This window comes from Lemur catta, chromosome 3 (assembly GCF_020740605.2).
Source record: "Lemur catta isolate mLemCat1 chromosome 3, mLemCat1.pri, whole genome shotgun sequence".
Taxonomy (NCBI): Eukaryota; Metazoa; Chordata; class Mammalia; order Primates; family Lemuridae; genus Lemur; species Lemur catta.
Window position 1 is genome coordinate 44,186,283 of NC_059130.1, and position 144,179 is coordinate 44,330,461.

The 144,179-nt window shown below is 37.0% G+C and overlaps 1 protein-coding gene and 1 long non-coding RNA gene across 7 annotated transcripts; one reads left to right on the top strand and one right to left on the bottom strand.

Moving 5' to 3' along the window:
* Positions 1–24,627: 24,627 nt before the first annotated feature.
* Positions 24,628–44,801, bottom strand: GORAB (golgin, RAB6 interacting). 3 transcript variants are annotated; one of them, XM_045547395.1, is made up of 5 exons: positions 44,654–44,801; positions 36,492–36,849; positions 34,140–34,241; positions 32,101–32,241; positions 24,628–25,172 (listed from the first exon to the last, which is right to left on the bottom strand). In XM_045547395.1, exons 1-5 carry the CDS (start codon positions 44,787–44,789, stop codon positions 24,725–24,727), a joined length of 1,185 nt encoding a protein of 394 aa, XP_045403351.1. In that variant the 5' UTR covers positions 44,790–44,801; the 3' UTR covers positions 24,628–24,724. The 3 variants fall into 3 exon arrangements, with proteins under 3 accessions (XP_045403351.1, XP_045403353.1, XP_045403352.1); XM_045547397.1 differs by lacking the exon at positions 44,654–44,801 and adding an exon at positions 36,181–36,236 and having other exon boundaries at positions 36,488–36,561; XM_045547396.1 differs by lacking the exon at positions 44,654–44,801 and having other exon boundaries at positions 36,488–36,572.
* A 339-nt stretch (positions 44,802–45,140) lies between these two features.
* On the top strand, positions 45,141–107,635 carry LOC123635324. 4 transcript variants are annotated; one of them, XR_006734097.1, is made up of 3 exons: positions 45,149–45,205; positions 96,631–96,687; positions 105,650–107,635. It is a non-coding gene; the product is annotated as an uncharacterized LOC123635324 (long non-coding RNA). The 4 variants fall into 4 exon arrangements; XR_006734099.1 differs by lacking the exon at positions 96,631–96,687 and having other exon boundaries at positions 45,141–45,205; XR_006734098.1 differs by lacking the exon at positions 96,631–96,687 and having other exon boundaries at positions 45,147–45,312.
* The last annotated feature ends 36,544 nt before the right edge of the window (positions 107,636–144,179 follow it).

Genomic DNA, 144,179 nt, shown 5'->3' on the forward strand with positions numbered 1-144,179 from the left:
AAATTCACATGGCTTCAGAGAAGTACTTGGCATCTATCTCGGATTTGTGTGTGTGTGTGTGTGTGTGTGTGTGTGTGTGTGTGTGTGTGTGTGTGTGTGTGTTTATGTATGTGTGTAGTTTTACATTTTTATTTCTGGAAGGATATTTTGCAAATTCTTTTTACTGAAAAAGATGAGTTATTTTCCTTCTTTTAAATAGTGGAGAGATCACCCCCATCTTTCCCCCCAAAGTCTACCTCCTTTAACATATTACAGTTTTAAAATGTTGTTTTTGAGCTACATCACTAAATCATCTCCTATAGTCTCTAACCTCATAGAGTACTAAAACCCAAATGTCTGGGTCTACTGTCATTCAACTAAATTCCTAACACTCACTTAGGAGGAGTTAGGGGACCATCGGGCTTGTTTCATTTAGTCTACTGTAACAAAAACAGAGTAGTTGTTTCAAAAGAAGGCAGAGTGCAAAGTGGGCCGATTTCAATCTGCATTACTTTGAGTAGTTTAAGCAGCCCCCAGGCTGAGGTCTGCAAGTATTTGGCTTATTAGATCTAATCCACTGATGGCTTGTGTGGTAATGAATGTCTGAAATGCTTGTCTATGATTAGGAATTTTTAATGCTGTCCTCATGGGCTCTGCTGAACTTTTCCTGCTTGTAAGCAGAGGCTTAACACACTCAAATCATCCATGGAACTGTGCTGAGCTGGCAACACCAGGAGAGAAACTCGCCATTGTGATGCTAATTTCCCTCTCACCTTTGACCAGGAAGGTAATTACATATAATTTGTAGAAACAGTTCTTCTGGAATGAGCAAACGTTAGGGAAACAGGGAAGTTTGCTTATACTAAATTAAATACCTTTTGGATAAGAAATACAAATGCAGTTTGAACTGAATTGTTTCCCTCTGCCCTGTTAATCAAAGCACTGGGAGAGTTTAACTGCTCAGAAAGCCAAGGCAACAGTGTGGGCATTCTTACTCGCACCTCTCCCTGCAGTCTTTGCTTAATGAAGCAAAGACCTTCACTCAGAACAGCTGCCAGAAACTTTTGTTTTCTTCTATGATAGACATGTTATAAAGGCACGGGTAGTGTCTCATTGTAAGAACAGCAGTAATGATTGTCTCAAAGGGTAGCATACAAGCATATATTTTCTGTGCTTCTCCCTCGTCACTGTACTCCAAATGGAGTGCCTTCACCTCCGTACACCAACCTCAACCAAGTCGTGTCAGGATAGACACATCTGGAAAGTCACTGTAATGATGGCTCCCACCCCTAGGGTCACCACCATTCTTCCCCTGAGAACATTTGTGTAGCATCTGAGTTGCCTGTGCCTTTGAGAGAAGCCTTTCAAAATACATGCTTTATCATGTCCTCATTTCCAGTATTTCTCGCATCACAAGTGAGCTCCTTAAAGGGCTAAAACTTTCAGTGGCGCGGTAAGAAGATAAAGTCAAAGCAGATGTGATGTGGACAGCAGTGATGATCTGTAGGTACAACACTTACCCCTTTTCTGGGGTAGGCAGTGGCAGCTGGAGGGCAGGCATTTTCACCCACAGTCAAACAAGCAGTCAGGATGTTCATACTGTAGTATTGATTGAAATACTATTTATATTCATTTCTACTATCGATTGAAGGTCCAGGTAAGTAAAAGTCAAATCTGGTCCCTTCCATGTAGTAGAAATATCATGAGCTTTATAGTCATACAGATCTGGATTCACATGTTAACTGTACAATATATTAACTATGTGGCCTTGACTTTCATGAGTCTCAATTTTCTTACCTATAAAATTAGCATCATATTAAGGGAATTTTAAGATAAGGTACAGAGAATGCTTGGTAACATTAAAAAAAAAACTCAATAAAAGTTAGTTCTTTTTTCTACCATGAAAACAAAACAGAACATTTGCAGTGAAATATTTTGTTGCAAATATTCTAAAGTCTAGTTATCAGTTCTCTTTAATAATTGATGATCTTGCTATACCATAACTAGACTTATCAGATCATGACATAGTCATGTCAGTGCAGAAGTTATAGGAGACATGATGAACAATGTCCTAAACGTTGAATGTACTCCGAAAGTCACCTCTAGTACCAAATAGTCATAGACAGTATTTTTATGTTGTAATGATAATAATCATAATATGATATCCTTTTAAGCATTGTGGTGAAAGCTATAGATAAATTATTTCACTTATTTCTTATAACAATTTTATGAAATAATTATTTCTATTTTATAAAGGAGGGAATGAAGACTCAAAATGGTAAAATTTTTTGCCACTACACCTATAATGGTGATGAGGTCCAGTCTTAGGTCTATTTGGCTGAATCCCAAGCTCTTAACCAGTGTGTCTACTGCCCTGTGCTGCTCAGTCACACAGCACAACCTCCATCGCAGCCAATGCAGGCCATCATTTAGACTGTGCTCAAACACTCTGATGACACAAAACTCACTTTTCCAACGAGGTAACTCATTTCACTTTCTGAAAGCTCTGTTTTTCTACAGTTCTTTACTTTGAATCTGATGATCATCACTGTGAAGCTGAGACGAACACTTAAACAATTGTATGGGGGGAAATGTGTTGTGATATGGGGTTAAAAAGAAAAAAAATAAAAAGAAAAGAAAATGCTGCTTAATTCTCTACAAGTCCCCTGGCCATTAATTGGTTTCTAATAATATTCTCCAGGGTCATTAAGTTTTCATTTATTGGAAAATGTTCATGGCTGATGTTTTAGAACTGCCCTTGCTATATGTGGCTGTCAAGAACTTGAACTGTGGCTAGTCCACGTTGGGATGTGCTAAGACTTAGTCAAAAGAAAAAAAAAAAAGAAAAGAAAAAAGAATGTAAAATACCTCATTAATTGATTACACATTGAAATGATAATATTTTGATCGTGAGTTAAATGAATACATTATTAAAATTATTTTCATCTGTTTCCTTTTACTTTTTAAAATGTGGCTACTGGAAATTTTTAAATGATATACATGGCTTACATTTGTAGCTTGTGTTATATTTCTATTGGACAGCATTTTTCTGGAACCTCAAAAGTGGAGTGCACCAGATGTTTGAAATGTATCAAATCCACACCTTGCTCCACATAGTCTCAGAGAACCAATAAAAGCAAAATGCTTATTCAGCTTCCATCCTGTCCTGGTCTGGGGCTTTGACTACAAGGTACTTTGTATGCATGGAGAGATCATTTATCTTTTGGCCAGAGGCTAGTGCTAAAATAAACATCCTTTAATCATCTTTATTTAAGGTTCATGAGAATTATTTCTTTATTTACACCGGAAATACTGCTCTTTCTGTTATAGGCAAATCCATGGCCTTATTCCTTAAAAACCATGGAGTCAGCATTGGAAAAATGTAGGCATTTGCCCTCACTTTTGCTGGGCGTGGGTGGGTGAGTTTGGGAGTGAGCTGTGGGGCACGGGGTGGTGGAGAGCTATACTAAACACGTCCCAAGACTCATAAGTGTCTTTCCAAGCCCGGAGTTCTCCCTCTGAGCACAACAGAACACTCTCCAGGGTAACCAAGCACATTGAGGACCTGAGTTGGCCCTGCTAACTGTTCCTGGAGAAATCAAATGGCATTTCCAACTACCCCACCTCAAAATGGTTTGTTCAGGTCACAAAGAAGAGGCTACAGCTGATTTCCATCCTGGAGGAAGGAATTGGTTTCGTCAGCCTGACTGCTTCCCGCCTGCCTGCCTGGGATTGCAGCTGAGCCATATTTAGCCTCTAAAGCTAGATGTTTTAGTGCCTGGCTCTTTTTAACTGGCATATGTTAAGAGCTTTGAATTAACAGGTGCATAAAAACTGTCAAAAAACACTTAAATCTCAAGACAGACTGTCAGTTGTATTAAAAAATATGGTGTTACATAACCATGCACTCTCAACACGTCCAGCGTGTTACAGCTTGGAAAGTCCTTTCTCCCTCCAAGCAACCCGGCAACATTAATCCATCCTATGAAACAAAAGGCCATGGGCATTTAACCTCTTGATGGAGGATGGGTTTTTTGGGGGGCGGGGGCATAGAGTAGTGAATCAGAAATGTGGAGGGGAAGGTTTTCACTTCCGCGACTGAAGCTTCTTTCAGTTTTCAAGACCCCCATTTGTAAACCAAGCTAACTGAAGTGAAAAAGAACTCCCAGGGCTCTGGAAGACATACTTGAAATTGTTCTTTTTAAGGAAAATAAACCATTTATCATGTAATGTGGTAAAATTTAAATTAAAATTAGCACAGGATGACAGGAAGAGAGAAAATGTTGCTTAAAGCTGTATGAATTACAACGGTTTCAAGTAAATATATAGTAGTCACTACTTGGTTAAAATAAGTAGTCAAGTATGATCCAGTTCAAGCAGAAGATAAATAACGTTTGCTTCTATGTATGATGTTAAGAATTCATTTATTATATTTTTAAGGGTAGTAGTTATATATCACTAACTCTAAAATTGGGATGGGAAACCTACCATTTTTGACTTAAGTACTTTCTTGCACATAGCACACTTCATAAAAGCATTTCATTTTAATCAAATTAAAAGTTTGATTTGACCTTGGCTGTGTTTTATAGTGATGTCTCAGATTCAGCACTGGGTCCTAATCTACCAAATAGCTGGGTGACCATGGCCAAGTTCATTACTTTTTCTAAGCCTCATTCGCTTTATAAACTGCAATACGGGGGTGGATAGGCGTGGGTGGTTAAAGAAGTCTTCTTAACATTCATTTTTTTTCCAAAAAGAATAAAATCCTGTGATTTATGAAGTTCTACCTGTAATAAGAGTGTCACTTCTGGGTATCCCTATGTAGAATACTTGAGCTACTATGTGGAAATGATGGGGCAGGTTGTTTTCTGCTGTTGTTGTTTTAAGTTCTTCTGTGTCCTAGCAATTAGATTTTTCCTTTTTGTATGTATTCCAGCCCCAGAAGGCTGTTACAGGTCAGGTTTCCCAGGAAATAGACTCTAAAATGGAGATGTGTGTATGATAGTCTATTGGAGAGTATGTTTGAGGACAAGAATTAAAACAGAATCAAGAAGGCAGGTCTGGGCACAACTCGAGGTTGGCTTGTGATGCAGTCACAACAAAGGGCTCAGCAGATCCCACGGAGCGTTTTGGCCCCCGGTTCAACCCAATTGAGGCAAGGGGGTCAGTCCTTTGTATCTGCACAACTATAGTCCTTGGTTGCAGGCTGTCTTCCCCCTCACCCCAAAGAAAGAAATTTTGGCAGGGCACTCTCTTGAGCCCAGGGCAGCTCTTGGAGAGACAATCACCAGTGAGCCATTCGCAGCCAACTGTTCTGGCAGCTGGCCATGGGGTGCCACAGTCCAGAGAGGGTCATCTGGGCAGTGCACCACGCACCACACAGCCCACTACGAGGATAAAGAGGGTCTGTTCTGATGGATCTTACTGTAGTTTCTCTCTTACTAGATGTGCGACCTTAGAGAAGACACTTGATTATTGCCCTTTTAAACCCATACTTTCCTCATTCCCAAATTGGAGATAATAATAGAACCAGGCACAATTATCATGAAGACTAAAGAAATAATATTTGTAAAGCATCTAGTAGACTGCCTGATAAGTAATTGGCTCTCCTTAAATGTTAGTTTTGCCTTGCCTTCCTTTCATATCAAATAATAATCCTTCTTCAGGTTTAAGGATAGTTTCAACAAAGAAGGAAGATCTGACAAATATTAGACTGTCCTTGAGGTTAGTCCATGGATGAAAATGTTTTCCTATTGTAAACTGCCTTGTTCCCCAAGGAGTGCTGACATTTGGGGCTGAACTGTGCTTTCTGTCCTCAGAAAGATGTCATTCTTGTTAGAAAAAATACATATTGAAATGATGTAATCTCTCTTCACCCTACTGCCACCTCATCCCATCTTAAACACCATCCCCAGCCCTGGTATTACTAAGCATTAAATGTTCACATAGTATGAATTGAGATTAGATGTAAACTACAGAAAGACTATCTGTTCTCTCCTTTTGCATTACTTTGGGGCTATCATTAAGTGTCCTGCCAAATTTCTCTGATATCAGTTTATTAAGGGTTTGGATAGCATAGAGGGAAAGTAGGCAACAGCATTTAGTTATTTTGCCAAATCCTTTTTCCCAATGAAACACCATTGGGAAGTGTTTTATTGTTGTTTTATCCTTATCAAGTGGCAATAAGAAGTTAGGTTTTGTAATGGGCATGGAAAACAACAGGTTTTTGCCAAAAGGAATTATATTCTAAGAAAGATCAAAACATAGGTGTTTCAACTAGACACTTTTTCCCTCTGTTTGGATACTTAGGCCTTGCACCTGAAATTCTGAGGTGCATATCAAATAGTCAAGACTTATTCCACATTCACACTCGCCCCCTACTTCCTCCCTCCCTCCCTTCCTTCCTTCCTTCCCCCACAGAGGCATACAGGGGTTTTTTTGGCTTTTTCCCTGCTCAGCATCAGCCAATCTGATGTAACTATCAAAACAGGCCAAAGGAGATGCAATATCATAAAACCAAACCTTGTTGGTAAATATTTTGACTTTTGAAAAGCTGAAAAACAATTGAAATTTGGAAGCTGAAGAGCCAAGTCAAGGAAGGAAATTCCTGAAAAGGAACCTGGGCCCAGCATTGGCAATCTTTTTAGCTGGGAGATATTTTTATCTTTGAATATGGAACAGGAGGACCTTTTTCTCTAAACATTAGAATGAAACCAAATCTTTACCAGCTTGCCAGCAACTTATAATAGAAAAGAAGAAAATTGCTTGAGCTCTAACCATGGAGAACTTAAAACCGTAACAATAAAACAAACTAAAAAGACCCAAACAAACACAAACCACTTTTCATTCCACTGTGCGAGCTAAACAATCCCATCCCTCAGCCTGTATTGGTTTTTATTTTGGTTTATTTACGTTTAAACATCCATTTTCCCTCTCTTTAAAGGAGTCTGAGTTGCTTTAGGGATGGAAATTAGTTTTTCTAGGTTATTTGGTTTAGCAGTTTTCATTGTACCATCTTGATTATGATGTAAGATGTCAGATACTTCCTTTTTTTCATCTTCAGAGAAAGTATGTAATGAGTCTCTGAGAAATATTACTCTGTTCTAAATTTTGGCACTTCAGTTTTCCAAAAAAGATATGGTCAATGGCTTCATTACTGATTCATACCTGACGCTTTGTCAAAATTTAATGGGCCATATTTATGTGGCACAAATCTTAAAGTAAATCAAGTCTTGGCCTGAATTATGGAGTTTGAGGGGGGTGGGGTTTGAATGATCACAGACTGGGGGGAAAAGGGAGATGGAGGAGTGAGGGGAGGGACTTGGAGAGGACCTGACACATCCTAAGCATCTCTCTGGATTACCTTGGAGCCCTTCACTTTCTGGGCCCCCCTTACTTTACCCTGCTTGGCCACAGCCTAGCAATTCAGCTAGACTGGGGGCTCCCCTGCTGGGATAAGCAGTCTCTTTATTTGAAAATGCCAAGTTCTCGCCCTCAGCTGACTGTCATATGCACAGAGTTTCTGTGTCCTTCCCCCATGTTCAGATTAGGATAAACAGGACAGCAGAGGCACACTGTTTACTAGTATGTACATACGCTGCATACTGTGGTATCTGACACCCCAGCAGCCACCCAGATGATGTCATCCAGAAGGATGGGGGAGGTCATGCCTAGGAGGCAAACTTCTACCAATGGGAAAAAGAAAATAGGTGGGAGCTGGCCAGATAAATTCTCTCTTCTTCCTCAGACCCATGGACTGCTCTGAAGCAGAATATAGCCTATCTGTCAAAGTTCCTACTAGGTATACCCCCTGCGTGCCCAGCTGTGTCTCTCTGCTACCATTGCAAAGCAGTGGTTAGTGCAATATTGCTGCCTATTCCTCCCTTTCCTCCCTTCTCTCTTCCTCACTCTAACTCACCTCTCAAAAAAAGCATCAGTAGTTAATTCTTGCATCAGAGTATGTTTTCTAGAAGGCCTGTGCAACAGAGCAGCATGAAATCTTCTGAAAAACTGGTCTTTTCAACAACCTGCATAAACTACTATCTGAATCTTAGAAAAATGGTAAACAAATAAGAAACCCCTCTGAGGAGTTAGGAATGTAAGTCAGCTGTCTTTTAAGATCCTGGTAACAGAGGGTGACACAAATACACGTTTTTCAGTGCAAGCAGGGAAGGGGGTCTCTCTGCAGGACAATATGGGCACAGGGTGGCCCTGAGGGACCACTGGAGCAGCAGGAAGTATCTCAGTGAAGAACCTTCACATGTCTTCACAAGAATATCACTAAAGGGAAATAGAGGAGGAGAGAGTATGATGGGTACTGCATGGTGGTATGAGAGAATTTGTTCAGAAGAAGTAGTGAGGCATCTCTTAGAAATTTTAGAACCAGTTGGAAATTTGGGAAAGGAGAGAATTGAGGGAAGGTTAGAAGTTCTAAAATACAAGTTGGACCAAAGACAACTTTCTCACGTAGTTTTTGAGTTAGAATGACTAACAGCTTTATATCCGAGCTAGCCGCATTGCGGTAACTATTTGCTGCGTGCCCTTGCTATGTTTTGGTAGGACACAGTTTGACAGTTGTGATGGCCAGGCCCAGTTACCAATAGGATGTACCACAATAGACTTTATTTCTTGTTTTTCTAAATCCCAAGCCCATTAATCAATCTATGAGCTATTCTCTTCCCCTTAGAAATGATCATATAACACCATGACCTCAAGCTTTCCAAACTAGAACTTTTAAGTTACATACCCAAAGCCAATTCTCCTCAGATTATAGCTGTGGGTATATATATAGAGAGAGAACTTCACACTTGAAAACATAGTTTGCGCTGGGGGTGGGACTCCTTATTCTAAGCCCTCTACTCATAGTAAAAGGCAGCTTCCGGATACTTTCAAATTATGCTGGAGAAGTTGTCAGTAATTATTAAACTTGAGAAAACAGAAAAAAGTGACTACGGGAAAGAACAAACAACATACATCAGCTAAGTAAGAACAAGGTCAGAACTAATGACTTTTCCCTTTAAATCTTGGATTATCTGTGTCACAATTTCTCAATCCAGGAATAGCTGAGGAGCCTTTCCAGTTGCATAGCATAACTGTTTGTACATCAAGGAGACTAAGAGGATGTATTTGTAGTCATAAGCATATTCCCCACAACCTTGTAAAGATAGGTCAAAAACCCATGCCAGCTCTGCTCACCAAACAAAATCTTATGATTTTGCTTTTCTCCTAAACTTTTCTTTGAGAAGTTGGAGGGATGACTATTATTTTAATTTGAAAATAAAAATAATAATTATAACCCAATTAAAATAATAGAATTATCACACATGACAGAAGATTTAAGGTTCAACTTCAACCCCATTGTCAATTGACTTAATACCACTGTTTTATTCTAGTTGTTATTCAACAGCAACACATTTGCATACACATTACTAAGTGTACATAAAAGTAGCATATGGCTATTGTTTATTGTTGTTCATTTACTGTCTCTCACCAACCCCTTTCTACCTGTGTCAATATACTTTCTTTTATTTCAGCCAAGTGATCAAATTTTGTTGATTTTTACTGATGTATCTCCAGCATCATAGTGCTCAACACATGGTAGATATTCAAGTGTATGTTTAAAGAAAGAAATTTATCAAAGGATATCACTGTAGTGGATTAAACCTTTTAAAACCATCTCCTATTCTGAAAAACCTTGAACAGGCTTTACTCTAAAGCTACACACTAAGCTACATGAAGCACACAATTTTTAGACCTAACATTTATACTTTTTTATTTACCCTTAACAGTACATCACAGTTAATCAGGTAAAAATAGAGGCCATGTGTATAATCATAAGGTGAGAGTAATTATATAATTTCTCATAGAAAAAAATTTGCACAGCTTTTTTGTGTATATTACAGGGTTTTATCTTCCTCATCATCAATGTGATAAGTAATGAGAAAAAATATTTGCAGATCATACTTCTGAAAAGAGGTTAATATCTAATATATATAAAGAACTCCAACAACATAATAGCAAAAAAACAAATAACCTGATTTAAAAATGGACAAAGGACCTGAATAGATGTTTCTCAAAAGAAGATATATGAATGACCAACAAGTATATAAAAAAATGCTCAACATTACTAATTATCAGAGAAATGCAAATTAAAATCACAATGAGATATCATATCACACCTGTTAGAATGGCTACTATAAAAAACATGAAAGATAAATGCTGGCAAGGATGTGAAGAAAACGGAATACTTGTTCACTGTTTGTGGGAATGTAAATTAGTACTGCCATTATGGAAAATAGTACAGAGATTCCTCAAAAAATTAAAAATAGAACTACTATATGATCCAGCAATCCTACTGCTGGGTATTTATCCAAAGGAAATGAAATCAGTATATTGAAGAGATACTGTACTTGACATTATTCACAATAGCCAAGATAAGGAATCAACCTAAGTGTCTTCTAATGTGGATAAAGAAAATGTGGTATATATACACATAACAGAAAAGCCTTTAAAAAAGAAGGAAATCCTGTAATTTGTGACAACATGGATGAACTTGGAAGACATGTTAAGTGACATAAGCTAGGCATAGGCAAATACCATATGATCTCACTTATATGTGGAATCTAGAAAAGTTGAACTCATAGAAGCAGAGATTAGAACAGTGGTTGCCAGGGTCTGGAGGGAGGGGTGGGGCCGGGGAGATGGTGGTCATAGGATACAATATTTCAGTTAAATAGGAGAAATAAGTTCAAGAGATCTCTTGCACATAATGGTGACTATAATTAATAACAATGAATTTTTAAAAATTGCTAACAGTAGACTTTAAGTGTTCTCACTACAAAAAAAAAAAAAACGTGAAGTTTTGCACATGTTAATTAGCTCTATTTAGCCATTTCACAATGTTTTAAAATGTGGCTAATTCTGTTAGGATTGATGTCACAATAAAAGACCATCATGTTGCAGATACAACATTTGAATGCCCTGTTTATGTAAGTTTGGTTTTTAAATATGATCATTTTAGATAAGCGTCACCTGAAACTATAAGGGACTAGAAGCTCCTGAACCAAGAAGATCTTTAGGCCAAAGAGTAAGGCAAGGAGAAAGATGAAGTGCTTCTAGGTGAGTAGCCTATGTGTGTAGTAGTCATGGAGGCTCCCCTGGGGTGGAATGTCAGCTGCCAGGTGACAGCTGATGCAAATTCTTGGGCATTACACTGAAATCTGGGACTTCCATTCCCTGCTGTCTGATGGAAAGCCCTCCTGTGTCCATCATCTGATTCTGCCTGGTCCTGACCTCCTTACTAAGACTCATGCAGTTACCTGTATACTGTGCTCTGCACCTGTGTCATTCTGGACTCCTGTATTGTCATCTGGGCTGAGTGTGATATATTTTTTAAAAATTCTCATTGCTTTCTGCTTTTCTGGTTAGAAAGCAATGCAAATAGGAAAGGAATGAGAATGGGTAGAGAGTGGTGAGGGGCATTAGACTTGCCAGTAATCACAGGTGCCTCGTTAGAACTGATTTATGTTTGGCCAATCTAGAAAATATTTTTACCAAAACAATCCATTCCTAATTCATAGAGCTGTGCAGTCATTCACCCTCAGTCTGACCTAAACTTCTAACATGATTTAAACTCTGTAACACACACATTGCCCAAGGCAAGGATTTAAAGTGAGAGTCAAGTTTGCAGTCTTTGACAAAATATACTTTCTCCCTGTCACTTCTCCAGTTACCAAACCTTTTCCAACCTTTCTGGACCTTCGGGAGCTGGTGCATAAATCAGGAAAAATGTGCATGGAAATGGCTTCGTTTTCTTCAAAGCAGCATGTACCCACCTCAATGGAGCCCTAGAAATCCATAGTGGTGCACGTGGTTTCCATTATGCGAAGGGAAAGCCTGTCCTAACTGCTCCAGGCTATCTCTCTGGTGCACGGCATCACAGCCTCTCCTTTGGAGAACTCGGTTTTTTAAAAATCTGAATAAGTCCCTGGGTTCAAATCAAGAAGGGACCTTCTGGATTCTCTAGGCTCTCAGATCTAGTTTTTTGTTCTGATAGAGAAGATGCTGATGGTATGATGGCTTGGCATAGTCTCTGAGAGAGAGATTCTGTCACGAGATTACTGACTCTAAATACCAGTATCCTTTTGGGATTTCAGACTCCGCTGAGGCTGTTCACAGTCTCGGCCAGAATGGTCACGAGAGGCCTGGGAACAAACAGAAGACATGCAACCTCGAGACAACAGCAATATGTTCACAGCTCTGTTTCCCTCTTTTTGGTTCTTCTTTTTCTCTTTTCTTCCCCCTCTCTCTTTTCTTTTTCTGTCCTTCCCTTTCCCCCTCCATCTTCCTTTCTTCCTTCTCCCTCCCTCCGTTTCTCCTTTTCTTACTTCTTTCCTTCATCAATATCTTTATTGTTGATAGTTAGACTTCTATTTTTAAGTTTTATGGTATACTTAGTCAGCCAGGCAGGTGGAAAAGATTAATAAATAATCCATATTTTTCAAATGCCCTATTCTGGCTTCTTGTTTTCCTAAGATTATTATTATTATTACTGTACTGCTGCTTCCGTTAGTGAGAAGTAGCATTGAGGTTCATACACAAATGGGTTAAGTGCTATGATAAATGGATCTTTCTATGTTATTGAGAGTTATCTAGTCAATAGGGAGACCAAGGACTCATGAGAAAACATCCATTAAAGCTCCTTGCAGTGTACATACTAAGAGGTGTATGCACAAGCCCTGTCCTCCAAAGAACTACAGACTAGTAGAGGAAAGGAAAAAAAAAAAACAATAATAGAAGAGAACTAATGTATATTAAGTATTGAATAGTCATTAATTCATTCAATAAGCATTAATTGAGCACCTACTGTGTCCTAGGAACTCTTCTACATGCCAAAGATAAAGCAGTGAACATAAGAGACAAAACCTGACTGACTTTCTTCGTCGTGTAAGCACTAGGCATTTGTATGGGTAACTATTTGATGCTCCCAAGAACTCTCTAAGCTAAATATTATTATTTCTAGTTTACACACAAGAAAAAGAAACTTCAGAGAGGTTAAATTATCACTATTTGTTAGAGCAACAGCCTAGATTCCAAACCAAATCTGTCTGATTTCAAAGCTCATAAACTTTCTACTATACCACGTATTCTTTGGAGACTAATGAAATCATAAGAGATAGCGCAGGGCAAGATAGACTAGGATAAGTGCCAACTGAGAAGTGCCAATGAGTGGTACCTGTCCAAGGGCTGGGGAAGTTTGTGAGAATTTCATGGAGGCATTGAGTCTGAAGGACAGACAGAGCGTGGACAAGACAAGAGAGAACAAACAGAGTGAAAATACAGAGACAGACTTGTACATGGCCTATTTAGGGACAATGAGTAGAAATAGCTTAAATGAAAAGAAAGATTCTCATAGGAGAGAATTAGGAGAGAGAGCCAAAAGAAGAGGTCTGGGACAAATTGTGGTGTGTCTTCCATACCACAGTTTGTACTGCACCCTGGGGCAGTAGAGAATTGGGAAAGTTGGACGTAGCCATCATGACAGTAATGTCCTCCTGCTCTATTACCTAAAAGGTTTTCACCTTTCAAAGTGATGACTTTCTTATCTGTGAAACAGAGGATAATCATGGACATATTTTTAGATGACCTCAGGAATAACCAACTAATAAAAAACATTTGTAAATTGCTGGACAAAAAAGACCAACATATGATTAGATTTTCATCCTGGATATATTTTTTAATACCCACTCAGATTCTTCTTTGGGCGGGCTTGGTGTTCATACAACTGGATACTTGAATATTAGGCCAATAAAACTGGTTGAAGAATGTGAGAAATTTATCTACTACATGAAGTCATTGTTTCATATTTGTCTGAAGCTCCCAGAGGACTCTGAACACCAGATTTTTGTTCCTCTCTGCTTTCCACATTGCACTTTCCCATGAGGAGATTCTTTTGATATCAGCATGGGGTGTATGGAATTCTTTGGGGGTGAAAGGTGTACTATTATAGTAACTTTTTATTTAACCAGTTCATTTCCATGCCAAAAACTGCTATTAATGCAATAAAATTTGAAGGGGCATACCAGATCTGAGTTTTAATTTTCCTCTAGTGGGGTGCAGTTGCTGAGCAAATTTGTTGAGCAGCTGGAATTGTTAAGGTCACACTAACATTGAAAAAACAAGGTCCTGACATCAACATACCCGAAGATCTGAATAATTTTGGGCTGCCTCCAATGTTGAAATATATTTCTCTGGGCTGTTCATTTCTTCCTTTCTCCCACACTGGTTTCTGGCTTTTCTCCTTTTTCTAATGAACCCAATTCTATGTGGATTTTTAAATTTCACTTGCTATAGTGCAAACAGTTCCTACAGTATAAACTTTAGGTCAGTTCTACCCAGTATTATTTGCTCCATCTATTCAGGACAAAAAAAAAATAATCATTCTTTTGACCAGATCCTGCATAATTGCATGAATGCTCTGATTTAGTTGGCTCTGCAAATCTATCCCAAGGTGCACTGACTGCAGAGATGGAAGAGAATTCATTATACATTCCTTGCTGAAATAGTGACCTGTAAATAATGATGGGGAAATCAACCTTGATCGCTGTGCTTTTCCTTTAGCCTAATTCCTTCTGAATTTTAGACTGTAGCTTTTTTGGCTGGATAGCCTTGGGACATGCTGGAATCTGACCAAAGGGGGTACCCAGACCTGGATTTTCACACCATGAAGCTGGTAACAGTTTTGACTTCAATGCCTTGAAAAGTAGGTGATTTCAATTGCCCTGTTTCCTTTCAGGGGAAAATGCTTTCTTTGCACCTAAACAATCTTCTGGTGCTTTTGACTGACAAGCATATTGTTATGATTATGACTGGACTTCTTGACTCCTGCAGGGATAGCATTTAAAACTGCCTGAGACTGGCACAAATCAAAATATTCATCAACTTAAACTATGTCAGCTAAAATGGAAAAGCCAAAATTGTAGTGTTTTATATCATGTCAGAAGTCTATGAACACAGTGCAAAACCTCTTAACTCTTTCCCTGCCTAGAGAAAATCCCAAGTATGCTACATAACTGAAGGTATCTGGATACTTTTTCAAAATTGTGCCTGCTATATAAATGCACTGTGTTTGCCTTTGTGGGGAAAGGGAGATAAGTGGTCGCATGTAATTTGCTGGTGATCTATTTGGAGAGAGAGACATATCCATAAACAGCTACAAAATAAGTAGTATGATAAGCAGTATGATATGTGGTAGGTATAGATAAGCTACCAGGGTAGTTCAATAAATAGGAAATCACTTCCATCCAGGGAATGGTAAACTGGACATCTAAGGGGTCATCTGCCCAGCTTCTGCTTTTTCGAGACTTTTCCTTTCCTCCATTGGTAGTACTCCACAAACATTTTGTAAAACGGGATCCTATCCTTCCTTCTCTCAGCTACAGTTGATTGATCATCGACCACACTGGCCCAATCAGAAGCCTTTACTTTAGAATCCAGACATCAGAGCAAAGGATTTCAGTCTCAGCATGGTAGGAGGAGGACTACCAATTTAGGTCTTATCTATGGAGAAGAAGAGAAAGCCACAAAGAGAGTATGCTAAGTCAACATGCAGAGACAAGCAGAAACCCGAGAAAGCACGGTTCTGATGAAAATTCACATCCTTGGTACTTTCATGAAGCACGATCACATTTCTGTCTCAGACTCCCGTCCTTCCCACCCTTTCTCCTAGCACCTGCATTTCATTTTCTCTGGGGGAGGGGGTGCACAAGAATGAGTTGATTTCTATTACTTACATCCCTGTGAACCCTGTCTAATGCAGAAGGCTTTGTAAGAAAGGACGGGTTCATCTCCATTTAGCAGAGGGTAAGGAAGAGAACAGAAATCCTAGCATAGCAAAATAATATTTGATTTTACTGTAATAATATTGTATTAACCAATGTGTTTTTCCCCACGATTTCCTGTTACCCTTGACCCTCCCCTATTCGGGCAGTTAGACCATGAGTCATTCCTTGCCTCAAGGGAGGGTTGTCACAGCCGAACCAGAGAACAAAAGAGACAAATTCTTGGCTTTTGAGTTTAAAAAGCTGAGTTTCAGGCTTCAGACAAAAAAGATTTGGAAGAATATTTGATCAATTTGAGCCAATTTTTTTCCTGCCCACATGAGATAAAAATTCCCCTGGCTGGGATACAAGAGGATATTCGAAGGCAAAGCAAGACAGTTAGATGCTGATGAGTCCCTGAGAAGGAGCCCCTGCACACTTCTACTCCCTCTTCCTACTGAGCCCTGGCAAGAGTGTGGGTTTTTCAGACTCTGAGAACAAGAGCTGTGCCTTGTTTCCTGGTTGGAATGCAGGAGATGGCAAACCTTAGAGAGATCCTCTAGGCCCAGCATTGTACCAGAGAAGCTGCCTGGCACATCTAGAGCAGAAGGGTCCGGGGTTTCCTCAGAGAGTTTTCCACGGTCCCAGAGTGGTAAGAGAAGTGTGACCAATATTTTCTGCGACTCTAAGAGAGGTATAGAGGTGGCCAAGAGAGAGTCAGGTCTGGTCTAATGGATGAAGATGAAAGCCACGTGGATTGAGTACCAGGCACTAATGGTACCATGTACAGCTTAGAGGATGCTAGCCTGGACTGATAGTAACCAAGAAGCAGCCGTGGACAATGCTAAGGACCTTGTAATTCTGGGAAAATAACTCAGCCTCCCCTCGGGGAGCAATCTGAGCCTGTTGGGCCCACAACTCTCTGTTCTCTGCTCAGAATACTTCCCCAAATGGAGGCTCTGATTAGATGGTTTAGACATCATGTAGATGTGGCACACACCTCTGTGGGGCAGAGTTTCTGGTAATCATCCAAAGGATGGCCGACCTCCCTTGTGGGTCAGCCTGTATTTGGTTGCCTCAGGGAACATGCTAGAGCTCCTGATTCAACCTACTGTGGCATACCAATGACCTCTTGCAGCATAAAAAGCCACCCCAAAACTTAATGTCTTAAAACAACAACCATTTTATTTGCTTCTGATTCTGGGGATTGAACAGCAGAACTGCCCATTTGATACTAGCCCAAATTGCTGATGTGCTGAATGATGAACAAATAAAATGGTTGTTTTAAACAACTGCTTTTCCTTAAAATCATGTTTATTGAGGCATGATTTACATAGGGCGAAATTCATGCTTTTATGTGTACCAGTTTATGTAAGACATTGAGTTTTTGTGAAGACTTGGTCCCTAGGATTGAGATGCTGTTGTAACAAAAACCTAAAACATGTCTTTGGCTTTGGGACCAGGCAAGTGGAGGCTGCAAAAGCAGTGAGGAAACTACTACAGAAAGCTGGAAAAAGGGCAACCCACATCATCTAGCAGTGGAACAACTGGCAAAAAACACGATCTATGATAATTTGGAAAATAGAAAATGTACCTAATGAATTTCTGGCAAAGGAGATTTCTGGACAGAATGTTAAAAGTGTCCAGTGAGTGCTGCTAGATGCGTATCATAAGGTATTACAAGAGGGAGATGCCACAAGAACAGACAGAAATGTTTCAATTTGCAAAGAGAATTTAGAGAAAATAGAGAAGGCTAAGACTCACTGGGTTGGAAAATAAAACTGTTTCCCATCCCCAGCCTTGCCAGCTGGTAGATTATCAATGTAAGGCACAGCCTCAGGGGAAATTGCACCAATGGTGTGACTATAAGATCTTTTGTTAAAACCTAAGATGATACCTAGTAGAACCTCTGCACTAGACAAAAGGCCTTCTAAGAATCTTAGTGGCTGCATTAGTCAGCTTCAGCTGCCATGATAAAATACCACAGGCTGGATGGCTTAAACAACAGAAATTTATTTTCCATAGTTGTGGAGGCTGAGAAGTCTAAGATCAAGGTTCTGGCCAATTCAATTTCTGGTGAGGGCTCTCTTCCTGGCTTGCAGATGGCCACCTTCTGGCTGTGTGCTCCCATAGTGAAGTAAGAGAGAGTGTGTGAGCTTTCTAGTGTCTTTTCTTATAAGGACACTAATCCTATTAGATCAAGGCCCCACCCTTATGACCTCATTTAAACCTTAGTTACCTCCTTACAGGCCCTATCTCCAAATACAGTCACATTGGGTGTTAGGGCTTCAACACGAATTTTGGGAGGACATAGTTCAATCCATAGCAGGGGCATTGTCTCATATATACAATATATACAAAGTTAAGAAAGGTTTCATAAAAAATAATTATAAATGTGTCTTTGGGGTTATGAATGAACCTCACTAAGATTCAAAGAAAACCTACAAAATTTATGAGAGTTGTATTGACAAATGTACCACCTCCTTGGATAAAAAGAGACTGAAACTTTCCAACATGAAAAGAGGCTTTTGGACCATCAAGTTTCTATGGACAGAAAGCAGATCAAGAAAGCTAGTAAGTTGCAAACATGGATCGTTTCTTAAGGAAAAGAAAAACATATTTCAGAGCACAGAGCCAAGAACTGTGGAGAACAATGAACTAGGAAACCACTCTCAGAGAGCAGAACTAGGTCGTAATTAGGCTCCCTGTCCCCAGAAAAGGGAGTTCTGACACATCCCAGGCTAGAGTTCAGAATGCCTTCTGTGTGCCTCCTGTTCCTCTTCTTTTTAAAAGGGAATGTCTGCTGAAGCTATCCTGTCCTTCTCACCATTGTACATTGAGGTGTGGTGAGGACAGGCAAATTTTCATTTTAGTTCACAGGTCTTTAGATTAAGAGCAGTCACATTGGAGGTCCAGTGCCTGAAGCACCTCATTCACATCTGGACTTGATTAAATGATGAGATAGATCCTGGACTCCACATCTGAAACCATAATGGGATGAGACTTTGGGGGTAGTCAGTGAGTACATTTTGCATCTGGAGTGGATGTGAATGATTATAGCAAGGGGGCAGACTGTGGCAAATTGTTTGCAAAGATGGCCACAGCAATTCCCCTCATTCCTACATGATACCCCTTTGCAGAGTGGCTTCCCTGCTCTTCCCGTCAAGTTGTGGAGTCAAGTTTCCCCACCACTTACATCTGGGCTGGTCTTTGACTTACTCTTATCAGTGGACAACAGAAGTGACGTTACTTCAAGAAGCCTTGAGCTTCCACTCTTGCCATCTTGGAACCTTGGGACTTCCATAAAAAGAAGCCCAAGCTAGCCCCTTTGAGAATAAGAGACTAAATGGAGAAAAAGGCCCAGGTGACAGGCATCATCAACTGCCAGAATGTAAATGAGGCTGTCTTAGACCATGCAGCCCAACAAAGCCCCCAGATTGCTGCGATCACATGAGTGATCCCCAGCAAGATCAGCAGAACTTCCCAGCTGAACCGAGACCAAATTGCTGACCCATAGAATCATGAACAAATGAGTGGTGTTTGTTTTAAGATACTAAGTTATGGGGTGGCTTGTTATGCAGCCATAAATAACTGATATATATGGCTAGGATGGCAGAGTTATTTTCCCTTCACTAACAGCATGTTGCACTAGCCATATGAGCAGGACAGGTTGAGGTCATTTTCCTCAAATGGGGATTATGATGGCATAGGCCATAAATGCTTCAGGGACTCATTTCTCAGCCTGTGCAGCAGGATATGATTTCAGGATGTCCTCAAGTCCTCTCCAGGCATACCACTCCTACCTGATTCTCTCATGTGCTCTTAAGTTTGAAATTTCTTTAGCTGGGGCTAAGACTTCCACTACCCAGACTGAAATACATTACTTTAATATATTCTATTACGTTAAAATGCAGGCCCTCTTGAGTGATGTAACCTACTGACTTAAAGTTTCCCCAAGATCTAAGTAACTGTCTCCAGATTGTCTCCTAAGAGCAGATTTTAAGAGAGAGCGAGAACACTGGTCACCTGAAGGAGAGGCTGGGCTGAGAGAAGCCATTGTTTGTCTAGACTTTTGTCCAGGATACAGCCCTGTCCTGTGCCATGGGAGACATTAAGGACCACAGAAAGCCTTGCTCTCTGAGTTTCATTCTATATTCTGAAGACTCGTAGAAACATGGAGAGGAATACAGCAATAAAACACCTGCTTCTACCTGCAGGGTTTCAGGGGCCCCTGTCGGAGTTTGGATATTTCTCACTCCACCTTACGGCTCCTGGGCATCTCATCTCTCATCCTGGTGAAAGATCTGCCCCCACCATGGTGTGGAGTTTAGTTGGTCACTAGCTCTAGAGCCTCCCTCTCTTCCTCCAGCAGCACAGTGGTAGGGAAGGGAAGCTCAGACAAAAAGGCTTGAGATGTTTCTGGATCTATGTGACACTAGAGCTGCTGTGTCTGCTGGCCATTTCTGGGGGAAATGCACATGAAGTAAACGAGCTAAAATATGGAAAATCACCCAAGATGGTGCCTTCAGCATATCGGGTGATTTTATAACTTTTTCCAGTTATAAAAGCCAGGTCTGAGCAACTGCAATCATAATTCTACCAGACAGTAGTTCCATATATACAGCTATGGATTTTCAGGTTTGTAGCAGAATGGCCTGGTTTTTGCTTAGCTAAACCAACGAGGAGATAGCCAATTCTGCAGAGTTTTAAATTAAGTGAAGGCTCTGGTATAAATATACAGCTTCAGAATGGTGAATACAACTAATGGCCACATGCACTATATACATGGCAGCATTACTCAACAACTGAAATAATAGCTCATAAAATGACTCTTCTAACTCCAATTATTCATTTCCTTCTTCTCCCTCTAATAGCAGTGACTCTATACATTGCAGGGTTATTACTTCACTCCACGTACGAACCTTTGGCCTCTTGACTTACCCCTTGGGGCATGCTATAATCACTAAGAAATGTTATCCCTGTCACGTCTTATTGCTTAATTGTGGCTCTATTTTAGGTTCCTAGAGTCATTTGGCTTGGAAGACCTCTTATGTGTGATCTTTGAACAAGCCTCCATGTTGAGTTGTCCTTGAGCTCACACTGTCTGTTCCATTTACATCTTGTTCTGGCCTAGGCAATGGTTATTGCCCCTTGGTTCAACAACACCCTGAGTAATGGTAATGAGCTCTCACATTTATGCTATTCTCCACCTAAGAAGATACTATTAACTCTTTTGTCAGAAAGGTCTGTCTTTAATTTTTCCAGTACTTGATGGGGCTTTACACTGATGAATCCCAGTGGGTTCCCTATTTTAAATCATTGACATGCAAAAACCTCCCCTCTTTCCAACTCTTGCTCTGGTGACTACACATTTTTAACTCAAAATTTTTTATTTTGGTTGTATGTGTTGCCCCCCTCCTGCCCCCGTGTGCTAAAGGCAAACTGAAAAATATGGCATGCACAGACTGAAAAACAACTGGATAGAATATTTAAAATTAGGGGTGTTTTAAAAATCTGGGACTTTTGGAGGATGCATCCATGTTCAGTGTTCTAACCACTTATTTTGCTTCACACTAATAAGACATTAAGTTCTGTATCAGCCTTTGTTTTATGAGTATAAGTCTTATTCCCTCAATTAGACTATAAGCTTCTTAAGGACAAAAGGCACCTCTTACATAGCTCTCTCCATATAGGTAAGCTACACTCAGTTGTTTGATCATTGCATAAATAAATAATTGTATTTTCAAGACAGCTGTTTGGGATTAGGAGCTTGCAAAAGTAGCCTGACATTAAGGCAAAAACAGACTGGAGAATAGAGTCCTGCTTCATCCCTCCAGAGAGCAGTTCAAATCAGGCCTGGGGTAGATCTATGTTGAGAAGGAGTATAATTACCCCTGGTCCAGAGTGGCCCCAGGTCTTGTCTGGCAGACTGAGTTGTATCTATCAAGACCCTTTAAAAGGCTGACTTGGCTCCTTAGAAATATAAAACCCAAAACATCATTTATAAAGGTCACTGGGAATAGCCTGGGTCAGAATAACCTGAGTGCTTTTTGTGCCAATGCCATGGAAGAGGAAGTGGCTGAATACTTAGATAAGCTCCTTGAGAGTACTATGTTGCTAAATGGAAACAAAGAATGAGAAGTTTATAGTTGAATTTTTACTCTGTAATTCAAATGCCAATTCGACAATGAAATATGCTGTAGGAATTCCAATCAGAGATTATCATCTAACTTGGAGATCAGCTGTGTGCTCAGTGAATACAAAGATTTACCACCTGGAAGCAGAATTATGCCGAGGTGAAAAACTTGAGAAAAACTCATTTTTATTTAAATGCAATGAGAACTGTGCTTTAACAAATTCTGCTTCTTTGAAACCCACAAAAATGGCTCTTGTTTAAAAAGTAGTAGGGAATCAAGGTATGAAAACCTGTAAATTCAGGAATTCAAGTTTACCCAAGTGAACGTATACTTTAAGGTAAGTGAAAATTACTACAATTTGGTAAAGACTATCTTTTAAATAGAACAAATGAGATGACACAAAGCAATTGACTCCTAAATTATTCCCATCATTAAGAACCCTGATAACCTTCTGCTTTAACTCTTTGAGAAATGTAAGCAAGAAAGAAGTTTAACACCAGAGAGAAACAGCTCTACAAAGTGCCCGATAAACTCATGGCTGTAATTCTGAACAAATAATTGTCTTCCACAGAAATTAATCATTATTGTGTATTTGTGAATTTATATATCAAAGCCTTTCCAAAGTACTATATTTTATTTTAAAAGATTCTATGTCAGGGCTATCCTGGAGCCAATGCATATGGTCCTCATACCAATGAGCCCCCACTTCTCATTCATGTGCTCTTATTTCTCCCACACATGGGATACAGCTGCCTTTGTATAATAAAACTGATGCAATACAATTTTGTCACTTATATCATCACCTGAGCACTCTGATACCACCCTGGGAAAGCCCAGCAAGATAACAGTTTTTCAAAGTAACAGTTTCAGTGGACCTTTTATAGCAATATTTGAAAGCATATCTCTCTCTCACACACACACACACAGACACAATCTTGTTCTACAAGTGAATGGATTATAAAGCAAAATTTTCAAGTGGAGGGATGCAGTGATCTTCACAGCCTGAGATATGTAAGAGATACATCTGGAGTGCAGAACTGCAACTTTACTAACACTTTAAGTTTAAAATGAGCTTGGTGCCCTACAAAAGCTGCTAGTGAAATCTCTGGCCCTCAGATTCCTCACTGTAAAAAAGGTGATTAAATCAGATCAGCTCTGAGGTCTCATCCAACTATTTCTCTCATGGTTCTCACTTTTTCATACATCTTATTAGTACTTAGAGAATTAAGATTGTACATATGTACCTGTTTTTTAACCAATATTATAAAACCTCACTTATTAATGAATTTGCCTTAATAGAGGGTAATACAAAAGTAGGTAACTGTATCTACCATATAGAGATCCAAGATGCATTATCACCACACACTATTGAAACTCCTTTTTAAGGTAAATGAAAGACCATGCTATAAATACATAAGACTTTATTCCTTAGAAAAGTAAGAGTGTTTTGGACAGTGAAGCTTTCGATTCTTATGTATGTCATTCATAAATAAACACAACTATTTACATAAATGCTTCTGTTTAGAGAAGTCAGTAATGGAAAGTTAAACTTTCAACTCAAATTATATAATATAAAAAGTACAAAGCTCATCTGTATTACCAGGAGATAATACTCTCAAACAAATGCACTCAAAAATAGGATGCCTCTAACTTTTCCAGAAATTTTTATAGATATAATATTACGCTTGTCCTTATGTTCTTTGATGATAGTTCTTTTTTTTAAGACTTCAAATGTAATATTCTGCTTTTGGGAATTTCTGATAAATATATCATAATTTAATGTGATATTCATAGACTTTGTGACAAAACTGTAATATTTATTTATACATTCATATATAACACAATGTAGTTGTCAAGTATTAGTAATAGGAATTTAATAAACTATTAAAGTAATAACAAAATCAGCATTTTAACAATTTAAATGCTTTATGACAGGATAATTTATGCCTAACATATAAAACACATATTCATAGATAACTTTAGAAAGAAAATACATCAGTTTTTCGGATAATCAAAAGTAGTAATAACATTTTCTATATTATTCTCAGCTTCAGTTTAGAAATGTTTTGTCTGAATGTATTCAATTCACTGATTAAAGATAATATATTAATAGTAAAATTACTATATATAGTATGTGTATCAACTAACCAAAACTCAGATTGTAAGCTAAAACCATTTAAAGGCAAATTGAAGACAATAGTAATATTGGCTTAAGTTGTCTGGTTCTTTACAGTAACTGCAGTTTCTAATACGTGTTTTGCAGCTCTAGTAAGATCCAGATAGATAATTCAACCTGCTACTTTTTTTTTCTTCCTGCCTTTCTTTTTTTCACATAGTGATTTTTGTGTTTTTTTTTTACTGATTACATAAAATAGGACTTCCATTCTCAATACTTCTCCCAGTGGAAGATAAATGAGTTCGATTAGGTATTGAGGATCATTTTCCATTTTACTTTTCTATATATACCTGGTCTAAAAACATTCTAACCATGTAGTTTCTGTGTCCCCCCTCCCCCACTCATCCTTTTAAGTCACTTATTTTCACCCAGTAATAAGGGTAAAAAGAATACTGAAAGAACTGGACCAAAAATCAAGGTGAAATACACCCCAGATATAAAATTACTATAATTTAGGACTTTAGAATGGTCAAACATGTTAATCTACTAAAACTAATCATGGATTCAGAAATTAACATTGTTTTAAAGAGGCTTTTATCAGAGGTCAGGGCATAATCTACTGCAGAAATTATACTTTACTGAATACTATATCAGTTGAAAAGAACACTAGCACTTCACGTGCCCAGAGCAGCTGAAATGTCATTTACTTTTTGATTTGGGGCGTCTGGACTAAGAAGGGGGATGCTATTGGAATTTGCACACTGTTTGTCTACCTTTGGGGAAACAGCTTGTTCTGGATGTTTTTTGTCCTCTTCAGCAAATCCTAATGTCACATTCTCCCCAGCAGACTGAAATGGCCTCTCTAAATCAACTATTGGTTTCCCTGCGTCTGCTTCTTGTTCACGCAGCAATCTTTCTACCTCCACTTCAAGCTCCAAAGTCTCCTCATCAGCTTGTACATCCAATTGCTGCATCAACTTCTCCAACTTCTTGGCCTTTCGGAGCTCATTTTGTTGTATGATCGTGCAAAGATGTTCAGTGAGTTGCTCTTTTATCTCAGTCTTGCGCTGTAAATCTAGCTTTGCTGTAATGTACTCTGTTTCAGCCCTGTCAAATCGCTTCCTGTAAGGATAGGCACAGATTGCTCCATTAGTTTTCCATTGAAGAAGATATTCAAAAGAGGGTCTAGGGTCTAGACACAATAATTACACCACAAAATTGGGGAAAAAATGTATAATGAAGATACGGATATTAATACTTCACAAACAAGCTACATGTTGACAAACTAGGTTATGGTTGCTGAACTTTCACAACATCCTTATTTGGATGCCCCTGAGATAACAACATTCTTCTGCACTCATTTCTTCTTTCCAAAGCTGTGCTTGAGTGAAGGCAGGCTAAGAAGGTTAATTCAGGGATGTATTAACTTCCAGGTGAGGGAGGAACCCTGATTTATAGCATTTGCCAGTTTCTGTGGTATAAATACTACCGCCCTGACTAATTTCAAGCTACCAATGCAACATCACTAAATGCAGAATTGGGAAGAGACACACAAAATCTGCTCTCAGGAGTCAATGCAAGCTAGCTCCAGCACACGAGTTAAATTTATGAGAGGTAAAACAAGAGATGAAAAAAGTGGAAAATCTGTACCTCTTGATTAACAGATTAGAAAAGAAAAATTTTGATGGAAGAGAAGGATATAGACAGTGGCTGGGAGGTACACATAAATGGGACAGAGCAAACCCAGCAAAATGATACTGGGTGAGGGCAAGAAGTAAATATGAAGTAGAATAGAAAACTTCAGGACAGCTATAGGCAGGATTTCTCAACCTTGGCACTACTGACAATTTGGGCCATATCATTCTTTGTTGTGAGGAGCTGTCCTGTATGTTGTAGGATGGTAAACAGCACCATTGGCTTTTATGCACCAGTTGCCAGCACCACTCAAACGCTGTGACAACTAAGAATGTCTCCAGATATTGCCAAATGTTCCTAAAGGGGCAAAACTGCTCCCAGTTGAGAATCCCTGGGTTAAGCTGTTCTCACCCTTCTCCACTCAGCAACAGATTACTGTTACACTTTTTTTTTTTTTTTTTTGAGACAGAGTCTCGCTTTGTTGCCCGGGCTAGAGTGAGTGCCGTGGCATCAGCCTAGCTCACAGCAACCTCAAACTCCTGGGCTTAAGCGATCCTACTGCCTCAGCCTCCCGAGTAGCTGGGACTCCAGGCATGCGCCACCATGCCCGGCTAATTTTTTCTATATATGTTTTTAGTTGGCCAGATAATATCTTTCTATTTTTAGTAGAGACGGGGTCTCGCTCAGGCTGGTCTCGAACTCCTGACCTCGAGCGATCCACCCGCCTCGGCCTCCCAGAGTGCTAGGATTACAGGCGTGAGCCACTGCGCCGGGCCTCTGTTACACTTTTATTAGAAAATTTTATATATTTACACATACATAAACTCTACTGATAGGTAATGCCAGTCTTATGTGAAGTAGGGGAATTCTACTGGAGAAGTCACTTTGCAATCTCCTCTTTTTCTTCTCCCTGAGGTTGGTACAAAAAGAAAAGTTATATCTTTGTTCATTATCTTTTGCCTTTTCCATGTAATTTGTTGCTTTCCTTTTTGCAACAAGAGGATTCTTCCTCTCTTGCAAGAAAAAAGGTTGATTCCCATTTACCAACTAGTTCTTTACTTTAATTACCACTAATAGTTGTGAAGACCATGTTGCTTTACCTGTTATGACTGCCTACATTAACTCAATGTAATTAAGTAATTTCTAGTATAAGAGTTATAGCAAAAAAGAAACAGATATATCTCCTAATCTAAGATTTTTTGTTTTAGAAGGAAATATAGTGAAAAAATTAAAAGGCTTTTATTTTAGAGAACCCAGGGTTCAAAACTTTCCTCTGCCATTCCTCTATGTGTACCTATTTTGGTCAAGGCTTATTTTGGATGCAAAGAATAGATATTCAATTAAACTAGCTCAGGTTAAAAAAGAAAAAGGGTTCCATTGTAGGATACAAGAGGCAATTTCATAGGCATGCCATCAGAATCAAAGGCTATTCTTTTCGGTGCTTAGAAGCCACACGGTTTCTCTCACTTCAGTTTTTGTGTTACACTCATGTCCAATATGGCCAGTAGCTGCGCTCTACATCAAATTCACTCCACTCAATCTCTCATTGATCCAATTCAATAATTTTGGAGGGAGAACCTAGGTTGGCCTGGCTCAGTTCAGTTTAAACAGAGCTCATAGTATCAGGCCATGCCATGAGCCACTATTTAGCTTACGGATCGAATGTACTGGAATTGGTAGCCCATCTTTGCTTTAACCAGGTGTGCCCCAGAATCAGCACCATGAGTAGAAGACACAGCCAGGTTCCTGTGGAAGGGGTTGGGGAAGGGCCTGGGGAAGAGGCATACAATGACTGAAAACTCCAGTACAGTGACTCTAGTCAGTTACTTCAGCTGAGTCTTCATGTATCTATAAAAGAGTGAAGATAATAATACCCCATAGGAGTGTTAAGGATTAAATAGTATAAATAGGGCAAGTGTCTAGCCCAGTGCCTGGTAGGTCCTCAAGAAACACAACTTTCCCTTCAGAGCACTGGGATCAAAAAATACTGTTGCTACATTAGTAAACATGTATCTAAATTTTTGATTATGTAAAATTTAGGGACCTGGTATTTATCCTTGACAACTCTTACTTACATAATGTTCATTTATCAGATTTCATTTTTTTTACTGCCATCTAGTAAATATAAGAATGAGAGAACTAGTTATTTTTATGTTAAAAGAATTGTTCTAAACAAACTCTGTTGGATACCTGGTTCCCTTATTTCCATACTTTACAACATATCTTGTTCATAAATGTTCTTGCATCAAGCCAAGAGCTCTGACAACATTCTGTATAGGCACACGAATACCTTGTGCTCCTCCCCCTCCCGCCCTTCTTCCCTCAACCTCCCTTCTCTGTAAGTCCGTGGTCTCCCTCAGCCAGTCAAAGTCAATTAGCAGAGATTTACAGACTGGGTTCATGAATACTGAATTGAAATTAACATCTGCATATAGGTCCCTAAGTTTCTATGGATTTTTCATCCTGGATAAATCACTGAAGATTTTGTATTCTGTTTATTTATTTAAAGTCCTTCTGGCCAGAAACATGCATATATATTCTCCTACAGAGAGATTTATATTTAAAATATTAATTAGTTTTACAAACTGCACTACCAGCCTATGGGTCAGATGGATAATACAAACCAGAGTATGATAACATACTCTGGAGCAAAATAGTAAGAGCATTATGTATAACACAGTAAGACACAGTGAACTGGAAACATAATTATAGAATTGTTTTGTTATTTTAAAGGGACATTGACTGATTTAATGAATGTTATTTAAAGGATAAAAATTGTCTCTGGGTTTTAGTATCCCTGAAATTTTTAAAAACTCAATCATTAACCCTCAGTATAACCTCAAGTTCCATGGATCCATTTTTAGTTTTTCAGTTCCTTTTCTGAGCAGTTCTATTTGTATGAATTAACATATTATGATTTTTAATCTTTCTTAAAAGCTTGTCAAATAACAAAAAGAAAATTTACTTATTTTTAAAAAAACAGAATAAAATGAATTGCATTTTGTAATCACTAGATGGGTCCCATGGATCTTTTTATAAAGCTAAGATACATTATGGGATTACAGATATTATTATTTTTCCTATATTTTGAAACATTTTGCCATTTCATCACCCTAGGAATTATTTCATCATTACTCACCATTTAGTCCCATTTATGCTAAAAAATTAAAATAAAAAACCAGAAAATGATATAATGATCTAAAAGGATGAGGCAATAATAAAATAATCATTGTTGAGTTTCCTTATTATGTTGTCCAAAGTATTACATGACCTCTGGAAGGTATAAAAAGAAAACTGAAAATACCATCTTTGTAACTTGCTCTTAGTTTACATTGAACACAGTTAAGAATTAATATTTTTTCATTTTCTGCCTATATGGTACTAACAAAGTGGAGAAAATGGACAGGGAAGACATTTTGCCATTGTTAGACAAATCAAAAGATAAATGCTGTGGCAGGCTAAAAAAATGGCCTCCCAAAGATAACTTCCTAGTTCCTGGAACCTGTGAATATTACTTTATATGACAAAAGAGTGAAAATTACCTTATATGGCAAAAGATGTGATTAAGATAAGGATTTCAAGAGGAGTTTATTCCAGATTATCCAGTTGTGCCCTAAGTGCAATCATATGTATCCTTTTAAGAGTGTAGCAGAGGAAGTTTTGAGAGAGGAGGAAGCGATATGATTATGGAGGCACAGAATGGAGCAGTGTGGCCACAAGCCAAGGAATGCCTCCAGCCACCAGAAGTTGGAAGAGCCAAGAAATTGATCCCTAGAGACTCTGAAAGAAGCATTACCCTGCTGATACCTTGAACCTGGATGTCTGGCCTCCAGAAATATGAGAAAAGAAATAACTGTTGTTTTAAGCCACCCAGTTTGTGGTAATTTGTTATGGCAGTCCTAGGAAACTAATAGAAATGCAAAGACACACTCTAGAGTCCAGATAGTGAAACTGATCATATAAATAAAATGTCAGACTATAAGTCTTCGGAAAAATATATCCTAGGTGAATTTTCTCAAACTCAAGTATAAATGGGTGAAAAAAAGATTTCTCAGGATAAAAAGGAAATATGACATTCTCATAATCATTTCAACAGGAAGAACTTAATCACCCAGTATTTTACAAATATCAGGAACATACTGTGTAGCTAAAATAATGTAACTATATTCTTTCACCTTATTATAATGTTCATTAGTCAAACATTACTTGATACAAAGAGGGTTACTATGTTTACATTTTTATTAAAAATTTTAAATAAAGTTGTTTCATATAATCCCGTTCATTCTTCTGTAAATTATTCATAAAATGATTTAAAAATATTTGCCTCTGTGTTTGTGTATATGAGGGTATCTACTAAACCTGGATGATAAATAGTGATTCAAAAAAATGTTCTACACGCAACTACTCTGAATTTTACAAGCTGGTCTACGCAGCACATCGGAACTTCATAATCATAGTTGTGAGCAGCAGCAGCAGCAACTCTTAAATTGGCTCACTCCAAATGCTGTTCCCCTTAATGATGTCTATCCTAACACTGCTCTACAAAAGCAATTTTAAAGCAAATTCTGGCCTATTCACTATCCAAGAACTTTTTGTGGATTAGCACTGTACCAAGCACTCTAGAACTAAGATATTTTTATTAAAAAAAGAAAAATCAAGGAGAACTCCCACAGAAACTGACTGCTGTGGGGATTATCTTCTGGTAGAAATCTGGACCATGATTTTATATTACCAACCTATAACTTCTCAATAACCATAAATGCAAATTTAGAAAATGTTATCTTAATCTTACGCATGAACGAGACAATTCTGGTTCTAGTCACAATTGTCTCTGGCCTTAACTCAAGAGCTTAGGTTTTTAAAAATAGCCTCGCACAACATCTACTTATATACAACTATGTTAATATTAGTACCATGAGAAACTGTCATCTTCAGCTTATTAAAGATGTAAACATTTATTAAAATTTCATTAAGAATATTTATATATTATAGGATGTTTTCTCCTTTAACAAGTAATCCCACTTTCTTTGTAGTTTTTTGAAGGATAAAACACTATGACATTTCTTAAATAATATTTAATACAAAACAGCATCCTTCTCCAGTTTCCACTAGGATAAAATTAAAACATAATCAGATTACTTTTCTGTTGAGTTACCCAGTAATGTACCTTATAATATGAATTATTCATATAAAAGGCTACAAAGGCATACAAACATTCCTCTGGCAAACTTATGTTACAAAGAATAAAATGTGCTAAAAATCAAGACTTAGTTTAATCTTATAAAATCTTAGTTACCTCCTTAGCGATCTTATTAATAGAAATCTGGAATCTCTAGCTATCAGCTACTGATGGCATTAATTTAGGCAGTTAATTAGTAAAGACAACCCATTAAGTCTAATAGCATATGGTCAAACAACAATTATAAAAATCACAAGGACAACCACAAACCTCTTTCTCAAATACTAAACAGTGAATTAAAAACCACAATCAAGCATTTCCGCTTTATTAAATTGTTATATAAACATTCTGATGTTGTGGTTTATCCTGGACTAATGAGGCATTCTGATTGATTTCTAGTGTTACAGAGAAAGATGCAAAACTGAGTCATTAACACAGCATTCCCTTGTGAAAAAAGACAAACCAGGATGATTAAAGCAATGTTGAAAGAACTGAAAACCCTGAAATTGGACATAAATTTTTGCCCTTTTATCTGTCTGCAAAGTCCATGTAATTCTTTACATGTGTTAGTTCATTTTAAAAATACTCCATGATGATTTTTTTCTCTTTAACAAAATGCTAATGGTTGAAACCAAAAAAACATGATATCAAACCATCTCATACTGAGTCTAATGGAAAAGAAAAAAATAAGAGGAAAAACTTTCAAGTTTCCAAAACAGAGTATGTCTTTAAAATATTCATAAGCTTTTAAAACATAACTAGATCCTCTTACTCTGATGAAAACTGAAGTAAGAACTAGGCTTCAATCACATAAGGACCATATCAGATAATCAAAAATTTTAATGGAAATAACACAGACTTGGTGTTAGAATAATAGAATTTTGGGGCAAGTCACTCAGACATTTACTTTGCTAGATCTTGAACGATAGATAATAAAAAGAGTTCCAAACATTAAATAGCTGATGGTTTAGCAGGAAAGACTAAAACGTAAATAATTAATGTAAGAACTGCTCTAACAGGCATGTGAACAAGGTTAACTGGTAGGGTAGAGGTAAGGAAGACTTCACAGAAGAGGGGACAGTTAAGTCAGCACAAAAGAGGAACAAATACAACACCTAACAGGGTTGTTATGAGGCTTAAATGATGATAAACATAAAACAAAAGCTCCTGGACCAGTTAGCAACAAGCATTAATTAAATTGTACTCCTTGCTTATAGTTCAATTTCCCCAACTCACCGAGCATATGAATAGTCTAGGCTGGCCTGATCGATCCGGTTCCTGAGGATTCCAATGTCAGCTGACACCATGTCATCTAAAGCCTGTAGCTCCTTCTGGATCCGCTTTAGTTTTATGGTCTCTGCCTGAGTTCTTTTGGATCTAGAACATCATGAATGTGAGTAGGGAAAAATAAAAACATTTTAAAACTACGTATCCATATACAAGTGAAAAAGCAACATACTACGTATAAGATTATAACAAACACTGAAAGAATATATCTGTATTCCCTTTACATTGAAACATCCAAATTTCTAGGCTTATTAAATTCTTCTTCTCAGTAAGCCCATTTTTGTTTGTCAGATATTTACCTGACATCAAGAAAAGATGCCTGCATTAAACAATTCTTTTTATGTCTGAAAACATCTATTTCGTCTTCACTTTCTTAGGACCCCAACGTTTATTCCTTTGATTCTTGGTCTCTAGGCAAAACTACAGGTCCTCAAAATTCTTTGCGGGGCTCAAAACCAAAACACTCTTTTCTTTTCTTGTTTAAAAGCACAACCAATTTCATCATCTTTCACTCCCCTCACCACCCCCAAGTACAATATATACTTAAAAAACACAATAAGCAAATACAAAAGTAAACCTTTAATCATGATTTCACTCATTTCAAAATTTCACACACATTCTCAAGGGAGAAGAAAACCTCCCACATAAAATCACTATATTGCAACTTAACATTCTTCTGATTTCTATTCCATTATGCGATACCCTTCCTTTCTGCCTATAAAAATTCACTTACCAGTATGATTCTTTTACTTCAAGTACTTCATTATCCATTTATTAATAATCTGAACATGTATTTCCTTACATTTTTGTTGTATCAGTGCTTTCTGTCCTAAATCAAAATCACTTATAGTAGTCCCGAGCCTATAAATCTTTTTGTAAAATCTCCAGTAAACAACCTCTCCACCTCTTCCAAATTGAAGACTACTAAAACACTTTATTTTTTAATAATCACTTGTGGGATTAAAATAAAAAGGCACTACTCTTTTATACATTGTTTTGTTTTCCTGAAACATAAGTTTGTGAGTTGCGTATTTCCTAAGCTTCATGAGAGATCAAAGTGTAACAGTAGTAGGAAAAAAAAATTTTTCAAATACATACATCCCTTTGGTAGATACTCACCTACCTTCCCCCTAACTCTTTCCCTCCCCCTACACATACTCCAGCTTCAAGCATTAACAGTTTTGCCAGAATTTTCTGGAGGTCTAAAAAGAAAATGTCACTGAATACTTGCTTATGTTTAGTTCTGGCTATTTAGAACCATGGCTGTATTGACAGAGCTTAGTTTCTTAAGGCCATAGGAGATTAGACAGAAATTGCAAACTAACTGGGCAGCAAGAGTGGTGGGGGATGAGAAGAGTGTCTCCAAGGGGAAAGTTCCTGTTTGGGGACTGGTTTGATGCAGGGAGGTGAGACAGACACTGGGAGATGAGAGAAAAATTCAATCTCACATAGTGCTCATAAGAGTGACCCCAGGTCATCAATCAAAGGTTAAATTACATCATCTATCCTCTATGAATGGAGGCACGGTAAATTATTAAGGAAAAATGTCCACAGGAAACACAATACAGATTTGTGGGAGTATAAGTCACTGATGTGGAATAACCTTTCTCATCTACATGTCAGATGATTAAGGGCTCCCCATATCAAAATTATAACCTGCATTTGTTGCTAATTTACATATACTGAGAGCTATTTATTGCTTCTCTTATGAATGTGTAGATGGTTAAAACTGAAAACACTAATGCTGGTCCTTAAGTTTTAATTGCAACTGTATTTATAAAGTAAATATGCTCTATGCTTAGAAAGTTCTCCTTAATAAATTAAAACCAAAATTTCGGTATCACTTACAAAGCATAATCTATTAGCCTTAAAAGTTGTAGTTGCAGAGAAAATATCAGTTTATTAGAACAGACATGGGAAAATAAATATAAAATATGACAGAACTGACTGCAGGTTACAACCAACCACTCCTGGTTCAGGTGCCTCACCTTTCCGCAATAGCTTTAGCCAAAAGAGCTTTCTTACGTTTATTTTTCTCTTCCATTAGCCGTTGTTCTTGCTGGAGGACTTCCCAACGGGTTTTTTCTTGCCTAAGGAGCAAAAAAAAACATAAAAATGAGTTTATGAAAGAGACTGCTAACCTATCCCACACCTTACCAGTCTCAGTCCTTTAAGTATAAAATTTAATCAAAAAGATTTATGTACATTTTCTTTCAAAAGTCCTCTTAAAAGAAACCCATCTGTAGTTCATTATTTTGTTCTAATAGGAACAAAGACTATGATCCCAAGTAAAGAGGCTTACATAAATTGGACCCTTGAAATCCATTATATGTATATAATCTAGGAGCCCACAAACTGGAAGCCAGAGTACTGTGGCATTTTTTTAGGAGTACAAAGGAATTTGTGTAAGTTAATTATGTATTATATGCAAAATGGAGACCAAAATAAATTGGTCTGTAGTTGATGTCATATTATTTATATGTTTTAGTTTTCTATAATGAAAGTCTCTACCATCTTATCCTCCAGACAATAACCAATGTTTATTTCATACATTTTCTTTCAATTTGCTTACTTCTTTCCAACTCTTAGATATTTTTAAACAAAGTAAAACACTATGAGCTAAGACTGGAATGTTGGGCTTAAGAAAAACCTCAAAGATCTGAGAACATGTATTGTCTTCCCATCTGATTCTGAAAGAAATATATTAAAATTTTCCATAAAGTCATGAACTCCATGTCAACTCAAATTAAACAAGGTGATGGCAAAGCTATTTATTCCTATTACTGCTTTTCTTACAGCCATTAAACCACAAGTCTCTATTTCCAAACCTAGTAACCACTTCCAAAATTGTCTTTCTCTCTCCATTCCTACAGCTTCCACCTTAGACTTCAGGCTGGTCATTTCTCATTTTTGATACTGCAGGTATTTCCTCACCAGGCGCCTTAGTTCCACCTTACCCTGCACTCTCACCCAAATGATCTCCAACACTGACGCCTGGAATTTCTAGAATGATTATTTTGATTGAGGCCTTTCTCCCTCCGAGGCCTTGGACATATCTCCATGCATGAGTGAACCTGCTAGGCTTCCAGTCCTTCCTCAACACTTTAATTCTCTACTGTTCTCTGGTTTATCCTTTTCCTTTCCCAGACAAGTGAGATGTCATCTCTGGGCATTCTCTGTAACACAGCTTTCCTTTTCCCTTCTTACAACCTCAGAATTTCTCCTTTACAGGAATGGTTCCTCAGATTACATGTCTTCTATGAAAATTCTCCCAAGTTCCTTAAAAAAAGAATAATTTTCCTGATGACATCCAATCTAAATTGTCCAGCTCAATTTAAACTCACCTCCCACTTGTCTCAGGCCTTTGCTGGTAAACTACACTTAAAGATGTTTAAATTAAAGCACTTGTTCAATGTTAGTATCATAATTCGTGTGGTTTTATTTCTCTTGTCACAATGATTTCTTAGTTGTAAACCCCTAGTGGGCAGGAAGTATTTTAAACTCACAGTATAGAATCTAGATCAGCAGAGATTAGAAAAATATCAGTGATTACAAAAAATATGATACTTTGGAAAAGACTCAAAGGGAAAACAGAAATAAATGCCATCCTTTCTCCCCTGTGAGTGATAAACCAGGAAGAAACAAAAAAATAAAAGTATGTATTAAAACATAAGCAACCAAATAAAAAATTCTAAGAATTCATGAGTCACAGAATGGCTATTTCCACAAGACTGTGGCTAAATTAAATTACATAGGCTGTTTTTTAATACAAAGACAATATAGAAAGAATAAAAAGAAATCTAATGATGCAACTGAATTATATAACTAGTCCCCTTAATTTCCTATACTTTCTCCATTGACCATCCCTTCACAAGTACTCTGTTTTTAGCCAATGGAGATGCAATCTAGAGGTTGAAATACAGGGTCAATTTGGGGGAAAATACTACACAAGACTGATTCTGGTGACTGTAAAGGGCACAGACTTTGTATCCCGACAGACTTACATGAAATCACAAATCTACTACTTACTAGCTGTATTTTAGCTTTAGGAAGACAGTATCTTTTCTGAGTCCCAGATACTTCATCTATAGAGTTAAAATAATAAACATGCATTGTAAAACTGTTATGAAGATTAAATGACATAAAACATATAAAATGCCTAACAGTGCCTGGTTTATAATATATTTACGTGGTAGTTATTTTTCAATAGTTTATTCATCACATTTCTTGGCTTGAATATAAAACAAAAAAAATGTTAAAACACACAAACTATATTTCCTCAAAGCCCAGTGGGAAAAAAGGGCAAAATGAAAAGTCTCATGGTATATAGACTTACTAACAATTCCACTTTCTTTTTCTCCAATTTGCAATCTGACTTTGGAGATAGAAACTCAACATTTTTGTGATCATCATGGGAATTCTTGAGTCCTGGTTCCTTTGGTTGACTTTCAATATCCTGTGGTTTTCCATCACTAACAGGAGAGGTGAGAGTAAGAGGACTAGGAAGAGTAGGGGAAGAAAAATGTGGTTTTTGAGTGTTAAATTTCTGTTCTGGTGCAGAAAGCAACTGCTCTAGAGGTACGGAGGTTGACCCATCTTGTAATCCAAGTTTTTGGCTTTGGTCTAGAAGGGCTTTTTCTCGCTGAAGTTGTTGTCGACTTTTCTTCACCGGGAGACACCGCTGTGATTCAAATGGATCTACAGAAAAGAAAATGGAAGGAAAATTCATTTGTGTGAGCAATAAATTAGAATTTCTCTAAGCGAATAAAACATTAACATTAAACTTTGATAATTCTAGAGTTCCCCTTACACCATTCTCTCTCTTGAGAGCCATCTTTCTGTGGAGTTTCAATAGTTCTCAGATCATACTGTATTTAATAAAAGCTGCCCAGGCTCTTACTTTACCTTTAGAGAAAGTCCAATTGCTGTGAGTTGGGCCTTAGGACACAAAGCAAGGTTTCTTTTTCAACTTGATTTGATAATTGTCAAAGAGTCAAGTAATTTTGACCAAACTAGAGAGATGACTGAATTCTCTGGTATGTCTTAAATTTGATTTATGGTTCTGTCTGCTCTTCTGAAATGAAACGGTAGCTGTGTTTTCAAATGGGATTCCCCTCTCTTAAATTTTAAGAGCTTTTAGGGCAATTTGATACATATTTACATGCTATCACAGAAATGTAATTGACTGAAGTCTCTTATCTCTAGGAATGTTAGTTAACCGTAAATCATTTTCTTTTATCTCGCGAAACAACCCAAGGTTGTATTCCCCAAAGTCTAGTCAGGCTCCAATTAATGCATTCAAACTAATTTAATAGTAGCCTGAACAAAGCAATAGAGGAAGATAAAACTGGAAGAAAAAAATTTTAAAGGATAAACTAAATGATAATACTTCTATTACATTTTCTGGATTGTCCATGCCATTGTTAACCTCTTAGGGCAGACAACTGAAGAATATGACTCGCATTCATATTAGATCTGTAAGTAGCACTCTTTATAAAATGCCGGGAAAAAGAAGTTATGATGAGTCCTTGTAAATGAACAACACAAATAGAAATTTTAAATTCTGCATACCGACTTTTGAAGCAACACAAGTTTATTATTTAAATTTCCCAAAGTATAGTTAAGAGCTCTGGATACAGTCCTGGCTTTGCTTCTGTCCAGCTCAGTGACCTCGGGCAAGCCAATTAATTATTCAATACCTCAGTTTCCTCATCTTTCAAACTGGTTGAAAATTACCTGCTATACTTTGTGCATTAAGTTGCTTTAAGAATTAAATGAAATATGTATAGAAAATATTTTTTAGAAAGACAGAAGTACTATCAAAAACAAATGTTATTGTTGATTTTAGCCAGAAACATAAAGTATCTCCCTGTATCTTGCTACAGGAACTTTTTCTTGGCTACTGATCCTTAATCACACCATTAGAAAATGTCACTAAGCCAGCCGGGCGCGGTGGCTCACGCCTGTAATCCTAGCACTCTGGGAGGCCGAGGCGGGTGGATCGCTCGAGGTCAGGAGTTCGAGACCAGTCTGAGCAAGAGCGAGACCCCGTCTCTACTAAAAATAGAAAGAAATTAGCTGGCCAACTAAAAATATATATAGAAAAAATTAACCAGGCATGGTGGCGCATGCCTGTAGTCCCAGCTACTCGGGAGGCTGAGGCAGTAGGATCGCTTAAGCCCAGGAGTTTGAGGTTGCTGTGAGCTAGGCTGATGCCATGGCACTCACTCTAGCCGGGCAACAGAGCGAGACTCTGTCTCAAACAAACAAACGAAAAAAAAAAAAAAACAAACAAAAAAAACAAAATGTCACCAAGCCTGCTTACCTCCCAGATGAACTCATTAGCTGAATTATTAAATATTAATGTCACTCTGAAATTCAGTTCCTGTAGCTTCTATTTTTTTTTTCATTTTTACAGAACCTACCTATAAGATTGAAAATGCTAATTTTTTTCATTCCAAAAGAATGAACAAATCAGCCCACTTAAAAACAGAACATACTGTTTTCCATACCATGTACTGAGGGCTGCAAATACCAAGGAGACTGTGGTAAACTGGGGAGCATAAGTCTGGTGTAAAGGGGGCAATTCACAGTCATCTCTAGTCAACTGCTGTCATTAAAAAATTTAGGTCAATATAGCCAGACATTTCAATTTTTCACCATTAAAATTCAGATTTTTATGTAAAATGTCCTTTTTTTTAAATGTAGGGAACTGTATCATTCAGGAAAATCTATATTATGCTGCAGGGAGAAATCGTAGTGGTTTTAAACCACAAAGGTTTACTTCTCATTAATGTCAGGTGCCAACTAAAGGCCAGCAGGGGGGTCTGCTGATTAGTCTCTCAGGCTCCAGGCTTACTGTACATTCACCAGTTAGTGTTGTCAGCCACCATGACAGGGGGAGAAGAGAGCTCAGAATTGACCCAGAGGTGACATAACACTTCTACTCATAATTCAGTGGGTAAAGTCGCACATCTCCACCCCCAAACAAGGGCAATTTGCATATGCTGGTTAAGCAAACACCACGAATGATTATTACCACTGTTAATTTAAAAAGAAAATTTAAAGATTGGGTAATGAGAGACAGACACAGGGAAGGAGGGAGGAAAAGATGAAAGCCAAATACATTTTTGGGTTAAATTAAGCCAACAGGCCACTACTTTGTGATCTCTACCCCACATCCTTTATCTAAGCCCTGCTCTCTCCACACAAAACTATCATTTGAATCAAGTGTTGACCATTGCTTTCCTTCTCTAATAGTCATATTGCAACTACAAATATTTCTAAAATGTATTCATTTTTATTTAACCTTTATAAAAAAGATTTCATGCTGTACATAATCTTTTTTTACTCAATATTGTCAATAGTCTTCCATATTGTTCATGTTGCTGTAGTCATTCATTTTGTTGTATAAAATTCCACGTGAGAGTAAACCAGAGTCTACTGATCTCCTTTCACTGATGGACATCTAGGTTGGTTTCAGGTTTTTGCTTCTTTGAATTTCACTGTTCTGTCTTCTCTTTTACATGTCCAAGAATTTGCCCTGGATATTATCTAAGAACTGTTGGGTCATAAAGTATAACTTTAGAAGGAATGTCAAACTGCTATCCAAAGTGTATTCCCTCTAGCAATGTATAAGATCCTGCAGATGTACTTCCTCTTCAATAAATCATGTTGTCAGACATTTTAGTTTTGTCAATCAAATGGGTGTAAAATGGTATCTCACTGTGCTCTTGATCTGTAATTCTCTGCTCTTCGGTGGGGATGAGCATCTTTTCGTATTTCCTTTTCTACGAAATATCTAGTCATGTCTTTTGCTGACTATTCTCTTGGCTTGTTTGTATTTTTAACTATCAGCAGCATTTTTTATATATCAGCAGCAAACAATTAGAAAACATAAGTAAAGGGAAGACATATCAATACCAGAAATTATCATGTATCTAGAAACAAATCTAACAAAAAAATATTCAAGACCTCTACAGAGAAAACTCTAAAATTTATTAAAAGATATTAAAGAAGACCTAAATAAATGGAGACACATGCCATGTTAGTGGTAGTGTTTTTTTTTTTTTTTTGAGACAGAGTCTCACTCTGTTGCCCGGGCTAGAGTGAGTGCCGTGGCGTCAGCCTAGCTCACAGCAACCTCAAACTCCTGGGCTCAAGCAATCCTCCTGTCTGAGCCTCCCAAGTAGCTGGGACTACAGGCATGTGCCACCATGCCTGGCTACTTTTTCTATATACATATTTTTAGCTGTCTATATAATTTCTTTCTATTTTTAGTAGAGAAAGGGTCTCGCTCTTGCTCAGGCTGGTCTCGAACCCCTGAGCTCAAACAATCCGCCCACCTTGGCCTCCCAGAGTGCTAGGATTACAGGCGTGAGCCACCACGCCCGGCCGTGGTAGTGTTAATAATGTAAAGACGTAATTGATTTAAAGATTCAATGCAATTACTATCAAAATTCCTACTGGGTTTTCCATGAAGTTTGGTAAAATTATTAAAAATTTTATATAAAAGGGTAAACATTCAAGAATAGCAAGTAAACTTCTAGAGAAGAAGAGCAAGGGAACTATACTACTAGATATCAGGAATATTATGAAGCTTTAAGACTGTGGTATTGGTGCAGGAATAGACAAATGACCAATGGAACAGAACAAAAAACCTAGAAACTGATTCATACATGTATGAAGCATTGGTATATGTCAGAGGTAGGATGTAAAATCAACAGCAAAAGGTGGGATTATTTAATAAATAGACCTGGGGAAAAATGGTTATCCATATGGAAAAGATACATCAGATCCATAGCTCACATCATACAAAAACAAAAATTTTAATAGAAAACACAGATTAATATCTTTTAGACCTTATAATAGGAGACTGATTTCTTAAGGCACAGAAAATGTCAGCTGTTAAAAAAAGACTGACAATTTTGAATATATTAAAATCAAATACATTGTTCATCAAAAGTTAAAAGACAAGTTACAAACTGGGAGAAGGTATTAATAATATAACTGGCAATGAACTATTATCAAGAATAAAAAACTGTTATGAATAATTTCTTTAGAAATTGATAGCATGAGGCTGCACTATTTTTTTGCTTCCAGTTTTTTTATTATGAAATAAGTCATATATAAAATATATGTATGTATGTATCTCACACACGCTCTTTCCCAGTGTTCACCTTAAAAAAAAAACATAGTTTAAAAAATAAAACATGACTACAGTAGACATAACTGCTGTTTTAACACATTAACTGCCATGTGAGTTATATTTAACTCATGCTAGTTTTTGAGCCTGGGGCCACGTGAAGCATATGTAGCTCATATGTCTCTTTACCTTGGGAGCCCCGTGAAGTATTTTTCAAGTTGCACAGAACTCACACACAGAAAACAATAAAAAGTAACAAATTTTTCATTAAATTAGAAAGGACAGTTTTGTTTTTGAAGTTTTTATTCTATTTTCATAATAAAACACAGTGGCCCCAAGGAAAAATTGTTTTTTTTCTAGTGCAGCAGTCAATGTGTTAAGGATAAACATAACCGCTGCTTTTGAAAGACATAAGAGAATTGTATTTCCTGTGTACCAAGTCATATGACTTGCCTTTGGTAAATGAAATATATGTAGGAGGGACACATGTCATTTAGTGGTGTCACTGTTAAATTAAGCATTTAATTGCCAACATATAATTTTCAATATTCTTTTCTTCCAGCTATGGTGAACTTCTATATAACAGCACCAAAAGATGGTGTGGAATGAGTGTGGAACAGAGTCAACCCATGCGAACCCATGGTAGACATGAAACTACAGGGAAAAATAAATCTTTATTATTTTAAACAATTGATATTTTAGGGCTGTTTGTTACTTCAGTTTAACTTGGCTTAAACTGATTTCATAATTACCAAAACCTCTGAAATTCCCTATGTATTTGCTCCTTTCTCATCCCATTCTCTTGCCTCCCCACCATATACAGTCATCCATCACTTAAAGACGGGGATACATTTTGAGAAATGAGTCATTAGGCAATTCTGTCCTGCAAACAACATAGAATGTACTTACACAATCCCAGATGGTATAGCCTACTACACACCTGTTATATGGTATAGTTTATTGCTCCTAGGCTACAAATCTGTACATGTTACTATACTGAATGCTGTAAGCAACTGTAATACAATGCTAAGTGTTTGTGTATCTAAACAAAGAAAAGGTACAGTAAAGATACACTATTATAATCTTATGGGACCACCATTGTATATGTAGTCTACAGTTAACTGACGTACTATTATGCTGTACAATGACTATATACGTTATATATACAGTCATCCCTCGGTATACCAGGGCAATTGGTTCCAGGACCGCCACATATGCTAACATCTGTGCATACTAAAGGCCCACAGTTGGCCCTGAAACTTGTGTATGTGAAAGGTCAATCTTCCTTATATTTGGGTTCCACAACCCCCAAATATTTTATTTTTGATCCACATTTGGTTGAAAAAAATCTGCATATAATGGACCTATATAATTCATACTTGTGTTGTTCAAGGGTTAACTGTAATTACATACATATTAACATACATGTTAATGCATGTAGCTATAAGTAATATATTCTCACTAGCTATATAGTAGCCCAGTAGATGAATATACCACAATTTAACTACTCCCTTGTTAACAAACACTTTGGTGCTTCCAGCTCTTTAATATTACAAACAAGACTGTTAAGAACATTCTTGACCATGTTCCTCAACGAACATACAGGGATCTCTAGAGTACTACTGTCCTTATTTTTGCTGGCAACAAATCCCATTTTCCTAGATTATCTAATTATATATTTAAGAACAGCTAGAAGGGGCTTTAAAATTAAAGATTCAAATCTTCTAGTTTTACAAATGAGAAATTCAAGGTGAAATATTTAGAAGCAGGGCTGGGAGTTCCATATGGCAATCATTGTGTTTGGCTATGGGTACATAAAGATGTCAAGATGCTTTTCCTGTCCTCAAGTGGTCACTGCCTAGTGATTTGGTGTCCACACTCTAACATCTTAAGCCATGGCCCTTTAAGTTCAGGTCCTTACCATCCTCTACCTACCCCAAACTACAGAGATATTTCAAAATATACTTCTACATAATGAATGTTCTGTTTAATTTAGACTTCCACGGTTAGTCTTCTTTACTCTGGAAAACTTGCCTGTGTAACACATAACCTTTGTGAAATCTTCCTAAGCTCCATTCAATCCCCAGAACAGTGAGGTTCCCCTTAGCTCTGAAGCAAGCTCTGTATAACATCTACTATCATATTATTTTATGGTTTGTCTCCTCACCAAAGTACTGGAGTCGGACCAGAGGTCAGGGTACTTGTACTTTGTACACTGGAATATATGAATGGACATCGAAAACACAAAGCAAAAGAATTTGAGTACATAAAACTAGATAGTTAACCACACAGTGTAGTATAACCTTTATTATACAGTTTATAAGGCCTCTGGACCAGCAAAAATGTTCCCAGTCTATATAATCTACACTGGCCTTATATTACTAATTAACTTCCTTTTCCACTTGGCAGTCCTAGATTATTCTCACATCTATGCTAACATCTAATTTTCTCACAAACTCTAATAAAACGCATGGCAGGATTTATTTAATTTTCTCCAAAGTAAAATATTTAAATTATGGTACCAAGAGTGGCATAAACTTGTCACAGAAGTTATGTAAGAAGAATCACCAGGATCACCACACAGATCTTTATGAGATTTCAACCAAACAAAGCACAGTTGCTATCACTAAAAATTTTCTACAAGTATCAGCAAACTTAAATTCCTTCATCAAAAGATTAAAAAAAAGTACAAACTCATTCAATGATTATTCTATAAAGCTGAAGAGGGAAGCATAAGATTTTAGCTGACCCCAAAATCCATAGGGCTATACGCATACACATATATGAAGCTTTCAAATGTAACCTTTCAGAGACTCTTTTGGTTTGCTGACTTTCAAGAATGAGAAAAAACTGCAAAAATCATCTGGCAGCCAGAAGTGAATGCAATACTCCAGATGTTTTATGAAAAGCACCTGATTTTTGTGTTTGTTCAGACCCTTATGCTGCCTTTTTTTCTAATCATCATCTGCTGCTATAAATTCATCATAATTCTAATATGGTGTGTGCCCGCCTTCCTTTACCCTAACCCCAACCCTTCAACTACTGATTCGTGCAGCAATCCTCCCTACGGGAGACACCCAGGCTGTACGCTCACTTTCTTTCCCAAGTCTCATTCCTTTCACAGAAAAATGCCAAATCGCTGAAATGGGATTCCTGAACCCTCCATCCTAAAAGAAGACCCCAGCCCTCTGGGTTCCCCCTGCCGCCGTGACTCCAAGTACATCCACCTCTAGAGCCCCCACAATCGCGCCCACCCACTTACAGCTCCTTCCACGCCCCCTTCCCCCTTAAAAGCTGCAGCCCCGCCTCTCCCGCTTCAGAATCAAGAATTAAACCTCTGCACACACATCCCGTTACCTTTAGTCTGTTTTAGTCTCCTCAGCTCCTCCTCAGAGAAGCCAGCCCAACCCTGCGCCATGTACCCCAGCCGCCAGCACCCCCAGAGCGCCCAAATCTCAGAGCCCCGACTGCCAACACAGCGGCCCAGGCACATCCGGGTTCTTCCCCGGCCTAGTCCAACCAGCCAATCAACTCGTCGAGCTTCGGACACAAGGCCCTTTCTCACCAGCATCAGGGTCCGGCTCCCTTCGCAGCTGCCCCCAGCAGTGCCTGACAACTTGCCCAAGGAAACTTTGCCGCGCAGACATTCATTGTCCCTGACTTGGCTGTGCTCTGTTTCGAGATGTCTCATTCTCGTTGCTCAATCGCTTCAAGAGATAAGGGCGGAAATGGCGATGCGGATAAGGCTGAAGATAAACAGGCAGTTAAGAAATGGCTACGAGTCGGTGGCGCCGCGGGGAGGGCGTGAGCCGCCTTTGGGGTCCTCGGTAAATTCAGCCGGGCAGAGGCCGGTGCCTGCGGCGACCCAGCAGGGCGCTCCGTGCCTCGCAGGCGTCTTCGGAAAGCCCTGTGAGTGGCCGAGAACGTGCAGTGCGCTGGACGCGTGCTTCAGATTGACTTAAGCAAAGGATCCGATTTAGGCTTCTAGTGATGAAGAAACACTTCAGAGGGCTGGGGTATGATTCGTGGAAAGGAAACAGATACGTTTGACATAACTAGTTCTCTCGCAGGCCGCAGCGTCTCCCCAGTTTCTTTTGCTTGTGGGTTTCCTTGACTTTTGTGTGTGTGTGTGAATGATTCTTGCTAATATGTTATCTTTCTCCTAAGGAATGTCTTAAATATCTCCGCTTAAAAATAGATCTCCCATCACTTTTTATGTTTTGAAGTACACAGAGATCACGGTGATTTACAAAGGACCAGTTATCCTATTTTTCACATTTCTCCTTCCACTGTTTTGCAGTAACAACGACTCCTCATTATCTTGGCTTACATGAAATGTCCGAGATGTGACTTTTGGCTTTAGTGTGTCGCTATTTTTAAACAAATTGAAGGAGTAGACTGGAAAATAGAACACCACACCAAGAAAAAAGTTGAAATGAGTACTTCAGATTTAGTAAATGATCAGAAAGTGAAGGATATTTGGGAAATTCCAAATTCATCAATTTAATCTTTGAGCTTTTAAATGTAAAGTGGTTTTTGAAATGTGGGGATGCCATAGGTGCTTCCTTTTAAATATGGACTCATTTTTCATAACATTTAAAAATTAAAATGCCATCTAAAAGGATTGGAGGTGACAGTTTCATTCAGTTTTTGAACATAGACTAAATACATTTAAAGTAATGCTATGCATTCTCTAGCTCCAAAATAGTAGATGAGTATCAGTGGCAATCTGGTCGTTGATTCAGTTTCCTATTTGCAGGCAACAGCTATCTGGTTCATCTAATAACAATGTTAAACCACCCTTTGTGCCCCCTGATGAATTTTATACACAAAATTTTCTTTAGTTTACTCTGGGGGAATTTTAGGAATTATCCATAATCTTAGTAGAGATGGAAATTTAAAAGGTTTTGCATTGGCCTTGAATGAGAAACAAAGCATGAGCAAGATATAGTAAAAGATAATAAAATCCATCTGTAGAAAATTATAATTTCCAGGCTGGGTGTGATGGCTCGTGCCTGTAATCCTAGCACTTTGACAGGCCAAGGTGGGAGGATTGCTTGAGGTCACGAGTTCCAGACCAGCCTGAGCAAGAGCGAGACCCCTTCTTTACAAAAAATGAAAAGATTAGGCAGATGTGATGGTACACGCCTATAATCCCAGCTACTCTGAAGGCTAAAGCAGGAAGATCACTTGAGTCCAGGAGTTTGATGTTGGAGTGAGCTGTGATGACACCACTGCATTTTAGCCAGGACAACAGAGCTAGACCCTGTCTAAAAAAAATATATATATATATATATATATATAATTATTGTAATTTTCAGTTTGCAAGGTTCTTAATCTACTGTTGTTTCTTTTGGCTCTGCCTTATGGTGACTGGTTTCTTCAAATGATGTGTAATATTTTAGTGGGAGTTTGTCTTCAAAGAAGTGCTTTGTTCTGTGGAAGTCCTCTGTACCCCTGGGTTGAGAGAATATCTACAGTTGATTTTACTGGGCCCGAGAAGTTTCAGTTGTTTTAAACCAGATTTAAGGTAATTTTTCAGCTTACAATGTGAATTTGGATCCCACCCTCATATATGATACAGGTCTCAGGTGTCAGTTTTTTAAGTGCCTATATAGGTAGATAGATATTTTACATATATGTCTATGTATAGATAGATACTCAAAGATAGCAAGTTTCCTTACTGCTTTTCCAGAGCAGTAGGTGGAGATTTTTCTCATCTACTGTTAATACATGGTGCATCTTTTCCAGATTCTCAACATTATTTCAACAACCTTGTCTTCAAATATGGGTAGGAATCTCAATCTCCAGTATCTATAGTTAGGTAGAGTCCCCCTTTGTACATCTCTTTCGCTCTCCTTTAAATTCTGTGACTTTTTTGTTGTTGTTTAAATAAAAACATGTTATGGATTATTCAGCATTTTTATGGAAAAGGGACCATCTGTGACAACTTAGACTGTATTATTGCCTCCAGTTGATTCTCCATGAGAGCCACTGAATAATCTTTTAAAAATAAAAATCTAATCACGTCTGTAGCCTAATTAAAACTGTAAAATGGCTTCCCAGCACTGCATAGAATCCTAATTCCTACAAGATCCTATGAGATCTGACCCCTCCTACCTCTCTTATGTGATCATTAGGCTGTCTTTCCCTTTACTCCACACTCCCTATGCTCCAGCCAAATTGGCTTTCATTAGGGTTTTAGAATACATCAGACACTCCTTTTCCTGTCCCTTACAGCCTTTCCAGGACTTTCCCAAATGCTGTTCCGTTGACTATGATTTTTTCCTTGTCTGCTGGTTCTTACTGCCTCTTCAGGTTTTGGCCTAACCGTCCACATAGAGACTTTCTATAACCACCATATTTAAATAGCAACTCCCTCTCCCATTTCTGTGTTCTTTATTCTGTTTACAGCACTAATTACAATTTCTCAATCCAGTGACCAGAGATAATTCAGAGGCTTCTTTCCTCATCATCAGACTGGATTCTCGGATTTACCAGCACTTGCCCATGAACTTAAAGTGACCCATACCCTATTTTCTTATATGTACTGCTAGTTGCCCCCAACCTTTTCTGCCCCACCCCCGGGAGCCTTATTTTTCATTCCTGTCTCTCATGACCCAGGGACAGAGGAGTACCCTCCATTCATTACACCCTCCTTGCTCAGGATCTGTAAGGAAAAATATTTGAACTTGTTTGCTGTTGTGGTGGTGTATTGAATTTACACCTTCTAGCTAAAGAACTAGGAGCTACCCCAGTCTGAGTTTTCCCTAGGATACTGAGAAGAAAACAAGGGTGGGCTCCCAGCACCAGAGTGATGGTCAAGTGGGCATAAAGTGGACGTGGGTCAGACAAAAGCCACAAGGGCGTCTGCCAGTATCAACAAATTCCCTGTGTGATGGGCTCCTTGGTCTTGGATTGGACAACTGTGCTTTAGGCTGTCCACCAGGTAAAAGAAATATCTCTTGAAACACCCTTGGCTGGGCATGGTGGCTCACGCCTGTAATCCTAACACTTTGGGAGGGTAAGGCAAGAGGATCACTTGAGATCAGGGGTTCAAGATCAGCCTGAGCAAGAGAGAGACCCCATCTCTACAAAAAATAGAAAAATCAGCCAGGCATCACGACACGTACCTATAGTCCCAGCTACTTGGGAGGCTGAGACAGGAGGATCATTTGTGCCCAAAAGTCTGAGGTTTCAGTGAGCTATGGTGACACAGTTGCACTCTAGCTGGGTAACAGAGTGAGATGCTGTCTCAAAAAGAACAAAACAAAACAAAGCAAAACACCCATGTCTAGCCTCCTCTTCATTTCCCAGTCGGGTAGGGTTGCCGTCCTCTCTGGTACTGTGACCCCAATTTAGCTGTGCACTCTCAAAACACATCTGTCATATTTATCCTTAAGTAGTTAATAACATGATGCTTTTATAATATTATTTTTTTAATTTCAATTTTTACTTATTTTGTAGCTATATGTGCTATGATCTGAATGTTGGTGTCCAATGTGATAGTATTAAGAGGTGGGGCCTTTAGGAGGTAACTAGACAGAGCCCTCATGAATGGGATCAGTGTCCTTTTAAAGAGGCTTGAGGGAGCCTGCTTGCCCCTTCAGCCATGTGAGGGTGCAGCAACAAGTCACCATCTATGAAGCAGAGTGCAAGCCCTTACCAGATACCAAATCTGCCAGCGCCTTGATCTTGGACTTTCCAGCCTCCAGAACTGTGAGTAATAAATTTCTGTTGTTTGTAAGTTATCCAGTCTAAAGTATTCTTTTTAGCAGCCAAATGAACTAAGACAGTATAGAATTAAAACTGACTTATGTCTGTTGATCTTGTATTCTCTAACGATGTGAAACACAGTTATAGTAGCATTTTCTTGGGGATAGATTTCATTGGATTTTTTACACAGATAATCATATCTGCAAATAAACACAGTTTTACTTCTTTTTTTCCAATATCTTGCCTTACTGCACTAGCTAGATCCACCAGCACAATTTTGAATAGAAGTGAAATCAGATACCATGTCCTTTTCCTGATCTTAAAGGAAAAACATGAAGTCTTTCATCATTAAGTATGAAGTTAACTTTAGGTTTTTCATAGATGCCCTTTATCAGGTTGATGAAATTTGGTTTTGGTCCTAGTTTGCTGGGGATTTTTATTAAAAGGGATAATGAATTTTGGTACAGTCTATTGAGATGATCATATGATTTTTCTCTTTCAGATTATTAATATAGTCAATTGCATTGATTGGCCAGTGTGACACCAATCTTGCATTCCTGGGATAAACTTCACTTAAACATGATGTGTTATTCCTTGTATATATTGTTGGATTTGACTGACTAAAATTTTGTTTAGAAATTTTGCGTACACTCATGAGGGATATTGATCTGTAATTTTGTTTTTTGTAATATCTCTGTTTGGTTTTGGGATCAGGGTAATATTCTGACAGAATGAGTTGAGAAATAGTCTCTCCTATTTTCTGGAAGAGGAAGTGTCTCTTCTTCAGTTTTCTATCAGAATTGCAGATTTGTTCATTTCTGTTTGCAGTTTTCTCACTTTTGTTTCATGTGTCTTGAAGCTCTGTTATTAGGTGAATAAATGTTTGGGTTTGTAGTCTTCCTAATTCTTTGACTCATTTACCATGATGAAATGACTTTCTTCTTCCCTGGTAATTTTGGTCTGAAATCTACTTTGTCAGATATTAATATAGCCACTCTAATTTTCTTTTGATAAATATTAGCATCAGTAAATCTTTTTCATTTTCTAATGATTTTATCTTTTTCCTTTGTTAACTTATTAGCCTCAGTCTTTGTTTTTCTATTTTAGTGATTGCTTTAGGATAATATTGCTTCATCCCTCCTGGCCTTTATGCTATTTTTTCATACATTTCACTTATACATATGTCATAAAACTCAAACTACAATGTTGTTATTTTTGTTTAAACAGTTATCTTTTAAAGATATTTAAATAGAAAAGTCTTGTGTATTTACCCCTATGGATACAGTTTCCTGTGCTCTTCATTTCTTTGTGCAGATCCATATTTCTGTTGGGTATTATGTTCCTTCTGCCTGATGGACTGCTTTTAGAATTTCTTACAGTGCAAATATTCTGGTGATGAATTCTTTCAGCTTTTATAAATAAATATATATATATGAAAAAAGTATTTATTTTGCCTTTGTTTTTGAAAGACATTTCACTGGGTATAAAATTCAACTTTGACTTTTTTTCTTTCAGTACTTTATAGATTCTGCTCCACTCTTCTAGCTTGTGTTGTTTCTGATAAGAAATCTGCTATCATCCTCGTCTTTGTTCCTTCATACATAATGTGTCTTTTTTCTCTGTCTGCTTTTAAGATTTTTACTTTATCACTGTTTTTGATCAATTTGAATATGATGTGCCATGGTGTAGTTTTGTTTATATTTTTTGTGCTTGGTATCCTTTGAGATACTTGAATGTGTGGGCTTATAATTTTCATCAAATTTGAAAAACTTCTGGCCATTATTTCTTTTTTTTTTTTTTTTTTTGAGACTGAGTGTCACTTTGTTGCCCTGGCTAGAGTGAGTGCCATGGCGTCAACCTAGCTCACAGAACCTCAAACTCCTGGGTTTAAGCAATCCTATTGCATCAGCCGCCCGAGTAGCTGGGACTCCAGGCATGCGCCACCATGCCCGGCTAATTTTTTTTATGTATATTTTAGTTGGCCAGCTAATTTCTTTCTATTTTTAGTAGAGACGGCGTCTCCTCTTGCTCAGGCTGGTCTCGAACTCCTGACCTCGAGCAATCCACCCGTCTCGGCCTCCCAGAGTGCTAGGATTACAGGCGTGAGCCACCGCACCCGGCCTATTTCTTTAAATATATTATTTATTCTTCCTTTTTTGTCCTCTTCTTTTGGGGCTTCTATTACATGTATATGTTAGCCACTGAAAGTTTTCTCTTAGCTCACTGATGGTCCTTGCATTTTTTAACATCTTTTTTCTCTCTTTGTTTCATTTTGTATGGTTTCTATGGCTACATCTTCAAGTTCACTAATATTTTTAGTATTTTCTTCTCCAAGGTCTAATCTTCTATTAATCCCATCTAGTATATTTTTCATCACAGGCACTGTAGTTTTCATCTCTAGATGTTCAATTTGAGTATTTTTTTATATCTTTGGTATATTTCCTTAACTTTTTGAACATACGGAATACAGGAATGAAAAATATTAATGTCTTTGCTGATTCTGGTAACTGTGTTCTGGATAAGTTTCAGTTGATTAATTTTTCCTTCATTATTCATATTTTCCTACTTCTTTGCATGTATGGTAATCTTTTATATGATTCCAGGCATTGTCAGTTTTACCTTTTTGGGTGCTATTTTTGCTTTCCTATAGATATTTTCGAGCTTTGTTCTGAGATGCAGTTAGGTTACTTGAAATAGTTTTATCTTTTTGAGTCTTGCTTTTGGAATTTGTAACATAACCAGAGAAATGATTAGCCAAGGACTTATTTCCTACCTACTAAGGCAAGTATTTTCTGAGTACTCTACCAAATACTCTGGGAATTGTGAATTTTCAGTTTGGCTTGTGGGAACAGACACTATTCCTGGTCTATGAATGCTGTTTGCTGTACTCTCTGATGTTTTTGCATAGTTCTTTCCCTGATGTCTTAGTCAATTTTGTGTTGCTATAAAAGAATGTTGAACACTGAGCAATTTATAAACAATAGACATTTATTTTGCACTTTTCTGAAGGTTGGAAAGTCTACAGTCAAGGTGCCAGCAGGTTTGGTGTCTGGGAAGGGCCTGGTCACCACTTCCAATATAGCATCTTAAATCCCGCATCCTCCAAAGGAGAAGAGTGGAAGGACCAAGAGAGGGAGAGCCTACTCCCAGAAGGCATTAACCCCCACCCCCACCTCATGGTGGTGCAGCCCTCATGACCTAATCACCTCTTAAAGGCTCCACCTTCCAATACCAGGCAATTAAATTTTAATATTATTTTTAGAGGGGACAAAGATTCAAACCATAGCACCCGGCTTCATGTAGTTTCCTCACTTGCATGTGCTGCTCACCACTCTGTGAATACTTGAGGGAGACCCTTTCCTGGTCTCCATGGTTCGTTTTCTATGCAGCTTTCTTCTTTCCGATAGCTTGCTATGCAAATTCTAGCCCCCTTGTTCTCCTCATACTCTGAATTCCATCTCCTCTACTAGGAATCCTCCAGGCTTTGTCTGATCTTCCTCTGCCTCCACCACCACCATTCTGTGGCCTCGAGACTCTCTCAGGGCAGTAAACTGGGGCAATCATCAGGCTTGCCTCATGTTTTTCTCATCTTTCAGGGATCATTGTCCATCATTGCCTAATATCCTATGTCTTGAAAACCATTGTTCCATATGTTCTATTTGGATTGTTTTAGAAGGGAGCATAAATTCAGTCCCTGTTGCTCTATTTTGGTGAAAAGTGCGAGTCCCAGCATAAGTATAAACCATTATTCCCATTTTCTAGATGAGGAAAGTGAGGCACCAAGAGATTAAGTTAGTTGTCCAAGCTTGCACAGCTTGGTAGTAGTAGAGATGGAATTCAAACTTGAGCAGTATGTCTTCAGAATCTATTATCTTAACTGCCCTGACGTTCTACTTTTTTAATATTCCTCAGTTTACTAAGAACCGTGGCAAACATTTCATTAAATTCCTATGTAGCTGACAGAGCAGAATGTGAATGACTGACAGTCCTTAACCCCACACCCCCATTGTATTTGTGTTTGCAAAAGCGTGTGCTTATTCATTCAAATGAATATTTAATAAGTAAAATATCATGTATTCTAACAAAGAAAAATAAATATTTCTGAGGCTATTTTTAGTCATTAGCTCTCCCAGTTTCACTCTACCTTGGAGTTTACTGGCTCAATTTCCCTACGTTTTTCATTTTCTCCAACTTCTATTAAGGAATGTTATAGATGGCCTAAAAGTTTCCCTTTTTTAAACCTTTGTACCCATGGCATCAGATACTGGGAAATATGGTGGTTATTTATACATAAGAGTCATTTAAAAATGAAGTGTTGCAAGTAATTTAACAGCTTGCTTTTTCCTTTGGGAAGCATTCAGAGCTCTTTCCATCAGCTTTCAGATTCCAATTTGTGCCTTTGTATTAGAACTTTTGTCTGTCCCTGAGTGTATAAGTATTAGGCAGCAAGGAGAGATATGTGGGAAAGTATTATATGTTTGTTTACTCTTGCACTACCAGCAAAGAACAATGCTTGAGATGGTGGCTTAATATTGTTGAATGAATGAATGGATGGATGAATCAAGGTATTCTGATGGTCAGCTGGAGGAGACAAAGGGAGACTGGCCTGGGCAAAAATAAGCAGACAGCATATTCAGTATAAAGTGAGTACCTAGCAACAGGGCAATTGAGTCTTAACTATATGATGTTCTGGTTTGGAGATGTGTTTTCTACTTACATTTGAATATAGTTGTTTTTTAATTTCAGAATTCATCATACTTAAAATAAAGAAATCATATTGACTCTAAAAAGATACTGGGAAATTGAGGTTCTCCTTCCTTTACCATGTGCTATCTTCACTGGAATATTTTAAGTATGTCTTCCAATGAAGAGGTGATTTCTTTTAAGTGCACTGTATTTCAAGCATTTTTAAAAAATGAAAATACGTAAAAAGCATTAACTAGAACTGCTGGGCAAAATAGCTGTCCTGTTTAATAGTTTCCATTGGTCCTCAGTTTAATTACCGTGTTATTCTGCCAGCTTTCTCCAGAAATAATCGACTGAATGAAGTCATTTCATTGGATATTTACAAACACTAAACTTGTAAAGCGGGTATCTGTCAATTCCCCTTTGGCTTGGAAATGACTGAGACTGACCTGGCAGTGCACAACTGCTATTTTGGGGTCAGCATGTTTTCATTGTCACCAGCTCAGTAAGATGCTGGGAAGGAGAGAGAGGAAGGTAAAACTTTTGGCCTTTACACTCAGTTTTGTAATTTTGTAATTTTGTAATTCTTGTTGTGAAAAATGAGGGAGTAAAACCCTGACTTGGTCTAAGACACAAAGTGGTTGGATAGTGATTTTTTGTGTATGGTGTTGTTAGAATATCTTGTTAAATTATGAACAGCCCAGAAAGAATCTGTAAAGCTTTGGGTATCTATAGTCAAACCTTAAACACTGGCTTATCAATCATGATAAAAATGGATTACTAAGGTCAGTTTATTAATGTGATTTAATATCTGGAATAAACTGTTTTTGTTTTGGGTTAAATAATAAGATTTGATTTTGAAGACATAATGTCAAATGGAGAACAGACCAGATGAAGATTGGGCTGGAAATTATTTTGTCTCAGGCAGCCTACAGGAAATTCCAAAAGATGAGGTCAATATAAATGAAGTTTTTAAAGAATTGGAGTAGAATGCCAAATTGTGGTACTGTAGATGCAAGTTTAAAAATGTCAGTCCCTACTACATAGAAAAAAATGATGCAGAAGCTTCAGATGGTCTTCAGAAGGAATTCCAAGTGTGGTAATATTTACAATGTGATGATTTCATAGTGGCTATTCATAGTCTTAAAATGTTAATAAGTGGGAAGATTAGATGTAAAACTACTTTGGATAAGGTGCTCATTTAAAACAACAGAATAGTAGAAGCGATAAATGTCTTAAGAGGCATACTAAGAAGTGAGATGGTTGAAGCTAATACAATTACGAAGAGTATAGGAAGAATGAACTCAGATTTATTTCTTATTTGAATCTACATTTCAGCTACAGCGGAAAATGAAATCTCTTAAAGATGATCCCAGAGTAATCCAAAATGAAGTTTAATCTATAATATCATCTGTAATTTAAATTTGACCATCTCAAACACACTTTATAAATTTGTTGAAAACCCATTTGCATCTTATATGGTAGCAGGAAGTTATGCAGGACATGAAAGCTATACAGTTCTGTGGGGCCTCCTTAAGAAAAAAGAATACAGCATTGTAAATATACATTTATTTAATTATGGAGAGTCAGAAGCCTCAAGCAAGTGAGGGGCCCTCAAGCTTGAGCTTTAGTAGCTTCAGGTCAGTTTGCTTCTGGTTAACAAATTTAATTTCATTTAAGTAAAATTGAAAGATTCATTGTAAGTAAAGAGTAACTAGAATATCAGTGTGGTGGAATGAGGAGTGGATTGTGATTTAAGACCTGTGTTCTAGCATAGGCTGACTCATTCGTTTCATTGTTCATTTACTGAACACAGCCTTGTAAAAGGCATTATGGAAGTGGCTCTGAATACAGTGCTTATGATGTGAAGCAATCCATGCCCAGTCTGAATTTGAGACACAGTGTATACTCTCCCCCTCTTAGTGGGACACAGTAGATTTTGGCATATTAATGGCTCTGAGAGGTTTTACTGTTAAAAAACAAACACACACACAAAAGGTTTAATTTCATGTATTCCAGTTTTTTCCTTTTTAATGTGTATAAATATATTAACATCACCTGGAAAACATTTTGGTAAATGCTGTTATGAGGAATTATATCATTCAGCTTTCTTGACTATTATAGCTGTTGTTAGGTTTTTCTTTGGCAAGTGGAAATTCCCATTCTTATCAGGTAATGGAATCAACATTCCCAGTAATGTATTTTAGACAGACTTGCACACTTTGAGCTCTGTTGGCAGCTGTTATTAAATGATACCACCCAACAAGCAGAGATTGGTGGTGGGGTGTGAATAGGTGCTTAACTGGGATTGGGGGACTGCCTCTTCATAGCCCAGGCTTGTTCTTCCTGATTCCTGGGAAGACTTTCCTTTTAAGCATCCTTTGGTCTTACATGAGCTCTCTGCTTTAGTGGTGTTGCCTTCTGTGCTTGTTTGTAGCAGTTACTACCCTTGAGTGTGAATACCACCCAAGGAGTCTGTGCAGTGGTTGGAGGCCCAAGCAAAAGTAAGATTCTTCCCCTTCTTCAGAGTATTTCTGAATGTAGAGACCTGAAAAGAGGCCTCTTGCCAAGTATAGCTTGGAATTTGAACTTAATGCCAGAGTCACCACACCTTTTTTAGGGTAATTACCACTTAACCAAACATTTCTGAGTTCCTTATAAATTGGCCCCCTCAGTCACTTAACCATTTTAGTAGCTCTTCTCTGAACTCCATCCAACTTTCCCACAATTCTGGTAACAAGGTGCTCTGCAGGGAAATCAGTGTCCAGGTGCAGCAACCTTGCCAGGGCATTTTGTGTGGTGGGAGGGAGCAGGAGAAAGACGACAACCGTCCAATACCCCCTAGGCTCTCATAAATGTATGGCAGCTTTCCAACTAACAGAGTTGAACTCACAGTAAATGAGTAGCCAGATAGACTGGAAATGGCCCCTTCCTTCATTTAGGTGGAAAAAAAGCCAGTGGCCACTGACCTACAAGCAAGTAGTGAGGGTGTGTGTGAATGTGAAGAAATTCTTTACTTCAAGTCACATTACAGCCTTATTTAACAATAAGAAGTCATTCTAAAGCAGAGGTTGAAAAGTTCTTAACAGGGATATTCCAAGGAACAGCAATGGCCTAAACTGAAAGTTACCATCATTCTTTTTCAGGTATTTATACTGTGTTTGAACAAATAAAATCATGAAAGTATTATTATTTTTGTTTTCTGAGTATTTGATGGTGCTGAATGGAAATCTGATGAAACATAGAAGTTGCTTGAAGTTGAGTGACTTTCGCAGGGGTCAAGAAAATAAACAGAGGAGTCAGAATTATACCCCAAGTATGTATGGTTTTGAGCTTTGTGCTTTTCAATGGACTCTAAACAAATAAGGAAATAAAATGAAAATATTCCCACTCCCACATCCTGTATCTAAGTAGTTCAGGAAGTAAGATGTTAATACTTGTTAGCAAGTCTTTTGTTTTTTAATTTAGTTACTGTATTATTTGTGTCCATTAAAATAACATTTTATAGTAATTCCTTTACCCTTTTTTTGGGATAACTCTCTTTTATACCAAAAGATAACATTCCAAAAACATCAGCATCTGATACTAAGGTGAAATTAAGTTATGTGAATTTGTTGGAGTTCTGGGAGACCTTAACAAGGCTATGGGTGAAAGATTATTAAACTTCAAGTATTAATACAAAGTCAATAATAAATTCCTGAAAAATATAGAATTCTTTTATGTCTTGATATTTGGGACATTAAAGCAAATATTTAACAATCTGATTCCAGGGCTAATTAAATATATGCATAATGGACCACCCTAAGAAATACAGTAATAAGTTACTTATGCATGAAGCTACATATTTTTGCGGTCACTAATGTTTGAACCATATTTAAAATGCATAAACATTGCTATAAAAGAAAACTAGGAAAGGAGAACCATACAAGAAGGAGTATAATAGTTAACAACTAATATGCACATTATTATAACATTTTAAAGATACTTTTTTATAATTATGAGAGCTTAAGATTTCAGCTGAAATCCTACTATTTCTCTCACCGTTACAGATATGGGATCACATGCTACTAACGTTGGCATTGAGCTTTTGTTCTAAGCTCCTTGCTCCATCATGGATTTTTCCCTGACCGTTGCAGGATGATTGTTTCCTGAAGAAGCCTAAATTGAAGTGAGGTTTTTTGGGAGTAGAATACTAGTATGGAACCCAGAATTATTCTTCCCTTCCCTGGTCTAACAACTCTTTGTACCAGCCCCATCTAACTGTAGAGGTTGAGTTCTATAGACCAATATGTACTTTGAACACAGCTGGACTCTCAGGTAGTTTGGTCTTTGGGGGCTGATATACCTAAAATAACTTTGAATAGTTAAATCTGACCACGTGTGATATGGCAGTTGCCTTTTAATTTTAATGGAATATTTTAGAGCATTTTTATGGAAAAGCTCTTAAAGTTCTTTTTTTTTTCACTACCTTAATGAAAGGGGAAAATGTGTTGCTGTAGCTGTTATTTTTTATAATAAATTTAAAGCAGTTCCTACAAATCTTAACAAGTAAAATTAAATATTTAATGCTTTTGGCAAAATGCCTTTATAAAATTTCCAGAACAAAATAAAATATTCTGTATTTATACTTCTTTGAATAAAACAGACTGAATTTCTAAGAGGACTTACATCATGTGTCATTATTCCCAAGTTAATTTGATATGTGGAATCATCAAACCACATCATTACCAAAATAGTTACTGTTGCAAATGAAAAGATTTATGCTCACATTTTAAAACAGAACAGAAAGGTAGATTCACAAATATGAATATTACACATAGAAACAATTTTGTTTTCTTGTTTTTAAAAACACTGTATTTCTTTGATATTTGCAAACCAGGATATCCTCTGATACCTGCTCTTAACATAAGCTATTTAATACAATTATAAAAGATGTGGGCATTCTACCTCTGGGACTTCATGAAGGCTGATTCTTTTGGACTAGATGCAGTGATGTGCTGGTAATGTTTAACAAAAAGCTCTTCAGAAAGAAAACAACAAACCTGATTTGCTGATTTCCGTAGTGTAACTATGAAATGTAGAGTTAAGTAGACATACATACCATCACCTCTTACCAGCTGATGCCACCGGTCCAGCGGACTACTGAAGGAATATTTTGTATTTGCTAAACATGCAATATGGAAGCCATCGGCTACAAAGTTCTGAGTTTAACAGGAAAAAATTGATTTAACTGCGTAACATGGACTAGGACCATAACTTTGGGCCTAGACACCTGGGAAAGTTTTGACAGGATTTAGTCACCTTATCATATGGAGCATTTTGGACAAATGCCCAGTCATAAATAGCTGTTGGATAAGTGGCTTGACAAAATGAATAGAAATAGAAAAAATTGAAGCAGTGACGTCTTATTTATATTACTTGCTCTTCATAAAGAATCTTTACTACTGCTTTGCTCTGAATAAGCTTTGAGTTGGAGCCTTCAAAATGATCATAATTTGTAAAATAGAATGTTAATATGGTTCTGGGAAAGATGTCTTCCAGGAAAATATGTCATTAAAATAATTGTAGCTAATATTTATTTTGACAGTCTCTGTTCTAATGTATTATCTCATTGAATCTTCACAACCACCTTCTTAGTCTTCCTATTTTGCATATGAAGAAACTGAGGAACAAAGAGTTTTAAGTAACTTGTCCAAGTTGCCACATCTAGTAATTGGGATTAACCCAGACAGTAGGACTCAAGGGTTTTTAGTCTTAATAAATATGCTCTTCTGCCTCAAATATTGGGTGTGTGTGTGTTTGTGTTTTGTTTTTTGAGAGACACTCTCATTCTGTTGCCCAGGCTAGAGTGCCGTGGCATCATAATAGCTCACAGCAACCTCAAACTCCTGGGCTCAAGTGATCCTCTTGCCTCAGCCTCCCAAGTAGCTGGGACTACAGGCATGCACCACCACCCCAGGCCAGTGTGTGTGCGTTTTCTTAAGGAAACCTCGTCATTACTGCAGTTAGCCAATCATTTTGAATATTTTAAAATTCTTTACAGTGATTAAATTTATGTAAGAGTTTTTTCACATACGTGGATAAGAGCCATAGTGAAGCTGTTACTGATATTTAGAAGGGCAGAGTTTGAAAAGGGTAAACATTTTAAGGCTAGAACAATTCTGGGCCAGATAATCTTTGGATTATGTTAATAAAAATGGAGATTAAATAGTAATATGGCTAAACGACACCATTGCTTTTAGTTAGTAGAAATCATCTGTCAAGAGTACATTTGTACTCTTTATATTGCTGCCTGGGCCAGAAAGAATTAAAGGTACCTTAACAATGTATACACACACATATATGTGCACATATATATGCAGGGTTCATATGTTTTTTTAAAAAGTCACAAAAACAAAAACAGGATTCTTAAAAGAAGCATGGGAGAAGCTTCTCCAGTGAGTGGTAATAAAGATTATGTTATGAAATATAGTAAGCAACGTCCTCAGCATATTTAGAGTACAATGCATGTTTCACTTTTTTTTTTTTTTAATAGCAATCATTACCACAATCTTATGGCCTAAGAGAGTGGCCAAAAAACACAAACCAAACAAAACAAAACAAAACAAAACAAAACCACAGTGCAGTCCAGCATGTAGCCACAGCTTCATCTGGCTCTACCTGATGCTAAAATGTGGATAGATGCATAGGTAGAAATTATGTGCCACAGTTTGTGTCATACTTTTAGTCTGGGAAATAATTCCTACTTTTTAATCTCATGGGGTTTGTTAAAGATTCCAACAGAAAAAAATTTTTTGATTAAAATTATGGAGCACCTACAGTTAGCAAGATAATAGCATGTAATGCAAAAACATGTTCAAATTGGATAATTGAGGAAAATTTAATGAAGGCACTGTTTACAAAGTTGTGGGCTACTTTAATGGAAATTAATAAGGACTGATAGCAGCAGCCAGGAGCCATGACCACCAAGGTCTGTAGAGACCAGGGGAGGATGTAGTAATAGGAATCCGAGAGATTTACGCCTGTTGCTGAGGTTGTAGTTATAGGAGAAGGTACCCTGACAGGAGCTGTGGCTCTCTGTAGAGAAAATCAGCCACTGCCATCCTGTGGCCTGACAGGGAAGGTAGCTGGAGGAATAAATACCTCATCCTCTTTCTCCTCCCTCCCAGACTCCACCTCCCACTGGTGCCTCCCACTAGCCTAACCCAACTGGAAGTCAGAGGGCAAGGAGCAAATTGTAGTAGTCCACAGAAGTCAGCCTCCCAGGCACAGAATAGAGGAAAGAAGAGTAGGGAATTTATCTGGAAGTACAAATGAAGCTTATCTAGCACAATGTATGCATTTCTTTATTGGTTCCTTAATTTTTATTTTGAGGAAATCAGAAAAATAATAAGCAGAAGAACGATAAATAAAACATACACCTGTATTTCTACCACACAGAATATAAACAACTGTTAGCATTTTTTCCCCAGTCCCAGCCCCTGGCAAGCACAAATTTGATTGCTGTTTCTATAGTTTTGTATTTCTAGCAATAATGTATGAGAGTTCTAGTTGCTCCACATCTTTGTCAGCACTTGGTATCATCATTTGTTAGGATTTTAGGCATTTAACAGATGTATAGTGGTATCTCATTGTGATTTTAATTTGCATTTCCCAAATAACATCTGATGTGGAGCATCATTTCATGACCAGCCCTTTTTGAACAAAGTTGCAGAAATCCTAGTCTTTCTATCAGGATTATGTTAGCCTCATATAACAAGTGGGGAACTTTCCTTCTATTTACATGCTCTTTTTGAAATAATATCCTATCTTTTTATAGCATCTTGAGTTAAATGACTTCATTTAAGGATGTATTTCCCTTTGAATTTGAAAATATTCATCAACTTTGTGTATAGAGTATTTCACTGTAACATTTTTAATTATCTATGTCCATCTATCAATCATCTATCTATCTAATCTATAATTTTCCAGCAGAGATTGTGTTTTATTTTTTGGATATCCATTTGCTATTAACATGTATTTTTATTGCATTGTGTTCAGCAATATACCCTGTAGGGATTCTTAATTTTTGAAGTTTTGAGATTTCCTGTGTAGCCTAACATGGCTATTTTTTGGTAAATGTTCTGGGGTATATTAGTCAAAAGTCTATTCTCTTAAAGTCTATTAAATCTACCGTATTAATTTTGTTGTTTTAATCTAATAAACCATAATTTTTGATCTCTTTAATTTTTTGATTTCTAAAAGAGACATGCGGATGTTCCACTATTGATGTCTTAAGCCATTTTTTTTTCTTGCCCTTTTAACAAAATGTTTTATTTCGCTGGTATGGTAGGTGCACATAACTTCACAACTATTATATTTTCTTTGTGGATTTTTATAGTATAAAAATGTAGCTTTTTCCAGTGAATGCTTTTTGCCCTGAATTTTATTTACTGTAGCACTAATATCTGTGACTATTTTATGAAATATTTAGCAGGTATATATATTTTTTACATCCCTATATTTTCAAACTTTTTATGTTGTTGTTTTTTGTAAATAGCACATAACAAAATAAATGTATAAATGTATATTTTAACCCAATTTGGGAATTTGTCTTTTTAAATGGAAAAGTTTGATCCATTCACATTTATTTTGGTAATTGATATGTTTGTTTTTAGGCTTGCCATTTTGATTTATGTTTTCTTTTAAAATATAGGGTTTTAAAATTTTCTCTTTTCTTGCCTTTAACATGATTGCATAGACTTTCATTATTCTTTCTTTTCTTTTTTAATAATTTGGGTGCTCTTGTAGTGACTGCCTTTTAATTGTTAAATGACATATTATACTGATATCAACTTTTCTATTAACATCAAGAATTAATCAGAATCTATAAATCTCTTCAATGTCCAAGAGCAGACAAATTCTCTAGCATACTTTCTTTTCAACAACACACCATCAAGATTTATTTTAAGATCTTTTGGAATCCTTTTGATTAATTTAGGTGTGTTTATTTTCTGTCTGCTCATTGTGTTTCTGATTTCTGATTCCATAGGAATAATTTATTTGAAGACAGACTAATGGCCAGCAAACATATAAAAAAGTGCTCAACATCTCTACTCGTTAGGGAAATGAAAATCAAAACTACAATGAGATATCACCTAACTCCAGTGAGAATGGCCCTTATCAGAAAGTCCCAAAACAACAAATGCTGGCATGGATGTGGAGAGATCAGAACACTTACACTGCTGGTGGGACTGCAAATTAGTACAACCCCAAGAAATTTGAAGAAACCCCTCCAAGTAATTTGGAGAAACCTCAAAGAGCTAAAAATAGAAATCCATTTAATCCAGCAATCCCACTACTAGGCATCTGTCCAAAGGGAAAAAAGACATTCTGTAATAAAGACATCTGCACTTGAATGCTTATAGCAGCACAATTCACAATGCAAAGATGTGGAAACAACCCAAGTGCCCATCAATACATGAGTGGATTAATGAAATGTGGTATATGTATACCATGGAATACTACTCAACTACAAAAGACAATGGTGAACTAGCACCTCTTATATTATCCTGGATAGAAATCAAGCCCATCCTTCAAAGTAAGGTATCACAAGGATGGAAAAACATGCACCGCATGTACTCGCCATCAAATTGGTACTAACTGTTCAACACTAAGGTATTCACATGGTAATAATACTCAATAGGTGCCAGTCAGGTGGGGTGGATGGGGGTAGGGGGGGTAAACCAACAACTAATGGAAACTGAGCACACTGTATGGGGGAAGGACACACTTGTAGTCCTAGCTTGGGCGAGGCAAACCAATTACATGTAACCAAAGTGTTTGTACCTCCATAATATCCTGAATTAATAATAAAAAAGAAATTCTTTAAATAAAGATATAGAACACAAGAAATGAAAAAGGAAATGAACTATTAATAACTTTAAAGTTAATTATCAATTGCTATTTGAACTCATTTGTGGACTTTATCTTTTCTTTGCTCATCATTTTTTTTTTTTACTGTATCCTCTTTCTTGAGTTCAGTTTTTACTTTGTTAGAGTACATTATTTTATATTTTTCTTTTTATTTATTTATTTATTTTGAGATGAGGTCTCACTCTGTTGTCCATTCAGGAGTGCAGTGTACCCATCTTATAGTTCACTGCAGCCTCAAACCCCTGGGCTCAGGTGATCCTCCTGCCTCAGCCTTCCTGAGTAGTTGGGACTGCAGGTGCACACCACCATGCCTGGCTAATTTTTTAAAAAAATTTTTTGTAGAGACAGGGGTCTTGCTATGTTGTCCAGGCTAGTCTCCAACTCCTATCCTCAAACATTTCTTCTGCCTTGGCCTCCCAGAATGCTGAGATTATAGACATGAGCCACTGTGCTGGCCTATTTTGTGTTTTTCACAAAGTAACAGGTTTTAAACTTTGAGATACTGTGTATTATTATTTGACTGGCTTTTTAAATGAGAGTTTAGCTTGATGTATAAATTCTATTTGTCCTTTATTAATTTGAAGATTTAGCCCATTGACATTTAGCATCCTTTGTTGCAGATGAGAAGTCTGATGCTGTTTTAATTTTCCAAAAGGAAAATTTGGTTATACTCTTTATCTCTTTCATAGTTTATTAGAACTTCCTATTTATTGTTAGAATTCATATATTTTAATAGAATGTGCCTAGATGTTATTCATGTGCTGCTGTCAATGGGTACTTTCAATACGAAGAGACTTTACCTGGGAAAAATTTTATTGTTGCTATTGTTTTTATTATTTATTTGTTTCCACCTATTTTTTATGTACTCTTTCTTGAATTCCTATCAGATGGATGGTAAAATTTTTAGATCTATTTTAACTCTCATTTATCTTTTCTCTCATCTTTTTATCTCTTTGTCCTTTTTACTGAATTCTGATAGACTCTTTTTGTTTACCCTTCCAGCTCACTAATTTAATGTTGAGTCTCATTAATTCTGTGATTTAGCCCATATTTTAGTAATCTTAAAAATTTCCAAAAAACTCTGTTTCTTTTTCATAGCATTCTATGAATTATCCTATTTTGGATAATCTATATTTTTTAATTGACACCTTTTCCTTTTGAAACTACCTGCAATTACTAATTTTAGTGATTTATTCTTTGTAATTTCCTATAATTTTCTTTCCTCAAGGATTAGTTATTTTGTGGAGTTTTATGCTTTTTAAGACATTTGGTTGACCTTCTTATATGTTTATATTTATAGATGAAGATTATATCAAAGGTTCTTTACTTGAGGACCACAGATCACTAAGGAGTTCCTGGATAGAATTCAGGGAGCCCATGCATTTAGATGGAAAAATTATTATTATTTTTTTTTCTAACCTGAAGACAAAATTTAGCAATTCTTTCCATTAGGAATGTAGGCAATACAGGAGTTTTAACAGTATCTGTAACTTGATCACAGATAGAAATCACAGATACTTCCATGTCACATTAATGTGGATTACAGTCATCCCTGCTTCGAAATCTTGGCAGAACCTACTGTTTAGTCTTGTCATTATATGTGGTAATAGAGAAGCAAGTATATTATAATTTTAAAAATATTTTGATGATTTCATTTTGATGTAATTGGCCTCCTTTTTAATCATTTATATATATATGTATATATTATATTTCAAAACGTTATCCTAAGAAGGGGTCCATCGGCTTTATCAGACAACAAAAGGGTCCATGGCACAAAAGAGGTTAAGAACCCCCATTCTAGACTGATTACTGTTATTGGTAGAGCATATTTCATTAGTCTGGGTAATGGTACTTGCTAAGTACATGAGCCCTGGCTGTGCTAGTTGTGCAAAGGAGAGGTATGTCAAGCTTCTATGTGAGATCTCCCAACCCTCCTGATAGCTGGGGGGCACATATTCCTCCCACATCTCTGGAAATATTTTCTGGATCAGAGCTCCCATTTTTGTTGGAGAACAGTATTCATGCCTTTCTGCTTAGAGCAACACCAAAGCAAGTGGCCCAGCTGTTCTGCTGCCCTTAATTATTGGCCCATCCGTCACCCATTCCTGCTAGCCCCTGCTACCTTTAATTCACAGATTTAATCTAGGGTTCTACTAGGTAGACTCAGATTTTTAGTAGATTCTTTCTTTCATTTTTTATGGGATTAAAGTTTGGTTTTGTTTTCAGCTCAGCTTTTCTGAAATTTGCTGTCAGTCTGATCTCACTTACCGGCCAGTTCTTTCTGTTGATGGGCACTGATGCTGTGCTTCCTGGTGCTCCAGGCTTGCTGTAGATTTGTTCTTGCTCTTATGCCTCCTCTGATTTGAGTAGGTGGAACAGATGAACAATTGTGTTTATATTGCTTTCTTGAAACAGAAGTCTTATCTTATTTATATTGGCTTAAGTAATGATTTAGAGTGTATAGCAATGGTCCTCAATTTTTTTTCAGGCTCCTAGAATCTATTGACTTAGGATGAGAAACACTGTTGTACCTAAAACCTTCACTGTGTTTAGACTTCCTTCCTTCCTTCCTTCCTTCCTTCCTTCCTTCCTTCCTTCCTTCCTTCCTTCTTCCTTCTTCCTTCTTTCCTCTCTTTCTTTCTTTTTTTGTTTCTTTCTATTTTAACCCAAGCAATTATAAATAGGAAAATCATTCCTGTCTTAGGTAGTGATTATCCCACTGTTCCTGCATTTGGCCCAGCACTCTTCTCCTCTAGAGCTTTTAGAGGTCTGTTTAGTTACCATCATATTCTTTGGTGAAACACCAATCTTATATTAGGCATTTATAACTTATGGGTTCAGGACACACTACCCTGAAATATGGCACCTTGGCCTATTGAATATTTTGAGCTAAAGGGATTTGAGAAATGGCAAGTATAAGAGAACTCTCTGAACCTTTCATGAAGCAGGTCATCAGACCCTCATGTGAGAGGAATCTAAACAAACAGGGCTTGCCAAGTGTCCCCTAGTTTACTGCTCTTAGCTCATACCCTTTGTCTTATCACATTCTTCCACAACTTTCCACTCTTCAAAAAACCTAGGATAGAAATGCTCAGGTTTAACTGCTTCTTGGGGTCTTCATTTCTTAATGAAGGCTCCCGAGTCACATAAAACTTATATTAAATAAATTTGTGTGCTTTTTTTTTCTTGTTAATCTATTTTTTGTTACAGGATTCTCAGGCAAGAACTTAGAAGAGTAGAAAGAAAGATTTAAATAAATTTTTGCTTTTTAAATTATTTAAACATTATTTTAGAATTAACTCATGATGGAAATTCCTCTTAATTTTAGTTTTGTAATGCCAAAGCTTTTTAAATAATAGGGAAGACTAATTTTATTTTAGAGAGAGAGAGAAGATAAAGAATTGAAAACACCATCTTGCTTCTCCCAGTCTTAAGCATAAAATTAAAAATCTAAAAATTTTAGTTCCTTCTCAGATTATTTTTAAACAAAACAATGTCAAGAGCTGGCTCCCTACAGATCTTCAGCGCAATCTGTTGGTAAGATAAAGCTGAGTTTATTGCTTGCTATGGTACGATAAGTACCACATGACAAAGCTTTGGTCATGTCTGGAGAGTGGGGGGAAGGTAAGGTTAGAATGTCCTGGGGATTGAAAGTTTGGTTTAAATCTGCTTTTTCAATGTGGGGACTTCATTAGGATTGTGTAAGAATCGTGGTACAGCAGTCTAGGATTGGTAGAAAGAGCAAGGGGAGGATTTTGAGGCAAGGAATCCAAAGAATCTAAGGTGTAACTTTGTGTTGGTGTTTTCCATTGGAGAGTTGGTGGGTTTGTTTTGGAAATTCTTGTAATGAAGCTTCAATCCATTTGCTTAGACAAGAAGTCCTGGAAGAGTAAAAAAATGCTAATGAAGACAGTGGAATGGCAAAATCATTGTGGTGTAGACAGTAAGGTATGGTTTCCTTTCTCAGTTCCCAGGCTGAGTGTGTGGGTAGACAGTTTGAGTTCTCAAGAGTTATCTGGATTGTGTAAACCTGCATTTTTTCTATCGTTAAATGTCACTGGGATCCTCCTCATTCCCTACTACTCCTCACCTCAGAGTTCTAGAATAAAATTTCACCTGAAGCAGAATGGCATAACTGGCATGTTCTAAAGTCTTTGGATCATGGTGTGATTATCTGAAGTGCACATCTAGGCCTGAGAGCCAGACCTTCCACTTCCCAGCATGGGCAGGGGAAGACATGTGGGCTACCTACCTTAAGTATTATAACTTTTTAAGCAACGAAGGGAATTTTAGCTTCGGAAAAACAGTCACAGCAACCTGAGTGGTAACATCTAAGCAGTTTGTTTCCAGAGTGACCAATGAGGCTATCAGGATTCAAAAAAAGAATCTTCAAGGGTGGTGTCTTAGTTTTTTGGGGCTGTTGCAACAAAATATTGTGACTGGGTGGCTTAAATAACAAACATTTATTTCTCACCGTTCTGGAGGCTTGAAGTCCCAGATCAGGGTGCCAGTATGGTCGGGTTCTTGGTGAGGGCCCTCTTCCTAGTTTACAGATAGCTGTCTCCTCCTTGTGTCCTCATATTGGCAGAGAGAGGGAGGGGCATGGGGAGAGGAAGATGAGCCCTCTCTCAAAAACTCATTACATTCGGGATTAGAGTTTCAGCATATGAATTTTGGGGGGACACAAACATCCAGCCCGTAGCAGGTGGCTTTAACTTATCTTTTGCCTGGCCTTCTTCCAGGCCCTAAGACAGCTGTCATGATTCAAGTAAGATGAATAAGTCTCCTGGAAAAATATGTGCATGTCCCATCCACCTTTTTCCTTCTCTCTCCTAATATATACCACTTTCCCACCTCCATATAGAAGATACTAATTTCCATTTTATTAAAATTTGCATCAAGACTTCTGTTAGTGTACTTTTTTCTATTATTAAGGGGCTTCAAAAGGGATATAATATCCAAAGTATCAAAGCATAGGTGAAATTATTCTGTGCTTAATGTACTGACCAGAAAAATTATATGGGTTTAAATGAAGAAAAAAAGAGGAGGAGAGAGAGGATGAGTAGGAAAAGAAAACAAACATTTCAAAGTCTTACTTCAGTGATGCTTAAAGGATCTCTCGTGCTCTAAGAAACCTCAGACCAAGGTAGGGCCCTTTCTTTTTTTGTAGATTGAAGCAGCTTTCTGTCAACCACCATTTAACCTTTGTCACTAGAAAGCTATGCACTGCCAAAGCTGGCCTCAACTGTTCAAGGTTGGAGAACCCCAGCCAATGCCCCAGGGTGGGACAGAACCTAGGCGCCAAGCAGTATCCTCAGGCTGCTAATTTGCTGGACACACAGAGCCCTGTTCTGTAACCTCCCCCTAGGTTGTGGGTGAGTGGAACCCATTAACATTTAAAAATATTTGCAGAAATCAGAGGGAGAAAAGGTATTTCTGGAGGGCCAGTACTCAGTGCACTTTCATGCATGCCAAAGTTTGCTGGCATCGCTCAGGCTTTGATAGAGAACATCTGGGCGACTGCTGCTGCAGCGGCGTGTAGCTGGGTGGAGGGCAGGAAACAAAGGGGGCTTGTGAGAGAATGTTCCAGTGGGGGAAAGGCTCTCCGCCTTACTTACTGCCTATCGCATGCTCAGCCGAGGGGAGGAGAGTGAGGACAGAAATGGAAGGTTTTGCCCTCGTGTGGCCTTAGTAATGAGCACTGGAGACTGAGTGGCAGCATAGAACTGGCTGGTTGGGCTGCAGAGACCCTCATTTCCACCACTAGACAGACACGTGCTGCCCTTGGGTAAAGATGCAGCCAACAGCAATCACCATCAGTGGCATCCTAATACTGCTCCTTCTCTTGGAGCCTGTCTTTGCAGGGCAAGGGAACAGAAGATGGATTGGAGACGAGGAGGTGAGGTTCTACTTTAAGTGGAGACAGGTTTCCCATTGTTTCCCCCATTGCCAACTTCATTCACATGAAAACAAGATTGCATATCATGAATAGGTATATTTCAAACACAAAGTGTTTTTATTCACTGAAGGTTAATGTCGGACTGTTGGAAATCTATCATTTATGAGTAGAATTTCATTGGATTCTGATTTGTGCATGCCTCACCTTACCCAGTATGCATGTGTATGTAAGAAAAATCCATGTAGGCATTTACTAAATCATGCCAATGCAGATATATGATAGGAATTACAGTAGTTCTTTATAAGAATGAATAAACTGCTATCCCCTTTACTCAGAAAATAATTGTGGTTATAAGCTAGTCGGTGTTAAATGTGGCATACATTCTTCATTTACAATATCCTCCTTCATCTCTTCCCTTTGCTTCTCAGCTCATTGCTCACCTGACACAACTCCAAAAAACTAGTCCCATATTTTTCTGCTCTGTTGCTTGGGCTATGATGCAGTGGCATCATCATACCTCACTGCAACCTCAAACTCCTGGGCTCAAGTGATCCTGCTGCCTCAGCCTCCTGAGAAGCTGGGACTGCAGGCACCTGTCAACACACCCAGCTAATATTTCTAGTTTTTGTAGAGTCGGGGTCTGGCTCTTGCTCTGGCTGGCCTCGAACTTCTGGCCCCAAGCAATCCTCTTGCTTTGAACTCTCAAAGTTCTGGGATTACAGGCATAAGCCACCATGGCCAGGCAAGTCCCACATTTTTAATGTTGCTAAAAGCTCTCTTCTCTGTGGATTCATCTAAGAACTCAGACATTAACACTCAAAGCTGCCAGAGGATTGTGATGGCAGTGGAGTCAGTACCAACTGGCCCGAGAATGCCAAGCTTGTGGAATCTTCAGACTCCATTCATTCATTCAACAAAGATTTATCAAGTGCCTCCTATGTCATGGCCTCTAAGGATATGATATTCTGTAAGATAGTCTTTGCTTTCCAGTGTTGAGAGCCCCAAATAATATATTTAAGATTTCAAATAGTGAATTCAGTAGGCAACCTTTACTTCATTAAATTCCGTTTGTTGCTCTGATGACTTTTATTTCATATTGACTGTTGCTATTTCAGATTGTTCACAATATTTTTAAACTTATTAAGATTGCCTGTTTTGTTGTTCAAAAACTGGTAGTAAAATGATAAGGCTACTTTGTATAACAGCTTTGAATTCAGGTGCTTTGGTATCCATCACGTGTGTGTGTGTGTGTGTGTGTATGTGTATATATATGTATATATATATACACACATATATATACATATATACACACACATATATGTATATATATGTGTGTGTATATATGTGTGTGTATATATATATATATGGTCATGAACCTTATAACAACATTTAAGTCAATGATGGACCGCATATACGATGGTGGTCCCATAAGATTATAATACCATATTTTTACTGTACCTTTTCTATGTTCAATTATGTGTAGATACAGAAATACTTACCATTGTGTTCCAATTGCCTACAGTATTCAGCACAGTAACATGCTGTACAGGTTTGCAGCCTAGGAGCAATAGGCTATACTATATAGCCTACGTCTGTAGTAGGCTATACCATCTAGGTTTGTGTAAGCACACTCTATAATGTTTACACAATGACAAAACTGCCTAATGATGCATTTCTCAGAACATACCTCATTGTTAAGCAACACTTGACTCTGCATGTGTGCATGTGTGTGTGTGTGTTTGTGTCTGTCTGTATATTCTAAAATAGACCAATTAGTGTTAGAGGGTCAGTTTTGGCAAAAGAAATTTTAAACTACTATTAGTCCTAAGTTTGCTTAGCATTTGAGTTTAGTTCAACTATTTATGTTAGGAATTACATTTTGTTGGATCATATGGTAGTTTTATTGTTAGTTTTTTGAGGAACCTCCACAATGTTTTCCATAATGGCTGCAGTAATTTATATTCTCACCAACAGTGTATAAAAGTCCCCCTTTCTCTGCATCCTCGCCAGCATTTGTTACTTTTTGTCTTTTTGATAATGACTATTCTAATTAGGATGAGATGATAACTCATTGCAGCTTTAGTGATGATTGGTGATGTTAAACCTTTTTCATATATCTGTTGGCCATTTGTATGTCTTCTGATCCGGCAAATATATATCCAGGATATGTACTGGGTATATATCCAAAGGAAATGAAATCAGTATTTTGAAGAAATATCTGCACTCCCATGTTTATTGCAGCACTGTTTACAATAGTCAAGATATGAAATCCACCTAAATATCCATCAACAGATGAATGGATAAAGAAAATGTGGTATATTTAATACATATACAATAGAATCCTACTTAGCCATAAAAAGATGAAATTCTGTCATTCACAGCAACATAGCCACATGAATGAGATTGGAGGACATGTTAAGTGAAATAAGCCAGGCACAGAAAGATAAATATGTGTTCTCATTCATTTGTGGAAACTAAAAAAGTTGATCTCATAGAAACAGAGTTGAACAGTGGTTACTTAAAGGTGGGGAAGGGGAAGAGGGGACAGGGAGAGGTTGATTAACACATACAAAAGTCCAGCTAGATATGAGGAATAAGTTCTAGTGTTCTATAGCACTATGAGATGACTATAATTAAAAACAATTTATTGTACACAGGCAGTCCTCGTGTTATGGACAACCTGATTTACAGTGTTCCATATTTATGAACGGGCTCCTAAGGCTCATAAGGATAATTCATAATTAAATAATTAAATCCATAACTCAGGAACTAGTGTCTTCCATGCATGTAAACAAACCTGCATGGTAGAAGCCGTTCACTGGTGCTGAATCTTTACGCTACAGCTAGTCTCATAGAGAGACAGAGATGCGGCTGATAGAAACAGAAGAACGTGAAGAGTCAGAAGATCCAGAGACAAGAAAGTTATGACAAAAGAATTCTCTGAGACCTTTCATCACACTGAATGCAGGATTTGCCAAGTTTGAGGAGCAAGATCCTAATAAGGAGCAGTTCACAAAAGTTTACCATGCAGTTAACAAGAACATCAGCTGCTACAAAGCCATTTATGACAAAAAAAGAAAAAGACTGTGCAAACAACCCTAGATACCTCTTTCAAGAAACCAGCTTCAGTGGTCAGCTCCTCTCCTCCAGCAAAAGAATTAAATCCTGATTCTCGAACACCCACTCCATCCCCTCCAGCACCATGTCCATCATCATCTTCCGATCAATGTCAGCCTGCCTTCTTGCCTCAAAATTCCCCCTTCCAGTAAGCAAGACATTGATGTAACATTAGGTGAGTGTTAACCTTTAATATTCTTTTTTGAGATTTCTATCTCCTGTCTAAACTTTTTGTGTGAGTTTGTTTTTATGTTCTGTTTGTTTAAATTGAAAGAAAGACCACAATGATTTCCATACCTTATTATTATATTACAGTACAGGGGTATTATTATTATTACAGGATTACACTGTCATTATTACCACATATGAGCCATTATACTATTGTTATTATTATTACTGTGTACGCTCTGTTTATCAGGGATTCGAGTTACATAAAAATTTGACCTAAAGATGTTCTCAGGAACATATCTCATCCTTAACCTGGGGAACGCCTGTATTTTCAAATAGCTAGAAGAGCAGATTTTAAATGTTCCCAATACAAAGAAATGATAAATATTTGAGGTGATGGATGTGCTAATTACCCTGATTTGATCATTATGCATTACATATATGTATCAAAATATCACACTGTACCCCATAAATATGTAGAATTATTATGTGTCAATTAAGAATAATAGGTCATTTCCACTTGGGGAGATAGACCCATTCCCTCTCTGGAACATACTGTGCTTAATAAATCTTGGTGCTTAGCTTGCTTACAAAAAAAAAAGAATAATAAAATTTTTAAAAAGAAAAAAATTACATTTTGCTGCTAGTCCTTTTACATTCCAAGTTACTTTTTAATATCTTAAGACCTGTCTTGACTTTTAATTTGTTTTAAGACTTTCCCCTTTCCTTCTCCTCCTTCCACCAAGCAATAAACCAGATCCCTCTGAATGACAAATTTATGGTCAGTTATGCAAAGAAAAATAGTTTGTCAAACCAAAATAATTGAAGGCTACTTCACATCTTATCAGGTATTCTTTCTACAAAGTTTATAATTATAATAAACTATCAAACTTCTTATCTCAGAAATAATAGACATCTGATACTATCTAGAAATAGAGCCTACAACTCAAACACCGAGATAATGATCTTGACCAAATTTTAGTTTGATAAAAGCTATGATCCTTTTTACCAGAAAAAAATGTACATTAGCACCAAATTTTACCCTCATCTTTGAACAACGCTGTGTGTGTGTCAGTAAGAAACTGTACTCCGGGTGATTAGCTCCACTTCCTTTTAAGGTTAACTTATATTTTTATGAGATTACTGTCCCTTGAAGAAAGATAATTCCTTATGTATCTGAGTGTCAGTGTTTGGGTTATAGTACATACTTAAATGTTAAGTAGAACATTCCTGATATCAAAACATCATAAGAAATGAGAAAATGGAATAATATTAGTCTTAGGTATATAAGTAGATACAGAAACTGACATCAAAATCCTGAAAATAGTCTCAAATTTATCTAGCCTATACTGACTGAGAACAAAAAAAATATGTAGAATGTTTGTTTCTCTCATTTTGAAATTGTTGGGTCCCTTTTGTGTTGTGTGAAGACTTAAATGCCAGAAATGACTCATTAAGTTCCAAAGAAAATCCAGAAATTATTAAATTCGGAAGTCATTCTCTGAATTTTCTATCCTGAAGCAAATAATTAAGTCTGGACTGAAGGCTTATAAAATTCTGTTACATTTTCTTCACCAATCTAACTGGAACCAGTCCTTTCCAATTAATTCTTCATTTAAGAGAAGTGCTGGTGGTATAGGTTCGTGTTATAATTTCTTTATCTGTATCCAATCATCAATGGAATCTAATATTTGATGTTGTTACTGAACCAAATTGGGGTCCACTCACCTGGCGCAGCAAAGCCAGACACCGACGCCGAGAGGTGCAGTGGGACAAAGAAGCGTTTTTATTGTGTGGCACCATACAAGGAGAGCAGGCAGCTAATGCTTAAGACCTGAACTCCCCCATGGTTTACAAGCAAGGGTTTTTAAAAGCAGAGTTACATTTCAGGAAAGCAGAAGTTGCAGGCAAAATTGTAAATTAACATAGGGAGGTTGTACATTAGCCTGGCCCCAAAAGGCAGGATATCTCAAAGCAGAGGGCTTGCAGGTCATAGGTGGATTGATTCTTTAACTAGCCGAAAGAAATGTTAAGAGCATTGTGGGGGGGAAAGGGCACACCTCAAATCAGGGTTTGGGTGTGGCAAATTCATAACATATAACCAAAATGTTTGTACCCCCATAGTATCCTGAAATTAAAAAAAAAAAAAAAAAAAGATGGCATGACTTTCTCCAGGCCCCTCAGGCAGAAATTTAGAAGAAAGAAAGGTGGTCAGAATTCAATTCCTCAGTTCCCTGTTATCTGCATTTTCCATTGGTGGGGCTTTCTGAAAAACAACTCAAGCACATATGTTAGGATACCATCTTTTAGTTTCCACAGGGAACCAAAACACCTTGTGACTCTGGCTTGCCTGGAAGGTCACTGTTCTCATTAGGTTGCCCATTCACTTTTCAAAGCCTCTAGGTGCCCGGAACTTTCCTGAAGGGACTCAAGATTTTCCTTTATTTCTATGCTTGGGGTGCCCAGCAGGATACTAAAAGGGGTCCCTGCTCTTTCTCAATGTCTATTCCCTTTCTTCATTTACTAGAAAAATTGGCACAAAGGAACCTGTCATGGCTTGCAAGGCAATTTTGCAATGACAAAAATATCCAGTGGTCAGTCTTACAAATGCAATGACTTATTCAAATAACCCACAGTTACACAGTTGGTTTTTAAAGAGGTCTTCTGATTTTGCTGTCAGGGACCTAAGGGCCAATGAAGGATCTCAGGAGTTAAATCCACCTCATGCAGTTGTTGCCTGGTTCTGAGCTGTCCACTGGAATAAAACATCTGCATACAAAAAAGGAGTTTAGAGTTGCCCATCTGGACTTGAGGGGAAGAGAGCCCTAGCTGCTGTAGATGATCCAAAACTCTGTTTTCCATGGCTGATTTTATAGCTTTTTTTCAGCCCATCTCGAGATGAGCTCAGCTATCTTACCCAGCACTGTTTCTGCAGAGTGGCCCCTGCTCTGCAGTTCCAGCCAGTCAGTCCCAGCCTTGGCGCATATACAGGGAGGCTGTATCAATGGCAGTAAACACTGTCTTTACATATCCATGTAAGGAGATGAAACATGTTTATAGAGCTGCATAAGCATTTCTTTTACACAACTCTAAAAACAATCTCCACTGCTGATTGAGATTCTGAACTGTTTATTTCCCACCCACTTGGCCTTGGGCCCATCTTTAGTTGAACTACTTTATCAACCAGGTTTGGAGACTAGCAAAACCTAAAGTCCTTGTCACGACCCACTCAACAATCACCCAGAGCTTAGCAGTGGTGGGATTCAGTTGTTTCTAGGATTTTATTCCCATTATAATATAAATACTTCAGTGGTTCTACGGATGTCAGCTCAAATGTCAGCTGATAATGTTGACAATATGAATTTGTACTTATAACTATGATTTGTTATCAATAAAAACTTTCCTGAAGCCTTGAGGAATTTGGTAGCAGATGACATATCAAGACTTGCCATTTATATAGTTGTTCAAATCGTCTTGAACCAGTCATTATTGACCAAAGAAAAGTGATTTGTTTTATTTTGTAAAATATTATTTTGATTCAAAAATCTAACATTAATGAGAAACCACTTTCTCATCAATGAGAGATAAGGTTGAAAACACAGTGAGCAGATATCTCAATGATGCAGAGAAATAAAAATGTAATGGAAGGTGGTGAAGCCATATACTTCATAGCAAGACACTCAGATTCTTAGTATAAACAAAAAATACTGGCTGCCATCTCCCTTCTCTTTCTTTGGGATGTTACACCATCTCTCTGCTTTCTTTCCCCCCACTTCTCTCTCTCTCTCTCTCTCTCTCATTCTTTCTGTCCTTCTAAAGGATAAAATAAATTTTACTTTTATAACTTAATTTCTGTGTGAGAAATCTTTCTCCACCTGCACCATGAGCACCTACTAAGCTTTCCACCCTGACATATAATACTTATATATAATAAACATATAATCAGATGTACATACTAAAAAAACACTTTGCTTTTATGGCAAAATTACGCATATTAGCGCAAGTCTTATTTAAGTGAAAGTCATCTTAAAAAGAGTAACATGTATTGAATTTATATAAAATTGACAATTGTAAGAGTAATATTATTTTTACATTTTAAAATGAATGTAGGATTAGCAGTTCTGCAAAGAAATGAATCCTTATTCAGGGATCTTGCTCATCTAACTTACTTATTCTTCCTAAGAGAAGTGATAACAGCAAAGATCTGACATAGTCACCACAATAAAATCATTGAGTAGAACCACGCAAGCTAGTATCCCAATGTTTACAATCTGATTTTTTGGGCTCCATTTACCACGTAGAAGATTAAAGGCTACAATTCCTCTCCTTCCTGTAGCATGCCTCATGGGGAGAATATGCTGTCCCTAGTGATATTTAAATAGTTCTCCAGCTGGTGGGTTTCTATAGGTGTCTCTCAACCTTTTTATAACCTCTGCCCTTCTTTAATAAAGAAAAATCTCATATTTCTCTGGAAATTATTTTGTGCTCTGCCTGCAAAAAGGGAAAATCAAGTGGGTGAAGAGAAGGGAAAGGATCATTGTTCTATTTGTTTTCTGTTTTCTGGCTTCCTTCATGAGCCAAGAAGATTATATCAAACTTTTTTCTTTCTGTAGCTTTGGAAAATCTATTATTGTTAATTTGTTTCTAAATATAAAACATATAATATGGAACATGTTTTATTCAAGCTATGTACATTCCACTCTTTGTTTCTATTGCCCCCTTCTAGATATGCAGCTTGTCCTGAAAATGGAAATAGCGTTGTTTCTCAGATGTTAAAAATAAACTAATTCTGGGGGCACTGGATATGGTTCTAGCCCTTTTAGGGATAAAAATATGGATTTATCTTATGCATATGTCAAAATTATAATCTAGTTTCTTAACTATTGAACAAATGGTTTTGGGACAAGATGGGCAAGAACTGACTTGAGAGGATAATGAAGGGGCTACTGTATCACTCTCTACTTATCCAGTACAACACTGAAGGAATTCCTAGGAGGTATCTTGAAACTACTAGTGATCTCTGGCTAATACTGCTCTGAAGGCTACAGTGCTTTCACCTTTATTGCCCAAGGAAAGGCTGTCACCTTTCTTTGGGCAATAATGACTGGTTCAGGATGAACAACCATATAAATGGCAAGTCCTGATATCTCATTTGCTACTAAATTCCTGAATGCTTTCGGAAAATTTTGTTGTTAATGATAGATCATGGTTATAAGTACAAATTCACATTGTCAAAATCATCAGCTGATACTTGAGGTGACATCAACAGAACCACTAATGTTTACATTGTACAGTGTTCTTTTTGTCCTCTTTGGTTGAGAAACTTCTTCGTTGTCTGATGATCATACAGTTTGATATCCTTGACCCATATAGTTCTTAAAATCATTTCCAATTAATATGGAAATATACTTTTTATTTTAGTCCTGAATTTGGTTAATATGGTTACCAATAATCATTTTACTTAGAAAAGCAGAAGATATAAATGGGGTTTCTGGACTTACTATGCTGTCTCGCTTGTAATGACAGCACATAGTCCTCTCTGTTTAGTCCACGTAACCTTTTGTAAAACCTTAGACCTTGCATCTCTGATCCCCTGGAGGAGCCAGTTTTTCAGGTCTCACTGTGTGCTGGGCGCTGGGTTAAGCATTCACACCCTTGTGCCATTTCATGCCCATAGCAGCCCACTGAGGTAGTCAGTGTTTCCCCCACTTTCCAGATGCAGAAACAGGTTCAGAGAGAGTGAGTACTTGCCCAAGGTCACTCAACTAGTGAGTGATGGAGCCCAAATTCAAACTCATATCTATCTGACCTGCAGCCTATGATCTGCAACATGACTTCAAGGACCCTTCAAAAGTAATATTTGACATTTTCTCTTACAGCATTCTGTGCATCCTCACTGAGCTACTTCCAGAGCCAATCAATTTACTGGATCTATCTTTTCTAATTTTTGATAAAGAAATATTTCACACCACCTAGGACAGTATGTAGGTCATGTGTTGATGCCCCCATTCTTCTGGTCCCCTTTTATCACCCTAATCTAGAGGCCATTGCTAAGCAAATCCCTGCTATAGTTTGCTCAGGCCAAACTATGTGGATGTCTTCTTTTATCCTGTAGAGGCAATTTTTCTTCTGTTAGAACTCCTGTGAGTGAAATAGGAATATGTTTTCCCTAAACTCAAATATTCAGGGAACTGCTAATAGACATTAAAATATTGCAGTCTGTTCTCAGTAAGCAAAGTCCACTCACGACCACCATTTGGCACACTGAAATTTTTGTGTGAGAGCAATCCAAAGCATTGTGGCCACAAGATACGGAGATGATGACCATGTCTCTGGAGCATTTTTCCATCTTTGCAAGTGGAAGATGTTAGTTGGCAAGAATGTAAGAACCACAGAGGGTCTGGATAATGGCAGTAGAGGCTCTGTATATTAAAATACACTGTCTGGAATTTCTTCAGTGAGGGAAACCCAATGTGAGGATTGACTTCATTTCTCTCAGGTATCTTATTTCCTTGTACCATTTCACCTGGTAGAATTTCATCCTGGAACTTCTGATGATGAAATTAACTAGTGTTGCTATGATCTAAAGCTGAGAGATAAAATCAAGTTTGGCAATTTGGGCCAATTTCATTTCCTCACAAAACTGGAGGCAAGGTGGTTAAATTTCACAAAATATACCTGTTTAAATTCAGCCACTCTGAAATGAGGGAAGGTGTCATTTTTATATGCTGACTGATTAATGTTCTCTGAGAAGATGCAAAGAAATAAATATTAATATAAGACATTTGGTATTCTGGTTAACAAGAGAGATATTTAAGAAGATACAGGGACAAAGAAGAACAATAAATTTTTAAAGACCAACATTGTATGAGTTCAAATATCTGGTATGTATTCTTGCACTTAAAACTTGGTAGCAAGTGAAACAATGTCAAGATGTATCAATGGAGTAGATTCTATTTTTAGAAACTTCAATTGCAAAGCTTAAACTGAATTATAATTTGATTGAGGTATTTAATGAATGAGTTGGTTCATAAATGCTGATAGTATTTTTAAAGTAGATGTCACTTGCATTGAATTATTAACCAACTGCTGAGTGCACCTGTGTATTTTTTTAATTAAATTTATTTAGTTTGCTAATATAGGAAAGATATAGTAGAGTTTTTCTCTACTGAAATAGGGAAATAAGGAAAATAAGTTGCATAATAATTAGAAAATATTTTGGGATTTCAAAGTCTGGAAATGTAATATATTTTTTTCCCCCAACCAGCCCTGTGTCATTAAATTCTTACTAGATGCACTCACCAGATCTAAGACTATGTTGTGGATGAGTATTGCTTTTCCCCAGAGAGTAAATTTATTGTTTTGAGAATTCAATATAGCCTTCTTGGAAGTAGCTCTGCTGGATGGTTTCCCTGTTATTCACAACTGGGTTATTTTGAGTTTATAAAAATGGAAGATATTTCGGTTAATTTCATTGATATTTACGTAATGTCTGTGCTAGAACCTGGGAAAGATACAAAGTTAATACTCAACCTTAAACTCCAAGAATATGCCACCTGGCAGGAATAGTTTATTTTTGAATAGTACTGTTTGCCTTTTATAATGAATGCTACATGTTACATCTTTATTTTATTCTAATAACTATGCAACAGAGCACATGAGAAAACTGGGCATAAAGAGCTTATAGACTCTATTTAATATATAGTAGTTAGTTGGTGGACAAACCAGGACTAGATCTAGTCTTCTAATCCATAAACCAGAGAACACCAGAAGTCTGAAAAGTGGGCTGTAGTCCTGGTTGACCAGTTACTAGCTGTGCAGCCTAGGATCAGTCACTACCTCTGGGGCCTCAGTTTTCCCAACTGTACAATCTCTAATATTCCTTCTAGTTCTAAAGTTCCAAGACTGTTTCCCCTAAAAGAGGAACTGTGACAACCTGGAAGGAAGACCATGCTTCCTTCCAGGCGTAGTTTTCTCAACTTTCTCTTCCTGGTTTAATACTCTTCTGCCTCTTTCTGTGAATCCAGATAGAACAGAGTTTTTCTAAAGATGTCTCTTTTATCCTCTCTTCCTAAGTTACTTCATTATAAGTGAATGCTTTGGACATCTTCTTTAACATGTGACTACTGTGTTTCCCATTTTTAAGGTCTCTTTTTCAAAAGCGTATTTGGCTCCTTTGAACATGTTAAAGTTCCGTGTGGGAGAAAACTCTCTGAACTCTCTTCAGTAGCAGCAGCGCTTGCTCGCTAAGGACTCGCAAAGATTTAGTGCCACTTCCACGTCATCTTCCATGACCCCATTAAGACTATCAAGTTGTTCAAACCTTGGAGTGTTGGGAATTTGAGGCCTACCACGTTCAAGACTGAGGAAATCCGGTCCTGTCTCAAATTAGACGACTTTCCACACGCTGTTCACATCATTTCCCACCATCATTTTTCAATATTTTTCTTAACCTGGTAGGAGGATTGTGCCAAAATCCCTGACACATCCTCCCCTCAGCCTCAGTGTCACTGATGAGCTATACAAGTGGGTGTTACATCCAGTTCATCCTGCGTATGCAACTACTCTCTGCTTCATCAGCTGCTGTATCATTTTGTGTTTGGTGGAAGTTAACTTAAAATTTAATGTTTTCTTCCGAGGACTCAAAGTTTATCAAGTGACCAGAGCATTATTTAGGAATAGCGACTATTTTTGAAATGCTATTATTCTCACAATGCCTGTTAATAGCTAAACAATAACCACAAATCAATCACTTGCTGAGTATCTCAAATGACTTCTGTTGTTCTGTCTGAATACTGTAATACAAGTTTAATTTCTTATTAGCCTGTCAGTATTATATGGTTTTCTGTGTGATGAACAAGCTGGAGTTTTAATTTTAAATTCTCTGTTAAGTTTCCTCTAAGCAAGAGAGTGAAGTGGTCCACGGCTGCCTTAAAGCCAGACAGTCTTTTTTTCACATGCAATAAATGTACAGGAAGGTATCTGTTTCCATGAGAGACTGATTCCATCTGCATTAAAAGAAAATTATAGAGGATATTAGCCAATTTCCATTATGAACTTGAGAAGTCCAGGAAATTTCTCTACTGATGCCTAGTCTATATTTACTCTCTATCCTAAAATTTTGTTGCTAGACTGGTGTCTGCAACATTTAAATCAGTTAAATTAACCGTGTCTGGAGTTTAAAATTTCTCTGGTTGTACTCTAATATTTACATAAACTGAACACCTTATTTATTAATGCTCAGAGGCAGTGAGTGTAGTAGAAAAGGCATGGAGGCAGTCTGTCTAGGCATGGCAGTGGGACATAGGGGTGGTGGGAATCTGTGTATGTGCGTGTGTGTGTGTGTGTGTGTGCGCGCGCACGTGCACGCACATGGGGTGGGAGGGGTGGAGTTGGAGGGGTGCTCATGTAGTGAGCATGCAAAACCTTATAAAAGTCCCACTGAAAATAGTGCCTCTTGATTTGGATGTGTCCCAAGCCTGGCTGGGACACAAGCTTCAATAAGAAAATCTTCTGGCTACACTGAGTTCTTGTACTCCTTCTGAGACACTCTTTCTGATGAGTCTGATAATTTCCACCTGACAGTCACCTTCGTGACTCAGGCTAGAAGCCATCTCTTTGGTGTGAGCTTCCCTGAAATTTCCAAACGCCAGGCAGAACTAATAGCTTTGTGCATTTTACATACTGGTGATAAACATTATACTGGGTGTTAATGAATATGTCTCTCCAGCTCGATTGCAGCTTATTTGAGGGGAGCAATTCTGTTTTATACATTTTAATAGAGGCAGCATAGGAAGTTAGGAAGAACTGGAGCATCAAAGCCAGACCTGATTTCAAATTAATTTCACTACTGTGTGCTGTGTTGCCTTGAATAAATTACTCAATGCTTAACCTCAGTTACCTCATATGTGACAGGGATACTGTAATGCCTAATTCCGTACGGTTTTTTTGATAAGTACAAAAGGGTCCTCACATATTTCATTTCCTTATATCTTAACTAAAGTCATAAGAATCATTCAATATTCTAATGTTCTTTGACCTAGACTGTCCTGGTAACCTAAAGTTCATACCCCCTCTTCCAAAAGAATTTGGCACCTTCTCGATAATAGTGGCCTGACAGGGCCATGGGATACCTTGGTGATGACCAGACTTCATCAGTGAGGATATTCATAAAGACCACAGTTAAAGAGTCAACCGTTCAGGAAGCTATAAAAATGATGTCATCCCTATATAGAAAGTTAATTCAGATGACCTCATTCATTCAAAAGATAACTTCTGAGTACTTACTATCTGCCTGCCAACTGTGCCAGATGCTATGAAGATTACAAACTACTGGATGGCAAAGGTTTTAAAATTAAATTAATAAAAAAATTACAACTAAGTGAAGTGTTATGAAAGAAAGAAATAAGAGCTGAGATCCTGAGTTCCTTCCCAAACCTAACCTATATGATTCAATGTTTAAATTTCCAAGAAAGTAGAAAATTGATTCACAAGTTGCAAGTGGAAATTCAAGGTCCTTTGTAAATTTGTTTAACCCTACTTATTTAATCTTTTGTTTTATTTCTTCCTGATGTCCTATCTGGTCAGGGCCTCCTTCTGGTGGCACAGTCAGCATCCCTGTGTCTATTCAAATGTTGTTTCCTTTACTTGGAATTTACTCCTCATTTCCACACTTGTAAAATGAGCTGGTGAGACTAAATGATCTTTAAGATTTCTTATCTCTAAAATATTTTGGTTCTGTTAACCCTGCCAGTGAAGGAGGAGGCAAGATTGTGCTCCCTACATTTTTACTTCTAAATATTATTTTCTGTGCTCAGTCATCATGATTTACTGTTTTTAGCTCTTCCTAGTATTAGAGCTCCAAACAGAAGAAGCTGGAATGTAGGGCATGCATTACATGAAAAGTGAAATGTTTTGAAAGGGCTTTGAAGTGTTGAATAGGAATACTGTATTAAGAGCATTCCACCAAATGGAAGAAACCTGGAAACTGGACAAGCTGTGGATGTGCAGATGGTATTACTAACCATCAGTCAAGCAGAGAACACAGCCTATGTGTATAGATCGATCTGTCATGTGTCTCTATACATTGAGATGTACCAAGAAGTTGTCAGCAGTTGTTATTTCTGTATGTATTGCCTCCAAAGAGAATAGTCAAATTGCCCAAATTACATAGCCTAGAAGTTTCAGTTTAGTCTGTAGCAATATGAAGGAATCCATTTAAGATGTCTCCTGTGAGAGAGGATGCTTCCACAAATGCAAATTGACAGAAAGTGGGTTTGCTCATGGATGAGTCGGTGGAGGGTGGGAGCAGAGAGGATGATCCCCTAGCTTTATAGTTCTTTGAAAGATCTCCTTTTTTCTAATACCAGGCAGTATACAAACTACAGTAATCCAATGTGCTCCATGTCACCCTACAACATTTTACAATTGGAATATGAGTGAATTGCTCTGCCTTAGCCGGCACTAATGTTAAAGAACAGCAGAGAGTCCTTTAGGTAAGTATGAGCATGAGTCAGTCAGCCATTGGAGTATTACAGAGGGGTGTTATTTCTCAGAGATAAGGGAACAAAGAGGTCTTAATATCCGGCTCAGCCAGGGCAGGAAATTGCCTACTTCCTGAGCCAGTGTGGTAGAGGCTGTGGGATGGGAACCAGATCTTGGAGGGAGGAGGCCAGTAAGTGCAGGAGACCTCAGGATTTTATCGTAGGGCACATGGACTTTGTAAGAGAATGTCAAAAACTCGTTTTGTTTTTATTAATAGCACCGAAAGATGCTTGGCAAAGAATTAATGACACTAAAGCATTCTTATAAATGTCATGGGTGGACATTAATTTTTACAGACAGACATTCATTCTCAGATGTTTATGCTTTCCAGTCTTGAACCTCCTCCTGTCAGTGGTATGTGCCAACATTTTAATTTTAAAGACTATCAATTATCCTGTTAATCCTAAACTCTATTATAAAAGTGTAAAGTACCAGGTTGACCTTACATCCCCAGTCCTAATTACATACATATGTTTTTATAGGCACCTATCCAACCCCAATGACACCCACAAACTTAGTTTGCAAAGCTCTTAACCTCTCTGCTTTCTTTTCCTCATTGGTAAGTCAAGAGTGTCAAATTAGATGAACTAACTCAAAGGTTTGGGTTCTAAAGAAAAGTGGCAGAAATTCCATCAAGTACAAGACTGTATAGTGGGAGAAGGATTTGGAATCCTAGTCACCTGAGCTTAAACCTCTGCACCTCCAATTATCAGCTGTGTGAAATTGAGAACATTCTCTAATCTCCTCAAGCTGGTAACAGCATCTGTAGCTGCAATAATTCCCAAATTTAAGGGCTGTTAAAGAATTAAATGACATAGGGCATTAATGTGTCTCACAGACATGTATTTAGGTAGATGTTCCTTTTCCCTCCCTTCTCTTCCTCTAGTGTTACATGCGCTTTATAGATTTTACTACTTTTTACTAAAAAAAAAAAGAACCAGGTTCAGATGGTTATGTTGAAAAGACAGAAGAGAAAGATTAATTTACAAGAGGATCCAAAGATGGGTTGAATTTTGACAAGCAAAAATAAAGATGATAGGCATTCTACAAAAGGAAGAATGTAATCAAATGCATTGGTAGCTCTAACAAAAAGGTACAGCTGGTAGGTAATCCGATGCTATTGACATGTAGATTGTAGTAGCCAGAGTTAATACACATATTTTTATCTATCAATTAATCTTTACTAAATGTTTATATACTATATGCAATGTTCTACAACTTTTTTTTCTTTTAAAAACATCTTTGGCACATGCCTGTAGTTCCACCTACTTGGGAGGTTATGTCAGGAGGATCATTTGAAGCCAGGAGTTAGAGGCTGCAGTGCTCTGTGATTGCACCTCTGAATAGCCACTGCACTCCAGACTGGGCAACATAGCAAGACCCCATCTTAAAAAAATTTAAAACCATATCTTTATGATCATCCCATATCTATACATAAAATCTTTCTTATTTATTTACTATTCATATATGCCATTATATCTATACATTATAATTTATAGGAGCAGTACTCTATTTGTTAGGTATTTATCTATTTTGTTAGGTATTTAGGGATTCTGGGTCTCCTACGGACGAAAGTGAGTGCTATTGCCTTGGTTCAATTGCCCCACCTGGAAAGAAGGATGAGGGTGGGCCCCAGGCCCCCATCTTGGTCCTGACCCACCCTAATCCTCTTCCGAGCAACTGCCATACCTGGGGGAGGGGGGAATACCCTATGAATTGGCCAATTATAACTCACTGTGCCAGCTGCAAAAGAATGCAGAGGAGGCCGGGCACGGTGGCTCACGCCTGTAATCCTAGCCCTCTGGGAGGCCGAGGCGGGTGGATCGCTTGAGGTCAGGAGTTCGAGACCAGCCTGAGCAAGACCCTGTCTCTACTAAAAATAGAAATAAAAAATTATCTGGACAACTAAAAATATATATAGAAAAAATTAGCTGGGCATGGTGGCACATGCCTGTAGTCCCAGCTACTCGGGAGGCTGAGGCAGTAGGATCACTTAACCCCAGGAGTTTGAGGTTGCTGTGAGCTAGGCTGACGCCACGGCACTCACTCTAGCCCGGGAAACAGAGCGAGACTCTGTCTCAAAAAAAAAAAAAAAAAAAAAAAGAGTGCAGAGGATTCTCTAGTCTACAGGCCAAGCAGCACAGGTACTATGGAGTCTGGAAATTGACCTAGAACAACCTACATACATAGTTAAAACTCAGGTCGTGTGACTCCCAACTGTCCAATCAAAGTGGTTCCATGGTGACCCCTGAACCATGAGGGAGGTCCCAATCCAGGCACTATAAAGCAGGATCCAGAACATAACCAGGTCCTTTTTTGGCCCCTTCCTTTTGCTCTCCCTTTGCTGTAACAATGTATCCCATCATCATCTGTGGCGTATGTACCATGCTCTGTAAACCTATATCTTGCCCTTGTCCTATAAGCCTATCTTTCTCTCCTCAATAAACCTCATTTTCGTGCTTGCCTTTCTTTGGTGCATCTGGTCATTCTTCAGCCATGAGCCCATCAAGAACTGACATTTCAGACTGAAACCTGACATATTGATGGATATTTTAGGTGACTACCATATTTTGCTTTTATAAACAAATTTGCAGTGAATTATCATGTGTGTGTGTGTGTGTGTGTGTGTGTGTGTGTGTGTGTATGACTTTTCACATGTGTGAGTAAATCTGTAGAATATATTTCTAAATGTGAAATTGCTGGTTAAAGGGTATGTGCATTTGTAATTTTGATAGGTATGGTCAAAATGCCCTGAAAATAGGTTTTATTGACTTAAATGCACATAAATGTACGTATAAGAGTATTTTCTTGAACTCTGGCCAATACAGAGTTATACTTTCTGAATTTTGCCAATCTTCTAGGTTAAACAATGCCATTTTAGTGTATTTTAAAGTATCATTTCTTGAACATCTTTTCATTTATTTAAGACCTATCTGTATTTTCTGTGATCTTTCTGCTCACATTCTCTGCTTGTTAATCTGGATGGTTGGGTTTTTCTTATTGATTAGTAGGAGTTCTTTATATATTAGAGAAATTGTTCTTTGCTTCCTCTACAAACATTTTCTTACAATGTTTTGCCTAATTTTGACTTTGATTATTGTGATTTTTGCCATGCGGAATGTTTTCTTTAAATTTTTTTATATCAAATTTATCAATCTTGTGGTTTCTGGATTTTATTTCTACTAAGAAAAACTTTTTCACTCAAGAGAATAAATTTTTTTCATGTTTTTCTACTACTTTTATGATATTATTTCTTACACTTAAGTTTTTGATCAATTTCAAATTTATTCTGGTGAAATCTGCCTCTGGCCCAAGGATTATTTTGAGCTGATTGTTTTGAGAAACTATAGACACAGAAGAAGTTCTGAAAACTTTACCCTTTTGTCAGGGAAATTTCCATCTATAAGGGAAATGTCCATTTGTAAGGGCATCTCTTTGTATCAGGAAAAGAAGGATGACTCTAAATCACTAGAGACTCTTATCAATGGAGAAGGTAGAGACCTAAAATCTGCATAACAAACTCTATCCTTGTTTGCCAGGCTTTACCTGGGCATCTCCCCATAATGGGCCTTCCCATGCCCCCAACCTCCCCTCCAGTCCTCTTTCTTTGTTTCAGTTGAAGATGGTATTTAAGCTTGAACTCAAAGCCACCTCTTGGAGAATGACTCATTCTCTGGGCATCTCCCATGTATACATGAGGTGCACATGTTAGTAAACTTCTTTGTGTTTTTCTCTTGTCACTTTGTCTTTTGTTTCAGCTAAGAACTTTAGAGGTTGAAAAAAATTATTTTTCTTTCCTACAACACTTTGAGTTTAAATAACCTAATGCTCAGAGGATTAAACCATGTCTGCAGTCTGCTTTCCCTGTCTTACACTTGTTTAATTAAAGGGAAGCTACCATTGAATCAAGGGCCAAATGCTTTAAGCTATAATTGTTCTAGTGTTTTCCAAATTTCTTCTTATGCAATCATTTTGCAGTTAGCTATTGAATTTCTGTCTAAGAAAAAACATCAAAGAGACCATAGCAGAAAAATATTGTAAGGGAAACTAGAATGAGAATAGTCTGTGTTGGTGTTCCATTTTTACAAAATGGGAATATGGGCTTGGAGCATTATTTTCCCTTAGTTGATTAAATGCAAGAATGACCAGATATTACATAGAATTAAGCTGTTTATGTTTACATTTGAGAAAGTCTGGAGGAGGACTTCTCTTTTCTTTCCTTCTTTTTTTTTTATTTCAGCTTATTATGGGGGTACAAAAGTTCAGGTTATATATATTGCCCATGTCCCGCCCATCCCCCAACTCAGAGCTTCAAAAGTGTCCATTCCCCAGACAGTGCACATCGCACTCATCATGCAGTTATACCCCCATCCCCTCCCCCCAACCCCCATCTCCCTGAGTCAGCACATTCAAGCGTGACCATTCCCCAGACAATGTGCATCGCACTCATCATGTAGGCATACACCCATCCCCTCCCCCCACCCCCCACCTCAGTCTGATACCCAACTGGTGTCATTCCCAAATGTGCATTTAGGTGATGATCAGGGAAACCAATTTGCTGGGGAGTATATGTGGTGCTTGTTTTTCCATTCTTGGGATACTTCACTTAATAGAATGGGTTCCAACTCTCTCCAGGAGAACCAAAGAGATGCCATGTCACCGTTATTTCTTATAGCTGAGTAATACTCCATAGTATACATATACCACAATTTACTAATCGATTCATGAATTGATGGGCATTTGGGTTGTTTCCACAACTTTGCAATTGTGAATTTTGCTGCTGTAAACATTCGGGTGCAGGTGTCTTTGTCATAGAATGACTTTTGTTCCTTTGGGTAGATGCCCAATAATGGGATTGCTGGATTGAATGGTAGGTCTACTTGAATCTGTTTAAGGTATCTCCATAATGCTTTCCACAGGGGTTGTACTAGTTTGCAGTCCCACCAGCAGTGTATGAGTGTTCCTGTCTCTCTGCATCCATGCCAACATGTGTTGTTTTGGGACTTTTTGATAAAGGCCATTCTCACTGGAGTTAAATGATATCTCATTGTGGTTTTGATTTGCATTTCCCTGATGATTAGGGATGTTGAGCATTTCCTGCTTTTTTTTTGAGACAGAGTCTCATTCTGGTGGCCCAGCTAGAGTGCAGTGGTGTCATCATAGCTTACTGCAACCTCAAACCACTGGGCTCAAGTAATCCTCCTGCCTCAGCCTCCCAAGTAGAGTAGCTGGGACTATAGGCAAGTGCCACCATGCCCAGCTAATTATTTCTGTTTTCGGTAGAGACAGGTCTCACTCTTGCTCAGGCTGGTTTCGAACTGCTGAGCTCAAAGGATCCTCTCACCTTGGTTTCCCAGAGTGCCAGGGTTACAGACATGAGCCACTATGCTCAGCCAGGAGGGGGACCTTTTAGGAAAAGTAGAGGATGTAAGGTTAATAAGATAAGAGTAGATTTAAGTTAATATTTCCAGGAAATATTAACACCAAATTCCATTTAAGAAATACCTGTATTATGGGTGAAAGGTGGAATGTTCTTAGTATTTTTAATTAATACGAAGAATACATTATTGTTAAACCAAAAAATCAACAATGACAAATAATTAACAATTATAAAACCAATTTATTGGGAAAGGTGGGTGAGAAACTATTTAATGATGTTATTGAGGGGTACCAGAATATGGTACCCCAAAATAAGCCTATTTGGCATATAGAGTATTTTGAGCTAAAGACAACTGAGAATGAGAATATTCAGGAAAAACTCTTTACCTCCCCCTAAATACCTAACAATAGAATATAAATTTCCCCTTTTGTAAAAGAAATTTAAATTTATAAAAGAAATTTCCATTTATAAATATGTCTCCATACTAGGAAGAGAGCTAATGAGAGATACTTATCTTCCTAACAAGACAATTCTTATTTACAATAGATCTCCCCTACTTTTCCTGCACAGAAGCCCCAAACCCCTTTTGTTTGGCCTAAAATGGAATATAAGCCTCAATCATCTGGTTGGCTCCTTGAGCCATAGTTTTGTGGGGGTTTGTTGTGAACTCCCATGCATAGGTACATATTTAAAACTGGTTTTTTCTCTTGTTAATCTGTCTTTTATCAGTTTGACTTGAGGGTCCCAGCCATTGAATCTAGAAGGGTAGAGGGAAAAGATTTTTCTTCATCATTGTAATCTGAGCTTCCCCAAAACTGTACCCCCCAGCATACTCAAGTACCAAGAGTGGGTTACAGGTGTGCTGTAAGATATAGATCTTCTCATCCATTTAGGATGCCAGGAGAGACATGGAAAGCTCCTGAACTGGTCCCTTCCACCCAAAGGAGCTTTTTGGAGGGCACTGAGAAATGAAATCACTCCTACTTGTTTGGGAATTTCCCAGTTTTGGCACTGAAAATCCTGTGTCTTTGGAAACTGCTCAATTCCAGGAAAACCAGAATACCTAGTTACCCTCCCCAGGGCAGTCTGGCCACAGCAGGGTCTGCGGCAAGCCCCATGGTCCCTGTACCACATGGTCCCTGTACCCCATGGTCTCTGTTCCCCATGATCCCTGTAGTTGAAAGAACCTAAGCAGCATTTAATGATCACTGCCCTGTTGGATGTACTCAGCAGAGCATGACCAGGAGGGTACTCTTTTACCTGATCATAAACCTTACCAAACTGTGTTTTGAAAGGCATTTGTCCATTCATTTAACTTGTTAACTTATTGGTGCAAACTTATTTCTAATATTTCTCATTATCTTTTTAATGCTTGTAATGATGTCTCCCATTTTATTCTTATTATTGGTAATTCATTCGCTCCCTCTCTCTTTCCCTTTCCCTCTTTCTCTACTTTTCCCTTTCCTTGTTTGTTTTTTCAATCAAACTTGCTAAAGATTATTCAGGATTTTGTGTTCTCATGAAAAATTGACACTTTTAATATAATTAAGTATCCCTCTTTATGTCTCTTAATTCTTCTCACCTTAAAGTCTAGTTTGATACTAGTCTAGTCATACCAACCCTCTTTTGGTTAATGTGGACTTGGTATGTCTTTTTTCCATTCTTTTACTTTTAAACATTATATATTTTTATATTTATGGTATATTTTTTTCTTTCTCTTTTTCTTTTTCTTTCTTTCTTTCTTCTTCTTTTTTTTTGAGACAGGGTCTTTACTCTGTTGCCTGGGCTAGAGTGCAGTGCTGCAATCATAGCTAACTGAAACTTCACACTCCTGGGCTCAAGCAAGCCTTCCAGCTTGGCCTCCCAAGTAGCTGGGGCTACCGTGGCATACACCAACACACCTGGCTAGTTTTTCTATTTTTGTAGAGACAGGATCTTACTATGTTGCCCAGGTTGGTCTCAAACTCCTGGGCTCAAATGGTCCTCCCGCCTTGGCTTCCCAAAGTGCTAGGATTACAGGTGTGAGCCACTACACCCAACTGTGTATTTCTTATAAGCAGCCATCATTTTAGTCTTTTAAAAATACAGACTGAAAATCTTGTTAACTGAAGTGTTTTACCCATTTACATATAATGCAATTACTGATAGAGCTGGGCTTAAGTCTCCCATCTTGCTATTTGTTTTTTATTTTTCCTTCTGTTTCTGCTTATTATTCTTTTACTGCCTTCCTTTGTAATAATCAAATACTTTTTATATTCCATTTTATCTCCTCTGTTAGGCTTTTGTTATACTGTCTAACATCATTGTTTTAGTGGTTACTCTAAAAATTATAAGACACATTCTAACTTACTATGGTTGATCTTAAATGAATACTTTTACTACTTTTCCAACAATGCAAGCAATTTATAACAGTGTACCTCTATTACCCTCTTCTCCACCCCTGCCAACAATTTTTGCTGTTGTTGCCATATGCTTCTATATGTTATAAGCCCCACAAAACACTGTCATTATGGTTGCTTAAACAGTCAATATTCTTTTATATTTACCTACATGTTTGCCTTTTCCAGAGCTGTTCATTGCTTCTTATATTTTTACCTTTTATCATTTTCCTTCAGCCTAAAAAAATGTACTTTAATATACCTTATAGTGAAGGTCTATTGGTTGTGAATTCTCTTAGCATCTGTGTATGTGTGTGTTTCTCTCAGTATTTCACTGGTTTTATTTTGTATTAGTTATTTTTTCATCAAACCTGAATTAAATATGTTTCATTCAATCTAAGCTGCTTCCCCCAATAAGCCTTCATAAGTTTACTTAGAAAACTTTCTACTGGACAACTGCTACATCTTGTGTGGCTAATTTTAGATTGATGCATTCGTTCTTTGGTTTTCCTTCTTCCCTAAGCTTGATCTTATTCATTATTCCACAGGTGGTCAGGGAAGATGAATGAATGAATGAATGAGACATATGAAAGTACTGGAGAAAATTAAGTGTTATCTAAAAGCAAAGTGAAGTTAATAGGATAGTTAATAATCTTATTATTACTAGAAATCAATCTATTTAAGACATCAATACCCTTGTCAATCTTAATTTTAGTCCACATTTTTTCTTCTAATGAGAGTACAAGCATTTATTAATGTTCATGTCTTATATTTTTTATTCTATGTGATTCATTTGGTGATGTGGCAGTTTCCAAGTCTAAATTGGAAAGTAGTTTTTTCTGGGATTCTAGTTATAGTTACAAATACCAAATTTAAAACATATGATTAGTGTAGTGGAGACATGTCATATGCATATTTAACTCATAAAATTCAACCATACATGCTACACCACGGATTTTACCCATTTCCCTCAATGAGCACATGAGCCAGGCAGAGTGTGAATGAGGACGTGTGCATCTGCCCTTTCTTCAGATGATCTTGGTTCCTATGTGCCTCTCCTGGTGTGAATATCTTCCCTGAACTTAGAGCTTGGCACACAACAGAACACAGTGTCATAATAAAAACACATTTATAGTTAGCTGGATATTCTTTTAAATCCTAAGATAAACCCAGTAGCATTTGCATGCCATATCATTTGACTATCACAAATAATTTTCTCATAGAAGTGTGATTTAATTGGAGGCCATCTGCAATAACATGAAATGTAACCCTAAGACTTTATTAAATGCCTCCAATAGTAACTACCTTTTCTTTCACAGATCTCATAAAGTAGGATCATAGTCTAGCCAAGGAGATTGGCACAAAAAACGATACGCAATATATGATTCACCACAAAAAGTGCTATGATAGGGACATGTATAAGTGCTTTATGGAGAAGGAGTCTTAGAGCTAAGAGTCCAGGAATTAATAGGTAGACAAGTGGATTGAGGCAAAACATTATAACCAACAGGAATAGCATGTTCAAAGACTCCAAAGCACCAGATTATGCAGCAGGATTTTTAAAATTTGTTTTTCGTTTTGTTTTTTATTTTATAGAGGCAGAGTCTCCCTCTGTTGCCCAGGCTGGAGTAGAGTGATGCAATCACAGTTCATTGTGACCCCAGACTCATGGGCTCAAGTGATCCTCCTGGATCAGCCTCCTGAGTAGCTAGGACTACAGGCATGCACCGCCATGCCCGGCTAATTTTTTTTTTTAATTTTTCATACAGACAGAGCCTCACTGTGTTGCCCAGGCTAGTCTTGAACTTCTTCCCTCAAGCAATTCTCCCACATTGGCCTCCCAAAGCGCTAGAATTATAGGCATTGGCCACTATGCTCTAGGTTTTTAAAAAGCAAGATATTTGTTATAGTTTAAAACCTAGTATATTTTCAGGAAAAAGGAGGTTGGAAAGGAAGGTTACATTACCTAGAGAATAAAAATGTTAATTTGAAAAATTTGGACTTGATCCTATTGTTACAAAAAGCCATCATCTGATTTGGTTTTTACATATCCCTTGTGAGAAAGTGTGACCCTGGTAATTTTGGACTTCTGGACACATACCAGTGGTGGCACTTAAGCTCAGATGTTCCAATTCAAATTCAGGGCTCTTTCAACTTCATTCTACTCTGTTCACTGGTGTGATGCTAAGATGCTTCTTGTCTACAGATAAGGCTAGTCTTGTTATTCGCTTACTACTGCTCTGATAGTAATCTGCTCTCCCCCATCTTGTGGGATAGTCCAAACTCTGGCAATAAATCTGGGCCTTTGCTTCATTTGGAGTTTCAATATGGTGGCAAATCTAAAGAGTTGTCAAAAGCAGACAGTTGGAATGTAGAATTACTGGGCTGTGAAATTTCTGTGGAAAATTCAAAACACCCTGCACTTAACGCAATGCCAGGGCTGATTAGTGCAGTTTATTGCTAAGCCCCAAGGGACACCTGCAGGCTTTTACCTTCAGTCTAGAACCTCTGGCCTGAGTGAAGGTGTAATGCCATGTTAGTTCCGCACTCTTTCTATTAGAGCTTTCTCAAAGCTGCCGACACCAGATGTGTTACAAATGAACGTTAATTCTCCTCCAGCATCTGGATTGCATGTACAACGAGGGGCAAGATTTATGCCCTGCTGAAGCATTCCCAGGTTTTTAGCACAGAAGTGATTAAACTCCAGATTTTAACAAGATGCAGCGACCTTTTAGTATTATTAAAAACATGATTTCTTGTTTTGCTCATGACAAAAACCATTGGATTAACTGATTAGAAGTGGAGCTGCCGTCCTGCTCATTGGAAGCTGTGTCTACTTTAGCTATTGGAGCTTGTCGTCAAAAATTTTATGAAGAAAGAATGACTCACCAACTCCTAAAATCAACAACTTTCAAGGCCCCTCTCAAAATCAGGGGTTACAAAGGTAGAAATTCTTTGAGAACTGTGGCTAAAGATTCAGATGAAAATGAACATTAATACAAGTGTTTGTATGAATTAATCAAATTAGGATCCGCTCGCTTTCAATAATTTTATTGTTATCGAGAAACATGGAACCATAGACTTAGAGCCTTGGAGCTAGAATAATTCTTCAAAGATCATGTAATGTCCTTCCCTTCTTTAGCCTTTCTCTTTCTATACTTTTCAGGGAGGAAGGAAATAGTTTTCTTTCAGAGTCAGGCAAATGAGAGCCAGAAAGATCCAGTGTTTTGATGCAGGCCTCAAAAGTGATAAATAGTGAACTCACTGAATTCAAATCTGCAATATTCAAAGTACAGTATTTCCTTAATGATAAGATGCACTTTGCCTATAGTCTATTTTTTCTGTAATTAGAATGCATCTTATAGTCAATATGAACATTTGATGTTTATTTATTTTTGCACCCAAAGTTGTTATTAAATTAATGGTGCATATGATAGTCAACAGCATCTTAGAATCAAGGAGATATGTTAATTTTTATTTCATTAGACAGAAGCTATTAAGCAATCATCTCGAATTTTTACTATTATCATAATTTGGGAATCTGTAAAAAGCGTTATTATCCTGATGAGAAAATGCCTTCCTGTGGAGATACTCATGGTTTGGTGTTCTCAGCCTAACCTACTCAGGATGAAGGAGGAGCTAAAATGATTTTATTAATAATATAAAACTTTAAAATACAAAATATAATCATGTTGAATAGCCTTCATTAGTCATGAATTTAATCTACTATTTGCAATGTACCTTTCAAGAATTTGTGGGCTTACTATCTGAATGGTCTATGAATTTTAAGACCTTCAGTCTTCATTCTCCTTCAATGTCTTTGGTTATTTGTTCTGTTCTAGTGTTTTCCGTGGTAAAATTCATTATCTTCTTATGTCTCTTAGGGTGACTTTGAAGAGTATAACAAATATACTCATGTGTGTAAGTAAAAACTAGTGCACTCATAATCATGAGTTTCATGAGTGGTGAATCATTCTTTACAACTATCTAGGGTTAAGAACTGAAGAATCAGAAAGTACCTTTTCTTGAATTTATTTATACAGTGCTTTACAGTGTGACTCTGAATAGCCCTTGTCAAACTTGCTGTAGAACTCAGCACATTTCACATTTCCTCAAAAGAATCCACTCACACATTGTAGATTTAGCTGAAGATTTTGTAAGGAAAAGGGAGGTAAGTGTTGAGTTTCCATCATAAACTTTTTGCAAAACAATTCAAATACAACCCTTAGCTAATAATTTAAACATTTCTAGTAGACATTTTAATTCTTCTCCAGGAGCTGTTTGCATTGTTTTAATGCCTTTTTCTCAAACACAATACTCAGTCTCTCATTATTTTTTCTTTCCTTCAGGATTTTCTGTTAGCAATTTAAAGTTTCTTGGTCTCCATTCATCCAAGCTTGCACTCAACAAATAGTTGAGGGCTTAGTGTAAGACAGTCATTCCTCTATTGAGACAGACACATCCGAGGTAACAGTGATATAACACTAGACAGAACAAAATCCCTGTTCTCATGGATCTTACTTTCTTCCAGGAAGTAGGGGTGGTGTATGTGGCAGATGTCAGATGATGATCAATGTCATGACGAGAGGTATGTATCAGGGCAAAGGAAAGAGAGAGTGATTGAAGTGTGTGTGGAGGGAGCTGGTGGGAGGTTCATGTCATACATAGGGAAGCTAGGGAAGACAGAGCTCTGATAAGGAGATGTCTGAGAAACAAATGAAGGAAATAATTGGAATGAACCATGAGAAGTCAGTGAAACAATTCAGCTCCACTCCAGCTCCTACAACCAGTGTTCATAGATGAATCCTTATGGGATTCAACAAAGCAAAGGGTCTACCAGTAATAGAAGCTACCTTCCATGAACGATTTGCAACCATCTTTTGTTAACAGTGAATGTCCCTTGAGGTCTTGCTCCAATTCCTAAGGGGCTAATTAATTAAAATATATCTTCCAAGCAAATCACCTTGAAATACGTCTGGGTTTATCATTATGCTTCAGCTTTGAAGTAGAATTTCTATAAGTAAAATTCCAGAAAAACAGAAGCCACATAAAAATATCTTCTTCCTTTATCCTTTAACCTGACCTAATATTCCTTTTCTAGAAATCTTTCAAAAATTTTGAACTAATATAAATGTGGACAAACTTTATGTGTAGAGATGATCACTGAAATATTATTTACAAAAATTAAAAATCTGAATTATAAATTATAAAAGAAATTTTTATTATAATAATAAAGCAGGGACCATTAAACGATTAGACATTTGCAAAGAATTATTGATGACGTGTAAAATGGTAGGGGCAGAGAACAGGGTATCAAGTATTACATAGAATATAATCTCAAATATCAATAAAAAGTTTGGAAAACACAATAATTATAAAAAAATTGAGTGATAGCTTTGTAAATTAATTTTATAGCTTTTTTCTTTTAAAATCAGCATTATTGAAACATAAATTACATGCAATAAAATGCACATATTTTAAGTGAACAATTAAGTATTGGCAAATATATAAACCCATATAAGCATAACTTGAATTGATATAGAATGTTTCCGTCACTCCAGAAAGTTCCCTCATGCACTTTCATTGTCAACATCCCTTCCTTTTACCTACTGGCCTGCTTTCTTTCACTACATATTAGTCTTGCCTATACTACATTCCATATTATGAAATGTATAACAATATAATGGAATACACAGGCTGTATAACAGTATGTACTCTTGTTCTTAGCTTTCTTCAGTCAGCATAATATTGTTGAAACTTATCTATGTTATTGTATGTATCAGTATCAGTAGTTCATTCCTTTTTTGTGGCTAAAGTATTATTCATAATTTGTTTATCCATTTACCTGCTAATGCAATTTGGGACCATTATGAATAAAGCTGTTATGAACATTTGTATACAGACTTTTTGTGGGTATAGTTTTCAGTTTTCAGTTTTCATGGGTAAATAACTAGAAATGAAATCATTGGGCCAAACAATAAGTGTACATTAATTTTATACAAATTGCCAAATTCTTTTCCAAAGTGGTATACCATTTTACACTCCCACCATGAATGTATGAAAGTTTCCTTTGCTTTTTATTCATAACAAAAATGAATATTAGCAGTTTATTTTTTATTTTTTGCCACTCTAAATGCCTGTATAGCAATATTTCATTGTGGGTTTGATTTTTGTGTTTCCTTGATTACAGATGATGTGGAGCATCTTTTCTCCTATTTATTGACCATTTACATATTTTCTTTTGCAAGAAATCTGGTGAAATCTTTTACCCATTTTCAAAAAACTGGGTTGTTACTTATTATGGAATTGTAGGATTTTTAAATATATATATTTTGGATATAAGCATATTATCAAATACATGTATTACAGCCATCCTTCTCCCCATCTATGGTTTGCATCTTAATTTCTTAATTATGTCTTTTGAAGAGCAAAAGTTGGGGTTTTTAAAAAATTTTTATAAAGTCAAATGTATCATTTTTCCCTGTCACGGTTAGCAAAGATATTTGCCTTTTTGATCATTCTAGCCAGATGTTTATAAATTTTATTGATTTTTTTAGATTTTTAATTTGTCTCCATTGATTTTTTTCTCTACTTTATTGGGTTTTACTCTTGTCCTTATTATTTTCTTCCTTCCATTATTTTTTGCTTAATAGTATCATTCTTTTCTAGCTTCTTAAATGAAAGCTTAGATCACTGATGTCAGATATCTTTCCTTTCCAATGTAAGCATTAAAACTATAAATTTATTTCCAGGAACTGCTTTAGCTGTACCCCACAAATTTTGATATGTTGTGTCTTCATTTTCATACAGTTTAAATATTATCTTATTTATCTTGCAATTTTTTTTCTTTAATTCATGAGTTATTGAGAAGTATATTGTTTAATTTCCAAATATATGGGGATTTTTATATATCTTTGTGTTATTAATTTTTTATTTAATTTTTTGAGGTCAGAGGGCATACTCTGTATGACTTTTAATTTAGTTAGATTTGTTTTATGTCCCAGCATATGGTCTATCTTGGTAAATGTCCCATTTATACCTAAAAAACTTATCTATCCTATCACTGTTGCTATACATCAGTTAGATTTCAAGCTGGTTAATAGTGTTGTTCAAGTTTTCTAGACTGATTTCCTGTCAACTTGTTTTATTACTGGGAGAGATTTGTTTTCACATCCAACTATAATTGTGGATTTTTCTATTTCTTCATTCATTTTTAATCAGTTTTTATTTTATGATTTTTGAAGTGCTATTATGAAGTGCATGCAAATTTAGAATTGTTATGTCTTTTTGATGAATTGGCCCTTTTATCATTATGAAATGGCCTTGTTGTCCCTCATAGTATTCTTTGTTCTAAGGTATTTTTTGTCTGATATTAATATAGCCACGTAAACTTTCTGACTGGTGTTTGCATGATATATCTTTTATCATTCTTACTTTAAACTACGTACGTCTTTATATTAAAAGTGCATTTCTTTTAGACAGTGCATAGTTTTATTTTGCTTTTTTATTCAATGTGACAATCTCTGCATTTTAATTTGAGATATTTAGATCATTTATATTGAATGTAATTATCAATATGGTTAGGTTCAATCCTTTCATCTTGTTATTCGTTTACTATCTTAAATATTTCTTCCTTTTTCCTGTTTGTATGTTTTTATCATTTTCATGGTTTTTTTTGTCTTAATTGAACATATTTAAATATTCCATTATATTTCCTTCTTTGGCTTATTGGCTATGTGTCTTTATTTTCTTTTAGTGGTTACTTAAGAGTAAGGGTCTCTCTGGGCTAATATCAAGGTATGGAGAGGGCTACAAATATTAGACACACTAGGGAAGAATCTGTTTCTTTGCCCTTTCCAGCTTTTAAGGGTTGCCTGCATTGCTTGGCTTATGGCCACTTTTTAAATCTTCAAATTCAAAAGCATAGCATCTTCAAATCTCTCCTGACTCTGACTTTCCTGCCTCCTCCTTCTACTTAAAAAGACCCTGTGACTCTAGTGGATCCTACTGGATAATTTTTGTCACCTCTGCGAAGATCCTTTTGCAATGTAAGGTAACATATTCACAGATTCCAGGGGTTAGAATGTGGACATCTTTGGGGTGCCACTATTCTGCCTACCACAGTTATTAAGGTATTTGTCATGAGTTATTAGGATAATACATCATCATTCTTAGAATGTACTATAACAAAAGAAAATCTATTGAAGTATATTACACACACACTCTGAAAGGGCACCTAGGCTTTGATAACTTCTAAGCAAATTTAGCTCTTTATTTTTCTAAGGCCACATGATGTTGATATGTCTGCTTATGTCATGGTGGATGATGCCTACTCTCTAAGGAAGATAGCCTATTTACAGGCATTTGGGATTTGCTAAATTAAGCCCTAAATTTTTGGTTCCTAGATTCTGATTTTCTCTAAACTACTCTTGATTTCTTGCAACATCTCTGAGTATATCTGCCAGTACTAATTTCTTACCACTCCTAAAGAACTGTGCTGAAAATTTTATTCTTTAAAATTACCAATACATTCTCCTTTTGACATCCTATGTCCGTAGATGGTACCATGTTTTTCCAAACTGAGGTTTGAAACCATAGTCTCTTTTGCCTAATTTTTATTCTAATCTTTACTTTCTCCACTAAATCAGTTGTCAGATTTTGTCGATTTTTTTTTCAAGAAATCTCTCTAAAAATCTCTCACATACTGCCTTTCTTTTTTTTTTAATTTCAGCTTATTATGGGGGTACAAAAGTTCAGGTTATATATATTGCCCATGCCCTCCCATCCCCCTGAGTCTGAGCTTCAAGCTATATGAGGATGGTTTTATATTTGGATTTTCTTTTTTTTTTTTCTTTTTTCTCTCTCTTTTTTTTTTTTTTTTTTAATTTCAGCTCTTCATGGGGGTACAAAGGCTCAGGTTATATACACTGTCCGTGTCCCACCCATCCCTCTGAGTCAGAGCCTCAGGCGTGTCCACTCTCCAGACAGTGCACCTGGCATTCACCATGTAGTCATACCTCCATCCCCTCCCCCCCCACCTCCCAGAGTCAGCACCCTCAAGCATGCCCATTCCCCAGATGGTGCGCAACGCACTCATCATGTAGGCATACATCCATCCCCCATCTCAGTCTGATATCCCATTGGTATCCTTCCCCAATGTGCATTTAGGTGATGATCAGGGAAACCAGTTTTCTGGTGAGTACATGTGATGCTTGTTTTTCCATTCTTTGGATACTTCATTTAATATAATGGGTTCCAGCTCTCTCCAGGAGAACCAAAGAGATGTCGTAGCATCGTTATTTCTTATAGCTGAGTAATACTCCATGGTATACATATACCACAGTTTACTAATCCATTCATGGATTGATGGGCACTTGGGTTGTTTCCACATCTTTGCGATTGTGAATTGTGCTGCTATAAACATTCGGGTACAGGTGTCTTTGTTATTGGATTTTCTGTTCTGTTCCACTGGTCTGTGTCCCTGCACTTGTGCCTGCCTTTCTTTTTAATTCCCATAGACACCACTGTATTTCAGGCTCTTGTTTCTGTATTTGAATTGTCAAAGTTATCTCCTAATGAGTTTCCTTGCTTTTATTCTCTTTTCAAACTGCTTATGCCAAATGAGTCTTCCTGAAGAATTGTTCTTACTCAAAAATTTTTAGGTACTCCCCATTGTCTAGAGTAAATTTCCAACTCTTCAGCATGATAGAAAAACCACCTCACTTCCATTATAACAATTTCAATCCTCCATGTCTGATTTGAAACCCAACTTCCTTTTATTTTGCTTTCCTTGACTATTCCAGCTTTAATCAGCATGAATAAATTTTTACAGTAGTCTTCTGTAGAAATCTTTCCCTCATTTATCAAACAATGCCTTGATTTGTCTTTCTATAATATATTCCTTTTATCTTTTACCCTTCAACTAAATTTTCCAAGGATAGAATTCACATTTTGTAGGTCTTTGAATCCTGTATAACATCCAGTACCTAGTGGTTAATAAACATCTATTGTGGGTAAAGAAGAATGGAATTTAAGGCAGCATTTTTTCCAGGGAATTTTTTGTTTGTTTTGGTGGGGAGGGGTGGTAATATCAAGTTTCAATGTTTCCTAATGAGTAAATTTCAACAGTGCTTAATGTGTGTATGTTATTTTTACCTTTTAAAACACTCATATTGTGTCTAAACCATTCTGTAGCATTACGATAGAACTCCCCATTTTAGCAGCTCTATTCCTGATGGACAGAGCCAGGTCTCCTTACTCCTACTTCCATGTTCTTCCTGTTGTATTCTCTGGCCTCTCTGAGTTTCTTATTTTATTTAAAGATTTTTAGGTCTCCATGCAACCACCTTAGTAACTGCACAGACTATGTGAATTATTTTTTCTCTAAAACTGACCTCACTTTTTCCATTCTCTGTTGGCAGACTAATCCTCCTATAGCTCTCGAATTAAATCTGCTTTGTCTTTACAGCAAAACCTAAAAGAATCCTTACCTCCTTAGTTACACTCTCTTGTATTCTCCATTACTCTGTTTCAGTTCACTCTTTTGTACACAATAAGAAATGTACAATATACTTCGATTGTTTTAAAATTGTCCCAAATACCTCAAGAGTTGACTCACTATTAAACCCCATGGAAACACTAGTTTGTTTGGCTAAACCCAGGACGCAGATTTGGGGAATTATGATAATTATGGCTCATCTTATGATTCCAGGCCAAGTATTTCATTTTTCTTTGCCTTAGTTGCTCCATCAGCAAAAGGTAAAATCTATTGTGTGTAACCAGAATGTCGATTACAAAGGATAGTCAAAGTTGCATGTAGTTTGTAAGCATAAGGATATGCATAAAAGCTAAGTACAGCCATCTCAACTGCCACAGGGGAACAGAGCTTTTAGATCTTCCTCCCAGGGGCTCCAGCAATGAAAACATTTCCCAACTCCATATTCCACACCAACTCACATATGCATTTTTAAATGATAAAACAGATATTTCAGTATCTCAGTACTATTAATGATGATGATGAGGATGATGAAAATGGTACTATTTGTTTAGCCTTTAGAATGTGCCAGGTTCTGGGATTTATTATCAAATAAATATGAAAGTCCTATAAGGTATATATTTGTTATATTTCTTGTGCACAAAAATAAAAACAACTGAGGCAAAGTCAGGATAAGTGACTTGCTTGAAATTACAGAACTGGAAAGGGGCAGAACTAACCCTCTTCTCTCTCACCCAGAGCTTGGGCTCATAACCAGTGTGTCATACCACTTCCACTGACTAAGGCACTGGGCACACAGCAGTGAGCTGTGAACAGGGAGCTTCTCTCATTCTTTGTGACAATTTGATTCATTTTATAGTGACTAATTTGATTTGCTAAGCTAATGATATTTTAAGGGAATATAAGTTAGAAAATAACTGCAAGTTTTAGTTTACTTACATTTTGCAAGTATATGATCCTACGCTCTCTATAATTTCCTCCTTCCTTCCTTCCTTTCAATTTAATGGCCTTAGACTTCAACTCTAGTACAAGAAGGATTTATTAAATTGCCATTTACTTCTCACACCTATCCACCAAGTAAGTAGCCTCTACCTTGTAGCAATGCTTTCTAAATGTTCAGGACAAATTTATGACTTTCTTGACACAACATCTAATTGGAGATAATAACAGTAATGCCTTCTATTTATTAGGTAATTTGTTACTAATATCAAAACTTCTCTCTAAGTAGTTGTTACTTGGTATCAATTGGTATCAATACAAAGTTTAAGGCATTTTAGCAATACGACAGGGCATCTACTTTGTTCCTACAGCAGAACCTAACCTTCATCCTTTGGCTTTCATGGCCAACAGCATCAGCAATCAGCATAGCTGTACACAGGATGGACAGTCTTACAGAAGGTATAGAGGTATTTATATATTCATTGTGTATTCATGGCCTCCTCCCATATTGTGGTGTCAAGACTTTTGACCTGTACTAGATCCCACCAACCCATTTATTTCTTCCACAACTAAGCACTGGGTATAGGAGTGAACCAAACCTATATAACTCCTTAATTTCATGGGACTTATCTGGTACGCATGTATTTAAGGCATATTCAACAATCTTTATATACTCCTAGGTTTGGTTAGGGTTTGTCTGTGGGTGTAGGACTCTGAGGATTTGGTGACAAAACTCAGATTGACAGTTTAGGTTAATTATGATACGAATATTTTTAGTTTATTATTCTTTTGGCCCTATTAGTCTAGATATATTTCTCCTTGTATGACCTTGTTTTATCTGCATTTTTCCCTTTGCCTGTTATTTTCTTCAGTAACCCAGAACCAGTTCCCCAGTACTTCCCCCCACGCCCACCATGCTTTAATATTCTTAAGAGCCCTGTCAGGTTTCGTTTTATAAATGAGAAAATTAAGACTTAAAGAAGTTAAATAACTTCCTCAAGGCCACACAGGTAGTAAGTGGTAGATCTGGGATTTTGATTCAGATCTAACTCCAAAAGTTGTCCTGTCAACCACAATTTTATGCTTGCATTCTTTGAAAAGTTTCTTCTATGCATACACAATTAAGTACTTAATTACATGGTATTATGGCTTCTCTGAGCTAGTGTGTGACTCCTGGCATGGTCCAAACTCTGGTCTGTAAACACAGAAATGATAAAGCATGTACCATTCCTGGTGCTACTCAGCTTATAATGGTTCTGATGCGTTGCAAAATTTATTGTTTCTAAGACCATTCAACCTTCTAGAAGAAAATCAGTCATTTTCATTGGGGAATCTTTTGGTCTTCTGCTCAACCTACTTTGTACTGTACCCCAAACCACTCAGTAGAAACCTTGTTCTATAAATAAGCCTGGAAACTTTGAATGACTGTAGAATTATCACTCACTAGTGTCAGAAGAATTCCTTTTTCTGCATTTGTGAACTATTCAAACTGCCTGTGTCTCTGGTCAGATTATATAAAACTTCTCATCAAGAACAGCTGAAGATTACCTTTTCTGATAGCTGCTCCGAACTTACAACTTTTTTTTTTTTTATTGATAATGCTACCTGAGTTGAGGAATTTGAAAGTGGCCTTATGTAAATAGAGTGGGTCCTTTTCAGAGAAATATGTGGGATCAAAGTGTGCAGGAAGACTGTATAGTTAGGAAGCATGAGACCCAACCCTAATTATAGAATCACAAAGAAGAGTGGAGAACAATGTGGTACAGTGGAAAGAGAACTACATGAGATTTAGGCCACCTGCTTTACCTTGGCAAAGTTTATTAATTTTGGGGGGCCTGAGTTTCCTAATTTATGACATTGAGTAAATTAAACTAGACAGTAACTATGCATAAGAATTGCCAAGGATAGTTTCAAAAACACAGATTCCCAGTCTCCACTCCAAGATTCAGGTTTAGAAGATCTGAGATTGGAAGAGAACTCTATATTTTAACCAGTTGCCCGGGTGATTTTATTGCAGACTGTGTTGGAGAAGAGATTGTGTGGGAAGCACTCAGTGATTCTAATATCCTATGCTTCTGTGAATTTTTGGTTTTACTCTTACTTTTTCCTCCCTTAGGATCCCTGTGACAGGAGGGGAGGGCTAGCTTCCAGCTGCAAGCCCTCTCATTCAAGGCTCGTGCTGCCGCCAGCAGTGTCTTTGGAGTCTAGTTCAAAGCTGAAGAGAGCCAACCACGGAGCTGGGAGCCGTTGGTGGAGGGGCTGGCCTGAAGGGAGTGAAGTGTTTCAGCCAGAACGTACTGATGCACGACCAGGAAACCACAAGACTGGTGAGAACCTTTCCAAGCCTGAGCCTTCTGATCAAAAGAGGTACAGGAAGCAGCTCTGCCAAGAGTCCTTTCTGCTGCAGGCTGGAGCTCTGAGCTTCTGAGCCTCTCTGAGTCAACTCCCTGAGCAGATGCTATCACTCAAGGAGCCATCACTAAAGAGCATTTTCTTGGTTTGCTCTGAGGTGGCCCCACCAGAGGGTGGGAGTGAGTTACTATCTTTTTTTCTCTTTCTTGATTTCTTTCTTTTGGCAGAGGTTGCCATCTGATTGCTCACCATGATTTTTCAGAAGTCCTAGATGACTGGATTACCCTATGCCAACTGTCTATCATTTGGTTCTCAGGGCATACTGTACACAAACCCCAAATCCTAAAACTCTTACCAATATCTAGGTCATGATTAGCAAATCTATCAGTAATAGCCTCGACTTCAGCAGGAAAGAGAACTGGCAGTTTTTTCGTTCTTGCATCCCAATCATTATCCCTTTTCCCAGGCTACACTTCTTTTTGTTCCCTCTAAGAATAGACTCAACTAGGAATTACCTTCAGATCTCTGTCACAGATATAGAGCATGTCTACATACAAGGTCAAAATAATTTTGTTTCTGTGGATTCTCTCTTTTTTTTTGACCCGAGTAACTGCCAGTTGCCACGCGTTAAATAACATCATCATATGGCAGATCCTGTTAACAGCTGAGACCCACAGGCTAACTGAACCATGTCCTGAGAGCTAAATGATGGAGAAATTGGGCTAACCATGGAGCACTTCAAATTGATTGCTTAGTAATGGGATATTTTTCCTGGAAAGACAACAGCATAATTCTGAACTGTTGATTCTGTCATGGGTACAGGCTTCTATGTACAGGAAAACAAAGAAAGTGTGATGAATTTTTCATTTGCCCTTCTGCCTTCTTTCTTGCTTTCTGCTCTACATTGCATGTCTCCATGTTTATTCCGTAAATTCTGATTTGACAACCCATCAATACCGACCGTGTGGCGTACAATCTATAGTTGAAATCTACTTCTTACCAAAATCTCAGCAAGCATGAGGTGGCCAACAGCTTCTTTGAGATGATGTCCCAAGTCTTAACTTGGGTTTCAATCATTTCAGGAAACATGAAAAATTCAATGGTGAGAGGACATACACCTTCTGCAAAGATGTCAGAAATCAAGTTTCAGGAGACTCTACACACAAACTGAGCATTATTAATCAAGTGAATTCTGAATTATTTCTCCCCTGGGAATGTTATATGAAGTAGAGATTTTGCAAACACATTGTGCTGCAGTGCAATTTGGGACATACCTTTTTTGGGGAAGTGCTAACTTTGTACTCTCCTGACACCAAACATTCGCAAATAAAACCTTTTTTATTTCTCTCCTTCTCTCCTCCACTTTTGGCTTAGTTTATCCTACCAAAACACACTTCAAAAGATTTCTTTATAGAAAGAATGTTTCAAAAATATAATATTTCCATCTGTTATTTCAATAACACATGCTCTGGGACTCTCTTTATGAACCATTTTCCTTTCTTTGCTCCCATTTAGATGTATAAATATTTGATTCTAAAGCTCTGAGGAACAGTCAGCCAATTGGGTCACTGAATTGTGAACATTCTTAACCCTATAATTTTGTCTGTAGCAGGCACCTCATGCTGTGGAACTAGCTGCTAAGGGATTATAGCAATGTAATCCTCAGACTGTTCCATCTCAGGGTTACTCTGAAGTGGAAGGAAGGAAGCAGTTTTAATTTTGATAAAATAAACTTTATTTTGAAACTTTATTATTTGTTTTTCTTTCTCCTGTCAACACTTCATAATACATGTGTCTGGTAATTTGAAGTCAGCCTCCCTGGTTGAGGTGCCCCTACACTACCCCATATTCTTGTAGCTTTTTAAAGAGGTAGCCACATTTGACCCAGCACTTAGTCTTGTCATTATGGAGTACAGAACCTGAGTTTTTCTACCTCTCGTGAGCTGAACCAAGCCATGCCATATAGTGACTCTTCTTTAAAATGTTGAAATGGTGCATTCCTAAGGGGTGGCAACAGAAGATGCCTGGACACTGTCATACTACCCGTATATATTTGGGAATGTCCGACCGTGTGAAAAATTTTAAGTTACTTTTCCGTTCACTAGGTTTTGCTCACCAGACCTTTATTTCAGCAATTATTGAAGCAATTGCATTTAAGATTACAGCATGAATTTCATGGGAACCCCCTCTTTGATATAAACTGAAACATGGTCCCAGGAATAAAAGATCTTTATGGGTGAAATTTAATATATTTTGAATCAATCCCAAAGAGATCTTTTGCTGTGTGCAAAGAATAAAATAAAAATTCCACTAATAAAATTTTATGGCTCTATGGGTGGAAAAAAATCTTTTCCAGGATAAAAATATTTTCCTGTTTCTTCTCTCTCAAATTAAAAAAATAAAGATATAGATATTCACTTAAAACTAAGCCTAATTATTACAATGTAAATAGCCAAATTTTTCTGGAGACAATAGGCCAAAACTACTTCAGAGCTTTAAAATGTCTATAATTTTGACCAAGAAATTTTAGAGTCTACTCAGGAAATACAATTTGAAATGCTGGATAAATGTAAAAAGTCATTTTGATGACATTGGAGAGCTATAAGCAGCTGGAAATTGAAAGTTCAAGTGTTAAAAATAATGAAAGAGCCAAGAGATGAGCCATCAGATATTCACTAAGGTAATTCTAATGGAAATTCTAGTGGTAGAAAAACAAATCCTAGATGGGAGTATGGACACACAGAAAGAAATAAAGAAATTAAAATGGAATGCAAATAAATGGAAAGGATAAATACAGATGCCCCTCAATTTAGGATGGGATTACATCCTGATAAACCCATCATAAGTTGAAAATATTAAGTAGAAAATGCTCTTTCAACTGTAGCTATTTTCAATTTATGGTGGGTTTATCAGTATGCAACCCCATTATAAGTTGAGAAGCATACTGAATGGTCACTTTCCCACCATCTTAAAGTCAGAAAATCATAAGTCGAACCATTATAAGTCAAGGACTATCTGTATTGAAGTAAATCTAAATAATTATAATGATGATGTTTTGTGGGGTTGAAGGATGCATGTAGAATCAAAATATATGACTTCAAAAGCACAAAATATGGATGGGGATAAAGGCGTTGAAGTCCTAAAGTGCATGTATTTGTAGCAAATGTCAAAAGTACTAATTTATATCAGTCTTTTTAAAGGTAAATATGCATGTTGTAATGTTTAGAGTAACCCCTAAAAATAGTGGAAGCCTGTATAACTAACAAAAATAAAATAGAAAACAAATAATAAAATGATAGGTTTAAAATCAAATGTACTAGTAATTACATTAAATATAAATGGACAAAATATTTAATTTAGAAGACTAAAGTCATGAGACTTGCATTAAAAACATACATACAACTGTATGCTGCTTGTAAGACATACATTTTAGGTATAACTAAACAAAAATTTGAAATTAAAAAGGTACAAAAATATATAGCATGTAAACAACAATTTAAAGCTGATATATCTATGTTAACATCATACAAAGAAAATTTTAAGGTGAGAAGAATTACAATAGGTTCAGAGGGACATTTGTAATGGCAATACATCAAGAAGATATAATAATCCTAAATTTCTATATAGCTAAGAACATAGTCTTCAAACATATAAAGCAAAAACTTAAAAGAAGGAATACATTCATCTACAGATATAGAGAATTTAACATCTCTCTCTTAATATCTGATAGAACAAGCAGAAAAAGTCAGTGATGGTATAGATTTAACACAATTAATAAACTTGACCTGAATGACCTATAAAGACTACACCTTCATTTTTAATGCGCCTGAAGCAATGTTTTGTGACTCTCAAACTTAGAGCATTTGTGAAGATTTTTTCTCAAATAATGTTTCTCTTGGAAATGTCATGCTGTTGCTTCTAAATATAGAATAAACTCTGTTAGGCTACCCTAACTTACCCTGTAGGCTTTCTGTAAAACATACTCACTGATGCCTGCAGCTTACTGAAGTCTGCAGCTGGTGGGATACTCTCTAGTATGCTTATATACATCACATCACACAAATTGAGTTATATGCTTATCAATAGTAAGTTTTTAAACCTGTTTATGACAATTGTATTATTCATTTATATGATTTAATTAAACATTATATAAAATCATGAAGATATATTACAGAAATCAATAGTTTCAATAAGTGCTTTGCAAAGACTTGATAAGTAGAATTGGCTAAAAGATTGTCAAATTAGAAAAAGTTGGGACTGAAAAGATTGAAAACAAGTTATAGAAATCTAAAATTCTGCATGTAAGTTGCTTCATGTTATCTTAAATTTCTCTCTCCACCCAAAAGAAACCAGAAGTGAAAATCATAGATAATACTGTGTGTGGTTTGTGGGTTTGGTTAATACAAGAAAAAAATAAATATTGGTGGCTACTAATTCAAAATAAATGCCTAAGCCTTTCATCAAAAGGTTGGCAAATGAATGAAGTTTAATGTTTTAACTTAAAATAAAAATGTTTGTGTTAGTTTGCTAGGACTGCTATACCAAAGTACCACAGACTAGGAGGCTTAAACAACAGAAATTTATTTTCTCACGATTCTGGAGGCTAGAAGTTCAAGATCAAGGTTTCAGCAAGGTTAGTTTCTTCTGAGGCCTCTCTCCTTAGCTTATAGGTGGCTGTCTTCTTCTCCCTGTGTCTTTACACGGTCTTCTTTCTGTGTATGTCTATATTCTAATCTCTTATAACAACACCAGATATATTAAATTAGGGCCTGCCCAAATGGGCCCTAATTTTTTTTTTTTTTTTTGACATGTAGTCTTACTCTGTCACCCAGGCCAGTGGCACTATCATAGCTCACTGCAGCCTCAAACACCTGGGCTCAAATGATCCTCCTGCCTCAGCTGCTCAAGTAGCTGAGACTACAGGTGTGAACCACAGCACCCAGCCTAGTGATTTCACTTTAACTTAATTACCTCTTTAAAGACCTTATCTCTAAACACAGTCACATTCTAAGGTACTGGTGGTCAGGACTTCAACATATGAATTCTAGGGGGCATATTTCTGCCTATAACAGTGTGTAAGGTATGATTTTTATGATTCTATGCTTTTACCGATTTTTTGACAAAGCAGCCTGCTAGCTTCCTACTGAGGTGCATGATTAATAGAGTGGGCTCTGCAGCCAGTACATCAGCTCTGCCACTTGGTAATTATATACCTTGGGAAAGTTAGTCTCCCTGTGCCTAGGTTTCCTCCTCTGTAACATAAGGATAATAATAGTACCTACCTTGTCAGGTTATTGGTGACAATCAAATGAGCAAATACACGTAAAACATATAGAATGATGTCTGGCATATAGTCAACACACAGTCAATGCTGAATATAATTATTTGTCTTAAATATGTTAACCATAAGCATTTTGAAAGATTCTTCTTGTAGTGTGGTAGGGTTCCCTGGGGAGCTCAAACTGAGATTCTTAATCCAGTGGTTTGTGGAGATGATGGACCTGTGATCTCTGCAAGAATCTGTTTGCATGAATCAATATGGGTATAGTTGATCCTCGGTATGTGTGGAGGATTCACTCCAGAACCCCCCACGGGTACCCAAATCCATAGATGGATCACGTCCCTTACATAAAATGATGTAGTATTTATATATAACCTACACACATCCTCCTGTATACTTGAAATCACTCCAGATTATTTACAATATCTAATATAATATAAATGCTCTATAGTTACAATACTGTATTGTTTTTTACTTATATTATTTTTTATTGTTGTAGTGTTACTTTGTATTTTTTCCCAAATATTTTTGAACTGTGGTTGTTTGAATCTGCAAATGTGGAACCCATGGATGTGGAGGGCCAACTGCATAGGCTTTTGCTTAGGAGGCAGAGGAGTAGTTATACGCAAAAGCAAAAATTGGAGTAAGCAACAATGGCCAGGACAATGGCATGATGTCTTCCTTTCCACCTGGTCTCACAAACCGGTTTTTTTAGCCTTTTTATAGAGAGATATTATAGACAAAAACTGTAGGATCTGTTTCCCAGAAAGATTTGTGGGGACTCTGGGCACAAGCTGAGCTGCAGTAGGGCCCACTGACAACATGCCACCCAGAATAGGAAAGAAGAACTCTCTCTGTGCCTCATCTTACAATGTAGGTCTAGCAGTCTGAGCCACAACCTGTCCACCAGCATAGACTGCTTCACCTGCTGGGGCAGGGCACTGTCAGAACAGGCAACTGCAGAGTGCCTTGACAAGGAGGCCGTCAATGAGATGTGTAAGTATACTCATTCTTCACACATGTAAGAGCCTCTCGTGGGATCTTGTAGAGATAATTGGGAGCAATTGTGAGATTTTTTTTTTCCAACAGTGCTGGGCTCCACCTTGGAATTTTTTTTTTAATTCAGCTTATTATGGGGGTACAAAAGCTCGGGTTATATGTATTGCCCATGTCCCGTCCATCCCCCTGAGTCAGAGCCTCAAGCATGTCCATTCCCCAGACAGTGCGCCTGGCACTCACCATGTAGTCATACCTCCATCCCCTCCCCCCACCCCCCACCTCCCCGAGTCAGCACCTTCAAGCATGGCCATTCCCCAGACGGTACGCAACACACTCATCATGTAGGCATACATCCATCCCCTCCCCCCACCCCCCGCCTCAGGGAGTATTACTCAGCTATAAGAAATAACGGTGACGTGACATCTCTTTGGTTCTCCTGGAGAGAGTTGGAACCCATTCTATTAAGTGAAGTATCCCAAGAATGGAAAAACAAGCATCACATGTACTCACCAGAAAATTGGTTTCCCTGATCATCACCTAAATGCACATTGGGGAATGATACCAACTGGATATCAGAAATTGTGAGATTTAAGGTACCCAGGAGCAGGAAGAGACAAGTTCTTGAAAAATTTAGTTTTTAAATGTTGGTTGCTTTTTTATATCTACTGTCGTTTGGGTTACAATAAGAAACTTTTTTCTCTAAGGTTCCTAATTGTCCCTTGGACAATTTTTTTCATCACAATATGATGGAGAAATGTGACCTCATAATTTTGACAAATGTTGACTCAAGAATTTTCTTAGAAAACTGTGTGTGTGGGGGGGTGCTTGTACGTGTGTGTGTGTGTGTGTGTGTGTTGAAGGATTTATAGTGCATACTGTGCTGTGTAGCCCAACCTTTACCACCCTACCTCCCCTTTTATGTGGGAAGGAAAATTATTTCCCTAGCTGCTGGGTGTTCTGCTAGATGAAAACCTTTATCTGTCAGGCTTCTCTTGGAATTCCCTCACTAATGTCACAACACTTTTCCAGGGCAGCCTTTGTCCAATGACTAGAGATTAAAAAGGCCCTGCCCCTGACCCCAGCTTAGACAACTCAGGAGGAACATTCTAGTTTCAGAGCTGCCTCTGAGTTTAGATGAGTCCTTTGTTGTGACAGCGTTGCAGTCTAACCAAAAAGAAGCCAATTGTCCATAATAACAGCGTGAATAAATAAATTGTCCTTTATGCATGTAATGGAGTAGTAAATAACAATGACAATAATCAAACTACAGTTATATGCACCACCACGGATGAATCACACTCAACGTAATGTTGAGTAAAAGAAGAAAGACAAAAAAAGGTATATATTGAACAGGGATATAAATTTCAAAAATAGGACAGTTATACTTTGTGTTCTGAGAGAGACTGAGCTGCTTGCAGGTCAGTGAGATTTTCATAGCATGAATAAAAATTTTGTCATTTTATAAAAACTGAGAAGATCTTTGGAGGCTCAGATGCCATTTTTAATATATAACACTATCCTGAGAATTCATTAGGAATTTAGCCATCACAAGCAGGAACTAGATTCTAGAGTATCACAAGAACCAATGATGGTGGCTAAAATTAATAATTCTGTCCATCAAGAGATACCATTAAGAAGTAAAAACATAAGCCACAGAGTATAAACAGTTATTTGTAACACATACATCTGTCATGGGACTAATATTCAGAATATATAAAGAACACCTACAAATTATATACAAATTAATAAGAAAATGACAGACAACCTAATTAAAAATGAGCAAAAGACTTGAACAGGCACATTGAAAAAGAAGAGATTCAAATGGCCAGTAGACATATCAAAAGTTACTCAAAATTAATAGTTCTCTAGGGAAATCTAAATAAAACTTTGATATAAGCCTACAACATCCAGCCACCAGCAAGTGTTGGCAAGGATATTGAGCTAGTGGAAGTGTAAATTGGTACAGTAAATTTAGCAAATGAATGCTATGTATCAAAGATGAGCATATGTATTCCCCATGATGTAGCAATAGTATGTTTAATTATGTATCAACAGAAGTACATACATTTAATGACTAAAGAACATGTACAGGAATGCTTATAGTAGACCTATTCATGATAACCAAAATTGAAAATAAGTCAAATGTCCAACAATAATATAATGGATAAATAAATTGTACTCTGTGTGTATAATGAAGTACTAAATAGCAATGACAATAATCAAATTATAGTTACGTGCATCAACATGGATGGATCTCACTCAACAAAATGTTGAGTGAGAGAAACACACAAAAAGGTATGTAAAGAATTGGATTATAATTTCAAAAACAAGGCAAAATTATCTATGGTGTTATAAATCACCTTTTACCCTTTGTTGGGGGAGGGTACAGTATAGCACCTACAGAGAAGCACCAGGGGGCTTCTCTGAGGATGGTGATGAGTTCTTGTTTTTGATCTATCTCCCCATTACATGGGTGTGTTTACTTTGAGAATATTTAAGTTGTACAATGTATACTTCAATAAAGGAAGGGAAAACATAATCTAAAGGGAGTTTGGTCACATGGCAAAAATACTTCTTATTGTTGTTGTTCAGTGAGGGACTAAGAAAGAAATTTGGAAATAGTTAATTTGTGTTGAATTCCTTAATGGGGATTTTTAATAATTTGGAGGTTACTCCATGGAACTTTGAGATTTTTTAAAATCAAAATTTAAGGGTTATAACTCTTTTCAGTCTTTCTATAATTAGTATTCAATCATGACTTATAATTCTTGAGGCTGTTAGGCTTGAATACTTTTCTTAAATGAAACATACTTTTCATTAATTTTGACTAATGAAGACAAATGTGGCTCTTCACATGCTGCCTATTGCAGTCTGTGATTTAGAGCACTGGAGAATACCAGGGATGGATCACTGTTTGATAAATGGGATAGTAATTTAACACTACACCTGCCTCGTGGTGCACGAACCCTGAGGGAAAAGATGCAGGTGATGGGTAGACATTAAACTTTCATAAAAACTAACAAAGTTGTAAAGTCTGAATAGAAACCTGTGAAAGCTATTGTGAGAATAGCCTCTGGAATTAGACCCCAAAGAGAGAATGCTGAAGACCGAAGTAATCCATTCCTAGGAGAACCATTCAGATAACAGTAAATCCATAATAGATAATGTTCTCCCCCTTTTTTACTTTGCACATATGTCTGTCTAAAGCTGGGAAACTATCTCAGCTGACAAATTGCTGCTTATAGCACAGTTAAAGTGGAATAATTTAGTGTGAGCTGGAGTTCTATCCAAAAAGTCAAGAATCAAAGTAACAGACAATACAAGAACCCTATACTACAGCTAAGGCATGTCTCCAAAGCAAAGAGTGGGTCCCCAGTGGAATTCAAGGCAGAATTTCCCAATTGTTTTATATACTAGAAACTAACACAGTCAAATGCCAGTTTTTCAGATACAAATGACAATGATGCACCTGTTCTCAACAACAGTCTTCTATCAGTTTGGCATGATTTTTATTTTTGCAACAAGAAATTTTAAAAACAGTGGAACTGTCTTAATATTTTGTGAAGAAATGTATATTTTCTCTAGAAATTTTGCCATTTTGTGGCCACAAATTCCCTGAGGGAATGAGACAAAAATAAGACTGCTCCCTGAGTTTACCTTTGCACTTTCTTCAGCAGACACGAAATCAGTGTGAAAATTCAAAGGGACTAATGCCCCTTTATACTTGTTTTCTTAATGCTCATGTGACCTGTGTCTTCCAGAAGCTTCAAGGTGGTGAAATATATTTCTTTCTGGAACCATCTTCATAACCACTGTTGTCAGGCATCACTAACAAAATTACCGCATCTTCTTTCTTACTGTATTTCAATTCCAGGGGTTATGGGATAGCCTACAAACTCACCTGCCTCACAGGATCTTGGGAAATTTGATTGCCTTCAAAATAGAAGTGGTACCCAGGAAGTGAGCAGTGCACCTAGCCTGGCTCAAAGGAGAACACTGATGAAATGTTCTCCAAGACAGGAGGATATGAACCTGGGGCTGCCAGCAGATACATGGAGAGACTGTGCTTCTTGAGTGAAGCCAAGTGGAGAATATTGTCAGACAGAGACAGAAGGAATCCTGTGTCTTTGAGTCTGGCTAAAGGCTCTGAGTCTCTGATTCTTGTATCTCTTCTTTCAGCTCTGTGAACTACTGTAATTCCAAATTAGGAGCAACTGACAGTTTTGGGGCTTCCTATTACTCTTGATAATGGCCTCTTATTCATCAGGACTTCTTTGGTTGCTAGTGACAGAAATCATTTCTAACTGGCTTGTGTAAAAAGGCAATTCCTTCATTCACAAAGCTCTGAAGCTTCAGCTCTGTGAATTGCTCAAGTATGCTCCAGAGCTTTGTGAATGAAGGAATTGCCTTTTTACACAAGCCAGTTAGAAATGATTTCTGTCACTAGCAACCAAAGAAGTCCTGATGAATAAGAGGACATTATCAAGAGTAATAGGAAGCCCCAAAACTGTCAGTTGCTCCTAATTTGGAATTACAGTAGTTCCCCCTTATCTGTGGAGGTAACATTCCAAGACTCCCAGTGGATCCCTGAAATCCTGGATAGTACCAAACTGTATATAGTTGTCCCTTGGTATCTGAGGAGGATTGGTTTCAGGACCCCTGAGAATAACAAAATCTGTAGGTACTCATGTCTCTTACATAAAATGATGCAATATTTGCATATAAACTCTGCACATCCTTTTGTATACTTTAAATCTTCTCTGGATTACTAATAATGCCTAATACAATGTAAATAGTTATTACAGTACAGATTTAAAATTTTTATTCTTTTTTATTATTCTACTTTTTAAAAAAATATTTTCAATCTGCTGTTTAATCAAAGTATACAGAACCTTTGTATATGGAGGGCTAACTGTATATACCATTTTTTGATCTGCTGAGATGGCCACTAAGTGACTAAGGGGCAGGTAACCTAAGTGGTGTGAACACTCTGGACAAGGGGATAATTCACATCCTAGGCAAGATGAAGTGGAACAACATGAGATTTCATCATGCTACTCAGAATGGCATGTGATTTAAAACTTATGAATTATTTCTGGAATTTTCCATGTAATACTTTTGGACCACAGTTGACCATGGGTAACTGAAACCACAGAAAGGGGGGGCTACCATGGATAAGGGGGAACAACTGTGTGTCTGAGAAGGAAGCCTGCTGAAGAAGAGGACATTCGTCCCATACCATTAACCATTGATCTTGTTCATCTCATTGCTGACCATCTCTTCCAATTGCAATTTCTTCATGTATTTTGATCTGAGGTTGAGAAGAGGGAGCTAACCATCCCATCTGGAGCTGTTCTTGACACATGGTCCCCTAAAAACATTTTGTGTGTTCTTATTTTCTATGGCATCCATGGACTTCATTTCTGATCATTCATCAAAGTAAGGGGCCATCTGCTCTGGGCTCAGTCTGCTCCATGAATGAAATTAAGGCATATATTACGTGGCTCCCTTCCAGCTTCCCCTTCTTCACAGCTGCTGTGTCCCTTTGAACAGCCCATGGGGCATAACTTCTGTCTCACCTTACTGCAAGGTGCATGACCCCTTTGCTTCCAGTCCTATTTTGCTTTGAAAAATACCTGCACTCCATGCTGTTCAGGTGTTATTTTAGTGTATGGTATTACTCACCATACGCTAAACCACTAATTGTTTAGACTTCTTTGGCAATAACCCATTTTACCAATGAAAGGTTTTAAGGGAAATTCAACATTTCAACCAATTCTTCTATTACAGGAAGAATAACAACTTTCAATTTATATATCCCAATCCCTTTGAAGTGTATTATTGACATTTGCTAACCGATCTCCTTTATATCTTTGGAATCTTCACCTCACAGGGGAGGGCTGGAAGCTAGAAACAACCTTGAAACTACAGAGTCTAAAATGAATGAAAATAGTCCTAGTGAATGGGAATAAAGTAACAGAACTAAAAAGAAAGTTTCAAAGGCCTTATTTATAAAAACTGCATGCATGTGTGTGTGTGAATATGTACGTGACAACTGCTTTTCTCTCCCAAACCAGAGAACCAGAGATAGACCTGCAGGGATGACTAGGAGGAAGAGAATTTTCAATTATATGTTTGTATAGAAAAAAAAAATCACTGTTCCAAGATTTTCTGATAATATAGAGTTGGACAAGTATTTGACTTCTCTGATTCTCACTTAGCTAATCTATAGATTTGTAATAATAATACCTACATGAAAGAGTTTTTATGAAAAAACTAAATATTGACTACAGTGCCAACCTACTATGTACTAGTCATTCAATAATATCACAGTGCCTTGCATATTGTAGGTGCTCATTAACTATTACTTATTTGAATGGATGAATGAAAATACTATACAGAAAGATTCTGGTCTGCCAGGCACACAGTTGGTATAATTTGGTGCCCTTTATGCTCCTAAAAAGATACACTCCTACCATAATTTCTATGGTGATTGATTTATAACTCTTTGCTTAGCTTGATCTGAAAAATTTTATAAAACATAAAAGCTCGTCTATGGAAATAGTCTTAATTAACAGCTAAGTGGCACTAGTAACATCCCTAAGACCTTTATAACCTGGGGTCATTACTTTTTAGAATTTTAAACAAAAGATAATTTTCTGAGAGAAATTAGAGAACAGAAAGCAAAGATTTAATTAAGAATCAATTTTCATCAGTGAAAAAGGCAGATAAGCAGAACTGAATGAAAGATGATTCTTAATAGCTTTATTGAAGTATAATTAACACATAATAAATTCCATGTATTTAAGATGCACAATTTGATAGGTTTTGAAAAATGCATATGTGTATGAAACCATCAACAGAATTGAGAGTGAGCATGTCAATCACCCACAAGCATCCTATTGCCCCCGGTAGCCTCTCCTCCTCCCTTTCTCCTTTCCCCTTGCAACCATTGATTTTTTTCTATTACTGTGGATTAGTTTAGATTTTCTAGAGTTTTATATAAATATCATCATATAACACATGCTCTTCTTAATGTTTGGCTATTTTAATTCAGTATAATTATTCTGAGATACATCCTTATTGCTGCATTCATCCAGAGTTCATTGCATTTTATTTCTGAGTAATAGTCCATTGTATGGCTATAACACAAGTTGTTTGTCCTTTCACCTGTTAATGGACTTTTGGGCTGTTTCTTGGTCTTGGCTATTATAAATAAAGTTACTATGAATATTTGTGTATAAGTCTCTATATGAATATACACTTTAATTCCTAGGGAGAAGTAGAATGCCTGGATAATATGGTAGGTGTGCATTTAACTTTTCAAGAAACTGACAAACTGTCTTCTTAAATGGTTGTACCATCTTGCATTTCCACCAGCAGTTCCAGTTCCTCCACATCCTCACCAATCCTTGGTATAGTCAGGCTTTTTAATATTACCCATTCTAATAGGTGTGGAGGGATATGTTTTTAATTTGCATTTCCCTAATGGCTAATGATATTTAAGCATTTTTTCATGCTCTTATTTGCCTTACAGATATCTTTGATCAAGTATCTGTACAAATATTTCCTAATTGTTTAAATTAGGTTGGTTGTTTTCTTATTGCTGAGCTTTGCAGTCCGTGCCTTGTTTTATCATGTTCTATTTTTATTTTTTTACTTAAAAATATTATGGGAGTACAAATGTTTTGGTTACATGTATCAATATTATTACACTTTAGTCAGGGTTATAAGTGTGCCCATCACCAAGATAGTGTTCATTGTACCCAATAGGTAGGTTTTCACCCATTTCCTCCTCCTCACTCCCCCGCTATTTGATTTCCACTATGTTTTACTTCCCTCTGTGCATATGTGTGCTCATCAGTTAGTTCCAGTTTAATAGAGAATGGTGTTTGTTTTTCCATTCATTAGAGAGTTCACTTAGGATAATGGTCTCTAGTTCCATCCAAATTGTTGGAAAGGCTTTAGTTAATCCTTCATGGCTGAATAGTATTCCATAGAATACATGTACCTCATTTCATTAGTCCACTCATGATTTGATGGACACTTGGGTTGATTCTGCATCTCCACAATTGTGAATTGTGCTGCAATAAACATTCAAGTGTAGGTGTCTTTTTGAAAAAATGACTTCTTTTCCTTTGAGTAAATACCCAGTAGAGGGATTGCTGGATCAAATGGTAGGTCTACATTTAGTTCTTTGAAGAATCTCCATACTGTTTTCCATAGAGGTTGTACTAATTTGCAATCCCACCAACAGTGTATGAGAGGTCCTTTCTCTCTGCACCCACACCAGCATCTATTGTTTCTGGGCTCTTTAACAAAAACTATTCTAACTGGGGTAAGGTAATATCTCATTGTAGTTTTAATTTGCATTTCCCTGATAATTAATGATGTTGAGCATTTTCTCATATGTTTACTAGTCATTTGTCTATCTTCTTTTGAAAAGAAGCTTCTGTTCATGTCTGTTGCCCACTTTTTAATGGGGTTGTTTGTTTTTTCCATGCTGATTTGCTTGAGTTTTTTGTAGATTCTGGGTCTTAGCCCTTTATCAGATGTATAGTTTGGGAAGATTTTCTCCCATTCTGTAGGTTGTCTATTTGCTCTGTTGATTATGTCTTTAGCTGTGCAGAAGATTTTTAATTTAATTAAGTCCCATTTATTTATTTTTGTTGTTGCTGTGTTAGGGTCTTAGTCATAAATTCCTTGCCTAGGCCAATATCTAGAAGAGTTTTTCCAACATTTTCTTCTAGAATTCCTATGGTTTCATGTCTTACATTTAAGTCTTTTATCTATTTTGAATTAATTTTTGTGAGTGGTGAGAGATATGGATTCTGCCTCAACCTTCTGTATGTTGCCATCCAATTTTCCTAGCACTATTTATAGAATAGGCCATCTTTTCTGAAGTGCATATTTTTGTATGCTTTGTCAAAAATCAGTTGGCTTTATGTGAATGGTTTTATATCTGGGTTCTCTGTTCTGTTCCATTTGTCTGTGTCTTTATGTTTGTGCCAATACCATGCTGTTTTGGTTACTATAGCCTTGTAGTATAGTTTGAAGTCTGACAATTTGATGCCTCCAGATTTGTTCTTTTCTCTTAAGACTGCTTTGGCTATTCAGGCTCTTTTCTGGTTCCAAATGAAGCATAGAATTATTTTTTCTAGATCTGTGAAATATGATGTTGGTATTTTGATGGGGATTGTATTGAATTAGTAAATCACTTTGCCTAGTATGGGCATTTTAACAATGTTGCTTCTCTCTATCCATGAGCATGATATATTTTTCCATTTATTTGTGTCATCTGTGATTTCTTTCTTCGGTGTTTCATAGTTCTCCCTGTAGAGATCTTTGACATCTTTGGTTAACTATATTCCTAGGTATTTTATTTTCTTTGTTGGTATTTGAATGGTACTGAGTCTTTGATTTGACTGTCAGCTTGACTATTATTGGTATATAGGTATGCTACTGATTTTCATACATTAATTTTGTAACCTGAGACTTTGCTGAATTTATACATCAATTTCAGGAGTCTCTTGGTGGAGTCTTTGGGGTTTTTTACATATAAGATCATATCATAAGCAAAAAGTGATAATTTGACCTCCTCTTTCCTGAATTGGATACCCTTAATTTCTTTCTCTTGCCTGATTGCTCTGGCCAGAACTTGCAGCACTATTTTGAATAGAAGTGGTGAAAGTGGGCACACTTGTCTTGTTCCACTCTTAGTGGGAATGCTTTCAACTTTTCCCCATTCAGTATGATGTTGACTGTGGGTGTTTCATATATGGCTTTTATAATCTTGAAATGTGTTACTTCTATGCCTAGTTTGTTGAGGGTTTTTATCATGAAAGGGTGCTAAATTTTGTTGAATGCTTTTTCTGCATCTATGGAGATGATCATATGGTATTTTTTTTTTCTGTTTATGTGGTGAATCACATTTATGGATTCACATATGTTGAACAATCCTTGCATCCCTGGATGAAGCCAACTCAGTTGTGGTGAATTATTTTTTTGATGTGCTGTTGAATTCGGTTTGCTAGTATTTTGTTGAGGATTTTTTCTGTCTATATTCATAAGGGATATAGGGCTATAGTTTTCTTTTTTTGTTGTGTCATTTCCTGGCTTTGGTATCGAGGTGATACTGTCTTTGTGGAATGAGTTGGGGAGGATTCCCTCCTTGATGTTATGGGTACCAGCTGTTCTTCATAGGTCTGGTAAAATTTGGCTGTGAATCCATCTGGTCCAGGGCTTTTTTTGTTGGAAGATTTTTTATGACTGCTTTAATGTAATTGCTCCTTATTGGTCTGGTCAGAAGTTCTATTTCCTGCTGATTGAGTCTTTGGAGGTTGTGTGTTCCAAGAATTTGTCCATTTTCTCTACCATTTTGAGTTTTTGTATGTAAAAATTTTCCTAGTATTCACAGATGATATTTTGTATTTCTGTGGTATCAGATGTAATATCCCCTTTTTAGGTTCTGATTGAGTTTATTTGGGTCCTTTTTCTTCTATTCCTGGTTAATCTAGCAAGAGGCCTATGAATTATTATATCTTTTCAAAGAAGCAACTTTTTGTTTCATTGATCCTTTGTATTGCTTTTTTATTTTCCATTTCATTTGGTTCTGCTCTGGCCTTAGTTATTTCTTTTTTTCTGTTGCCTTGGGGTTTGATTTGCTCATCCTTTTCTAGTTCCTTGAAACGTGTTATTAGATTGTTCATTTGTGATCTTTCTGTCTTTTAGATGTAGGCATTGAAGTCTATGAATTTTCCCCTTAGGTCTGCCTTTTCTGAATCCCATAGATTTTGGTAGCTTGTGTCCCCTTTGTTGTTCAGTTCAAGGAATCTTTTAATTTGCATCTTCATTTCCTTATTGACCCAATAATCATTCAGCAGCAGTCCTTTGATTTCCATGACTTTCTGTAGATTGAGAGTTTCTCTCGGAGTTGATGTCTAGTTTTATTCCGCTGTGGTCTGAGAAGACACATGGTATAATTTGTGGTTTTTTTTTTAATTTATTGAGACATGTTTTGTGGCCTAAGATATGATCCATCTTGGAGAATGTTCCATGTGCTGATGAGAAGATTTCAGTTATATTTGGGTAAAACCATGTTGTCTGTGAATAAATCATTTTATTTATTTATTTCCAATCTGAATAACTTTTATTTATTTTTCTTATCATATTTCACTGAAGAGACAGAGTCCCCTGAACTCTACCTGGATTCCCTCTTAATGTACTATGTACTGGCAACTCTCACAAAGAAGAAATATGAGGTAATCATAGGGCTTACCTTGTTCATTTTCTGTTTCTGAGGGATCATTGTCCTCTGTTGCCTAATATCCAGTGTCTTAAAAATCATTGTTTCATATACTTTGCTTGGTTATTTTTGTTGTTCCAAAAGGAGACAATAAATATTGTACTCATTATTTCACATAGGTAGGAAGTATAAGTCTTGAGACATATGATATTTAAAAGTAATATAGCAGATGCTGAGAGTTTGAACAGTACATAATGACTCTAAACATTTTTTCCATTCTTGCATACACTAGATTTGACGTCGTCCTTTAAACACAGGCTTACCAGAGCAATGGAGCAAGTGATTCTTATTCACCATCCTCATCCCCTGCAACAGATTTAATAAGAAGGGAAATTTGTTAAAGAGATGCTGGGAAGAATTAAAGAAACACCCTTCTTCCTGCCTGCCCACCTCCCCAAAAGGTCACCATTTCCTTAGTTTTTACAGTTTCTGCAGAATCACAGAATGTGCATGACTTGATAGTATAGAGTTGACCTGTATTTAAAGTAGCATAGTAGGAGTATCCATGACTATCATTCTTAGGGACAGACAACAGAAGACACGTTGTCTTTATTGCTTTCTATCCAGACTTGTGGGCCCTCACTGTATTTAAAGAGTTTATTTAAACCTCTCTGGTTGTCTCCTCATGGGTGGTAAGTAGTCCTGACTGCACTCTAGCAGACTCAAGTGTTTCTCATAGTAAGCAGGGGCTTTCAAAGCTATGTCACCATCCCAATTCACCTCCTAGAATAAGTGAGTTCTAGAGGGGATCTCATACACCTAGTGTGCTTTCCATTGCTCTTGGGTCCCTAGAGTGACTTATTGTTTCTTTGGAAAAGCTTTGGTGAAGAGGTCTATCACCCTTACTCATACATCATAGGGGTTGGATTTCTCACTTGAAAGGCAATTAACTAAGGGGTCTTACTGTACCAGTTGGCCTTTAGGTAAGCTATTCCTGTGGAAAAACTTTTCTAATGTTTGCTATGGCCAAAGCTTTTCATTTATATTTGATATTCTTGTAATCTTGTGCCAAAAAAGTAGTATCTTTTAAGTTCTCTGCCTTCCCAGATGGCAAAGTCATTAGCAAAGCTCCTGAGGCTAACTTGGTCATTTTGAGCAATAGCAACTTTTAACCACATCCTTTCATTTAGGGCTATAGAGAGGATCTTGATCCTTTCTTTAGGCCTGGGGTGCTCTTTCCTTTGATCATTTTTCTCAGCTTGGGTTAGTTCACTATGCTTTCTTCCATTCTTCTGCCACCAACTCATAGATTTGCCTAGTATCCAGGACAGGGGTATAGGATAAAAAAGGCACAGTCCAGCCAAGAGGAACTGAGTTAGAGGGGACTGGGAGAAGCTGATTAGGATACTAAGTCATAAAATGCTATCTATTTACAAAGATGTAATTTGTACAAAAAAAATGAGCACTAAGGTCCTTGCCATCTAAATAGGTTTGTGATGACCTATTAGGGAATAAGAGAATGAGTGAGGGATAAAGAAAAAGAGTTATTGTCTCAAAGTGTACTGTGGAAGAGAATCACATAACCCCATGAGGAGGTAGTGAAAAAAGGCAAGAGATTTTCCATTTGGAGGTGCCTTGGCAAGTTTTATCAATTACCTCCATGTTTCCTATACACTAAAATATGAAGAATGATTTTTATTACATTTCTAAAGTGCTTTTTCCCTTAAAATTATCCTCAGCCAAATTACTGAATTGCTAAAACCAACTGGTGTTTACAGTACATTGGCAAGAAAGTCACATGTATTTATCTTTATTTTTAATTGAATTTTCATTCATTCTTTTTTTAGTACTAGTTGAAAACATGGATTAGTTTCCTGTTGCCATTGTAACAAATTACCAGAAACACAACACAGATTTATTATATAATGGTTCTGGAGACCAGAAGTTTGAAACAAGTTTTAATTTGCTTAAAGTTAAGGTGCCAGCAGGATTAGTTGTTTCTGGAGGCTCTAGGGGAGATTTGATTCCCTGCCTTTTCTATCTTCTGGATGCCAGCTACATCCTTGGGTTCATGACCACCTTGCTATATCTTCAAAGCCAGCAGCATAGTATCTTCAAAGCTCTTTCTCTCTGCCCTTCCTCCTCTGTCGTCACATCACCTTCTGTCTCCCTCATCTCCTACCCTCCTCTTACAAGGATGCCTGTGATCACTTTGGGGCCCACTTGAATAATCCAGGAAAATTTCTTCATCACAAGATATTTAATTTAACCACATCTGCAAAGTCTCTTTTGCCATATAAGGTAACATTCACAGGCACCAGGGATTAGAACATGGGTATTTCAGGGGGCCGTGATTGATCCTACCATACATGGTATTTTGAAAAATGGCAGATGTATCCAGCAGTAGACTGGCTCCAGATACATCTTTATGTATCACTCTAGTTTTTTCCCACATGACCTCATTCTTTGATCTTATCTTAAATGCCTCACAGAATCAACTCCAAGCTCTCCCTAAAAGTAGTGCTTGCAATACTATTTATTGCTTAACCTTGGCTACTATTTACTTCTTTTGCATGTGGTTTTGCTGCTTATTAAAAACACTTTTTTCCCCTGTGATTCTCACTTATTTATTTTTTTTAAAGTAATGAACATCTTTTAGGGTCTAGATACTACATTAGGTAGTATGATAGGTATGCAAAAATATATAAAACATATTCCTCATCTTCAAGAGGCAGAGGGAGAAGTCTTAGGAAACTTCATTTTGCATATGTGAAAATTGAGGCTGAGTGGGGAGTTAGGTGGCTTACCCAAGGGTTTTCATCAAGCAAATAGTAAACCTGGATCTAACTTCAGATTTGATTCCAGAGAAATTACTCATTTGGTAAATGTAACTATTCAGAATATGGTTCAGTAAAATGTAGTAAGCATCTCAACTTTGGATTCATGCTTCAGGGCTGGCTTCTGACTAGAATTCTGGACATTTGTACCAAGACTTTGTGAATCTGATTCCAGCTTCTCAGAGTTCTATTTCACACAATTCTAATAATGCATTTTCTCATTCCATGTCCCACTGGAAGCAGCAAGTAAGGCTTGGTATGTGTCGGGGGTTTGGGTGGGAGATGGGTATGGAGAAGAGGGGTAAACAAGGGATTGCAATGGCACAAGAGGAACGTCTAAAAGCTTAACAGCAAGTGAGACAGAAAATACTGTTGAAAACAACCAAACAAAACCAAGGATAGAATCTGGTGCCATTCCATATAAAGGAAGAACTCTATATATCTGAACACTTTTTACAAGTAATACCTCACCTACTTACAAAAAAAAAAAAAATTGAAACACAACTCTGTCAACACATTATTCTCTACAGTACAGGAATTTGATACTCAGTGATCCTACTGCTTTTTCACTCTCCCTAGTCCCCTCCTATCTTTCCTTCCCTCTCTAACCAGCTTTTTTTCCATGGTCATATATTAATCCTTCCCCTGGAAAACATCATCAACTACCTTTTCCATCAATTATTTTTCCTCCATACCAGATTTGACTTAGAAAGCTAAACGTAACTGACTACTCTTTGACTGCCCCCCATATAGCTGAATGTGGCTGGAGGAAATCACACAACCATACTGATTGGTTTCATTTCATATTTATATTCTTACTCATTGACTTGCTTCCTGATTCACTGAGAAAGCAGATACAATCTGAAGTGAACCCCCAAAGTCTGGCAATTTTGCTATTTTTACACAACCTGACAACTGTGCTACAAATTCTCATATTAGTTTGGATATGCTGTTTTTTCCAGCTGCTCCTTCTCAGTCTTTGTGGGTTTCTCCTCATTTTCCCAATATTTAAATATCATAGTGCCCTAAAAGTTTGGTCTTTGTATCTCTTCTCCTTTATAGCTCTTTTCAAACTTAAGATAATGTAATGCAACGAAAGTCTTTTAAATTCTATTTATATGCTAATGACACACAAATTAATACCTCTAATTTAAACGTTCCCCTGAACTCCAGACCAATATTCTCAACCTCCTATTTGTATTGTTATGTGTCCATCTAATAGACACCTCAGACTTAATGTCTAAAATGAGATCTTGGTATCTGCCCTTCCCTACCAAACCTACTGTTCCCAGTCTTTTCCATTTCAATGAATATAAATTCCATTCTTCACATTGCTCAACCCAAATCCCACATCTGAACTATCAGCAAATGCTTTTGCCTTCATCTTCAAAATACATCCAGAATGTGACAACTTCTCACTATCTCTATGGCTATTAATCGTATCCAAGGCACCATTATTTCTCTATCTGGAGTTTTGTGTTAACTATCTAGCCTGTCTCCCCTCTATCCATCTTGTTTCTCTTAGTGTATTCTCACACAAGAGTCAGAGCATCTTTGTTAAAACATGAGTTGGATCATATTATTCCTCTGCTCAAAATCCTACAACGAACCCCCATGTTATTCAGAATAAAAATTCAAATCCTTTTAATGGCTTCTATAGAATATGGATCTTTATTACTTTTGTGAATTTATCTTATATTATTATTTCCTCCCCACTTTCTCCAGCACATGAATCTCTTATATTCCTCAAACATGCCAGGCTTGCTTCTACCTCAGGGCCTTTGTACTTGCTGTAACCTCTGTCAGAATTCTGTTCTACCACTTCATATGGCTTACTTCCTCACTCCGTTAAGCTTTACACAAATGAACTTCTCAAAGAAAGTCTTGAGATAAGATGGACTTCTTTGGCTGTCCTAGCTAAAATTGCAACCCTTCTTCCACCCCAACAATTCTTATCTCCATATCCTCTTTTATTTTTTTCCTTACCACTTACCATTGTCCAACCTACCATATATTTTACTTATCCATCTCATTTATTTTCAGTTATTCTCATTAGAATGAAAATGCTTTGAGAACAGTGATTTTTATCTGTTTCTTACAGTTTTGTTCTCTGCTTTATTTCCAGCTTCTAGAAAAGTACCTGGTATGTATTAGGTGCTCCATAAATGTAAATATAAATAGCAGTGACTCCTCACTTAAAAAAAAGAAGATTCAAGCATGTCTAACATACTCTACCTAAATCCCAGAAGCATTTGATATATTTTGGAAATATTTTGATGCAAAATGGTTAAACTCATCTTTTGAGAGGTTGAAAGACCTAGGTTTTAACTATCTGAAATATTCATAGACTTTAAACATTATTGAGATGATGAGAGGCATGATCACTGGCTAAACAGAGTGATGCAGTATCAGAAAGCTCTGAGATGGGAGTAGAGAGCTTTTATTTCTGCTCCCTTAGGAAATGTCACTTGGCTTCCTTAAACCTAAGTTTCCACATCTGTAAAATAAAAACATTAGACTACTTGACTTCTAAGATCCTTTTCTGTGTCAAGAGAAGCCGATGTGTCTATGAAGCAAATTATGTCCCTAGTGCAGTGGTTCTCATAGGTGGTCCCTGGTACAACAGCATCAGCTAGGAACATATTAGAACTGCAAATTCTCAGCTGCCAGCTCAGATCTGCCGAGTTAGAAACTCTGAAGGGGGCTACCAGCAATCCGTGTATTAACAAGCCCACCCAGGCAATCGTGTTGTGTGCTAAAGTTGGAGAACCACTGCTGTAGTCTATCACAGGCATCTCACAGCAGCGTCATGACTCCAAGCACCTTAGTTATCCCTTGATGATCCTGGCTAATGGGGGTGAAATTTGTCCATGTCAAGGCATAGGACTATTTCTATTCATGACTCTTAACACTGAAATTTTACTTGAAGAGTTTTTCAAAATATTGTTCAGACTTTTTTAAGTTTTGAAAAATGGATTCAATTTTGTAAGTACATGAGCTGATAAGGAGAGTTTGTAGTTATAAGGATGATATAAAGAGCTTCAAAATAAGACCTGTGAGGAAAGAAGAGAGTAGGATTTTCAAACCTACAAAAATGCTGAAAAAAGATTTAAGAACATACAAACTTTATATTTTGAGACCAAACACCCAAGCTGTTTTCCATCTTCCTACAGGATGACACAGAGGTACAATCTTAAACTGTGATAGAAAATACATAAAATACCTATAAAGAAGAATCTTATAAGTGCAAAAGATGTAGCAGAATCTGTGTGTTAAAAGCTAAGTCATCTCAGGAAAAAAATGGATTATTTTTAATCTGGCTTGAAGGTAAAAGAATTATTCCTACAAATCTCAGGAGATATTTTTCCATAGTGTAGCAAATCATCTAGATTAGTGATTCTCAAACTTGGCTGAGCACTAGAATTACCTGGAGTATTTTTTTTTTAAGATTAATTCTTGGGCACCACTTCCAGAAAGAATTTGTGCTCTTTAGAGCCACCTTATGTTATTATAATTTGCATTCGGATATGAAAAACGCTGTCCTGAAAATAATTATCTGAAATTTTAAATGGGTGCTTGATGTGTTTGTAAACATGTTTGAAAATATGAATTAAAGACTTGTGTTCATTTCTCTTATGAAGTTTACTCAGTTAATAAATGAAGGCTTTGACTGAGCCTACATTTCTGCTGGTACACAAGATAGAAACGAAAGTAAACCCATATATTCAAAACATCTCTAACTGTAAAAAGAATTTCTTTCAACCCTAAAATATGTATTCATACTTTGCCTGCATTACAGCTATGTTTGGATATAGACCCAATTTCTCTGATTTATGATAAGTAAACATTTCATCCCATCATAACCATGTTATGTTTATATTCAGAATAAATAGTGTGCATTATTGGCAAATAATACATATGTTCAAGTTATTCAGATCCACAGAAGCAAGACAAGCATTTCCATGCTACCACAATAGCCTCCCAGCTACTGCCCTCCTTCCTTTTCCTCCACACTCCTCAACTCGTGGCAGACAGTATGGCATTTTTATGTTTATTTTTGGGTAACAGTGTAAGCACTTTTTGAAACTTACAGAGATAAATTTTTGAAAGAAAAACAGTTAAAATGATTAAAAGTAGTTCTTTGGAGAGGAAATCAGGACTGGATTTTTTCTTATTATTACATTAACATTGCTTTAATACTATTTGGTGTTTTGTACACATGTACTTTACACGTTATTTTGGTAAAATAACTTTTTTTCAAGGAACTCAGTTGTAAGCTGGTTCATCCCTGAGGAAAATGTCCATTATCATCCTGCCACCTCTGTGTTGGGGTTGCTGTCAGATTATGCTTCCCAAGTCCTGTTTCTTTAGCTTTCCCTTCAATTCCATAAGCTTCCAAAGTCTTTCCAAAAATATTCTCTTCTAGTTGGGGTCAATTTCAGTTGCTTTCAACCAAAGAACTCTGATGGATACTTGCACAGAAATGTACATTCCCCCAGCGGCCCCCACTGCCTACAGCAGTCAAGGGCTTTGGCTGGCCACACGAGGACCCTCGTGACCGGGCCTCTCTTCTCACCCTCGGATCTCTGTGGCCGCTCTTGGTTCTAGGGTTGGTAGCTAGCCACGCTCCATGTGGGTTTGCTAGGGTCTTCTTCTTCCTGGAGTGCATGCTGTTACATTCTTTATGTGGAAAATTGTCATTCACTTGCTTTCAATGCTTGACGCAGGCATGACCTTCACCACAAAAGCAACACTGAGTCCTTCATTTGTTCTCCTATAGACTCCTATACATACCTGTACTTATTACTCACTGTCAAAGACTGATATTATTTCTTTACATGTCTGTCTTCTCGATCAGATTACAGGTTCATCAAGAGCACAGCCCTGTTTATTTTTCTACTCCCAATGCCTCCTACATCTCCTCACACTCAAATCAATAAAATGTTTTGCAAACTGAAACGGATATTTCTGAATCATAAAAAGGGTTAAACTCCATACCACAAAATTGACTTGAGCATTCAAAAATTTGCATGTTATGTTTTTTAAAACTTCTATCCAAAAATTTGCTTTTAACGATGCTAAATGTTAATGCTCAAAAATCAACACACCTATCCAATGTATGGTGGTTGCTCTCTAATGGCTAAAGAGTAAAGTTCTATTGAGCTTTCTGGGGGGAAATCATTGAGCTCTCCTTAGTTGTGCTGCCATGATCAGATGGCAATTTCAGTATGGTCTTTTTAAAGTTGTTCATCAGATCATACTTAAAGTCTTCCAATATCTCCTCATTGTACTAAACTAAAATCTAAATGTCTAGGGCATTTGTCCTTGCCTATATTAGTTCCCTAGGACTGTTGTAAATAAGTACCATGGTCTTAGTGATTTAAAGAACAGAAATTTATTGTTTTGCAGTTCTGGAGACTAGAAGTTCTAAATCATCTCATTATTTTATGTATTCTCCTCTCCTATCTAGAACAGACGCTCTAAGAGCACAAAGATCTGACATTCCTTCTTAGTGATGCAACCTCAGAACCTAAAACAGTGCCCATTATATATTAGAGGCTCAATAAATGTTATTGTGTTGTATCTAATTAAATACACCCAGAAGTAAGGTATAAAGATCATCATGTGAAGTCACATTACCAGATAGCATAAAAAATTCACTAAGGAAACAGGCAAAACTAGGTCATTATCCAGTAGTTAGTTTGCTTGTTTTTCGAATATGGAAACATTACTAGCCTCCCTTCTCTCAAGATTTGAAATTGTCTCTGATCACATGCCCGTTTCTTTTAACACAGCCTCCACTGACCACCCTATTTAAAATCACAACTCCCAACCCCAGCTGGGATTTCCATATACTTCTTCCTTGTTCTGTTTTTCTACACTACTTACCACCTTCTAGAAGACTCTGTAGTACAGTTACTCAAACTGCTTTTTAAAATTGCCTTTCTCCCATCCAAAAGACACATTTGTCAGTTTTAGTTATTGCTGTAGCCCAAGATTCTAGAACAGTGCCTGGCACATAGTAGGCCCTCAACAGATATTTATAGATGGCTGAATGAAAAGTACTATCTTGCCCTTTCTGTTTCCAAATTGTTTACCTGAGCACTATGGCAATAATATAATATTATTTGTAAAAGGAAAGGTAAAAGAAAATTCCAGATTAGAGAAAAGAGAATTAGACTCAATAGATGTGCACACTGCACAGCGTTTTTATACAGGCTGTGCCTATCATTGCTTAACATTTTGCTGTTTATTGGTCCTCACATATTAAAGCTCCCATCAGGTTAAGTGAATCCTGCAGGAGTTGTGTTGGTTCTGAGCTCCAGGCTCCATGTTTGCCTTGACTGTAATGGGGGTCTTGTCACTCTTTAGGCTGAGTAATGAGTGGTTGGCATTAGGAACACTGTCTCTAGCCAGGCCCATTGTATTCTCTTTTTCTAGAGAAACTTCTATTTTCACCATACCAACATAAAAGGCCTTCCAACAATCCACACCAACCTTTGTCTTAATGAAGTCTAAAGTTCACTCCTCTGTTTATGAAGTGTGACAATTGAAATGGGAGATATAAAGTTTGCAGCTATTATGTAATCAAAAACATTAGCGTGTTTCCAAGGAGGAAGGAGGAGGCAAGAAAGGGCTGGGGAGGCAGGGAGGAGGAAGAAAAGGAAAAACCCCAGAATTGGAAGCTCAGAGCCTGTGCTGTGAGCAGGAAGTTGAAGCTCATCCAGCTGTCACATAAAAACAAAAAAAAAAATGCTCTATGTACTCAATCATTATTAAGTGTTCTGTGTGCCTATTTCTCATATTATTTGCCGGTATATATTGGTCTTCAAGTGCTAGCATTTTAAAAGCAGTAGAAATATTTGCTTTTAAGATAATGATTGTTTCATTTTTGAAGGCCATGAAAACAAAAATCTATGTAGTAAAAGAGGAAAAAAAAGTGTTATTCTCACCCTCACCTTCAAGTGTTCTTTACTGAAACCAAAGACGCCTCTATTGCTCCTAATTTTGAAAGGCACTTTCTAGATGAAGGCCTGCTCCAGGCTGAGCCAGTGGTGGGACAGTCTCACAAATATACTTTAGGAATAAAGTATCCAGTGTCCAGTGATGATACACAGGTGGACAGGACTTCCAAGCTAGAAGGTGACTGTCCTTTGGCTGCCAGCACATGGCTCTCCTGTAGAGAGGACGTCCCTCTAAGTCAGACTGAGAAATGGAAAAATTGAGGGAAGTAAAAGTCTTTGTGGACATTTTTCTCTTTTAGCTTCTCTGACTGAGTAGGGAAACCACAGTTAGAACTGAATCATCGAATTTATGAATCTTAGCACTGTGGAATGTTAGGACTAGAAGATACTGAAGAAAGCAAAAAGGTCCAACTCTTTATTTTGCAGATGAGAAAATGGGAGCAGAGAGAAATGCTGCGACTTTGCCAATGTTGCAAATCTGTTCAGTGTTTGAGCCAAGCTTCGAACCCACTCACATAGTTGTCTGAAAATAAGCACTGACTGCAGGTATTCAGATTGTGATTTAGTCATTTTCCCTCTTTGGTCATCGTAAGTGTCCTGCCGTCCTTTAAAACCTTACAGAAAGACTGTTTTACTACCTCTGGAGGAAGAAACTCACAAATCACTCTCTAGTCCATTTACTCCATTTTAATAAAAGACCGTCTTGAGAATATGTTTTGTACACCCCAGGTCCACATAAACATAAAATTTGATCCGTTATGAATAGAAATGTTTACGGTGGATTCTTAAAGGGCAATAGCGTTCTGATGCAGCTTTCCCACAGGAAAGAGTTCCCAGATTCCTGTTAATGATGTCCATTTCTCCTGAAATTAAGACTTTGTTTACTTCACTCCTACTGTCTGTTTTTGCCCATTTACCCCACCTCCAGTCTAAGTTCAGCTCTCTCTTTGGGGATTTCTGTCTTAGCTCCTTATCTGACACCTTTTTGGCTTCAGATCAAAATTGGTGTCCAGGAAGCTTAAATTATCTTGATACCCATTGTCACTTCTTTACTGCCCTCCTTTCTGATTGGCATATTTTTGTTTATCTGCGTTGGTGCACAGTATCCTGCTAAGTTCCTCCGAGCTTAACATCTTCTTTCTATTAATATATCCTAAATTCTTGACACTTTTTTCTTCTCTCTTACTTTCTATATTTATTATATAAATATTATATATGTCTATATGTATTCTATATGTATTTAAAATAAATACATACAAAATTATATGTCAATCAACTACATCTCTATAACTCTTGTGTTTATGCATATGCACAGTTTTAAATAATAATTATGAGTACTTGTGTGTACACTGTGTACAATATAGTCGATTTTGTTGAAGACACTGTTGGCTCCTTCTGCTTGTATCTGTCTCTCTATCCCTTCCATATACTTGTCATTCCATTGCTTTTCTGTATAATTTCATCATTTGTGCATACATTCCAAAGGGATGTCCAGTTTTGCTTTTGTTGAGGCTTACAAACATGACATCATATGTATTAATATATAGCCTTCTATGACTTGCTCATCTGGTTTACTATTTTTTTAAATTAATGGTTTATCAACTCATGTTGCTTAATTAATTTTTATTGCAGTAGGAATTTCATTATATGACTATACCACAATTTATTCATAGTTTCTATTAATACTTTTGATTGATATGTATTTGAGTTATTTCTAGTTATTTGCCATTACAAAAAATTACTGTTGTGAATATGTTTATACATGTCTCCTGGTTTATTCATTAAAAATTTCTCTAGGGTGTAAAACTAAGAGTGAAATTACTATGCCATAGGCTATAAGTACTTTCAACATTACTAGGTAATGTTGAATTTTTATTTCCTTTATTTCAAGTGATTTCCTAGAATCAATTTATACTCACATTGCTCCACATCTCACCAATACTTGGATTTGTACAACTTTTCTTTTGTTCCCTAATGTCTGCATGTGTGTGAAATTTTATCTGATTTATGATATTAATATGCCTTTCCCTAGTTACTAATGAATTGAACATTTTTTATATGTATACAGGCCATTTCTGTTTCCTCCCCTGATATATGAATATTTTTATTCATGCATTTTGTCTACTCTAAAAAAATTGGATTGTTTGTCCTTTTCTTATTTATTTATGAGTTTATATATTCTAGATTCCAAACTTTTTACTCATAATGTATTATAAATATCCTCTGCTAGTTTGTGACTTGTCCTTCTACTTTTTTTACTGTTGTGTTTTGGTATTCAAAAGTTCCTAATTTTAGTGTAGCCAAATTTATTTATTTTTTCTGTTATTTACATTTTTATATTTTCTTTAAGAAATCCTTCTCTGCCCTGGCTTCATAAATATAATATATTCTGCCATTTCTTTCTAAAATTATAAATTTTTGCTCTAAACCTATATGGATTTTATGTGTATAGTATGAGATGGAATCTTAATTTTTTTTCTAACGAATAGCCAAGTGGACCAGTACCATTTATTGAAAAGTCTATATTTTTCCTCACTAATCAGCAATGAAAGCTCTGTCATATATCAGGTTTCCATGTTTGGATGAGTTTATTTTGGGCTTTCTACTTTATTCTATTGGGCTCTGTGTTTGTCCCTGCACCAGTAGCATACTCCCTTCATTATCAGAGCTTTTGCATTAAGGAAAAATATCTGGTAGGGTGAGTCCTTTCAACATAAGTCTTTAAGAATATCTTGGGTACAGCTAGCCTCATAATACGAGTGGGGCATTTTTTCCTCTTTTTCTCCTCTCTGAAAAATTTTCTGTAAGATTGAAATTATCCATTTCTCAAATGTTTAATAGAGCTTATTTGTAAAATGTCTTTATTTGGTGCTCTATTTGTGGGAATACTTAAGCATAGATTCAATTTCTTTAATAATAAATGATTATTCAGGATTTTTATTTCTAAGTCAATCAGTTTTGTTAAGTTATATTTTTCTAATAATTTGTGCATCTCACCTAACTCCTCAAATTTATTGGCATACACCTTTTAATATTCTTGCTTTTTTAAACTGAGATGCTTCTCTATTTATGTCCCCTTGTGTATTCTTAATATTATTTATTTATGCCTTTTATTTTTCCCTTTAATTAATCTTCCCAGAAGTGGATTGATTTTATTAGACTTTTAGAAGATCTATTTTTGAATTTTTTTATCCTTCCTATTTTGTATCTTTTATTTTTCTTTTATTAGCTAATCATCACCCATTCAATGGTACATTTCTTTCTGATATTGCCCTGATCCTTTAGCAAAGAACTTCATATATGAGTACGCAGCTTGCTGGTGTACCTTACAGGGCTGAAAGGACAGGGTGACAGGGTTAGGGAATTTCACTCCATTCCCTCCTTGACTTTAGCAGAAATTAGCTATTGGCCAATTGGACAGAAAGTGGTTTTGGGTTTGAGCGAGTGGTATGTGGGTTTGGAAATGTCCAATAACCTCAAGGGAAGAGTCTGAAAAGGATACATATCCATCTTTTACAGTCCTAATCATATTTACCACACATTTGGCATTAGGATTTTCCTACTTGTTTCTTTAAACTACATACTGGTGAATTTCCAAATATGCATTTTTTTCACCTGCATCAGAGAGGTAATAATTTCCCACTGATTAAATATTTTGAGAGAATGAGGAACTAGTGAGGGAAGACAAGGGGAGAGACAATTGCTGAGGATGGAATGGATCCTTGAAATAAATATACTTGACTATGAAACATAATGAAAGAATAGAAAGGGAAGAAATATTGGCAATCATTTCCCATTTACATGATACTGTACAGTTTTCTGTTTAAGGCATCTTGATAAGCAAAACCTCATTTGATCTTCTAATAGCCCCAGCATCAGTAAATTGGGTGGAGCAGCCATTCTGGAGAATGTGGAATGAGAAGCGAGTGCCTCAGGGTTGTTTCCCTGGGAAAGGAAGACATCAGCTTGACTGAGGACAGCCTTAATAATGAAACAACCGATAATAAAAGTTTTAAACTTTTTGTTAGATTCCTATGATGCGTAGAGTGTCTTGAATAGATTTTAAGATGAACTTGATTAAGAGGCAAATTGTTTCAATTGGCATAACCTTCCTGAGAGTCATCGATATTCCTTACATTGATTTCCTTTTCAGGACCTAAGACATTAATTTATCTCATCACTCTTGTGAGGCACTTTCCAGCATATGCTATTGAATTTCTTAAGTGAAGGCATATCTTGATTTTGTAATCCATGAGAGCTGGTATTAAAGACAAAATAAATATACTTCAGGAAAGATAACATTTTTCACAACAGATGTGAGAGCAAAGAAACTGCTGACATGTTTATTAGCAATGGATAAACTGAACGTTTCAGTTTGGCCCAGCACCCAGAAAATGCAGATGTGTATCCAGATGCAAACCTCTAGAGTCTGCAAAATAAAATTTGTATTGGACATTTTGCAAGATCTCTGGCACTTCCTGCTTGACAAGAAGTACCCTTGAGAGCCACCTATCTTGTGGTATTTTGGCAGTTTTTTTCCTCTGCTCTAGTAAGAGCCAAGAAGTACAGAGGGGCACAAAAAAAAAAAAAAAAGAAAAGAAAAGAAAAGGAAAAGGAAAAAGAAAAAGAAATAAAGAAAATAGAAATGAGAAGTTTATTAAACATTTTTGACCTTCAAGTTAGGATTTAAAAAAGTAGCTCTGGCTTAGAATATGGGATGCCTGGGTCCTCTTTCTGCACCCTAGGTTATTTTTACTAGTTGTGAATAAACTGAGCATTCCTTAGCTCTTGCAAACATTTATTTAAATGCATAAGGCCTCAGTTTAATTCACTGATTGTCTTTTCAAGTACTTGTGGGAAAGTACTTGACTAAAGTCTTAGCAAATCTCAGAATTTAGCAACATTTTTTTATGTCTGAACAAATCCCAACCAGAAAGTAAGGCTTAACATAGGAGTCTATGCTTTTAATAATATTTATTTAGAAACAAAAATACATTAAGGAGTGTCTAAAAACTCAGAATTTGGCATTGTGCCTACTCTGGGGGTGGGGGGTGTATGACTGAGTCAATTAAATTATTGATTAGAAAATCTTTCTTACAGCCAACTCATTTTCCACAAAGACGCCAAAAACATACAATGGGGAAAGGACAATCTCTTTAATAAATTGTACCAGGAAAACTGGATAACCATATGCAGAGAATGAAACTAGACACCTATTTCTCACCATGTACAAAAATCAAATAAAAATGGATTAAAGACTTAAATCTAAGACCTGAAACTATGAAACTACTAGAAGAAAACATTGGAGAAATGCTCCAGAACATTGGTCCAGGCAAAGATTTTTTTGTGTAGGACCACAAAAGCACAGGCAACAAAAGCAAAAATACACAAATGGGATCGCATCAAGCTAAAAATCTTCTGTGCAGCAAAAGAAACAATCAACAAAGTAAAAAGACAACCCACAGAATGGGATTAAATACTTGCAGACTATCCATCTGACAAGGGATTAATAACCAGACTATATAAAGAGCTCAAACAATAGCAAAACAAAACAAAACAAAACAACCTCCCCAAACCAAACAATATGATATAAAAATGGACAAAAGATCTGAATAGACATTTCTCAAAAGAAGACATACAAATAGCCAACAGGTATATGAAAAATGCTCATCACTACTCATCAGAGAAATGCAAATCAAAGCCACAATGAGATATCATCTCACCCCAGTTAGAGTAGCTTTTATCAAATAGGCAGGGAATACCACATGCTAGCAAGAATGTAGAAAAAGGGGAACCCCCTACTATCTTGGTGGGAATGTAAATTAGTACAGCCACTATGGAAAACCGAATGGAGATTCATCAGAAAACTAAAAATAGAACTACCATATGATTGAGCAATTCCACCACTGGGTATGTATCCAAAAGGCAATCAATAGGTATAAGAGATATCTGTACTCCCATATTTATTGCAGCACTAATCACAAGAGCCAAAATGTGGAATGAACCTAGGTATACAACAGTGGATGAATGGATAAAGCAAATGTGGTAGATATACACAATGGAATATTATGCACCCATAAAAAGGAATGAAATCCTGTCATTTGCAGCAACATGAATGGAATTGTAGGTCATTATGTTAAGTGAAACAGGCCGAGCTCAGAAAGACAAATATGACATGTTCTCACTCATATGTGGGAACTAAAAAAATGGATCTCATGTAGATAGGAGATTGGTGGTTGCCAGAGGGCAGGAAGGGTAGCGAGAAGGGGTTGTGAAGAAAAGTTGATTAATAGGTACCAATAATATACTTAGAAGAAATAAGACCTGGTGTTGGGTAGACTGGTAGGGTGACTATAGTTAACGTTGATCCATTGTGCCTTTTAAAAAAGCTAGAAGAGAATAATTCAAATGTTCCTAGAATAAAGAAAAGATAAATATTCAAAGTAATAAATATCTCGATTACCCTGATTTGATTATATGAATATGTATCTAATATGCATCAATAACAAAAGAATCTTCCTGACTATTTTGTAAGTAACATTTTTTTGAGACAGAGTTTCAGTCTGTTGCCCATGCTGGAGTGCAGTGGTGTCATCATAGCTCACTGCAACTGCAAACTTCAGGACTCAAACTTTTGGGATCCTTCTCCCTTAGCCTCCCAAAGTATCCGGGACTACAGGCACGTGCCACCATGCCCAGTTAACATTTGTGGGGCTTGCCCAAGTTGGTCTTAAATCCTGGCTTTAAGCGATCCTCCCAGCTCAGCCTCCCAAAGTGCTGGGATTACAGGCATGAGCCACCACACCCAGCCTTCATCAGCAAGACTTAAAAAGAAAAAATAACAAAATTAATAGGTATCATTTTCAACCACATAAGCCAAGTACTGTGCCAATTGCTTTACATGATAACAATAGCTAATATTTGTAATCACTTAATGTGCTATATATTATGCCAAGTTTTTTACTTGCATTATTTTATTTAATTCTTTCAAAACCCCTGAAGTCAATCTCACTATTGTATGTCTTTTACAGATGACAGAACTAAGACTTAGAAAACTTAAGAGACTTTCAGTAATATTTTTAAAAGCAAATTTAACTTTTAGGGGAAAGCTATTTTAAGACTTTTTTTGTTTGTTTTCATAATGTTATTACCTTTATAAACTTATTCAGAAATCAGAAGGTCTTGAAAGTTACAATGGCATTTAATTTAATTCATAAGTCCAACAAATTACCTACTGATTTGCTGATGACTGGGCATTGTTATTCTCTCCTTGATGCCAGGAGAATGTGGAATCTTGGTGAGTTGCTCAAATAACTGAGCTTGTCAGAGGCACCAGGACTCAGAAGACAGAACCTGGGGTCATAACAGAAATCAGTATAAGAGAAGTACACATTTAAAATAATGAATTTTCATCTGATCAGACAACAATAGCCCAGTGACAGTGTTATTCAAAAATTGAGACTGCAGTCCTCATGGGCCCCTTCTAGTCTGGCTTCTAGCTCTCTTGATGTCATATACTTGAAACTTGATCTGAAAACATCTGTGCTAAAAAGTCATCAACATGAATGAAATTTGAGGTTTCATGTTGAATTAATGTCCCTGTGTACATGTTTCTGCTACAACAGCAATGCATAAATGTGTTTTCAGGAATGTTTAAAAACAGAGCATTTCAAATATTTGCTTCCATAAGCCAAATGTAATATTTTAACAATTTTCATTACAAATAAATATAGTGATTGTGAAAATGTGCATATGTTTTGTTAAACTTACTCATCTTAGCTATTTTTTGAAAGCCACCCAAGAAAACTAGATTAATTTGCTTCATAATCATACTCTGTTTAGGACTCCAAACTGTGTTTCCCTGCTTGGTCATTTACTTCATTCAACAGATGTGCTTCTAAATGATTGTGACAGTTGCTAACATTCAAATCCACTCTTTAAAAGTGTAAATTTGCACCACTAAATAGATACCAAAAGAATGTTTTAGAGGTTATTGTGGCAACACAAAAGGAGTACTCCCCCAAAATGTTTGGACTGAGAAATAGCAACATCACTGGAATAAATATATTGTCTCTTAAGGCAACAACTGCTTTCTTAAAATGTGGAGGGAGAAATACTTCCTTTGAACATGCCAAACCTTATACATTTAGAACAGTTATTCTCAAACTTCAATGTGCATAGAATCATTTAGGAATTTTATTAAAACAAATTTTCAGGTACACTAGGATCCAAGTCTCAAATAATTCAGTGGGTCTGCAATAGGGTTCAGGAACTCATATTTTTAACAAGCTCCTCCAAGGGATTCTGACACACTTGATCAGTGGGCCATTTTCTACAACAGCTGATAAGAACACGTTACTAAGAGCCACACACTATACACCCAGGAACATATCTTTACTGTTCCGTGTTTTCTTTCCTCAAACCATCTTGACATAGCTTAACACCATGTTTGGGCTCGCTCAATTATTTTCAGTTTCAACTATGACAAACTGTTCATGATGACCTTAAGCCAGTAATGCTCACTGGATTACCAGTAAAATCCCTCAGATTGAGAATTGTAATGTCTCCATAATGTCCAGGACTACAGGCTTGTATACCTTTGTCTGTACCTAAATTTCTTCTTTTAACATCCCTTGGCGGGAAGTGTTGTCTCATGAGGACAACAAGTACGTAGGACAAGGTCCCGGCTTTTAGGGCACTTCTAGAGAGGAAGAAAAAGTGTGCATGCAAATAACTAAAATCCAACACGGCATAAGAGTCAAATGAATACTAGAGTCCCATTTCTTAAATCACATTCTACAAGTCATTCATGACCCTGAGATGTTAATGCATGTCACAAGTAAAAAGGATTTCATGACAAGGATTTTAGAAATGTTAAACTAAACTTAAATAGCTTTCTTTACTTAGGGATTTATCAAAACCTTTGACATGCTAATATGCCTTATTACTCTGCATGAGGGATTATAGCACAGAGTTTTCTGGTCATACTTGCCGTTAGAGATTTTCACAAACTGACTTAATTATTTGGACACTAGCATCACAGCTTGGGAAATAGTACAGGCAAATGGGTTTGATGGGCCTAGCAAACTAGATTAGATTGGAAAATTTAAAAACATCTGAAATTTCTTGCTCACAGCTCTAGAGGCTGTGAAGTCCAAGATCAAGGTGCCAGTAGTCAGTTTTAAGGTCTGCTGAGGGCTCTCTGCTTCATAGACGGCACCTTGTTGCTGTGTCCTCACATTGCAGAAGGGACCAGGGAGCTTTCTTTTGACTCTTTTATAAGGGTACTAATCCCATTCATGAGGGCTGAAGCCCTCATGACAACCACTTCCCAAAGTCCCCACCTCTTAATACTATCACATTGGAAAAAAAAGAAAAAAATACTATCACAGTGGATACTAGGTTCCAACATATGTATTTTGGGGTGACAAAATTCAGACCACAGCACATATTTAGAGGCTCTTTCTGAATTGCAGGGTAGGCTCTGACTCAGGATAATGACAATGTTGTTCCCTTATGCAATCATTATTTATTCGGTACCTACTGTGTACCAGCTCTATTGCAGGATCTGGTATATAGAAGCGATTTGCTTAATCTCTGTTCTCAAGTCACTCCAGGAAGAAATGCTTCAAGGCACAGCAATCCTGGCTGAATTGAACTCTAATATAGTAATGAAAACTTTGAGGAAATAAAGGATTTAGAAACAGATTTAGAAAAATGAAAGTCATGCTTGTCTCTTCCTTTGCTCCAATTTTATTAGCTTATCAGACTCAGGTCAATAAATCAAGTAAGACTAATAAAATGAATTTTCCATGCCTATTCATTTTGTTTATTTACAGGTAAAATTCATTCTTAAGAGAAGTCATTGACATATTTCTCCATTTATTAGACGAGAAAAAGACAAAATCTTAGTTGACCCTAAATGCTCACTTTTGCACTCTTCTGCTACCAACAAATGTTTGCCTATTCTTGTGCCCAATACACTACACTTTGCTTGATTACTAGTTGGGGGAAGTAGCATAAGATTAAAATACAAAAGAGAGCCAAGAACACAAGACATTGTATTGTGAAGAAGGATGCGAGAGAAACTTGTTTTATCATATATTCAGATTTATTATAAAGACATAGCAATTAAGACAATGAATCTGCTTTTGCACAGGGACAAACAAATAGACCAGTGAAACAGAATAAAGGGGCCCAGAAGCAGCAGGACAGATCATAGACTGATACCTGATATGTGACAGAGGTGGTATAAGAGATTAGTGGGTAAAGAAAGTTTCAATGAATGATACTAGGACAATTGAGCATACATTTGGAAAATACATTAAAATGGAATTCTACATGAAACCATTACATAAAAGTAAATTCCAGATAAATTTGAAAGTAAAAAATATAAAGGTTTCAGGAAGTAGTAAACAAGAATAGTGTCAAGATAGGAAAGGATTTCTTCAAATAACCATAAAGGAAAAGAATAACAAATTTGATTATATTAAATTAAATACTTCTGTTTATTAAAAAAACTATGGAAAAATTAAAAAAAAAATTAGCATAGTGTTTTTTTTTTGTTTTTTTTTGGTTTTTTTTTTTTTGAGACAGAGTCTCACTCTGTTGCCCAAGCTAGAGTGCCATGGTGTCAAGCTCACAGCAACCTCAAACTCCTGGGCTTAAGCAATCCTTCTGCCTCAGCCACTCGAGTAGCTGGGTCTACAGGCATGCGCCACCATGCCTGGCTAATTTTTTTCTATATATATAATTTTAGCTGTCCAGATCATTTCTTTCTATTCTTTAGTAGAGACGGGGGTCTCACTCTTGCTCAGGCTGGTCTCGAACTCCTGACCTCGAGCGATCCTCCTGCCTTGGCCTCCCAGAGTGCTAGGATTACAGGCATGAGCCACCGCGCCTGGCCTTAGCATCGTGTTTTAACATATACCTGCAACATGTATAATTGACAAAGAAATTGCACTCAG

Excerpts from the sequence above, each read along its gene's own strand:
- GORAB (XM_045547395.1), bottom strand. The coding sequence starts at position 44,789 with ATGTGCCTGGGCCGCTGTGTTGGCAGTCGGGGCTCTGAGATTTGGGCG. Across the intron at positions 36,850-44,653 it reads GAGACTAAAACAGACTAAAG|ATCCATTTGAATCACAGCGG; the intron begins GTAACGGGATGT and ends TCTTTTCTGTAG. Across the intron at positions 34,242-36,491 it reads GAGAAAAAGAAAGTGGAATT|GCAAGAAAAAACCCGTTGGG; the intron begins GTTAGTAAGTCT and ends TTTGCTCCTTAG.